Source organism: Colossoma macropomum, unplaced genomic scaffold (assembly GCF_904425465.1).
Source record: "Colossoma macropomum unplaced genomic scaffold, Colossoma_macropomum, whole genome shotgun sequence".
Classification (NCBI taxonomy): Eukaryota; Metazoa; Chordata; class Actinopteri; order Characiformes; family Serrasalmidae; genus Colossoma; species Colossoma macropomum.
The window spans coordinates 3,494,758-3,626,583 of record NW_023494804.1 but is presented as its reverse complement, the minus strand read 5'-3'; the positions used below and the strand labels follow the sequence as shown (position 1 = coordinate 3,626,583).

The window sequence follows — 131,826 nt, the reverse complement described above, 5'->3', positions numbered from 1 at the left end:
TTGTTTCTTTATGTTTGCATAGGTAAGTTAGTTCTCTAGCATCTCTAGCTAGGCTGGTTATGTTTATTGTTTTGGCGCATGCCCACGCTGACGTTCTCGTGTGTCGTATGTACAAAAGAGCAGCATAAAGAGAAAATAACACAATTTGACCTGTTTAAACGTCAACTGGCTCTCTTTTGTCTTTTTTTATGTTATGATCATCTCAAACCTTAGACAGGTCATAACATTATTCTGCTAAGGACTCTTATTGTGAAGGGCAGGGCTGGGATATGTGTGTGGAGCGTAGAGCTGAGATAGAAGATGTAAGCTTGGTATGTATGGCGTAGCTGTGGCTAACAACAGCTGGAGAATAAAGACAACTTGGTGTCTTTTAACCTTCAAAGCTCCAAGCATGTGTCAAATTCAGTGTTTCTACATCAGTTTCTCTATCTTTGCAAACAAGGTGCAAACAGCGTAAATGTTCCCTCCAAGGTATAACAGTGGTTTTAAGGTCTGATTGTGAACCTTATATAAGTTTTTCCAGGTGAAAAGTTCGTATTTGTACCTTTTCATAACCGAATGTTTTAAACAGAACAGTAAAATAAAAGCCTGGAGACGAGACGGGGTGTGTGGAGTCAGTACAGCTTAGAACATATCATTTCAGTGGATTATGGCACAGTTATGTTCCCTGACTAAAGGTACTGAGATCCCACCCCAGTAAGTAGAGGGGTACTGCCCCAGTGACAGTTTCATAACTTTATTTCTGACGGTGTATTCAAACTAACAGTGTGAGTCACCAAAGAATTTAGAAGATTTCTAAAATTCGACAAGTGAGCTCTTTGGATGCATTAGTCTCGGATGTGATTCCTCCTGTCACTGTGCTTCGGAGACTGTTGTTGAAAGACACTGAAGAGGAGCATGAGATCAAAACTATGAAATGTACTTTACGTACAGCTATACAGAAATAAAGTGTGACAAAACTCACTCTCTTCACTACAATGTAACTTGATCCAAGTAAACTAATGTAGCATAGCTAGCTAATGCACATAATTTACAATCAGCTAGATTTGACAATTCAGCTGTCAAGGTACTATGGGATGAGGCTGTTCCCCGGGCCCTGGTGATGGCCGCAAGAGCTGTCAGGAAGGCAGGGCCCGACCTCCGCGTGAGGATGAAGCCTGGCATGGGGAGAGGAGAACCGCGAGTGAGTGGGGGACATCGCGAATCCCGAACACCCCCACGGGACGTGATTGACAGCATGAGGAGGACGCCAGCCGCCAGAGAGGGGACGATGATGGCCACAAGAGGCACAAAGGTGGGATGCAAGTCCCAAACTCCACCGTCTGGGCCCCAGTTCCTGTTTCCCAGCGAGGCCGCTTCACTACACCTCACTTTTGACCCAGGCTGCCGAGCTGTGAAGTCAGGGCGGTGATGGGGGCTCAGGTGCTCCTTTCAAAAGAGCAGAGAAGGAACAGAGGAGAGAGATGAACGAGCAGCAGCAGCAGAGACAGAGTGAAGAACTGAAAAGCTTGAGTGAGAAAATCACTGAAAAGTCTAGTTTAAAGCCACTGAAAAGTGGCCAGCTTAGGTTTTGTTTGTGGTTTTGTTTGTTTGTTTGGGGAGAAAATAAAGTAAAATGCGTCCTTCCTGAGCCTGGAGTAGTGCATGACGTGCTACAAGCACGCTGCACTCATTTACACTAACAACTACTTCATTCTAAGTAGGTCACTTTGTATAGCATCAGTATGAGCAAGCACTAAAAACACATACTTGTAGTCTGAAAGAAAGTATGTGAATGCATCCCTAATAAAAATTCCAGGCTGATGCATTATGCGCATATCAAGCAGAACATGAGATAATGAACATGTCACTATATCTGAACCAACAATTACTCAAATCATAATGCTGAACCAATAATGATACGGTGCTTACAAACAATTATCTGCCCACAGTGCTGATTCATAAGCCCATATCCCACCATCTGAGCTAAAAGCAGACTAAAATCTATTTCTGCTTTGAGAGAAATATGAAGGCACTAAAGCTGAGGGAGAGTGGATGAAACTGTGTAGCGTGTAATGTGGAGAAGAGCTGGAATGAAAGGTTAACTGCCTGCAGTAGTTTGTACAGTTTTGCCCTTTAATGTAACTCTAAATGTACAACAAACAGCCTCATTACATGATTAACAGTAAAAATAGCCTTGCTGTTGGCTCAGGCAGTGCAGTGAACTATAGCGTGTGAGTATATATGGGGATCTGGTTGCATAAAACTAGCATTTAATATCCATATACGTGACTATATTTATGGTAGCATTCAGTAGCGTAGCATGGCATCATAGCACCTTTCATGAGAGTCTCTGAAATGAGAGTGCCAGTCAAGTCTTGAGAGAATGTTAGTTTTGTTAATGAGCTGCAGGAATTATATTGCACAAATGTAACCCCCCTAAAAACCTGTCCACCTCAACACAACTTCAAATAACAAGACTTTTATTAAAGAAAAACCTTCAGGCTTATGGACGGAACTGAAGTACCGTATGCAATAAATGAGGAAAGCAGAAAAATACCTTTGGTTCTCGGGCCGTGTAGGTCACTGGGATAGCTGACCTTTGAGGAGGGGGCTATGTGGCGGCTGACACTTTCTCTGGGTCGCAGAAGGTGCTCTAGAGACATTGTATGCGGAGCTGTGCCGCAGGCCCTGCCCACCTCAGCTAAAGGGACGTTAAAAATATTGTTGTTTGGTGTTGTTAGTGCCGTTGTCCTTGTGTGAAGTGTAGTGTGTGTGTTATTTTGGATTGGGCTCTGGGTTAGTTAGTGTGGGTCTTGTTTGAAAGAGTTAGGGCTAGTAGTGGTCTTTCCTGCAATCCCCAACTGTGTTTATGTGCTTTTCCTGACGGTGTAGCTAAAGAGCACTTCTTGAAGTAGAAATCATGGCCTTTCCTGTGTCTCCTTGTTTGCCAAGACGCTACAATTTTTTCTTTTCTTCAATCCAAGTCGAGTCACAAGTCAGTCAGCATCTTTGTTCACTATAATATCTATAATGAATTACACACATTTGTCAAATCCTGACTGCGAGCCACTGATCTACAGGCTAATAAACACATTCCTGCTGCTTGCTTGCATTGTGATATAGGGCTCACCTACATCAGCCATAAAACAAACTGACTTTTTTCTTTAACAAAGCATACATCAGTTGAATATCTGTGCAGTGCAGCACGCTCGGGTGAGAAAAATATAAAAGGTGAAAGCTAAAGGTGTTGTTTTTCACCATGTTCCCAGTAAAGATATTGGGCCTCATTCACCAATATCTTCCTAAGTTTGTTCTTAAATCTGTTCCTGAAAAAATTTGTGAGAAAAAGTCTACGTCAGATTCAGGTATCTAAGAAGAAATCTCACATAAGAAAACTTTGGTGAAGGTCAAAATCATAGTGAATGCTGCATAAGATGATTTTAAGAAGAAAGTTCAGTAACACTTTCTATGAATGTCACATTTGTAAGCATCTATAAACACATTTATAACATGTTATAATGTGTTCATAAGGCATTATAAGCATGGTTATAAATATTTTTTAAAAAGAATTACACTGAATTACACTTTATAGCCATGTTCATTATACATTATGAATTGTTGATATAATGCATTATAAGTAGTGTCAATAACATGTTATACTGTCAGTGCCAAAGAAGTCAGTCCCAGCTTGGAGAGCGTAAAGACAAATACCAAGCTAACGGTGGTGAACATTACCTTTCCCACATTGGGTTAAACACTGGTGGCAGCTCTAGTTTAAACTCTGACATTTGAAGCCTGTAATGTGCTTTACTGTGAATGTTTTAGTGTTTCAGTAAATCCTTCAGTAAATACTTCAACTTGAAGCCTCACTCTGAACACTGGAGGAGGCTTTAGTACAGTACGCTTCACTTTACTTAGAGCGGACAAATACGACTTATGAGCTCTTATAATTTGTTATGATCAGTACTTATAATGTATTACGTTAACAATTCATAATGCATAATAAACATGGCTATAAAGTGTAATGCATCTTTATAAATATTTATAGCCATGTTTATAATGCCTTATGAATGCATTATAACATGTTATGAATGTGTTTCTGGATGCTTACAAAGGTGACATTCATTCAAGTGTTACCGAAATTTCTTCTTAAGAATGGTTGGTGAATGAGGCCCGTTGAAGTTTGCAAAAATGTTTAGCGGCTGCTCTAAGCCGACCCAAAGGACAGGGATAACCAACAAATCAGAATCTAAGGCAGAGACAATTTCCTTGCCCTCTCTTCCAGGGAAAATGAGCCAAACTGAGTATCTAGCTAGCTAGGTGGCTAGCTCTGTAACTTTACTTTGAAACGTGCAGTGCTCCTCACCTAATGAATCATTTCAGTCACTTGAGTAATGCATGATCTCACTGTCTGTGTTTACATGCAAAGATTTTTGCCAATCTGATTAGATACATTCTGATTGTAGATTAAAACTCAGGTGTTTATTCTCACTCTACTCAACAATCTGATGAAAATCTCCGTTTACATACTCACTACAAGTAATCCGATCCAAAATTATGTGTAGAGAACTGCTTAGTGTAGACGTTACCATGACAAGCAGCATCATGTGAGTCCAGTCAGAGTCAGACAACAGCAGTGAGCAGCGCTTGTGTTTTTAATTACTTTAAAATGAAGGCCGAGAGGAAGACGCCATGTTCTGAGACACATAAGCTGGACGTCCGTCCCACCGCCGTCTTTTAAAGATCAGAGCATAAACTTCGTCTCCTCTGCAGACCAGTTTCTGCTCCGCCATGTTGAATGGTATAAACTTTCACTATGACGTGACAAACATGATCAGAACGGACCTAAACTTTCCGATAGGGAATGTAATCAGATACAGGCGTTTACACGGATATTATTCTTCTATTTAACGGATTATTTACAGGATTACCCACCTCGATCAATCGGGTAGAAACTGTATTCCGAAAGGCCTCCATCAGACTAGTCAATTCCGACAGAGCTATTAGTTGGATTGTTAACAGATTATTAGGCTGCATGTAAACGTGGCCAATTTTAATGATGATTTGAAGACAGTTAGCAAAGTTATATGATTGCAAGTGTCACGCATCCACCGAGCTCTAGGGTGGATTCGGACTCAATCTCCCAGAATCCTCTGGGAGATCACCTGACTCCTCACGTGACTCCGCGCTCCTATCAGCGCTCTAGATCTCCCGAATACTGATGTGAAGCACCTGTGTTATTTGTCATATGAGATACTTAGTTTAGTATTTAAGCCCAGGCTTTAGCTCAGAATAGTTGCGAGGTATTGTATCCACTTTTGCGATCTACTGAGCGTTCATTTCTTGGAATTTATCTTGTGTATGATCTTTGTCTTTCGTTTTCTCGACTTTGCCTTTTTGCTCTGCCCATTGGATTTGTTTGCCTGATTTCGGATTACTGTTTTTGACCCATTGCCTGTATTTTCGACCACGCTGTTGCCTGTCCCCTTTTTGAACTGGATGCATTGTCAGATGTATGTTTGTGTGTATTTTCTATGCCTTTTGGATTCGACCCCTGCCTGTTTTGTGACAACGACTTTGAACTGTGATTCTCTCAGTAAAGCCCCTTCTGTATTTTACATCTGCGAGCGTCTGAATCTGTTTGGCACGTTACAGCAAGAGGATATCTGGCTTCCTGACGGTCAGCTATGTTATCCTCCTTCCTTTGGCATTAGCCTGATGGCATTTGCTAGCTAGCAAAAAAAAAAAATCCAACCACCATGTATGCATGTATTCAGTATTCAAACCGAGAAATTTCACTTCAGAGACTGTTACATCAGCACTGAAAGAGGTGAGTAGGCATGTTTACTACAGAAATATTGAACTTTAAATGTTACAATTCAGCTGAAGTCTCTCTTTAAGAGGTGCGCAGCTTTATTTGCACTGTCACTCTGTCTGATATTCTGCTTTAGTGCTATAAATGGGATGAAGCTCTGAAAGATTCAGCTGTCTTGCTGCATTGGTCTGCACCCTCGTCTGTTGTTTAAATAGAGGTTCTGCTCAGATTAATTTCTTCTGGATTATTAGGCTTTGCTGAGGTGGGCATTTTGAACTGGTTCAGCAGTCAGTGCTGATCTCTCTGACCACAATTTATGCAGACGAGCTAAATAAGGCCATTGCAGAGCTGCTAAACTGGGATTTGAACAGCCATTAAAGTTTTACCATCGTAAATTCAGCCAGTTTTGGACACAGTCCATTACTGGAGTGTGCTACAACAACAAAATGCTGTCAGCAAACTTGCTCTTTGTGAATTTGAGCTAAAGAGTTTGGTAGTGCTGTATAATACTGACCTGTTACACTGTGTTATAACTGAATTGTGAGTTCATTGTATATTAAATGTATGTAATGGATGATTAGGTTGTTACAGAGTTTCAGCACAGCAATGTTTGGCTCCCTTACTGATGGCATAGGCCATATCATAATTGGAGAGGGCAGTTCCTGTTCAGGGGCCCAAATAAATGGTTTCAAATTCAAAGAGATTCATAATCATCTCATAATTTCCCTAAATACATTGGTATATATTATTTGCATTTTACACATATATCATTCAGTGCGTTTCACAATCAGCAGCAGATATGGTTAAATATCTAATCATGAGGCCAATCATTTTTACAACTACATCATACAGACAGAATCAAATGTTTGTAAAATCGGTCCCAGAACACCTGTTAAACCATTGGAGTGCTCTACACTGTTATATCAACCCATCAGGAAAACACAGAATGCCATTAGTAAATACTGGAGCCCATCAGAAACCAGCCAAAATGTTTAATGTGGGACATTTAAACTGGGATTTATTGGGACTTATTTAGAATTCTGAATTATTTGTTTAAAATAACCTGTCGCTTAACATACCAAGGTAAAAAGGTCAGGGTGTATGAAAGTTCTAAGACATCTACCTCTATTTTTGAGATCTCTCCTCAACGGTTATTAGAAACAGAGAGACTTCAAAAGTAGAATCAGATGTCTGACAAATTTAATACGTACTGACATCTACTTCCACTTTTGAGAAGCCTCCTTAACTGTTATTATAAATTAATTCTATAATTCCATTCTATAAACTTAGCCTATCGTTTGTATACTGGCCTCATAAGGTGCAAAGTGCTTGGACCCCTATGATTGCCACATGTGATGCAATTGGCCTGCAGAAAACTTAAAAGCACACCTGTCTGCAATCAAGGCCACAGGTACACTCTTAAAAAAGATGGTTCTTCAAGGATTCTTTACTAAATGTAGAACCATAAACATTCAAAGAACCCCTTTGCATGGTTAAAGTGTACTTTGCATCGTGAAAGTGTTCTTCAGGTTCATGAAGAATGTGCTATAGATGGTTCTATATAGCACCAAAAAGAGTTCTTTGATTGTTACACACTCATGTCATAACAATAGCAGAACCCTTTTTGGTGCTATATATACACTTAAAAATTCTGGTTCTTCAAGGGCTCTTTAGTAAAGTAAATGGTTCTGTATAGAGCAATGAACACTCAAAGAACCCTTTACATAATTAAAGGGTACTTTGCATTGTGAAACGGTTCTTAAAGTTCATGAAGAATGTGCTGCAGATGGTTCTATATAGGGCCTTTTTAAAGAAGGTCCTATGTAGCACCAAAAAAGGTTCATTTATTGTTACATGCTCATATCATAACAATAGCAGAACCCTTTTTCGATAGAAATACACACTTAAAAATAATGGTTTCTTCAAGTGTTCTTTAGTAAAGAAAATGTTTTTATATAGAACCATAAACATTCACAGAACCCTTTGCATGACTAAAGGGTTCTTTGCATTGTGAACGGGTTCTTCAGGTTCATGAAGAATGTGCTGTAGATGGTTCTATATAGATTCTATATATGAAGTGAGAGTATTACTACAATACTGAGTTCAAATACAATAATGATGATTTTATTAAATAAAAATGAACTAAAAACTACAGATGTGTATTTTTTTAGTCTCCAGAAATCATAAGGATCTCGCTGAAGGCCTAAACTGACCTGAGTGTATCTCACATTTTATTACGGGGTAAATCATGTTAACTTTGTATTGCTGTTGATGTAAAAACAACAGGCACATGAACACACAACCACATACACATAAACAGCGTGGTGATCACTGTTCGCCACAGGGAGCTCAGGGAGTGTTTTTATCTGTGTTGACCTTTCTGCCTCTGGGCATCCACTGGACATTTCAAGCTTATTTAAAGCACATTCACTGAGCGCAGTCAGTTTACATTACAGTAACTGACCCACGGCTGGTTTCCAGAAGATTCGGCTCTATTTAGGACTCATCAGAACAGAAACTGCTCACAAATAATGGACACTGCAATTAAACAACTGCATCTGTTTGTGACATGGATGCATGAATTCATGCACATGTGTATGCATATACATTTGCATAATATATCAGTGACCAAACAATATCTCAGAATTTTGATGCTTTCTCAAATGCAGATACGTATCTCAGTAGATAAACAGACAGACAGATGTTTTTGGTTTTTTTTGATACTGAAATATGAATAACTTGTACTTAATGACTGTTTTGACCGACGCAGCACTGTGTAAAGGTCAGAGACCACGCTTCATATTCAGGAGACTCGTTTTCAGTTTCTTAAAGAAATCTGCAGACACACCTCCAAAGTTCAGTCTTAGAAGCTGGTTGATCATTTTCTGAAGTACTCAAACACATTCAGTGATGTTGAGGTCTGGACTCTGGGGTGGTCAGTCCATTGTTCAGCTTCTTTGTTTGATGTGTCCGTCTCCTTTTCTCAGTGAGGTTCTTCTTGACAGCTACACATCCTTTCAGACCCACAGAGCTGATGACAGAAGCATTCAGAGAATAGCGACATGCTGCTTCTGCGGTGAGAAAGCTCTTCTCTCCAGACTGGGAATTTCATATGTTCTTTACTGTTTGTGATGTAACAAGATTTCTGCGTGTGAAATGTCATAAAATGTTCACACAGTGTAAAGGACAAGTGGTGATGTGTGTTTAACTATTTATTTATTTTGTCTGTGTTAGTGATGATCTATAACAGATGGATTGTAAAATGCGGTTGTACCTCAGTGTGCAGGCTGCTTTGTGGTCAGATGATCTGGATTAGTGTTGTTTATACAAATCCAGCCTTTCAGAGCCGCTGTGAGCACATCCTGCCTCCAGCCTCACAGCCGCCTTACAGTACATACACTTTATCTGCTCCGCCAGACATTCATACTGTACTGACATCTCTCTCTCTCTTCCTCTCCATCTTTCTCTCTCTCTCTCTCTGTCTCTCTTCCTCTCTCTTCCTCTCAATCTCTCTCTCTCTGTCTCTTTTCCTCACTCTCCCCCTCAGTGATTTCATCTCTCTCTCTGTCTCTCTTCCTCTCTCTCTCTCTGTCTGTCTCTCTTCCTCTATCTCTCTCTCTCTCTCTTTTCTCTCTCTCTCTTGCTATTTCTCTCTCTTTGTCTCTCTTGCTCTCTGTTTCTCTCTCTTTATCTCTCTCTCTCATTATTTCTTTCTATTTCTTCTCTCTCTTCTTCTTCTTCTTTTTCTTTCTTTCTCTTTCAACTCCTCTTCTTTTTATCTTTTCTTTCTCTGTCTCTTGGCCTTTTTTCTGCCTCTTCTTCCTGCTCTCTCTCTTTTACTCGCATTCTCTTTTTTCTTTTTCCCTTGCTTTCTTTTTGTCACATTTTTTTCCCTCTTTCTGTCTCACCCCTTGTTTCTCTCCCTCTCTTGTGCTCTTTCTCTCTCTATCAAATTGTTCTCTTTTTCTTTCTTTACACATATATATTTATGCTGTCTCTCTCTATCTATTTCCCACTCACCTTTTTCTTTCTTTATTGCCCTCTTTTATCTTCCTCTCTATTTCTCTCTCTCTCTCTCTCTCTCTCTCTCTCTCTCTCTCTCTCTCTCTCTCTATCTGTATCTATATTGAATCATTCTGTATGTAGTTTCGCTGTTATATAAGACACACAGCAGTAATAAAGCGCACAGTCATATGTAGCTGTTTATCATCGTCTCCTGACTTGTTGCCGAAGCTGCCTGACGAATAAAACTTCATTTTGTCCTCGTTTCTGTTTTACCTCCCCCAATTACAACCTTCCATACCACTGCTTCATTTTTCATCTGGGCACAGCAGCGTTCGCGAGAGAATTCATATCTCAGCAGCTTAAAATACTGAATATAGTTCATATTTAGGCTATTTATTATAGTTTGTGTTAATCCACCAATCAATAAAAACACAAATCACTCTGTATAACTATCACTGAAAACGATTAAGCCAGTGTTTAATTAAAATCCCTCCTCCTCCCTGGTGTGTGCGGGTTTCGTGCCTGCTCCCACACAGTGTAAAAATATATCAGACTACATGTGAGCGGTGGAGGAGAAAAGAGCTGCTGTAAGAAAAGCTGTTGCAGCTATTCTGAGCGGCTCTAATAGAATAACGTGTTGCTGAGGAACATGAGGAGCGTATCAGTGTGTGAGTCTCAGACTTTAGTACCAGTTTTTACATATAAAATCACTCTTTAAGAAGTGGCTGTCAGTGTAACCTATTTTGTCTAACATGTTTTTGTCTATAACTGTATTTTGTTAAACTTATTTTACTCTACATCATTACCTTTTATACAAGTGATAAGAGGTTAACTCACTATTTCATTGTAAAGCTCGTTGGGCTGTGACAGGTATGAATTATTATACTCGTGAATATTATACATCTCATTTCTTATAATATGCATTTAGACAGTGTAATCCTCAAGCTACTTAAACATAAAGGTCTGCATATTTTCATTCTTTAATGGCATAACTACAGCAATTACATATTACTTACAGAGTAGATATGTTTAATTTATAGTAGATATGAAAAATTCATAGTAGGTACAGAATAATTTATATTTGATACTGAATTATTTACACTATTTACTGAATATTTCATAGTAGTTAGTGAATAATCCATAGTAGATACTGAATAATTCACAGTAGATACTGAATCATTCATAGTAGATACTGAATCATTCATAGTAGATACTGAATAATTTTTAGTAGATACTAAATAATTCATAGTAGATACTGAATAATTTACAGTAGATATAGTAGATATAGTAAATATTTCTAAACAAATATTGAATAATTGATAGCAGTATAACGTATAAACGTGTAATGACACTTTGCTGATTAATGCTCCTATATGGTTAAAGTGGACCTGAACTGACCAGCAGGGTCAGTATAACTCCAGCACAACACACAGAAATGCAGTAACAGAGGAGGAGTGTGGGCTCGGTCTGCTTTATCTGTGTGTTTATCTCCTTATAGAATATCTTCACCCACTTGTCTCCTTCTTCAGGCATCATCATCCTGTCCATCACAGCTGTCAGCTCCGGTCAGTCCAAACAACACTAACACTGTCTGTCTGGTAATTATTTGTGTTTCCTTGAGTGGACGAAGTGAAAGAAGACAGCTGGGAGCAGAAGGGGGGGGCAAGAGAGAAAGAATGATAGAAAGAAAAAAAAGAAAGAGAGAAAGAGGACAAGATAGAAATAAAGAGAGAGGGAAATAAAGAGGAAGAGAGAGTGAGAGAGGAATAGAAAGGAAGAGAGTAGTGAAAGAGGATAGAGGAAGAGAGAGAGACAAAGAGAGAGAAAGAGGGCATGATAGAAAGAAAGAGAGAGAAAGAGGGCGAGAGAGAGGGAGAAGAAAAGAGAGGGGAAGAGAAAGAGAGGTGAGAGAGAGAAAGAGAGTGAGAGAGAGGTGAAAGAAAGAGGTCAAGAAAGAAAGAAAGAAAGAAAGAAAGAAAGAATGAGAGAAAGAAGAGGGCAAGAGAGAGAGAAAGAGAGAGAGAAAGAGGGCAAGAGAGAAGAGAGACGATAAGAGAGGGAAAGAGAAAGAGAGGAGAGAGAGAAATAGAGATGAAAGAAAGAGGGCAAGAAAGAAAAGAATGAGAGATAGAAGGGGGCAAGAGAGAGGAGAGAAGATAAAGAGGGAAAGAGAAAGAGAGAGAGAGGAAGAGAGAGAGAAAGAGAGAGGAGAGGAAGACAGAGATTTTTGAGATTTAAACTCAGATGCTGTCAAAGTTTTAAAAAGGTATGATTTGCTCTATCACATGCTTTTGGTGATTGGCTGCTAAAATAATCTCTCATTATTCATTAAACTGAACTGAATCTCATCTCTCAATAAGAGCAAATTATCCATAATCCTCCTCTCTGGCACACAATATGTTTGATCTTCACAAATCGCAGCGTCTAAATAGCATTTCAATGTTTGAGCCGAACACTTGGTATTTTATAGTCCACACACAGCAATGAAACACAGCAGTGAAACAGGCCTCCGGTTCTTTAAAAGACCCTGATCTCCCTTCTCGAGGCCAATTTATAGTCAGGTGACAAGCGTCGCTCGACAAAAACTGACATAAAAGAGACAAAATGTGTGTCTGTGTGTCGCCGACCTTGTCAAAAAATCTGTAAGGGCACTTTGTGCACTCTGATTGGATAGAAACTCCGAAAGTTCTATGTTCTGTGTTGTTGCCGTGGTCACAGTGTGCAGCTGCGTTTACTTTCTTGCTGTTCCACTGCTTTCAGAAACAGAACACGTTGCCAGCTATTCAGAACCTCATAACAATATACATCTATACGACGGTTTGTTTTCATTTTCAATGTTTTTCCACGACAGTGATTACTTTAAAAAGTAGTCCAAATGAAAAACACCCCAGTGTAATTTACCAGGCTAACTGGCATTTTTGGGAAAACCGCAACCCTGCATGATGGAGAAGGAGCGTGTGAGTGAAACACAATGCATGTGGAAAAAAAGTAGTATTTCCGGTTGTCGTAGCGACCCTGCAGCTAAAATCCTCCTGTTAACACAGTTTCACTGTAGCAGCTGTTTTCACACTGTTCTGTGTGTTTCACTGCTGCTTCATTGACTGGATCGTCATGCAGGTTTTCACAGAAACTACAGATGATGTCCTATTCAGACATTTTGATGCTGGTGCAGGACTGTGAAAGCCTACAGTGCTGCAAGTCGCCTAGACTTTAAGTTGGCCTTTAGGGTGGAGCGGCAAGGCTGTCCTCCCATAACTAACAGGGGGTAAACCAGCCTGTAAACATTCCAGTACCACCTCATGAAAATCCTGTCCCAAAACTGTCCAAAAACATTGATAAAGGCAGAGGTAGAAGGCAGAAGTGTTACCCACTACACTAAACCAACCACAGCATCACAGATGCTGTAATATCAGCAAGCAGCTTCTTCCTCTGACCTGGGCCAACCCTGAAAGATCCTGAGGGTCCACAGCGCTGTCAGGGTCACAGTCCTTAGCACCATAAAGTTCTGCATAGTACTGAACTGCCAGCCTCCTCGTCTCAGCTGGATCAGACGTCGAGGTCCCATCGGTGCACCTTAAAAAGACCATCTGCTTCTGCTGTACAGTCTTTCTCTAAAGAGTAAAGAGGAAAGAAAGAAAGAAAGAAAGAAAGAAAGAAAGAAAGAAAGAAAGAGAGAGGGCAAGAGAAAATGAAAAAGAGAGAAAGAGGGCGAGAGAGAGGAGAGAAGAAGAGGTAGAGAGGGAGAGAGAGAGAGAGAGAGAGAAAGAAAGAGAGAGAGAAAGAGAAAGGTGAGAGAGGAGAGAAGAAGAGGTAGAGAGAGAGAGAAAGAGGAGAAAGGAAGAGAGTAGTGAAAGAGAACAGAAAAAGAGAGAGAGAAAAAGAGAGAGAGAGGAAGATAAAGGAGAGAGAGGAGAGAAGAAGAAGTACAGAGAGAGAGAAAGATTTATGTTTATTGTCTATAGCTTTGGCAGTAATGTAGCTCTTTGCTGTGTGAGACCATTAAACAAACATTTATAGGAAATTATATTAATAATTTTTAGTATTCATATTTAATGACATATTTATTAAAGTTTTATTAATACTTCACTTTTTTACTCAGTGGTCAGTACATTCCCAATAACATAACCCGTAATATTCATAGTAATACAGAACTGAACTGAACTGAGAGAGAGAGAGAGAGAGAGAGAGAGAGAGAGAGAGGAAGGAAAGAAAGAAGGAAGGAAGGGGGGAATTGAAAGAAAGCAAATGAAAGAGAAATAGAAAGAAGATAAGCGATAAAGAATGAGAGAGAAGGAGAGAACGGACAGGACTGGACGAGCGAGAGAACGAAACTGTTAAGGAGAGAGTGAGGGAGAGGGAACAAAAGAGATCAAATGAAAGAGAGAGAGATGGTGAGAGAGAAGGGGCAGAAAGAGAGATAAAGAGAGAGAGATGGGGAGAGAGAGCGAGAAAAAGTGAGAACACGAGAGAGAATGAAAAGAAAGAGAGAAAGGATGAGACAGAGGGAGAGAGAGGGGCAGGACAAGAAAGCATGAGAGAGTGAATTAAAAAGAAAAGAGCGAGAGAGAAAAGACAAGAGAAGAGAAGAAGAGGAGAGGGAGGGGCAAACAAAGATAGAGTGTGAGAGAGAGACAAAGAGAGAGAGAGAGCGAGAGAGAGAGAGAGAGAGAGAGAGAGAGAGAGAGAAGGAGCGTGTTAGTATCTCTCCTTCAGTGCTGCAGGAATCTATTGGACGGAGCAGCCGGTTCTACTGCAGCAGCTCAAAGCCTTCAGCCACTCAGCTCACAATGCCTTAGATTACATTAGAATTACATTAGATTACATTTCTTTAGATTATAGTTATGTCACATTTGACAGAAGAATAAAAGGCACAAGAGGTTTAAAAGGTGAGTGAAGATCTTGCAGAATAACCTGCAACCTCCAGCAGCAAACGTCCAGCAGAGTCCAGAGAACGTCCAGCAGAGCCCAGGAGACCATCCAGACCAGACTGATGCTCGTCTCCATGGGCGCCTGGCTGTTACGGAGCAGAGAGGTGCGTGAGTGTGCGTGGGGCTCGAGCACGTCCTCTCCAGCCGCTCAATAATTCAACACCTCTGGCAGCCTGCAGCACACCAACTTTTCCTTTTCAGAAGAACTTTCCGACAGCAGGCGTTCCCCCACGCTCCCTCTTCCGTCTGGAGAGAGACGAGGCTTCAGGGCAGCAGACTTAGCGTGTGAGGTGTGTGTGACTGACGGCGGGCGTGTGTGTGCTTTGAGTGGGTGTGTTTGCTCATGACGGATCATCAAACAAGCCAGAAAAGCAGTGGACATTATCATCTGGACTTTAAGAGTGCGCCGTCTGACCAAGCATCACCAGAACTGAGCTGAACTCCTGAAGAAGCCTCCCTTTTCCTAATGAAAGCCGTGTGAAATAAAAAGCTCTGTGGACTTTTAGGGGGGAAACCGCAGCCCGTTCCATATGGGACTGCCCTCAGACTCGAACCCAGCTAAGGGTCTCCAGCAGAAGGAGATTTCTGCAGTGTGTAGGATCTGTTAGAAGGGGGAGAGGGGGGCAGCTCGACCCCCTTCACACTCACCATGGCTGGCTGCACTAGCCGCTGCAGACAGGGGGTGCTCAAGCTCATCCAGTCTTTTCAAAGACTCGTCTCAGGAACACTAACGAAAGGTAAGATGCCAGATAAAGATGCAGAGGAATGAATTCCGGCTTATTATCCACTCACTGACCTCTTAAATGGCCAGGAGCTGCCAGCATGCCCACACTTGCCCACTTCTCACTACTATAACTTAAGAAAAAAGCTAGTTTGCACTGCTTTCCATGTTGTTACTGAATAATACAACTTAGTATGTAATAATAATTTGTTAGATATGTATGTAAGTTCTATACATTATAAGAGTTGAAGTCTGAGAAGTAAATCTTGATTATTAAATGTAATTATTGAGATCTACTATGAATTATTCATTATTTACTATGAATTATTCATCATCTACTATAAATTATTCAGTTACTACTATGAATTATTCAGTATCTACTATAAATTCAGTGTCTACTATGAAATTAATGTTTAAGCTCTTCAGTTAAAGTGAGGAATTGACATGTGGGCCCACATACAGACTCTTAGAGTTTAAGGGGTTAAAAAAAGATGATGAAACAAGAGCTGGTTTAATATTTACGTTAAATATTGTATTCACTCTCACATCTGCTCTGATTTGAGAAAACTAAGTTTTGCTTGTTATTGCTTGAGTATTGAATCCATGACCCTTGTTATCTGTTAAGCTGTGAGTCTGTGGGGTTTAGGATGCACACTGCAATTTGAGTTTGTTTTCTTTTTTGGATTCTTTTTGCAATCTATGCTGCCACCATTTTGATAGGCAACATCAAGTTCGTTCAGCAGCACTGTGAGAATGCGATATACTGAGATAATAAAGCCATAACCAATCTGGCTCAAAAAAAATTATTTTTAAAGTGTATGAATTGATATAGTTGAGTGTATTGCCTTATTATGTCTTATTTGATTGGTTGCTGTAGTGATAACAAATTAAAGCTGAAATCTAAATGGCTGAGTGTAGCAACTTTAACGATGGGTGGAGGAAAGACGCCGGGGGCAGGTGTGAAGACGGAGAGCTTTCTTTTATTATTATTTATACACAACGCAAAACACTCTGCTTTTCAGCCCTACAAAGTAAGACAAGACGCTCGCTGGGACTTTTCAGTCCTTTCTTTTCTTTCTTTCTTTCTGGTTCAGCTCAGCTCAGTTCAGTTCAGTTCAGCTCAGCTCTCACTGCCTTCATAAGTCTCCTTCTCTCTCTGGGCTCTGCCACCTACTGAAGGAAGAGATGGCTATAAGTAGGCTAGCAGAAACAAGGCACAGGTGAACATAATCAACTACTTAGCCCGCTGGTTCAGCCAGACCGGCTTATCCGTCCCACATTCAACGCTCGGCCACGCCCTCCTCTCCACACTGAGATTCCCCACTGCAGTACTAGCGCCCTGTCCCGAACTGCATACTAGCTCACTAAATAGTGTGTAAAAATAGCCCTATATACCATTAGAAGTGCACTTGTTAGTGTATTAGGTGAAGTACAAAAGTGTGTGGTTTGGGACGTGGCGGTGGATCAGCCAGTGAGACGTGATCAACAGCTGCTCTGCTGTGTTGCTCGTTAGCTGCTCATTAAACACCTCCAAGAGAGAGTTTGAGGTGTTTGTTGATTAAGGATCATTTATTGAGGTAAATTCATGTAGTTATTGAGGTAAATTAATGCATTCATTGAGGTGAGATGATGTTGACTTTGTATTCGCCAAATTTCGGAATTCGTTCTATGTTTAAGGCGACTTAGTGCAGCACCATTTAAGGTGGAATGGAAAATTCAAATAAGAAGCTGGCTTCAGCTTTATATGTGTATGCATAAGTGTCCACATGTCTTTTCATGTTTTTCGTGGTCATTCAGATCTATTTTGCTTGGTTTTTATCCTCCTTTTTTAGTTCCCAGACATCATTAGTCCTTCTGTAAAGACGTGTAAAGATGGACATGAGTGCTCCCCAATAGGCCAGTGTCCTTTACAGTAACTTAAGCCATGCTACGATAGCCACGCTAGCTGGCACTGTTAAAACAGCCAGTGATCTTTCTGCTTATCAGATATTTATCTTTGATAACCTACACCTATGCTAACAGTGTGACATTTCATACACATACAAACTGATTTGCAAATGAATAATGCTTTCTAAATTTTGGATATTTTGAGAAAATTCAGCATTTTTTGGCACCAACCTCTGTGTTTTCATGTCGCATAGGTCAAAGAACCAAGCATTTCTGCTTTTGCTTAGAGAAAAGCAAGAAAGCACTCCTTACTGATTCTGGGTCTGTGTGCATTGAAACGCTGCTGGAATTTCCAGTTATGATCAATACACTGTTTGTTTCACCATTATATGTATTTTCCATTCACAGAGGCCAGTAAAGTTGAATGTTGTTAAACTGGGTCTGCAGAAAATCGAATCCAATCTAATCGAATTGATCACGTCCTGCTCACAAGTGCAGTCCCGAAAACGGAAGACTGTTCGGGTTACATTGTGGAGATATGTTTACAGTCTCGGTGTATAGCTGCCACTGAATGGGCCAATATTGGTATCTGAACTGCAACAAATATGAATAATGCATTAGGTCCACGTTCTGCTCCCCTGAACTCAGCGTGCAGGAGAGTTACACACGCCTGGTTGTACCGTCATGCGATGTCTGTGGTTAATGTGAACTGAGATGTGTGATTGTGTGGATGGACAGATGCTAGCACACATGGCAAATAAACTCGAGTCTGATTCTGATTCACTGCCGGCGTGAACGCCACAGAGCTGCAGTTGGAAGGTTGCATAGAAACGTGTATGTAAGACTCACGGTGAAGCACGCTGATGTATTTTTTATGTTATGTATTATCCAGTATGAGTTCATGGTGGGACACGGAGATGGTACCTCAGTCCCAAAGGCACAGGCAGACGCAAAGTGTAGCAGCAGCTGAGCTGGAGATGGTCGAGGTTTAGTCTTTTTGGATTCTGCTGGCTGGTTGTCAGAAACAATGTAAAAATATTCAGGCTACTCACTATGGCAGGCCTATTTCTAGCTATGAGTGGTATAACCAGTCACTCAGGGTTTTGAGACCCCATGAGTATATATGTACATGTATATATGTAGACACACACACACATATATATATATATATATATATATATATATATATAAACTCGCCAAAGAAGACGTGACATAAACAGAATGTAAAACTTTATGTCGAGGCTTTTTTTTAAAAAACATTGCACCACTTTACCTGATATTATGAACATACATCATCTAGAAAATGAAGAATATTTAAATCCTTCATTTCGTCAAGGATGTAGTCAGTTTCAGCGTCGCTCCACATGCACAGACTGAGAAATCTGATTACTGAGCTAAAATCCAGCCTCTTTATCGGATTTCTTAATCAGATTTTTTGACCTTACTCCAGTCTAAGAAATCGGAATGTGCTGTTTACATGATCATTTTAATAATTAGATAACTGCAGAAATCTGATTATGATCCGATTATGGAGTGCATGTAAACACGCTCACTGTTTCATTTTATTATTTTGGTAACTTTTTATAAGAGTCATGTCTGTAAGAATCTATGGACACATTCACAACATGCAGTAATGCATTCATAACACACACTGTGGCTATAAATATTTGTACACATTACAGTCATGTTTATAATGCATTATGAATTGTAAACATAATGCATCGTAAGTAATGGTCATGAGACGTTTAGTGAAACTCCCAGCTTGCATTATGAAAACAAACCTATCATTATGGGGTGTAGATTGTTATTGATAGACATGACATTATAACCCAAGTATAACTTATAAGAATTTATACACAATATAAGTAAAATTTTAAATGGTTAAATTTTGATCTAGTATGAATCTGCAGTGTGGATAGTTCTTATAATCTGAGAGTAATGACTGTGGAGTGACTGGTGTTCTGTTCTGTTATTCTACAAAAATGGTATAACTTACTCAGCTAATAGATGCTGCCATGTTGTTATTGTTATTGAGTGTGCCCTATAGCGTAACAGTAACATGAACATCTGGGCTGTAGCCTTTCAATCCAGGCTATCAGTGCAGAATTTGGAGAAATTATACAGAGACTTTACAGAACATCCAGCTCCTGCTCTGGTTTCTAATGAGAATGTCCTCATCTAGACTGTTCTCTCATTCTTCTGTCAGCTGTATTTCTGTCCTGCTATGCAGGGACAGTCTGTATGGCTGCTGTTGCTTTTCCAAATGGCTTCATACTGCAGTGGGTTAGTCCAGACACTTCAGGAGCAAAAACATAATGGAGCATGAATCCCACTGTACACTACTTACATTCACACACTGTATGTGTATTTAGCTCTTTCTGGGGACCAAGTGTCCTCAGGATGTAGAAAACATTTTGTTGTTTATCTATGAGGAACCCAAAAAACAGGCTAATCTTTTGCTAGTGTGTGTGTGCCTATTGGCTTTGAAGAGAGTTGAGGCCTATTTACACAAAGTGAAAAATCTGAATGAAATAAGAGAATATGATTTTAATGTAGTGTAACCAAATCTGATGGTTTTGTTTTTTTAACACTAAAAAAGAGGACAAGAAAAGGAAGCACTGCCCCTTAAAGGTCCTCACACTGGGTACAAACATTCAACACAGTGATGGGCATTAACATGGGCATGAACTAGGATACACCCCATAAATCAACTCCTTGGAATTATAAGGTTCTCTCTGCATTCTGAGATATTGAGTTTTTTGCCTTCCAGATAGCAGAACTGATATGTGAACACGTCTCTGTAATACATGAAAATGACAGACACCCTAAATTTATTCTAAATGTACAAAATCAAAATCCTATCAAATTTGTAAAGGAGTTTTTTTGGAACAGGTGAAATGCAGAACCTTCTACTCCTAAGAACTCACTTTCTGCTTAGAGTTATAAGGGTCTATGCAGCAGAACATGAAAATAAACAATGATTTCCACGAAACGAAAACAATTTACTCATAATTTCTTTTAAAACATGAAGTTAGTGTTGTAGCAGGGTGTCTATGTGTGTCAGAAATTTAAATTCACTGCTTTCTATGACACGCATTTGTATTATTTATTTATTTTTTATGACATGTATTTCTTGTTTTAGGACAAAACATCATTTTCTTTGCATTGCACATTAAGCATTAGGGTCAGGGCTAAATATTTCATCCAATGCAGAGGTCAGTTTTAGGTATAAACCATTAGTTAAAGTTTAATTTTATATCATAAATGTGACTCTAATGAGCCAAAATGTCTTATATTGGGAAAAAGAAGAAACGATGGTTGAATGAATGACATTAATGTTGATGTTGTAATTAAGACTCTTTAATTCAAAGGTTCACTATTTAATGACCTTTAATGCTTAATATTTCAAAAATTTAAGATAATAAGACTTTTTAAAGAGCTGTAAGACGACAGGCAGAGTTTCAGCAACATGTTTTCGTGTTTCATAAAGTTGTATAAACTTTTCCCACAGTCACTGAGCAGAGCGGCGACACGACAAAGAAGCAGAACCTGACTGGTCCTCTTCTGTGTATTTAAACTGCTGATTGGCTCACAGAGAGAACCTTATAGAACAAAGTTAGAGTTTGACTTTGGAGATAGAACCTTCTTGTTTCCTAGATAAAGAATCCAAAAATGCACGCAACTAAAAACACGTCACATTATGTTAAGATTAAAAATTGTGAGTAACTCAATTTTGACAAAAATGTCAGATAGAACCTCATAACTCCAAGGGGATGAAATGTCTATAAACAGTCACGGTGTTGTCATAAGGTACTCACCATCATGCTCCCACATTGAACTTCAAATTCTGCATTTTTATAGAGTGTTGTTTAAGATTTAAAATTGAAAGATTTTGCCTATTCGCACCATTTTAAAGACATCAGGCCTGTTCACAGCATTCGGGCCAGCTCCACTTTCTGCGTTGTATAGATGTGTTAAGAATCTGTTGTCATGGTTGCAGTTTATACAAATGGCAGCAGAACAGCTCACGTTGCTCATGGCAGAGCATAAAAACATATGACTGCTGTCGGAAGAAAACCACGTATCTCCATTTTGGTTGTTTTTCAGTTTTTGGCATGATTTAAAAATTCATTTTACCCGTTACATTGTCTGTAAATTTCATGATGAATGGACCAAAAGAAACGGCCCAAAATTACTTGGAAAAAAGTCTGGGTTCATTGACTTACATTAAAAGTAAAGTAGGTGTTTTCCTTCTCCTGTAAAGTTACCATTTTGGAGATATGAGGTTTTATTCAGACAACAGCGATATGTTTTTTTGCTCTGCCATGAGCAACGTGAGCTGCTCTGCTGCCATTTGTATAAACTGCAACCATGACAACAGATTCTTAACACATCTATACAACGCAGAAAGTGGAGCTGGCCCGAATGCTGTGAACAGGCCTGATGTCTTTCCTCACGCCAAACTTACTGTCAACTAGTTCTCTTCTTATCAGCGCAGACACAATTAAGGTTGTGCTTCTGTTAGCTGAGCTGCAGAATCAGCGCACAGTGTGTATGTTTGGCTGTGGGCTGTGTTAGAGTGAGAGTGAGGCTCGCTCTGTTATTCCAGTCATGGTTTAGCATCAGCGATAGGAAAACCTCTGGAGGCAGATGAAGAAAAAGCACTTGACATTTTAAAAAAGTAGAAGTGGGATCGATCCTGCCTGCTCAGCAGTGGGTGCTAATCCACTTCTCCTTCACTCTGGGAGCAAAGCTCGGTAAAAAACTGGAGCACTTTTACCCCCCAGCTTACTCTGGGAGTGCCTGAATGAGTGTGGCGAGTGCATAAATTAGCATGTTTTCATGTAGTTGACCTACGTAGAGTCTGGTTAGGCAAATTTAGTACTAATCAGACTGGATTAGCTTTACATGGGTAGGTGGGGTGATGTAGTGCAGTAATGTCCACCACGCCAGTAATTCTTATGGACTGCAAGCTCCCTCGTCAATAAAGATTCCAATAATTTTTACAACTATATAACAAAGCATAGAAAAAAATTCTGGTTTTATTAATACTGTGCTATAAAATATCCTGTAGAAATTACTCCAGTTTATAATATCCCGGTGCTAAAAAAACTATAGAAATAATCCCAGGTTATAGTAATCCCATGACAAAAAATGTACTGTAGAAAACAGTCCCAGGTTATTTTGATCGCATGCAATAAAATATACTTTAAAAATATCCCAGGTTATGTTAATCCTATGCTACAAAATATTCTGTAGAAATAATCTCATGCTAAAAATGAACTGTAGAAAACAATCCTAGGTTATAGTAATCCCATGCTATAAAGTATACTGTAGAAATAATCCCAGGTTACATAAATCCCATAATATAAAGTATACTGTGTAAATAATCACAGGTTATATTAATCCCATATTATAAACAAACTGTGGAAATAATTCCAGGTTATATTAATCCTAAACTATAAAGTGTGCTGTAGAAATAACCCCAGATTATATTAATCCCATGCTATAAAATATACTGTAGAAATAATCCCAGGTTATATTCATCCCATGCCATAAAATATGCTTTAGAAGTAATGCCAGGTTATATTAATCCCATGCTATGAAAATGTACTGTGGAAATAACCCCAGGATATATTAATCATGTGCTATAAAAAAACTGTAGAAACAATCCCAGGCTATATTAACCCCATTCTAAAAAACATACTGTAGAAAATAATCTTAGGTTGTATTAATCCCATGAGAAAAATGGTCACTGGGGTGGTACCCTCAAGGGTACATCTCAGTACTTTTAGTCAGGGAACATAATTGTCCCATAATCCATTGAATCCAATAATCCCAGGTTATATTGATAATGTGCTATAAAGCGAACTGTAGAAATAATCCCAGGTTATATTAATAATGTGCTATAAAGTGAACTGTAGAAATAATCCCAGGTTATATTGATAATGTGCTATAAAGCGAACTGTAGAAATAATCCCAGGTTATATTGATAATGTGCTATAAAGCGAACTGTAGAAATAATCCCAGGTTATATTATAATGTGCTATAAAGCGAACTGTAGAAATAATCCCAGGTTATATTAATAAATGTGCTATAAAGCGAACTGTAGAAATAATCCCAGGTTATATTAATAAATGTGCTATAAAGCGAACTGTAGATTATGCAAAGCATCATGAAGTGATGCAATTTTCATGACTCAACATTCCATCAAACCTTTATAGGGAACGTTCGTCATTCACCAAGCATCAAGCGTGCAGGTTTACTCTAAACCACACACACGCACACTCACACACACGCACACTCACACACACACACATATGCAGTGACTCAGTGTTTGTGACTCTGCGCTTGCCCTGGAGGACGGTGCCACTGATCCAGTCAGAATGGATTTTAAGCCAACCTTAAATCCAACCTGATGTGGAATCAGCTCCTTCAATCCAGACCTGATCAGTGGTTTGATCTCAAAACTTTACGCTGTTAAAAATTATATCTTCTCAGTTTTTATATGTAATGTTGATGATAGTAAAATAGCAGAAAATCTGAAAAAATTAGGGTAACACTCTCTATGAGGCCTGTATTCACCGTTATAAATGTGCTTATAACTATTTTTAACTCAGTTAAAATGCTTTGCATACTTATAAGTTGTAATAGTGCCTCATGCGTCTAATTTACTATAATTAATACTTCAGTGACTTGTAAACTTATTGTAACAAGTGTCATTATCCATTATAATGCCCTTTAAAAGGCTATAACCTGTACATAACCACACTCTTAAAAAAGGATAGTTCTTTAGTAAAGGCAAAGGTTCTATTTAGAACCACTTCATGCTTAAATGGTTCTTTGCAAGGTGAAATTGTTTCTTCAGATTGATGGAGAATGTGTTGTATATGGTTCTAGCATCAAAAAGTGTTCTGCTACTGTTACAATGTCAAGCTTGTAACAATAAAAGAACCCTTTTTTTGTGCTACATAGAACCCTTTCATACAGCACATTCTCCATCAATCTGAAGAACCATTTCACCTGCAAAGATGTTTTTAAATTCAATAATGTGTCTGGGTGTTTTGTTTTTTATGAATTTGGAAATGTTTCTGACTCATATTACAAAAATAAAGTTGATAGTAGAGTATAGAATAGTACAGTATAGTACAGTAATAGTTTATTTATTAAATATTTAATTATGAATAACAATTTATTCATGAATCGTTTATTTATAACTAAGAATTACTTAAAATACTTTCCTTGAATCATTTAGTGATGGAAATTTCAATGTTTCTAATGTTTTTATTATTGTTAATACATATTGTAAGTGCTTATTAGTTATGCACAAGTCATTATTCATTTACAAAGCATTATAATGAATAAAGATGTGTTGTTGAAGCCGAAGCATCATTAGAGTTTATAAAGATGCTTATAAAACATTCTTACAACGTTACAAAGAGTTACAGAAGAGTTACAGAAGGGACTATTTTGCCTCACAACACCCTGCAAGTATCCCTCCACCATGACTGGATTTAAAAATATGTTTTGGACCAAAATTGTCATAAACAGTGTCTCAGACATCAGGCAGTGAAGTCATAACCATTTCATGTAGTATCTTTCTGTGAGGGAGCTTTTAGAGGTGGACGTCTGGTTCCTATCACCACCACTGTGAACAGTTCTGACTCGGTAAGTTTATCTAGAGTAGAGTGTTTCACACCAAACCACTCTGAATGACTCTGTTTACATCTTAATCATTTAATTATGCACAAATTTGGTGGAACTTTGGTGCAAATTAGCAAACTATTTCTTTAAACTTGGGGTTGCCTAATCTGTTCACAGAAGAAAGTCAGAATGTCACCCTTCTTCTCTTCCTCCCTCCATCTGTATCTCGATTTCTCTCCCTATAGCTACAGTAGATTTGGAGCATTTTCGTTTCTTTTTTTTTTCTTTTTGGCGCTGCAGGTCTGCGCTGGTGCCAGATTTTCTTCAGCGCTCTCTCTTATGTAAATGTAACATTAAAAACGACTCGAACCCATTCAAACCCACACACACTCCTCCTTCACCCTCTCTCCTTCCCTCCTTTCCTCACAAAGGACACGCATGTGACCCAACCTGGAGAGGAAGGGGGAGGAGGGGTAGACAAAAAAAGAGAAAGAGATACAGGAAGAGGAAAGATGAGGAAGGAGAGACGGAGGAGAAAGAGACAGAAACATGCAGTAAAGGAAGGAAAAGGAGAGAGAGAGAGACAAAAAAGGAAAGAGAAGGATAAAGAGAGAAAAAAGAGACAGAAATAACTAGAATACGGAGATGGAGGGAGGGGGGATATAAGAAGAGAGAGATAGAAAAAAGAAAAGAGAAGGAGAAAGAGAGAAAAAGAGATAAATCACAAAAAGAAAAAGAAAGATAGAGAAATGCAGAGAAGAGAGAGAAAAAGAGAAAAACTGATACAAAAAGAGAGCAACAGAGAGGAGTAGAATAGAAAGAAAGAAAGAAAGAAAGAAAGAAAGAAAGAAAGAAAGAAAGAGAATAGAGAAAAATAGTGAGAAGCAGAATAGAAAGAAAGAAAGAAAGAAAGAAAGAAAGAAAGAAAGAAAGAAAGAAAGAGAAGAGAGAGAATAGGGAAAAAACAGAGACAAAAATAGAGAGAAATAGTGAGAAGCAGGAAAGAAAGAAAGAAAGAAAGAAAGAAAGAAAGAAGGAAAGAAAGAGAATAGACAAAAATAGTGACAAGCAGAATAGAAAGAAAGACAGAAAGAAGAGAGAGAATAGGGAAGAAACGGAGACAAAAATAGAGAGAAATAGTGAGAAGCAGAATAGAAAGAAAGAAAGAAAGAAAGAAAGAAAGAAAGAAAGAAGAGAGAGAATAGGGAAAAAAACGGAGACAAAGATTGAAAGAAATAGTGAGAAGCAGGAAAGAAAGAAAGAAAAAGAAAGAAAGAGAGAATAGAAATAGAGATACAGAAAAAGAAAATAAAATGGAAGGATGCACCAAAATATGGACTATTTTTTGTTTTTTTTAAAGAAAAAAAATCCCAAAAGAATAAAGATCAAAATCTAAAACTTTACAAATAATCTGAAAGGCCTGAAATGTCATAAAAATGAGAAATACTGATTAAAACCGCTGTTTTCTCTCCTGCGCTGGTCGCCATCATTCAAACAGTTTGAGCTGCATCAGATACACAGTGAAAACATCAGCCACGTTAACTACACAGCTTCTATGAGGAACATTAGAGACGAGATTTATAATCTCTGTTCATGTGGAGCATCAAGAGGAGATACAACACACGATAACTTCACACTTTAATAGTCCTGAGAACACGACTCACAGAACACAGCGGAACAGCAAGGCCGCCATCCACACACTCTGTTTATAAAAATCACAAACAGCAGCCGAAGTGCAAAGAATAAGTAAAAAATAATGGAACTGACTGACTTGGATCACCATCTGCTCCCTATAGTTTTAGAAAGTTTGTCAAGGTTTTATGTAAACTGTTTTTATGTATTTAGCTCAGTTTGTCCTACTGAAAACACAGATATTGTTAATAATGACTGGGTTTTTTCTTCATTACCTGGTCATTTTTAATGCTTGTTGCATTGATTTAAATGCATAAATAAAAAGCCAAATTTAAAAGTCTTGAAATTCGGTTTCTGTTTTAGCCAAGATTTTTAATTTTTAGTGCATCACTAAACTTGCATGTATCAGTCCAACGAACCATTACGTTTTTGGGATTTTTTGTTGTTTTTTTTATGTAAATGCTAACAGAAATTTGACATCTTTATGAATTTGGGTCATTTTTGATCAAAAATGTACCTACCGCCTGCATCTTAAAAGAAGTGGAAATGTAAATATCTTTTTAGAAATTGTTAGTCTGGAGTGTCTGTGAGCTGAAAGTGCAAGTATTTTGATGGTGATTCATTTTATTGGTTATTAGAGTAAAAATAAACAATTAGCAAAAGGCGGCCATGATATTTAATGATTTTCTGTCATTAAGTGCTAAAACTCTGAAACACAGCAAGACAGGCTTTATTTTTAATCACAAATTAAGTTGCATAATTAATATCAGATATTTTTAATACTCAAAATCAATGTAAACTGAAAGAGCTAAATATTAATTTTAAATTAAGATGTCATGTTTATTGCTATTTATCTGTTAAAATGTGTTTTAGGGCCTGTTTGTGTGATTTTGAGGGAAAGAGGGAAAGTGCACTCAGTGTAGTGAATGGGACAAGGCCATTTGGCACCTTTTTCGTGCCTTTTCCGCCCCTCCCCCACTCTCTCGGCTCAAAAGCATGCACACACCGCATGGGCTAGCGGTTAGCCTCAGTTTTATAAGTGTGACCTCATTTTGAGACGTGTATTTAGCTGTAAATTTCTGATTATCAGCACTAAACTCAGAGTCTGAGTCAGTCAGAGGACTGTTTGAGACACAAGGGAAAGTATTTGATTCATACGTGTGCAGTCAGCCATTTAAACTGGGCATTCAAATGGAGGTAAACGCAGGATCTAAACGGTGGTTTTCTGAACTGGATTACTGACTGGACTAAGTCCTGCTGAGCTGTAATGTGTGACTTGCATCCCTGTTTTAAAGGCACCGTAACAAAAGGAGGCTGTTTAATAGTAAGAGATAAGGAGAAGTTGGACAATATTCATGTAAAAATGAATTACGACTGCTTTTGAATTATAAAACCACCCAATCTTCATAAGTGGATCTAAGGGGGAAAAATGAAATACAATAAAAATGTAGCGTATGTGCTCTTTAAAATCCAACGTTAACATTTCTTAAAAATCTAACTTAACACAAAAGACTCAGTGCAGTGGAGGGTGAGTGTAGCTGATGGTTTCCCAGCCTGCGGCGTTTTATTTTGGACGTGGTGGGTTTGAGGTTTCTCCTAGAGAATGCAGCTTTGCATGAGCATGTAGCCATGGTTACCATGGAAACCGTCATTAGCAACAAACCTTTAATTGGCTTTTTTAACAGAGAGATAATGAGAAGAAAGGAAAGGAGAAAGAGAGCCATGCTGTATGAAGTAGCTGCTGCTGCTTCTCTCTTGGTCCCAGAGGAGATTCAGGTGTGACAACCCCCCCCACCCACACACACACACACACACACACACAGGCCACACCGGCTGTCCTTTTAAGGGTCACTCACGCACATCGGCACACACTTGGTTGCGCTTTGTTCAGAAACACCTGGAATCAGCGCTTGTCCTCCACCGTGGAGGCCCCTCCCCTGACAGACCCAGCTATTCTCCTCTGTCACCTTTACCACAATGCACCACAGTCTGCAACACGAGCATTTACACACGTGCACACTCAGACGCACATACACCCCTCCCCACACACACACCAGAGACTGCAGTAAGAAACAGCCTGAGCTGATCTCTGGGCACCCTCATGTGTACGGCTGCTTTCATTAAAAGGCCCATATCCTGCATTATTTTTGTATTTTAATTTTTCTCCACTGGGGTCCAGATATAACATTAATGTGTGTTTATGCACCAAAAATGACCATGATTCATTTTTACATGACCATTTTCCAGCCTCTGTCCATACAATAAATGGACACGAAGCGATGATTTGTGGCTTATTAATGTCCAGCACTTTGTGAAGCAGGCCTGCCAACCAACATGTGTGTGGACGCACTGTAGCTAAAGCTAGCTTCTTATTCGAATTCCCTGTTCCACTTTAAATGGCGCAGCAGTCACATACAGGTTGCCAAGTTCTGAATGTATCTGCTGTAGCATTTAAGGTGGAACGGGAAATTCCCATAAGAAGCCAAGTTCAGCCTCGTGTGGAGGCAGACATGTGCAACGCTACCCTGGTGTGTTACAGATCTAACAAAACAGCCTCTACGTTATGTTTATAGCACATAAAAAGATAAACACTGGCACTGAGGCCATTAGTAACTTTACAGTGGTTAGCCACACTTGTGGCGACTTAAAAAAAGTCGCCACAACTCATCTGTGGTTCATAACTCTGGAGCCATTTGAGATTTCATATGCAAAAAGTAGGAAAATGATGGTTAATCCATGATAAAGAGCTTCAAGCTTAGCTGTTCTCTTAAATAGAGAATCTACAAGTAGTCCTTATTATTATACTGATCTGCGATTGGCTATGCCTCAATCCAGACAGCAGTGGGCGATCAAGGGCTTTTCCTCATTCCAGATAAAGCCATCTATGGGGAAAGTGCACTGTTGTTCACCATGGTCTCTTACTCCTTCAGTTTAGGTAAAGACCCAACAAAATACGATTTGATGTTGCTGAAATCGTAATTGTAGAGACAAATTAAGCAAACAGCATTTATATGATGTTTGTAAAAGAAGTAATTGTGTTAAATGTTTCTAGAAAAGTCTAGTGGAGATGCTAAGCTAGCTCAAATGGAAAAAAAACTGTCTGACTTAGCTTATGGGTGAACGTTGGTCACAACTAAATTTAGGAGAAAATCCAACTGTTCAAAAATACTATATAGATGGACAAAAGTACAGACAAAACTCAAGTTCAGTTCAAGGTGGCGGTTACTGTTTTTAGCTATAACCAGACCTGACTCCAGAACTAAATCGTGAAAGGGGCATCTAAAATCCACAGAGGGGCCGGGATTGCAGGTTATCCACGACATTCACATTCACATCCCTGAGTTTCCCCACCTGCTATTTTGGAGCCGCACTGAGGGACGGTCACTATTTACACAGATTTGATGTCCAAACTCTTGCCAAGTCTTGTCAACTATTTTGATGGAAACGAGGATATATGGCAGTGTCTCAGATGTATCACTGATGAATGACGAGAGAGTGGTTTGAAAGTTAAAAGTGTACAGGATACTGTGCTCTACTTTAGTCTGTGTTCTTCCACAGACTAAACATCCAGAGAACAATCGGTAATACAGGCAAAACAAGCTAGCTAGCTAAATGCTATCGTGGACTAACAGGACTGTTTTTCCCCCATAAGAGGTCGTGTTTATTTTTATCCCATGTAATTTGTTCTCCACAGACACAACAGACATCTACAAGCTTATTCAGACTATTCTAGGTGACTTTTCAACCATGCTAACTTCCGTTACGTCCATGGGCTAACAGCAGGTTCATACTTTAAGCTCCGCCTCCACAAAGTGTCAGATTAGCCTGGAAATTTCACACTCAGTTTGTTCCCAAAGACGTAGGAGTGAGTTTGAGATGTGAGTTTGACACATGTGCTACTATGAATGTGCCGCTGAAGTCACAGAGCTGAATAGCTGCTTGAAAGCAATTCTGAAGGGCCTCAAGAGGCTTATGAGAAACTGAGCATATTGTACTGTTTCTGTTTATTGAGCTGAGAAGCTGGCACTGAACAGTACAGAGACACTCGAAGAAGCGCTTTGTGTTCTCTGATGAAGCTGAAGTCAGCTTCTGTTTGTTGTTCAAGTGCACCAGAATGCAAGTGCTGCATCACATAAAGTGCAACAGGCATTCAAACAAGAAGCTGGTAAACGTGAACAGGAAGCTCATTGTTCTCTGTGGCTAAAATCAGGCCCATATGTAACGTTACTGTCCTGCCTCACGTGTTCAACTCAGAGCATGTACAAATTACAAACACAAACTTTGATTTTATGCAGTGAAGATGATTGTTGGCTGGGAATTCCCAAGCTAATGGCGAAGCTAATGACACGCTACTGTCACTTAAGACAGAATGATGATAATGATGTTTTTTTATTTTATTTATTTGTTTATTTATTTGTGGCATTCTGCTGAAATGAGACGACAGAACAATCTACGTTAAGGATTAACAGTAACAAGACATTATTCACAAGCCGTTTTCATAGCTATAATTAGCCATTGCTGCTATTCGTTGTGCTCTTGTTACTGACCTCAAGTGTAAAGCTGGCGAAAGCTAACCTCACTATCAACCAGATGCTCCGACAAGGCGAAAGCTGGGGCCATTAAGCTGGTGATTGGAGGATATTCATAGCATTATTATTATTATTATTTTTTTTAAGGCAAAATCTCTTCATTTTTGAACAGGCACCTCAACACAAGCCTTAACAAAGGCTAAAAGAAGACCCAGAAACATTCAACACACAACATAGCATGAAATGCAACAGTTGTCTTCCCTTCCTCGCTAACCTTGGTGTTGTGCTTTCAAAATATTTTTTGTCTCCCCCACAATATCATTTTGGGTGGGACAAATGTAGCTGTATCCAATCCCACTTAGTTCCAACACTAACGATTCACACCTTAATAATTCTATGTCCTCGGCCACACTTAGCCTCATGATTTCTGGCCCCAAGAGACTGACACCAAATAGACCACTGTAGCTGTGTCATCAATTCGTAGTCTGCGCCATGCTCTTATGCCCATATTAGGAACTCCAGGTTCTAATATGGGCATAAGCTCCAGTTCTCTAAGGCCAGAATGAATGGGGTTTTCGAAAAAATGGCCTCTGTCACCCCCTGTGTTCAATAAAAAATGTTCAGAACCTGATGCAATTTGTCCTGTGAACATTCTTCTCTCAGGTATCAGCACGATTTGAAAAGATCTACAAACTGACCTGCTCTCAGGCTAATTCAGTACAGACTCAGCTTAATATCACTGCTGACCCCCTAAACAGCTGATTTAGTCTCTCAAAATATCCTAATTAATATTTTAATGCTGGTAAGATTTTATGAGGACATTTTCTCAGGACATCCGCCAGCTTCTTGGTCGAATTTTCCTATGGAACTTGCCAGAACACCGCCACAGCCAGCCTCAGTTTTCTGTAGCTTAGTGACATCAAATTGACGCGCAGTAGCTTTAGCTTGCATGTAGCAATATTAAGGCTCTTTAACGACCTCATAATTCAGAGGAGCCAGTGATGTGGAGAAAAATGTACACAGGACAAAATGTATCGGGTTCTGAACATTTTTACTTAACACAGATGCAATTTGTTGAAAACCCCGTCCATTCTGGCCACAGAGAAATCGAGCTTAGACCCGGAGATCCTAATATGGGCATAACGCAGCCTATAGAATGACACAACACTACAGTGGTCTATACATCTCAACTGATCAGCTATCTTTATGGTAAACACATGGAAACTCTGTAAACCTTTAACAGCTTTAACACATCAATTAACAGACTGTATGCAGGAGAGCTGCCGAGGGTAGATGTTAAGCACAGTGCAGGCGCTGCAGTGAAGATGCTGGATCACACTCTGATCACACGCAGTCTGGCTGGAAGCGGTTCTCTCTCTCATCGCTGCATGTCTCTGTATACTCACTTCATCCTCTATTCTAACCTAATGTCTTTTCTCTCTCTCTCTCTCTCTCTCTCTCTCTAATGGTAACAGATCGGAGCTGACAGTGCACATCCCCACTTTTAATTTTTAAATCACTTCTCCTCCCTTTTTACGTAATCTCCTTCCTCCTGGTTATTTTTATCTCCTGCATCTCACTCCCCCCATTTTCGCCATTGCTCGCCCCTCTCCCCTCTGCCTCGCTCTTCATCCCTCCTTCTTTCTCACCGCTGTTGCCCTCTTTGACTCTCACTCTCATTCTGACACACACAAATACCCTTATATCTTTATAGCTCTCTCTCTCTCTCTCTCTCTCTCTCTCTCTCTCGTTAATATATATAGGTATCGGAACAAAAACCTCACATCTCATCATCATAACTTTACAGGAGAAAGAAAAAAAAACTTACTTTACTTTTAATGTAAGTCAATGAAACCAGACTTTTTTCCAAGTACTTTTGGTCCATTTCTCATGAAATTTACACACAATGTAAAGGGTAACACGTATTTTCAAATTATGTCAAAAACTGAAAAACATCAAAAATATGTAATAATTATATAATGTGTACAATGCTGATACAAACACAAACCAGTCATTTGTGAATTCTGTTTCTTTTGCGTTACATTAAATACACTACAGAAACATGATATCATAATATTTGATGTTTTATCTTTACCTTCTTGTAAACAAACACTCATTCTAAATGTGTTGCCTGAAACGTATTCAGAAACATTAGGACAGGAGCATGTTTATATGTTTACATCACGTTTCCCTTTAAAAGCAGGTACTTAATAATTGCTTAGGAACTGAAAACATCAACCGATTTAGCTTGGACTGAAAAAGACGTCATCCTGAAGGAAGCATGTGTCACTCCAAAATGTGTATATATCTTTCAGCATTAATGGTGCCTTCACAGATGTGCAGGTTAGCGACAAACACACCCCCATATGATGAGAGACCCTGGCATTTGAACTTTACACTGGTAACAATCTGGATCTTCTTTGGTACAGAGAACAAGGCGTGCATTATATCTGTGAACAATCTGAAAGGTGGAATCGTCAGATCACAATATACATTTCCACTGAACATCAGTCTATTTCAGGTGAGCTTTAGCCCAGAGAACTCAGCGGCGTTGTTGACATATGGTTTCCGCTGTGTCTGGTACTGTACCTGCATTCCTGAGTCCATGTGGGGACATGTGTCCATCGCAAGAGCATGCTGGCTTTTAATAGAGTGGTGTAAAGAATGCTGCCACTGGACTTTGGAGCAGTGGAAACATATACGTTACCTGCCTGACTGCACTGTGCTAGCTGTAAAGTTTGGTGGAGGAGGGATGATGATATGAGGCTGTTTTTCAGGGGTTGGTCTAGAACCCTTAGTTCCAGTGAAGGGAAGTCTTAATGCTTCAGCACCAAGACATACTGGACAATTTTACGCTTCCAACTTTGTGGAACAGTTTGGGGAAGAACCTTTCCTGTTCCAGCATGACTGAGCCCCAGTGCACAAAGCAGCTCCATAAAGGCCTGGCTGGGTCAGTTTGGTGTGGAAGAACTTGACTGGCCCTCACAGAGCCCTGACCTCAACCCCATCGAACATCTTTGGGATGAACTGGAACGGAGATTGTGATCCAGGACCTCTCGTCCAACATCAGTGTCTGACCTCACAAATGCTGTTCTGGATCAATGAGCGCAAATTCCCACAGACACACACAACATCTTGTAGAAGCTTCCCAGAAGAGTGGAAGCTGTTAGAGCTGCAAAGGGGGACCAACTCCATAGGATGTCATAAAAGCTCCTGTAGGTGTAATGTGTAGGTGCCCCAATACTTTTTTCCATATCATGCAAATATGTGATGATTCAGGCATGCAGTTTACATTGTAGCTTCATTAGCCTCGTAGCTCCAGTACAGCACTAAAGTAAACTTGCTTTCAGAGCACTCATTGGAATTTCCGAGGCATAAAACAATGAAATAAACACCACAAATGCTAAATTCCTGCGTCAGCAGAGTGCTTCATATGTATTATTGAGTACACGTTTGAGGCCATGTGCCCCGACATCTATGAAGGTTAACAAACAGTGCTGGGGTTACGGGCTTGTATTTCAGCTGCACGTGACTTTTACAGGCCTCAGTGTCACAACTCTGTGATTATAAGCACAGCAGAGGGATCGTGATCTACAGCTGTGAAGGAAAGGCGGCTGGAAGGTGGTTGGGAAGATAATGTGGGAAATGGTGCTCCCTGCTGGTTTTATTCCAGAACTGAGCCTGATAAGTAGTTGTTATTAGGATTGAGCAGCATTGATTAGTAGGAATTCTCATTTGAGGGAGGCTTGAAATTGCTTGTTTTTCACCAAACTGAAATTTTACAAGGCCTTTATATTATAAGGACTTTGTGGAGAACTCACTGATGCTTGTCTTGCCAAAGAGTGCATTAAGGGTGCATAGAGGTGGCTTATAAGCACCATTTTGAACATCATTTAATAGGTAAAAGTAATGCTAGCAAGCCTACACAGGATGTATATGCTCTTTCAATGGACATACAAGTTGAGGGCACGTTTCTGCCAATTAGAAGCCAGATGTCATACAAAATAGCTTAACATATGGACTTAATGCATTGTACTGCACTGTACAAAGTGTTGTCCCAACAGCAATGATACAGGGAAATGGCAAATGTTCAGTGTATGTAGGGGTGGGGGTTCCTACATTCTTCAGGGATTACATTCAAGCCAACATAGAAATGTTTTCACTTCTTGTGATACCTTTCCTTAACCAACAGAGGGCAGTACAACTCTATCATTGATCTACATCTTTTGCAAATGCATGCAAAAGCAAATGAAGAACATACACATAAACATATGTGTTTTTTTAAGATAGCTCTAAAACCTGTCAGAGAAGCTGTGTTCACCTTCCTCTTCATATAAAAGACCTACCTTGTACTTTCACTTACTGGCCACTTTATTAGAAACACCTGCCTTGTTCTTACATTCACTGGCCACTTTATTAGAAACACCTACCTTGTACTTCCACTCACTGGCCACTTTATGAGAAACACCTACCGTGTACTTCCACTAACTGGCCACTTTATTAGAAACACCGACCTTGTACGTCCACTCACTGGCCACTTTATTAGAACACCTACTTTGTACTTCCACAAACTGGCCATTTTATTAGAAACACCTACCTTGTTCTTACATTCACTGGCCACTTTAGAAACACCTACCTTGTAGTTCCACTATCTGGCCACTTTATTAGAAACATATACCTTGTACTTCCACTAACTGGCCACTTTATTAGAAACACCTACTTTGTACTTCCACAAACTGGCCATTTTATTAGAAACACCTACCTTGTTCTTACATTCACTGGCCACTTTATTAGAAACACCTACCTTGTACTTCCACTCACTGGCCACTTTATGAGAAACACCTACCGTGTACTTCCACTAACTGGCCACTTTATTAGAAACACCTACCTTGTAGTTCCACTATCTGGCCACTTTATTAGAAACACCTACCTTGTACTTCCACTCACTGGCCACTTTATGAGAAACACCTACCGTGTACTTCCACTAACTGGCCACTTTATTAGAAACACCTACCTTGTAGTTCCACTATCTGGCCACTTTATTAGAAACATATACCTTGTACTTCCACTAACTGGCCACTTTATTAGAAACACCAACCTTGTACTTCCACTCACTGGCCACTTTATTAGAAACACCAACCTTGTACTTCCACTAACTGGCCACTTTGTTAGAAACACCTACCTTGTACTTCCACTCACTGGCCACTTTATTAGAAACACCGACCTTGTACGTCCACTCACTGGCCATTTTATTAGAAACACCAACCTTGTACTTCCACAAACTGGCCACTTTATTAGAAACACCTGCCTTGTTCTTACATTCACTGGCCACTTTATTAGAAACACCAACCTTGTACTTCCACTAACTGGCCACTTTATTAGAAACACCTACCTTGTACTTCCACAAACTGGCCACTTTATTAGAAACACCAACCTTGTACTTCCACTAACTGGCCACTTTATTAGAAACACCTACCTCGTACTTCCACTCACTGGCCACTTTATTAGAAACACCTACCTTGTACTTCCACTCACTGGCCACTTTATTAGAAACACCTACCTTGTACTTCCACTAACTGGCCACTTTATTAGAAACACCTACCTTGTACTTCCACTAACTGGCCACTTTATTAGAAACACTAACCTTGTACTTCCACCAACTGGCCACTTTATTAGAAACACCCACCTTGTACTTCCACTCACTGGCCATTTTATTAGAAACACCGACCTTGTACGTCCACTCACTGGCCACTTTTTTAGAAATACTTACCTTGTGCTTCAACTCACTGGCCACTTTATTGGAAACACCTACCTTCTGCTTCTACTCTGGCCAGCCAAGAGCATCTCTGTAGTCAGAAACTGACCACCGATGTAGGACTAGATGATGGGTAACACAAAATGTGCATCAACAGATGAGTCTCTACCTGCACACCAGTAAAGTGGAGCTACAAGAGAGGGGTTTCTGATAAAACGGCCAGGGAATTTAGTCCAAGGTTAGAGCTGCTGTATCCACTGTGTAACAAGTTGCTTGACGATTTTTTTGGAAGAAGAACATGTTGTACCACAGTTATAGAACAAAATGAAAGAGCTGCTGTGGGCGCAAACAGCCTGCAGCTCAGACCGCGTGGACAGGAGCAGAATGAAAGCGAGTTCAAAAGCAGAACGAAATGAAAGCAGAGTTCATTAGAGCACAGCCTTTTGGAAGCACACAAAGAATCAAAGAAGAGAAGCTGAGATAGCTGAGTTCAACTTAGCGTAGCAGAGTCTGTTCTGGAACAGTCTGATCTCCTCTAGATCACATTTTGCAATTTATTTTATTAGGTTTTTTTAATTTTAAATCTCATTTTAATTCATTTGTTTTAATTAAGGAATTTCTTTAAAGAATTTCTTTGGGCTTTTACAAATATTATTTGTAGGCTTTCGTAGGCTAAACACCTTTTTTATTTGACTGACATTTTTATAGATAGATAGATAGATAGATATAAATTGCAGTGAGAGAGTAGCATGATATTGCATGATATTAAAGACCTTATCATAAGTGGCATATGCATGTGTGTAAGACTGGAAGTGCAATAGTTTAAATATACAGATGCAAACTTTGCATCACTTGTCATTGTAGTAATTTCTGTTCCTGTTTATATAATCATTACTCATAAGATGTAGCTTTAAAGCTAAGTAACATTTGTGGATTTGGAGACCTCTTTGGTGGAAATATGTAATTGCACTTAACGTGCAAAAAATATTTTGTGGCGTGGGTTGTGCTTCGGCCCCCTTCCCCGAGTGGATGAATCTGATGATGAAAGAGAATTCAAAGAGAACTCAGTCTAAACTTGGTGAAGGAGCGTCTCTGAGGATGTGAGTGAATTATCTACTACTGTCATCATATCTTCATTATATAATGTTGATTATGAGATCATTTGAGACCTAAATGTGAGCCGGACCTTCTTTTTGAGTCTGTGTGGACGAGGTTAAAACGTAAAGACGTACGACGTGGTGTGAAAAACTCAGCCTGTTTTTATTCTCTTCACTCAGTAATGATGCTTCTTTTTTACGTATTGCAAATGTACATATCATAAAATAGGCAGTGAAATGTATTTTTAGATGTTTTATTCAAAATTTATCTGTTAATAATCATTTTTTGTCAGATTAACATCATTGAGGTGTGTTTACCACTGTGGCCATTCTGGATATTAATTTCATTCTTGCTATACACATTTCTCAATTACTGTAGAATCATCTGTAGCTGTTTATTCTTGACATATTTAGATTTCTTGAATCTTTTTTATAGTTTATTTTTCTGAAACCTGAACATATTTAGAATCACATTAGCCAATATTTATTTCAATTCACTTCAATACACAACAATCAACATTGCTTCCTTCTTTGTAGATTAATATGAACACTGTAGGTGTTAATATAACACCACAGAATTAAAATGTAATATATAAAGATATAAACTGTGCCAGAACTATTGTATGTTTTTTGCTACACTTTGTGTTTATTTTTTCTTCCCAATAAATTTAATTTAGAATATTAGCATTAACTGCATTAAAATGTGCAGAATGTGTATTTATGTTCATTTAGAAAATCGAAAAAAAAAATTTGACCTTGGTGTTAAAACATTTCACGACTGTATATACATCTTGCCTTTAAAGATACTTTGAGTTAACATGAGATTATTTGAGTTTTGATAAATTGAGTTATGCTGATTCAGATTGAACTGACTTGAGGCAAACTGGATTGAGTTCAGTTGAACTGAACTGAATTGAGCTTAAGTTAACTCAATTTCAACTGAATTGAGTTGAACTGGTTTGAGCTAAGTTGAGTTCAGTTGTTCATTTGAACTGAACTGACTGGAACTGGGTTGAATTTATTTAATTTGTAAGTTGAGTTAAGCTGAGTTGAGTTCAATTGAGGTAAAATTCATTTGAACTGAATTGGGTTGAATTGGGTTGAATTGAGTTTATTTTATTTGAACTAAGTCGAGTTTAGTAAAGTCAAACTGAACTAAGGTGAGTTTAGTTAAATACAATTGAGTTTAAATAAATACTAAAAAAGTTTAATTGATTTGAGTTGAGTTCGGTTCAGTTGAGTTGAGCCAAGCTAAGTTGAAGCCAAGTATATTTGAGCTGGGTTGAATTTAGTTTAGCTGAGTTCATTTGAGCTTAATTCATTTGAACTGAATTGAGTTGAACTGGGCTGAATTGAATTTACCCAGTTTGTACTAAGTCAAGTCAAATTGAGCCAATCTGAGTTGAGTTAAACTTTGAACAGAACTGAGCTGATTTGGTTTAAGCTAAGTTGAATTTAGTTGAGTGAAATTCCTTAGAACTGAATTGAGTTGAACTGATTTGAGCTCAGTTGTGTTCAGTTGAGTTGAGCTAATTTGAGCTTATTTGAGTTAATCTGAGCATAATTCATTTGGACTGAACTGCATTTAACTGGGCTGAATTGAATTTGTTCAAATTATACTAAGTCGAGTCAAAGTGAGTTCAGTTGAGTTAAATTCTTTGAACCTAACTGAGCTGATTTGGTTTGAGCTAAGCTGAGTTCAGTTGAGTTTGATTCCTTTGAACTGAATTGAGTTAAATTGGTTTGAGGTAAGTTGAGTTCAGTTGAGCTAAACTGAGTTGAATTGAGTTGAATGGGTTCAGACTAAGTGGAGTTGAGTAAAGCTGAGTTGAGTTGTTGTGACCAGTTGAGTTGAGCTAAATTAATTTTAATTGAATTGAGTTGAATTCATTTGAACTATGTGGAGTTCAGTTGAGATGAGCTGGGAAACAGGAGAAAGATCCTGCTCTATCGTCCTCGCTTCTACTCAGCTCTGTTCTCTCATCTGTTTCTCTGTCCGTTCTGTTCTCTCTGTTCGGTTCCAATCACATCATGTTGATCCCATTTCAGCTGATTCTTGGCCCTCGAAAGCTCTCATGCTGGATGGAGTTTCCTCCTAGAAACTGAGCTGAATGGGTGTTTCACTGTCAGCGGAGAGAGTTCCAGCTCAGCGTGTGTCTGAGTGGCCTGAATAGATAATTCACATTTTAAGCACTTTAATCTGCACCACTTTCATTTACAATTCTTTCAACTCTCAAACTTTATAACCAGGAGCAAGTCTGAGCTTTATAACTGTACTACGAGTTGTCATGCCAATGAAGCACTCTACGCTGAGTTGAAATTGGATTGAGATAAGCCTGTGAGCCATTGGAGACTGATCTCAAATCCCAGTTTAATTTTATTAATATTGATACTCTTATGCTGAGAATGCAGTTCAGTGATATCTGGACTCAATGTAGGCCACACAAGAAGAACTACGCTTGAGAAGAATCTGAGCTTCAATAATCAATGTTTCATTTAAAATAATGTAATGAAAGAGCAACAAATGTTAAAATATAAACCACCACAAATGGATACTTTTCCTAGGTGGTCATAATATGTTCTGCAAATAATCTCATATAAGGTGTTTCTGACAAAGTGGCCAGTTAGTGAAAGTACAAGGTAGGTATTTCTAATAAAGTGGCCAGTGTGTAGAAGCAAAAGGTAGTTGTTTCTGATAAAGTGGCCAGTTTGTGGAAGTACAATGTAAGTGTTTCTAATAATGTGGCCAGTTTGTGCAAGTATGAGGTAGGTGTTTCTAATAAAGTGGCAAGTTTGTGCAAGTATGAGGTAGGTGTTTCTAATAAAGTGGCCAGATAGTGGAAGTATGAAGTAGGTGTTTCTAATAAAGTGGCCAGATAGTGGAAGTATGAAGTAGGTGTTTCTAATAAAGAGGCCAGTTTGTCGAAGTACAAGGTGGGTGTTTCTAATAAAGTGGCCAGTATGTGGAATTACAATGTAGGTGTTTCTAATAATGTGTCATGTTTGTGGAAGTACAGTGTAGGTGTTTCTAATAAAGTGGCCAGTTAGTGGAAGTATGAGGTGGGTGTTTCTAATAAAGTGGCCAGTTAGTGGAAGTACGAGGTAGGTGTTTCTGATAAAGTGGCATGTTTGTGGAAGTACGAGGTAGGTGTTTCTAATAAAGTGGCCAGTTAGTGGAAGTATGAGGCAGGTGTTTCTAATAAAGTGGCCAGTTTAGTGGAAGTACAAGGTGGGTGTTTCTAATAAAGTGGCCAGTTTGTGGAAGTATGAGGCAGGTGCTCCTAAGTGGCCAATAAGACAAATAAATGACAGAAGCTCTACAATATGTCAAGCTTGCGTTCCACCTTCATTAGCGTTTCCTAATCCATTGGCTATACAAACTCCATCCTTTTCCTTCTGCCAATCACTTTACTCCTTTCACCCACTCGCTCTCTCTCTCTTTCTGTCTCTCTCTCTCTCTCTCTCTCTCTCTCTCTCTCTCTCTCTCTCTCTCTCTCCTCTTTCATAAAGCTCAGAGAGACAGGAGCCACCTCCAGAATCCATATGATAGACAGAAAGACAGGCTGCAGGAGAGAGTCTTCGCTAAAGAGAGGTAACAGATAAAAGAGAGAGCGCAGGGGCATCGAGAGAGAGTGAGGAACAAAGCAGCACTCAGAGAAAGAGAGTTATGATCAGAGTACAGGGAAGCAAAGAGGTTTCTTCAAAGGGAGCAACAAACAGGTGAAAGAGAGTGAGAGCCAGAGAGAGAGAGAGAGAGAGAGAGAGAGAGAGAGAGAGAGAGAGAGAGAGAGAGAGGAAAGTAGGAGTCAGAAGCAACAGGGACGAAGCTACAGTGAGAGAACATTAGGTTACCAGCGCAAAGGACCAAAAGAAGCAGAATCAAATTTGACCAGTGGTCAAGATGGGTGTGGTGCTGGGGACGTTTTCCATGCAGACCAAACAGGTGAACTACAGGAGAGGTATGGATAACATTATGGAAGAACTACTGTATCTTCTCATAGTTTTATAGGTGTTTACTTATTTTCTTACCAGTCAGTTGCTTTTAGTCTGAACTGGAATTTAATCTCTGTGCAAAAAAATCAATGGACTTTCCAAATTAATAAAATATGACAATGTAATTAGCTTATATAAAGTCTCAGACAAGTTGATGCTCTCAGTTCCACCCATTGGCTTCTAATGCTAACCTAAATGTTTGTGTTTTACATTTTTACGATTTCAGAGTTATTATAATTAGCATGTGATGCTGGTTATGAAGGATCTGGTTATCATGGATGATCTGCTCTATGAATAAGATACATCAGTTGTGTCTGTGCAGTGTTGACGGAAGCGCACTGGTGAGCTATATAGGATGTCTATGGGAGTCTTAGGTGTTCAGTTAGGTCAGTATCCATATTAGGGGTCCTATAAAGACGTAAGGGTGCCCGGTCACTGTGAGCCCTCCTGCTCAGGGGCTCCCACTGCCCCCCAGTAGTTATGTAAAGCTTGTTTGTCTTTTTACAATCTTTCTAGCCTCCTACCTGAATTTTTCTCTGTCTGTCAGTTTACAAGTCTCTTTTTAGCCTCAAATACGTATGTGCAATGCAAAGAAATGACTCTATAAATTTACAGTAACTGACAACAGCAGAGTCGCCACCTTGTTACTGTGATTAATATTTACATTCTTCCTACACTCTTAAAAAAATGAATGCATTTACATGCACTTATTAATTCGATAACTGCAGAAATTCAGATTTTGTCAGTAATCTGATCAACATATTTGCATGCAATTGAGTAATCACATAATGGGGAAACTCCAGGTCTACATGATTCAGACAGTAATCAGATTTCTGCTTTGCAACCAGCCAATAAACTCACAGAAGAAGACGCGATGTAAACGTAACGTACAACTCAAACTTCATGCCGCAGCTTTTTTTAAACATCGTGCCTGAAAATATGAACAAACATCATCTAGAAGATGAAGAATATGTAAATCATTCATTTCTTCAAGCATGTATTTGGTTTCATTGTCGCTCTAAATGTGTTTTGCTGTGTCTGACAGCAACGCTTCTTACTTATTTCCGACACCACCGTCTGTGTTCACACATGCGCAGACTGAGAAATCTGAAAGAAATCAGAGTAAGCGTTACATGCACTGAGAAATCTGATTACTGAGCTAAAATCCAGCCTCTTAATCGGATTTCTAGACCTTACTCCTATCTAAGAAATCAGAGTGTGCTGTTTACATGACCATTTGAATAAGCAGATAACTGCAGAAATCTGATTAAGATCGGATTATTAAGTGCATGTAAACACACTCATTGATTCTTTAAGGGTTATTTAGTAAAGACAGTGGTTCTTTATAGAACCATGAACAGTCAAATAATGGTGAAATGATTCTTCAGATTGATGGAGAATGTGCTGTATATGGTTCTATATAGAACATTTTGAAAAGGGTTCTATATAGCACCAAAAGGGTTCTGCTATTGTTATGATGTCAAGTTTGTTGGGAACCATGCGTTTACTCTAATGTATGTCTATTTTTATTTATGCCTAATATATGTCTGTTTATGTGCAATTATATGTCTTGCTACTGTAACACTGCAACTTCCCTTCGGGATCAATAAAGATCTGCCTATCTATCCATCTATCTACCTATCCATCCATCCATCCATCTATCTGTCTACATAGCATTCTCCATCAATCTGAACAATGCTTTCACAATGCAAAGAAACCTTTAAGCATGCAAATGGTTCTTTAAGTGTTCATGGTTCTATATAGAACCCATTGTCTTTTCTAAACAACCCTTGAAGAACCATCTTTTTTACGAATGTACTTTAATGTATCTACAGTAATGGCATATTGTACTGTATTCTTAAACGCAGTGCAGAACTGTATTTCTACAAGACTATACATTGTCAGCTGTATATTTCTGTAATCATCAATACCCTCTTTTCTGAATCTTAGATGAATTAGCAAACACATCAGGAAATGAACAAGTTAAAACAGCAGTTTTAAAAAGCCAAAAATTATTCCAAACATTGTTTCGTTTTAGTTTTAGAGGCACCTCTAATAAATCAGTTATGCTGTGTTGGTGGTGGATGGATGACAGCAAACCAGATATTGCATTGTTTACAATGGAGCCACAAAGCTAATGCCATGCTGATTCCGCAGACCACAGCAGTAAGTGGAAGTTACAATTTAAAGTTCAATTTTCCCAACCTTTGCCATCAACCGCAGCGGTGAAATAAACCAGATGTTGATTTTTTTGGGAGTCGCAGACGCCAAACGTCTCGTTGTTGAATTCCAGACTAACCCAGTATTATACAGCAAAAATACAGACTACAGAACAGCTATGAGGTGCTCATGTTTTATTCAATAAAAATATAAGAACGTAAGATTTTAAATTGAATTATTTACTAAAAGATTCACTGATAAACCTGCAAAATAAAATGTCAACATGTCACATGCATGTTTTCAAGCTCCATGCATCAATGTTTAAGTTAGAGCTGTATAGTATTAAGCTAGATATGAGAAAGTGTTAGCCTGGCACTAACACGACACTGCAAATCCCATAGAGACTGAATCCCATAGCTATCTGAAATTAGCATTATCATGGCAGCGCTATGATACAAAGAAAAAGGTACTTACAAAGTCCATCCATCCATCATCTAAACCGCTTATCCTTCTGGGTCGTGGTGGGGTGCTGGAGCCTATCCCAGCTGTCATTGGGCGGAAGGCAGGATACACCCTGGACAGGTCGCCAGTCCATCGCAGGGCAGACTACTTACAAAGTCAAAGCATTAAATTCTGCTATATAATGACATATATGATTAAAAAAAAAAAAATTCATTAACTCACAAATGAATATCCAGGCTTTATTTTTTAATAGTACAGGTTGCTCTAGGTAAGCTAGCTAGCCAGCTAGGCTAATGTTAACTAGTTACCTAGTTTTACAATAAAGCTGATGATTCTGCCTGATTTGATGTATTATTAAAGTACTATTACAGTAGCCATACAATAAGGTATTTGACACAATATAATCTGCCTGTACTGTAACTATTTTCCCAGAATTCAACACAGGATGCTGTATAAAACTGTAAACTGCATTTAAAGTATCATGCTGGCTTCAACACAGCACATTATTGTGGAAATGACAGCAATTCTTTACAGTGTTACTGAATTTCTTGGCATGTGGCAATCCATGCCTGATCCTTTTCTTCGTGCAATGCATTGTGGGTTACAAAAGAGCCTCATGGCAGCTTCCTCCGAAAGTATGAACGCAATCAGCCCCAAGCTGTTCTTTAATGAAGAGAGACAGGATAGAACGTAGGCGATCCTGGAACCAGGAGGAGGGGGCGGAGGAGGAGAAGGAGGGATGAGGCTGCAAGTAAGCGATAAGATGAAAAGATAAGGAAGAGAGGGAAAAAGAGAGAGCGAGATAGAGAAAGAGGAGGCATCGAATCTGGGAAAAAAGCAGCACTGCCCATGCCTTGATGTTTAATTAAGTGTGCCTGTATGCAAAGTTGCCGAGGCGTATGCAAAGTTGCCGTGGCTGATCAGCCGGATGTAGGCTTTGCTATGCGGGGTATGCTTTGCGCTCGGAGGTGCTACTCCCACTGCTGACTAATACAAAAGTAGGCAAACAGGCGTACCGGACTGCGCTCACATGTTTGTGCATGCTCTCACTCCCACAGAGAGTGAAAGATAGAGAAAAAGAAAGAGGGAGAGACCTGAAATGCGGGTATAGAGCCAAGAGGATTTGGAGTTCCGGGCATCAAGACAGAAAGCGCGTTTGAAGTCTTGGCTAAAATCCCCAGGAGTTCCTTCCTGACTGGAGGAGACGCATCCTGTACATAAGCGCATGTCTCTCTTTCTCCATCTCTCTTATGCAACAGTGCTCAAACTGGCCCACGGAGAGGTAGCAGAGGTGGCAGACGGCCGTCCTGCAGGGCCGAGGCGACCCACGGTCAGGGGCTTCTCCTGACTTAATCAGCTCGCATCGAATTATGTGGCGTACATTAAATTAAGCAGAGAAAACATTAAAACTGACCCCCGGTGTAGAGGTATTAGTTCCAGTCTTGCATAACAACACCTGGTTTCACTAATGAGTTCTCTTCCTTAATGAAGAACGGAACCTAATTAGTCAAAACAGGTGCTGTGATGCATGATTGAGGAATTGGACTCAGTGGTATGCCACGGATCAAGTGAAGAAGCCCTAACCGAACAGGCCTGTCTGTGCCTATATGTGACGATCCTTCAGAGATGGTGTGGTTGGTGTGGGTGTAGCGTAGCTCTACGCAGCAGACTGGGGTTCAATTATCTGCCTGGGTAAGCACACCATGCTACACCGTGGGCAGAACTCCCAATGCTACATTTGCCTACCTCTGATTAATAATTAATTATTTCAATGTGTACACTTTATGCAAGTCTCAGAGAAAGAACCCTGAAGCAGCAAGACTTTACCTTAAGTGGTTATATCTCAAGGAAGGACCTGCTAAGTGCCCAGAAGTCAAGGACCTAGTGGTCCCAAACCAAGGTGCGGAGGTGTTCTTGTTGTTCTTGTTGCCGCTGGAAGCCAGTGTATTGATCTCAGTAGAGAAGCCCTATGGTAGAACTTCAGAAAGTTATAGACCAGGCAAGCACATTGTAGAGGAGAAGTGTTTTTTTAGCTGTGGTGAAAGAGTGAACGGTGAGAGAGGTCTGACCAGGTCTGTCTGGTCGAGATTCAGTTTTAGGGTAATGGATTTCCATCCAGGAAGAGATGGAATGCAAGACATCTTGACATTTGTGAAGCTAATACAGGAAAACAGAAGTACACCAAGGTGTCATCAACACAGCCATGGCAGGAGAAACCATGAAAGCTTATCCCTGATCTTAGCAGCTTTACAAACAGGGAAAACAAAAGTGGGCCACGAACTGATCCCTGGGGGACATCGAGAGTGAGGATATGAGAAGCTGAGAGAGAACCTTTCCGGGCTAACTGGTGGGACTAACCCTGAAAATGAGAACAAAGAGAGAGCATTGCCGCTAAAGTTTGAATGCATCGTATGTTTCAGAGTGTCAAAGGCAGCCAACAGATCAGGAATAAAAATTGAAATTTATTTAGGAAGTCTCTTTTAACACCACATTTATCGGTCCATCAGCTTGAAAGTTTTTGTAAAGTTTACACCACTGTGAGCTGTACACTCCCAGAAAAAAGGTACTAAACTGTCACTGGGGTCATACCCCTTTCATCACTGGGTGGTACCCTCAAGGATACATCCCAAGTACCTTTAGGAAGGGAACATAGTTGTACCAAATTCTGCTGCAATTATGTTTTTAAAGTTGCATTAACTCCATGTACCCTGTTTTGAATCAAGGCATTTAATTTTATTGAGAGCATTTAAATGCACTTAATAATCCAATAACTGCAGAAAATCAGATTTTGTCAGTAATCTGATCAATGCGTTTACATGCACTTGAGATATCAGATAATGGGAAACTCTGGGTCTACATGAGTCAGACAGTAATCAGATTTCTGCTTTGTAACCAGCCAGTAAACTTACAGAAGAAGACGTGATGTAAGCGTAATGTACAACTCAAACTTCATGCCGCAGCTTTTTTTTTTAAACATCATGTCAGTTTACCCGAAAATATGAACATACATGATCTAGGAGATGAAGAATACGTAAATCATTTTGTCAAGCATGTATTTGGGTTTAGAGTTGCTCCAAAGTGTTCTGTTGCGTCTCTCGCGGCGACGCTGCTTGCTTTCTTACAGTACCGCGGTCTGTTTTCACACATGCTCAGACTGAGAAATTCGAAAGAAATCAGAGTAAGAGTTTCCATGCACTGAGAAATCTGATTACTGAGCTAAAATCCAGCCTCTTTATCAGATTTCTTTCCCTTTCCTTTCCCCTGGGAAAAACGTATTTCAGGTACACAGGTAGACCTTATGCCGACTGTTGTACTTCTGATGGTCTGTTTACATTGTTTGTTTCTTGGTGAACAAAATGTACCTGTACAGTACCTTTATGTCTGACAGTGTAAGAGAATGGAATTGCACATGACAGTTGCAATACTGACTGACAAAGTTGCACATGCAAGGTAAGATATGAAAAGCTCAGTGTCTTAATTTAATCATGCAGTTTTTTTTAGGTTTAAATTGCATGAAGCTTTGTTCTAGAGCAAGTTAGTCAAAGTCAAGTTTGAATCAAATCGCTATTCAGTCAATGTATCACCCATTTCTGCAGTTTACTTTATTAGGAACACCTACCTTCTAATCACTGAACACTTTATGAGGCCCACTTATCTTAGATCTATTATATATTTGTACAACTAGAGCCTGTCAGCCTACTGACAAATGATAAAAGTCTAGAGGACATAATCTGATGGGCTACGCTCTCTCACTGTATACCAGCAAGACAGAGCTACAATGTAGGATTTTTAATACACTTATTACTATCTACAGTACTGTGACTATAATACTGTGTCCTATGGTGATTGACAGGGTTGAGAAGAATCATGGACTGATTCCTTCAAAGTGTCATAAAGTGGACAGTGGCATCTCCCTGCATAGTTTTTAGCTGGTAGGGGGCACTATTGCCCAACTGATTGTGAGGTAAACAAAAGGGAAGTGGGTTTTGTGTTAGAGTTGGCAGTGTAGGATTTCCTGGGGATGTCTTGGCTTGGTTTAAGGGTCAGTTGTGCTGGGTTTGCTAAATGTGAGGCAGGATAGTTACATAACTGCTCATTACCATCTTCACACTCGACAGGCCTGTGATGTATGAGTCTTTATCTTTAATTATTTATGAGGTTATGTAGCCACTGCTTCGAATAGCACCACAGGAACTTCGTGTATGACCCACGTTTTCGTATGTGTCCCACCCTCAGATCCCATTTATTCCTCTCTCTGTATCTCTCTCTCTCTTTCTAATAGGAGAAGTTTGCGCATGAGACCCCAGCGGCCGCACTAATGAGGGTGAATCTGAGTTGAACTAGAGGAGCACACACAATGGGGACATTTTGCCTTTTCTAAAAAAGGTCAAGATATATGCATGCATGCGTGCAGAATACTAACAAAATATGCACGCAACACAGGAACAATTGCATTTTTGGGAGATGTCTTTGCATTGCAGGTTAAGTATTGTAAAGTACTTTCCATGCATGCATTGAAGACACTGCACATGCATATGAATATACATACTAAACCAGGGGTCGGCAACATGCAGCATGCAGCTCTTTTACTGTCCTGTTGTGGCTCCACAGCAGAATTAGATTTGTAGGTAATAATAAAATAATCCTCCTTTACAGTAAAATAAAGCTCTGCTGATCGTTCAACACAGGTTTAAGCCATAAATAGTCTTAAACACTGGAGTTAATGTAGAACTGCTAATTCACGCTTTAACCCTGAAGGCTGGTGCATGGACAGCTGGTCACTAAACAACACAGACAACAATCTGACCTAGGTAGTACCTAACGAAAAGGCAAAGAGAGAGATTTAAGATGAACATTGATAATTTGGAGATGAATCGACATATCCGCGTTTATAATCACTCCAGCTGGTTTCCTGATACGTTTAATCTGCAATGAGAAACTCTTTGTCGTGAAGCTGAAGTCAGCTTCTCATTCGCCAGCTTCTTGTTCGAATTTTCCTGTTCCACCTTAACTGGTGCCTGTGGTGCCAGAATGTAACTGTTGCACCAAAGAGTTTGTCATTGCAGATTAAACAGCGTCGTTAAAAAAATCAAACGTTGAGAGATATTTTACAGGAAACTATTCCACTGCTGTGGAACGGTTTCCTGCCGGAGATGCGAGAAAAGTGGCTAAAGCTTAAAGCAGAGCAAAATAAGGCGTATTTGTTTAGTACATTAGCATGTAGTGAGACGTATTCGTAGCCAAGATGGTAAAATGGACAAGAAATGTTGTGGCTCCCAAGGTGGGTTGATTTTTGTTGAAAGGACAAAATGGCTCTTCTTATCATTTGTGTTGCGACCCCTGCACTAAGCAGAGATCGGTAGTCAAGTCACAACTCTGCTTGAACTCACTCTTAAATGACTCTTGATTCGACTCAAGACACAGACTCGTATTTGCAACCTTTGCATGCAGTTTTGCTAGGATAATGCACAATGCTTACTGCAATTCTATTCTCCTTTAGCTCACAGCAGCTTCAGGTTCAATATGACTTCAGAAAATGAGCCTTTCATTACAGAAGGACATTCATTCTGTTGGCAAGAATGAAAGGCTAAACTCAGTAAATGCTGTATTTAAAGAAAAGAGGAAAAAGCAGCTGCTAGTGAGCAATAAAACTTACTTCGGTGTCAGCAGGCCCTGACCATGTAAGGGGCTAATATAGTACTGTGCAAAAGCCAGAGACCACCATCAATTTTTTTTCTTCCATTCAAAACGACCACGAAGGCTTTAATTACGTAGAAGCTTGATCAACTAAACATACTGTCATTTTTTCATTATTTAGTGTGTCACTCTTTATTTTCTTTTCCATTCTTTTCAGGAGACTTGGTTTCAGTTCCTCAAAGAATCTGCAGACACACCTCCAAAGTTCAGTCTTAGAAGCTGGTTGATCGTTTTCTGAAGTAATCAAACACATTCAGTGGTGTTGAGGTCTGGACTCTGGGGTGGTCAGTCCATCGTTCAGCTTCTTTGTTTGATGTGTCCGTCTCCTTTTCTCAGTGAGGTTCTTCTTGATCAGCTACACATCCTTTCAGACCCACAGCGCTGAGTCGTCTTCTCACAGTGGAAGGATGGACAGAAACACCTGTGGATGTTTTCAGATCTGAAGCAGCTTGATTTTCTCCTCTCTCTCAGAGATGAAAGCTTTAAGTGCTGTTTATCTGATGGGGGCAGTTTTGGGGTCAACCAGGTCTTCCAGGTGGTTGTTAGGAGGCACATTTTCTCTGGAGCTTTTAATCATTTTTTGAGCACTTTTGGAAACTCTTTGTTTTTCATTTATTCTCATTTGCGTTTCTCCTTCTTTAATGGCTGCTTTGACTGTAATTTTAATAAAGTGAAAGGTGGTCCTGACTCCTGTGCAGTACTGTACACTGCTGAGGTGTGTTTTGCAGTGTGCAGCAGTTCAGCAGTAATGTGGTAGTTTGTCCATGTTGGGCTGCCCTGATATACACACAGCATTCAACATGACTCATTCCGAGTGAGAGAGAGAGAGAGAGAGAGAGAGAGAGAGAGAGAGAGAGAGAGAGAGAGAGAGAGAGAGAGAGAGCCAGTGCAGAGGAGCAGCAGGGAAGCAGAGATGAGATGAAAATCTGTGGTGTGTGTCGGAGCGATTCATCCTCACTGCACCGCTTCACTGCTCACTGCTCTGAGACCACCAGCACAGCAACAGTTAGAGAGAGAGAGAGAGAGATACAGTAGAGAGAGAGAGAGAGAGAGATACAGTGAGAAAGAGAGAGAGATGGTGAGAGGGAGAGATAGATAGAGAGAGAGAGAGAGCAAGTGATAGATAGGGTGAGAGAGAGAGAGAGCGAGAGAGATACGTAGAGAGAGAGAGAGAGAGAGAGTGATAGATACGGAGAGAGAAAAAAGAGAGAGAAAGATAGGCAGAGAGAGATTGAGAGAGATAGGGACAGAGAGACAGAAAAAGGGAGTGTGAAAGAGAAGGAACAGAGAGAGAGAGAGGGAAATGGGGAAAGAGAGTGATAGAGAGTGAATGAGAGAGAGAAAGAGAGAGGGGCAGAACGAAGAACAGGGAAAGAGAAAGAGGCAGGGAAAGAGAGGGGTGCAGATAGAGGGCTGGAGATAGGGAGAGAGAGGGGAGAGAGCAAGGGAGAAAAAAAGACAGTGATAGAGAGAGAGAGAGAGAGAGAGAGGGGGGGGCAGGGAAAGAGAGGGGTGCTGAGAGAGGGATGTACACAGAAGATAGAGAGGAAGAGGGAACAAGAAGAAGCCAAGTGGAGAGAATGAGATAAAGGAGAGAGGGCTGTAGAGAGCAAAAGCAGGAGGAGATTAAGAAGAGGAGGTGGGGACTAGAACGAAAGAAATGGGAGAGGGGGAGAGAGATAAAGAGAGAGGGGCATAGAAGGAGAGCAATAAAGAGAAAGATAAACATTGAGGGTGAGGGAGTAAGAGAGAGAAGAAGAAGCAAGATATAGAGATAGCGAGGGGAGGAAAGAAAGAGAAGAGGGGAAGATGAGCAGACGGTAGAGAGAGAAATAAAGATAATGAGGTAAAGGGGGAGAAGGAGTGAGAGATAGAGAGAGAGGAAGAGAGATTTGTGGGAGGAGCGTTTTCATGGGAGGAAACATTTTGCGCTGTTTTCATTCATTCACAACTCACAGCAGAGAGAGAGAGAGGGGGACAAAGAGAGAGAGAGAGACAGAGAAAGAGAGAGGGGGATAAAGAGAGAGAGAGAGGTGAGCTTGTAAACGTGGGAATTACTCAGGGAGAACACAGACAAGACTGATAGAGAGAGATAGAGACACAAAGAGAGAGAGAGTGAGTAAGAGAGGTGGACAGGTACAGTGGACAGTTTGTTGTGGACACTGTCAACATGGGCGCAGTTGTGGGCACCCTGACCATGCAGACCAAACAGAGACAACCATCCAGAGGTACGTCAAGAGGGGTGGTGGGAGTTGAGGGGGGTACATGACTGCATGACACCCACCCACCCACACAGCGAAGCTTAAGTTGGATTCGTAATCACCACCTTCTTGTTTGAATAATTCAAATTTTCCAGTCCACCTTAAATGGTGCAGTACTTAACTGCCATTTAAGGTGGACTGGAAAATTTGAATAAGAAGCCAACTTCAGCACCGTGTAGCAGGATGACAGCTGGACAAAGGAAGCGCTCAGTGAGCTCAGAACAATAGCTGCGTGCAATTTCACGCACAATAGTGATCGCAATTGTGTTGAATGGAATAATAAACCGTGATAGGCTGAATGGTGAAGTTAGGCGCGATGCCGTTTCGATGGTGCAGCTGCTCCATGTCAATTAAGCGATCGTGGAGGGTGTGTTAACCTTAGTGCATGTGTGTGTGTTTTGGTGTGTACGTGAGCTGAAGGTTTAACACTCCGCTCACATATCGTCTCTCTTCCTGTCCACATGCTCTGTGGCACGGTTGTCATGGAGACAGGTTTGTGAGGGCTCTGTGAGGAGGGCTGTGTTAATATGGAGTGATTGAGAGAGCACGCCGACTGATGAAGACCACTGCGACGCTGCTAATCAGAGATTTGGTTACTGATGGAATGCATGGCACTTGAAGCTAATGCAACAGTTAGCATAAGAATTAGGGCTGTCTCCAATCTTTATTAAGGCTGTTCTGAATGGAAATTGCTTCGATGTCTTTAATTAATATAATTGCATTAACTATTTTTTCCCTATAACTCTGTTATCCGATTAATTAGGATATCATTGGCTCTCTGTTGTGACTCTGTGTTGAGCTGCTAGGGAGCAACGAGGACGGAAGCCCCTGTTCTGAAAACAACTGAGAGCTCTTCACAAAGATAGAAAACAGAAAGCACACCTGCAGCTTCAGTGGTGTCTAAAAGTGCCTTGATAAAATTAGCATTCAAACATAATAGAAACAATGTTGACTTGTGTACTCATGCCAAAAACAGGGATGGTGTTAAAGTGGCCACTGAGTGAGGTGTTTCCAGTAAAGTGGCCAGTGAGTGGAAGTACAAGATAGGTGTTTCCAATGAAGTGGCCAATGAGTGGAAGCACAAAGTGACCAGTTTGTGGAAGTACAATGTAGGTGTTTCCAGTAAAGTGGCCAGTCAGTGGAAGTACAGAGTAGGGTGTTTCCAACAAAGTGGCCAGTCAGTGGAAGTACAAAGAAAGTGTTTCTAATAAAGTGGCCAGTGAGTGGAAGTACGAGGTAAGTGTTTCCAGTAAAGTGACCAGTGAGTGAAAGTACAAGGTAGGTGTTCCTAATAAATTGGCCAATCTGTCGAAGTACAAGGTAGGTGTTTCCAAAAAATTGTCCAGTCAGTAAAAGTACAAGGCAGGTGTTTCCAAAAATTTGTCCAGTCAGTAGAAGTTCAAGGTAGGTGTTTCCAATAAATTGGCCAGTGAGTGGAGGTACAAGGCAGTGAGTGGATCATGTCGTTAAATGAGGGACGATGGCAGTGAGCCACTTTAATCTGCAGTAGCAATCAACGATCTGCCAATAACACTGCCTGTCTAACAGCTGCTCATGAATATGTATGATCCTCTGTGAGCATGAACTTCTTCGGTTGTGATCAGAAGCTCCCTGGTGATGTGATGACCTTTACAGGGATAGTTCAGTGACAGATCAAATTCACACATTTTCCACATTTCCCCCCTCACCTCAAATGTAGTCAGCCAATACCTAATGGTGTCTGAAGTTTGCTTGTTTTTAAACTCGAGCTACAAGCCTAACAAGTATTGGAAGTGTGTAGCTACCAAATAGCATCAAACTGCACATCTAAATCATTGCATATGTATCTCAAACCATGTTCAGTGTCTCTAACAGACTTGATTATGTTGTTTCTGACACTTTTTGCACATTGTTATCTATAAACATGGACTAAAGTATGTTGGATTACTATTTCGAGAAAGGAGAAAATTGAATATCCAACTTTAATACGGTAAAAAGGGAAGGAGGGATCTCCAGAAAGATCTCCAGTAATTGACAGACTCGAGTTTTAACAAATGACTGACCGCGACAAATGCAGTTATTTGCAGCAACAGCCAACCATAGGTTGTGCACCAGCAACAGGGTTTTCAAAGCGACTGTTCTGGTTATCTTAGCATCAGAAATGCCTGTTGGCCAATCAACACACACATTTTCTAAGCCGCTTATCCTCCTGGGTTGTGGGGGTGCTGGAGCCTTTTCCAGTGCTCATTGGGCGGAAGGTGGGAAACACCCTGGACAGGGCTGCCAGTCCATCACAGGGCAGACACACAGACATACACATTCACACCTGGGGCAATTTAGCATCTTTGCTTTGCTTGACTGCATGTCTTTGGACTGTGGGAGGAAACCGGAGCACCTGGAGGAAACCCACACAGACACGGGGAGAACATACAAACTCCACACAGAGAGGACCCTGGTTGCCTGGGCCGGGGAATCGAACCCAGGTCCTTTTTGCTGTGAGGTGACAGCGCTACCCACATAAACCAATTCATAAAACTGTAAAAAAAAATACAAGCCATGTAAAATCGCAAAAGTTTAACACCCCAATCGAATAACATGCATCCTTTACAGAGGAAAATTTTAGAGCACAAATTCTATTTATTTCGTTTAACATATTGGGGGAAAAAAAACATAAAATATGAATGACAAATTATGTTTTTTGTCCCAATGTGTTAAATTCAGCAAATAAACAGTAATTGTGCACTAAAATGTGCAGATGTGTGTTCTCTGTAGAGGATGTTTTAACTTATTTTCATAATCAACAAAAGGTAGAATTTACCCGAAAGTAATCAAACGTTTGCATACAACTGTATCTGTCCTTTATTTCTGGCACATCTGCTACAAAACACCTAATCAACAAACTAAATATCATTAAAAATGTGTCTATTCTCTCAAATTCTCTGCTCTACCTCAAATGGTTGGTTTCAGTCTGAAGCCGCTGTGCTTGGAGTGAATTTGTGCTGCTCTGCTGGGATTGCAGTGTTTCTTGCTGAAAAATGAATCTCAGTATGTGGTCACTTATCACAGGTCAGTGGCAGATAATCTATAACAGAAATAACATTGGCCCTAGAGAAACTGTAACTGTATGTCTTGCTAAGAAAAGTTAGGGAGGTTGTGAGCTCTCTCTCTCTCTCTCTCTCTCTCTCTCTCTGTCTCTTCCACTGGTATTAAAACAGTAACACATTAGTTGAACCTCTACACATAATATTGTCATAATCATACTGTAAAATATCATCATCAGCTGTCATGACAGTTGATGTTCAATAATTTAACAATGTCATGTCACCTTTACCATTAACTGTCATAACAGATGATATAATGTTTGTTATGCATGATTGTTCACTCGAGTACATTTAAGTAGCATTTGACATAAGCTGACAAGGCATTTAGACTTTGTCAGAAATCCGTTTAACATGTTTACCTGCACTTGGGCAATCAGATAGTGGGGAAAATCCGGGCTACATGAGTCAGGCAGTAATCAGATTTCTGTACTGAAAAATAATAAACTCACAGGATAAGATGTGATGTAAACGTAATGTGAAACTCATCATCATGCTGTGGCTTTCTTTAAAAAACAATGAGTGCATTTACATGCACTCAATAATCTGATCATGATCAGATTTCTGTAGTTATCTGATTATTCAAATGGTTGTGGAAACAGCACACTCTGATTTCTTAGATCAGGGTAAATCTGATTAAGAAATCTGCTAAAGAGGCTGGATTTTAGCTCAGTAATCAGATTTCTCAGTGCATGTAAACTCTTACTCTGATTTCTTTCAGATTTCGCAGTCTGCGCATGTGCAAAAACAGACAGGGAAATAAGTAAGCAACACTTTTGGATCAACACTGAAACCAAATACATGCTTGATGAAATGAGGGATTTAAATATATTCTTTATTTTCTAGATTATGTATGTTCATATTTTCAGGTAAAGTGACACAATTTTTTTTAAAAGCTGCGGCATGAAGTTTGAGTTTACATCTACGACTCATGTAGACCTGGAGTTTCCCCATTATCTAATTACTCTAGTGCATGTAAACACGTTGGTCAGATCACTGACAAAATCTGATTTTCAGCAGTTATCAGATTTTTAAGTACATGTAAATGTACTCACTGAGTCACTTTAGCAGAACATATAAATGTTGTGGCAGCATCATATAAGAAGATGCAGGAAACATACATAGCATAGCAGCAGGAGAGACCCACTGGCAGTGCTGCCAAAACAGCCGGGAAGCATGGATGAGGGAGAGGGTTCTCCTCCCTGGGGCACTGGAGCAGAGAGAGACTGAGTGCTGCATCTTCCACGCCAGTGTGGCGGGATCTCCTCGCGGCATCACTCCTCACATTCCTGTGCGCAGCAGCAGCGGCACTCCCTTGGCCCATCCTCATCCAGGCTTGGTTATCTCTGCCGTTTCACCACTGGGTTCACTATTCCCCTCCAGGCCACTAGGGGGTCATCCCACTTCTGACACCACTGTGGCGTCAGCATAGAAGGAGAAGATGCAGGAAACATAGCACTTCGAATGAGTGCTCATTTATTTACAGAGCAGCAAGAGAGACCCACTGCCAGTGCTGCCGAAATGGCCGTGAAGCAGGCAGGTCATCAACAGCCACACATTTCTCATACATGTTAGACCCCAACTCCACTAACCAGCCCCACAGCCCAGCCCAGCATATCACAACAAACACTGCAACCCCTATTAAATCCACACAGCAACACCTATTTACATGTTTTTAAGCACCTGTATCACCTAAATCTCTCCAACAGCCTGAATTGTCCTCCTTTATTAGTTCACAAATAAGAGAGCCCGACGACATTGTTGACGACGAGCCTGTCAAGGTGTATTTAGGTTAATATATGAACTTGAAATGTTTACATAGCCTGTCTGCATAATGCATGCTGTGCCAATATAGGCTGAGGAACATTAATGATGATTTGTTTATACAGTAGGTCTGTTCCATGTAAATACAGTTTTCTGAAATTTAACAGTCTTGCAAAACTGTGATGTTTAGCTTACTGTTTTGCCAACTGGCAGCTGCGAAACATACTCAGATTCACACATCTGCATGTTTGCTAATAGTGTTGGGAAGGCTGGTGTTTGCAGTAGTTTGTGAAGCAAGCTTCTTCCTCTCCACGCCTCAGGGGAATCCCTGCTACCATCTTGAAGGTCATTCTGATTCTCAAAGGATAGAGGGATCCTACCGGCTGCTCCTCAACCCCTTGATTTGACTCAGTAGGGATGTATTAGAATTTTGAATAGTTGTAAACATGTAAGAAAAACGATAGTAAATTCTTAATAACGTCATACATTCTCATACTTAAAGCAGTGCTGCTTTAAGTAAGGGAATGTAAAAGAAGTATCCTTACTGAGACAGGAGAAAAAAACATGCTGAAATATGGTGAGTCAACTTGTAAAGCTTGAATTAATCATTTAAAAGTCAGGATTTTCAAAGGTGTCAGATTTTGCAGGTGTTTTTTTTTTTAAACCACAGCATTGATGTCACATGCGCAGGACTCGAAAAGAAGGTCTGGCTCAATGTTTAGTTCTCAAATGCTAAAACTAAGTTATACTAATGAACATTCGATGACAATTAGGGGCGCATCGGTCCTTTTTTTCAGACCAAGTACAAGCTTGAGTGCATATTTTTAGCACTCGCCAACACCAAGTCTGATACCGTACTGAGTAACCAACTTAGAATTAAGTACTTGTTAGTGTAAATGAATTAATGTCAGATTCATGACGTGCTCTGAAAGCGCAGAACTGTTCTCACCTTTGTGCTCTTGAGTGTGGGTAGATTCTGTTCTTACCTAAGAATGAATCCCAAATAAGAAAACAATGGTGAACGTCAGAATGTTCGTGAAAACTGCGTAAGTGGGTTTTAAGAAGAAATTTCTTCTTAAGAATGGTTGGTGAATGAGGCCCACTATACGCAAAATATATGGACTGTTTGGACTGGGTCTGCGTTGTTTATACAGTACACACACACATTTTCTAAGCCGCTTATCCTCCTGGGTCATGGAGGGGTGCTGGAGCCTATCCCAGTAGTCACTGGGCCGAAGGCAGGAAATACTCTGGACAAGTCGCTAGTCTGTTGCAGGGCATTTACACAGTAAATGCTTTTTTATTTAAAAAAATAAGTCCAAATAGATTTTCTATGAGAAGACAACCTGTAGCTGCGACAAGGGCTTAAACTGGGCTGGAACGCACCTTTTTCGTCCGTGTGAGCTGCAATGGTACTGTAAATTGATGGAAATGTAATCGATTGCTGTACAGTCAGCCAAGATTGTTTGCAGTTATTTATTATGTTAATCCAAAGTTATTCCAAAGCACAGGTCATGGGTGAGCAGGCCGGGGTCTACGGGGGTGCAAAAGCATGTTAATATTCATGCTATCTCTGCAATCAGGGTTTATGGCTGAGACTAGCATTGTCAATGGTTAGCATCAGGAGCACTTTCTGGCATATGCAATACAAGTGATTTAAAGTTTAGTTTTGATACCAGCCTTGAGTTTTGAGGTCACTCTCTCACTGAAATAAATAGCTGCCAGGATTTGTCGGACAGTGAAGTCTAGCTAGCGAGTACTGTTATGGATATACAGTGTTAGAATATGCTCTGTCCATCCTATGCCCCTATAGACAGCTCTGTGCTGCTTTAAGTATGAGAACGTTAAAGAAGTAGCCTTACTGAGTCAGGAGAAAAACATGTTAAAGTATGCTGTACCTGCGCTGCTATGCATCAACCTGCAAAGCCTGAATTAATAATTTAGGGCTTTAAAATTAAAAAGTGTCAGATTTTGCTGGAGGTTTTTAAACCACATCATTAACATCACATGCATAGACTCAGTCGGCTCGATGTTTAGGCCTCAAATTCAAAATTAACATTATACTGATGAAGATTTGATGACAGGGATGCATCGATACCATTTTTTGCAGACCAAGTACAAATATGAGATTGCAAACGTCAATTTTACACCTGACGTTGCTGAAGTGCTCTGGGCTGTTTTTAGAATGTACGTTCTTTGAGCCGAGGCTGCTGTTTAAGCTCAGCTCCAAACCAGAGGACTGTGATCTCCCTTCATCTCCTGCTGCGGTCTGCTCCACCAGGCTCCACTCCGGCTAAAATTTTTATCCTGCCTCCCCCCGTCAGCTCCCCCACAAAGCCAGAGGAAAACCAGCCCTCTCCTCCTCACACCTTCTTGCGTTCAGATGGGATTCTCACTCACTTGCTCTCATCTCACTGTGTCTACAATCAGCACTCTTTTTTTCTGGCACCTTCTTCACGTTCTTCACCTTTTCTTCCCCTCCTCCCTTTTTCATTATCTCTGTCTCTCAGTTTCCCCGAAGTGGTAATGAGAGGGAAGGGGATAATTAACTGCTTTAACTTTAGCTAACAGTGTGAGGAGCTCCGGTGTTTGTTTTGTGGGGGTTTTCCACTCCAGGGAGAGATTTTCTGGAAGATTTAGAAACCGAGCCAAGATTGTATGGCAGGAGAAGCGCTAAGATGCGGTTCTTTTGGACCGATGTGAGTTTATGTAGATGTTATTACACTATAAATAAATTGCAAATATAAACATGTGCTTAAAAGCCACCAGTAGGATTACAGCATGGTGTACAATTGACACCGACTACAAGCAGATAGCGGTTATGGCGGCAACAGCAAAAGAGAAGGTAACACTGATGGATGTTATAAAGAGAATATCGAATGTCCAGTGTTCTTGCATTGTAGGCTGACCATTCAGGAATCTTTCCCTGTGTTGCTGTTTTGAAAAAATAAAGGTACTCTCAGACTTACTTTCCATACTTTGCCTCGGGGGAATCACTGCTACCATTTTGAAGGTCATTCTGACTCTCAGAAGGTTTGAGAGATTCTACCAGCAGCTCCTCAAACCTTTGATTTGACTCAGTGGAGGGAGTCTACAATAGGGATGAGTCAGCCATTATGAAAAGTCATAAAAGTATAAAAATCGAATAGTAAATTCTGATATGCTAATTAGCGGGCAGTGCACTGCTGGCATCTTATGTTTTGGTCAGATCTGTCGAAAGGAATTGGCTGGCTGCACAAGACGGCATAGTTTAGCTTCCGCTATAAGCAGTGTGTGGACATCAACATCTGCCGGAGTATCAGCTGGTACTACATGAGATTTTTGCAGGATCTGCCAAAGATGACGAGCAGAGATGAGTATCACATCATCCAGATCCTCATCAGCACAGATTAATGAAGGAAAAATCTTTTCTCATTCAGATGTGCAGTATTTTACCATCCTATATACGTCCATCACTAATGCTGGGTCACTTTTTTGCGCAGTGCCAATGTGCTTTGCAGCATTTCTACAACTTTGTTATCTTGAGATCACAAGATAATTAACTCATTATCTCAAGATAACTTTTGTTATCTTGAGATCACTCGTTATTTCAAGATTACTTTGTTATCTGAAGATACCAATTCATTCATTCTTTCAAGATGACAACTTTGTTATCTTGAGATCACAAAATAATTAACTCATTATCTCAAGATGACAACTTTGTTATCTCGAGATCATAAGATAATTAACTCATCATATCAAGATGATAACTGTTATCTCGAGATCACAAGATAATTAACTTGTCATTTCAAGACAACTTTATCTCAAGATAACAAGATAACTTATTATTTCAAGATAACTTTTTCTTAAGATCACAAGATAATTAACTCATCGTCTTAAGATAACTTATCTCGAGATCACTTGTTATGTCAAGATAACAACTTTGTTATCTCAAGATCCCAAGATAATTAACTCATTATCTCAAGATGACAACTTTGTTGTCTCAAGTTCACAAGAAAATTAACTTGTCATTTCAAGATGACAACTTTGTTATCTCGAGATCACAAAATAATTAACTCAATATTTCAAGACAATAACTTTGTTATCTCAGGATAACTAGATAACTTGTTATTTCAAGATAACAACTTTGATATCTTAAAATAACAAGACAATTAACTCGTTATCTCAAGATAACAACCCAGAAATTTAGAACTACCTCATGGCCTCTCTGGACTTCTGTATCCTTCAGCAAATCATGTTACATATCATCAGCGAAACATATCCAGCGAAAACCATGCATCTCCATTTTTGTCAATTTTCAATTTTCTTTATCATTTTAACATCATTTCATGATGAATGGACCAATAGAAATGCTTGGAGATACTTGTTTTTCTTTGGACAACGTCAATATGCATAATGCAGATGCAAACGCTGGGAGGGAGGAGGAGAAGTCAGTAAGAATTAAAAGCAAACTGGGACAAATCACATAGGTTAACTCCTTAAAATTTCAGGCTTATTACACACTAAGGCCGATTATTCAGTAACTACAGGGACTTTAATGCAAACTGGTTGAGCTATCCTTAGGTTATAGAAGTGTGTAATAAACCTTTGGGCCTGCTGTTGGGCCCAGGGCATTTAACGGGTTAATCTGGCTGGCATGACTCATGAAAATTGTGATTTTTTTTTTGCAATCATCTCGTAATAAGATGTAATAAACTCTGATGAGTGCTTCTATTACATAGTTTGCCACCAAGAAGCCTCAATTTGTGAACTACCCATGTTGCAGTTGGTCTCGCAGTGGGAAGACTCACACACATCGGCGAGATATGACACTTCTAATGAACACAGATCAGTGAGGAACATCAGCCGTACTGATGTGGAACTTAGGCAAACGCCTGCAGTGCCGTTTCTCGTTAGTGACTCATGCGCATGTTTGCCTCCCAGCTGTTTGTGTGATTATTTACTTCGCCCTCCCGTCTGACTGTGTATCTCGTGGGCGGATGAAGTGTTTCCATGGAGACAGAAGCTGAGAACGTCGAGACGTGAACAGGGGGGTTACGAACAAAGGCAAACAGAACGAGAAAGAAACGAAAACAATGTCAAAGAGGAACAGAACGATCTTGGATTGTGGCACCAAGGAAGAGATGAGGCTTAGGAGGATCTGTGTGCTGTGGAGAAAGGGATGGGGAAGCCTCCCCCCACACCGAGCCCTTGATGTTGGAAGCCACTCGTGTGGAATGCTTTAGTGCTCTGCTTTCTTAATCCAGATTATCATAAACCTGACAACTTGAAACGTATTAGCATTAGACATGATTAGCCTGGCTTTCACGCTGCCAACAATCTGCCAAGGATATTAATCTGCAACTTCGGGGGAAGAGCTAGGGTGAAGGACAAGCGCCTCCTTAATATTCCTTCCTTAAACTGACTAAACTCTAAAAATAATTGTGGCAATAAGGGATCTTTGGAGCATTGCCTTGGAACAGGGGTGCACAGCTCCGGTCCTAGAGGGCTGGTGTCCAGCACAGTTTGGTGATTTACCTACTAAGACACACCTGATTGCATTTATCTGTTAACTGGCAGGTTATTCGGTGTGTTTAAGGGGATACCTCCAAACTATGATGCACCAGCACCAGGGTTGTGCACCCCTGCCTTAGGACATCAGATTGTGGTTCCTTCAAGAGCCTTTCAGTAGATGCTTATTTAAAAATGTGCAAGTATGAAGAACCTTTTTAAAGTTTAACAAACCTCTACATAGTGTAAAGGACTATATCAATTAAAGGTTTTCCTTAGACCTAAGAACCCGGCCAAGAACCATTTAGGATACTTTCTTATTAAGAGTGTGCTCATCATCTCTACTAAGGCATTACATTCAGTAGTATTTGAATTGCATCCTTTCTACAAGAGCATTGTCCTCAAGTAGTTTTGTAAAGAAATGTGCGTGCAGCCCCTGAATGAGCATAACTGAGGGGGTCAAATCTCCCTAAAAGAACCACTGAGAGGAACCAAGAATGTAACAGAAAAAGTCCCTAAAAGCAGGAGGAAGAACCACCAAGAGGAACCAAGACTTAAACTGAAAAAAGTACCTAAAAGCAGGAGGAAGAACTACTGAGAGGAACCAGGACTTAAATGGAAAAAGTCCCTAAAAGCAGGATGTAGAACCACTGAGAGGAACCAAGACTTAAACAGAAAAAGTCCTTAAAAGCAGGAGGAAGAACCACTGAGAGGAACCAAGACTTAAACAGAAAAAGTCCTTAAAAGCAGGAGGAAGAACCACTGAGAGGAACCAAGACTTAAACAGAAAAAGTCCTTAAAAGCAGGAGGAAGAACCACTGAGAGGAACCAAGACTTAAACAGAAAAAGTCCTTAAAAGCAGGAGGAAGAACCACTAAGAGGTCCCAAGACTTAAACGGAAAAAGTCTCTAAAAGCAGGAGGAAGAACCACTAAGAGGAACCAAGACAAATGGAAAAAGTCTCTAAAAGCAGGAGGAAGAACCACTAAGAGGAACCAAGACTTAAACGGAAAAAGTCTCTAAAAGCAGGAGGAAGAACCACTAAGAGGAACCAAGACTTAAACGGAAAAAGTCTCTAAAAGCAGGAGGAAGAACCACCAAGAGGAACCAAGACTTAAACAGAAAATGTCCTTAAAAGCAGGAGGAAGAACCACTGAGAGGAACCAAGACTTAAACAGAAAAAGTCCTTAAAAGCAGGAGGAAGAACCACCAAGAGGAACCAAGACTTAAACAGAAAAAGAACCACCCCCCCCTTTAAAACCTGGCCATTTCCAGCCCTGACTCTGACCACAGCTTATGGCAGAATTGTAACTTTAAACTGGAGAGGAAAGTGAGAAAGAAAGAGGGAGAGAACTAAAGATAGTGACTAGTGTTTAACCATCTCTGCACACGTGTCATATTGATTGAAATGTGACTCACTGCTAATCACATGTTGTCTTTGTGCATGATGTCAGTCCAGTCACAGCTGAGCTAAAACAGTGGCCGGTAGGTAGATGTTTAAGGAACAGCCTGCTGATATATGTAATTTAGACAACTGTGTCCTTCACTCCAAATGGCATGCTAAGATATTCGTAGAGTCCTTAAGTTCTTTCTTGCTATAATCTGGAGCTACGAGGCGAATATATCTACCAAATGGAAGCTCAAACTAATTAGCATTGCACAAACTACACACTTGCCTCAAACTGTGTTGGGCTGATATCTCACACAGAATTGCTTGTGTGGCTTCTGACACTGTACGATATGCTGTTCTCTGTTAGAACTGGGCCTTTAATTTGGGTCATAAATGTCAAAACTTGGTCAAAACATGAGACCCACCTCTATAATAATGATAATTTCTGCTAGCTTCACTTTGGACGTCTTGTAGTTCGTTAGTGCTAAGCTAACAGCAATTCAGATAAACATTTTTGCCTGTTCCAGATTAAACACAGACATTTGAAGCAACTAAAAGACATTCTATGTTTTACTTTAAGCTTATAACAGACAAATTAGCATATTGTCGCTGTCTAACGAAAACAAGTATCTCCAAAATAGTAACTTTACAGGAGAAGGTAAAAACACTGTTACCTTTCAATGTAAGTCAATGTAAAGAGATTTCATTCCAAGTGATTTTAGAGCATTTCCATTGGTCCATTCATCATGAAATTTATACATGATGTAAAGGACAGCTGGTATACTGAAATGATATAGAACAATAAAAATTGACAAAAATTGAGATACATGGTTTTCTTTGGACAGCAGCGATGTATTTTACCTTGTATCAGTTCCACAGTGACTCTTTCAGTAGTGAGCTCTGGTGTAGAGCTACCGCCGCTGTTTTCCATTCTTAACAACTGGTTAAGCTGCTGCTTGTATGCACAGTGACATATCTAGAACTTCCAGAAGGCCTAGAGTGACTTGTTTTTTCACTAAATTGGTCCCAGTGTAAATCAAAACTTTTACAATGTGATTGGTCGATTCCTCTGTGACTTCCTAATTATGCTCATTGTCAGCTGTTAGATTCCTTACCTAGATACCCATTCCTGATTGGCCAGTTTACCTTTGGGTATCAAGGATTTTTTGTTTCCATCCAAAACTTAAGAATAAAATCAATTTTTGTTCTGATGTTAGATATGGTACATTTTTAGATATGTACTGGGAGTGTTTATATGTGCGTAAGTTTTGGACTAAGCTTTGTTTTTGTCAAATATTCTCAATAAAACCATTCCAAATACAGTCCAAACTTTTCTTCTAAATGACGACTCTAAATGTAACTTAACTTGTACTGAAAAGTGAATCTGGTTGGCTGCCAATAAAATGTTAGCTTTACACTGGCAACCTCCACATTCTCTGTGCTGGCGGCAACGGATCCTCACCTTTGTGGACATTATTAACCCTCTACTGCACACATTATCAGAGCGATTTTTTCTTGCATAAATTTATTCTTGATTTATTTTTTCGGACCTGATTATTACATTCAAAAACATAAAAAAAAATTATGTGTTCAGGGGTCCTTTTGGAGTATGTTGCCTTGAGGCAACATTGTGCGACAATGGGAAGAAATAATATAGAGCTGTGTTCGCTGAAGTTGTAAGATCTGGTTTGTGACTGGCTAAATCCATTCCACTGTTGCACATTGTTGCTTCTAGGCAACAAACGTATTTCTGCAAAATCTCATAACAAAAAAAATTGATACTGAACATTAAAAAAGAGATTTAAATTTGTGTTAACTCTATTGTTGTCTTTAAATATGTATAACATTATTGTAAAGTCAGGAAAATGAGTTTGTTGCCCTGAGGCAACATTGTGCAATAGAGGGTTAATAAGGAACTTTTAACATCAAGGATCCATGGTGCTAGCTGGAGGACCTTGAACACTTTGTAAAGTGCACCTAAGAGGATTGGTAACTTATTGTGAAACCTGTTTTATTTCCAGCAGCATTACTGTATTATTACAGCTGGTATTATATTCATTATACTGTACTGGTTATTCCTTTTTTCCTTAATCAATGGTAGGTTTATGGGTGCCATGTGGGTGGGGAACTATAGGGGGCTGGGTGCTCCATTTTGTTGCTATATTCTGTTGCCTACTGTTTTTGATACTACACTGGAGCTTTATCTTAAAAATAAAAACATTTGGTCACAAAAAAATTAAATAAAAGTTGTGCTGTAATACTTGCAGAGTTTAAATGCATGCAAAATTCTACTGAATAAAAAATGAACTAAAAATTACAGATAAGAAAACATTCATCATTCTCTGAAGGCCTAGAAGGCTCTGAGTGTTCCCCGCTGGTTGTCTATAAACATGGACAGTAGTACGTCACAATGATAAAGGCAATGTTAACATCTTAAAGCGTGAATTCTACTCATCCTTTCGTCTATATTTCTTCAGTCTTTGGGGAAAATTTGAAGGTTTACTCTTTAAATTTCAGTCCTGCAGAAATCTCTCACTCCTACCTTCCTCCTCAGTAGCCCATCATCTTAGCGCAGCTGACACAGCTAGAGTTGCACCTGCGGGGCACACTGTGTGTGTTAGGCGGGGGGGGTGCATGTAAAATATTGAAGTCATTCAAGGTTCTTTTCCTCTCTGGCTTTATGAAGTTAAAGATTCTGCTGCAGTTCTGCTTCGCCCTGAGCAGAATATGCTGTTTTTCTGATGAAAAGCTGTCGGCTCGCTCCGGGCCGCCACTGAGGAGCCATCGGCTTCTCTCGGCCTGTATCTAATGGAAATTTTCCAGCTTCTATTGGAACATATACTCACGTCTGTAAGGGGAAATTCATTTTTTTCTCTACTTTTTTACTGCTCTACCTTGCACTCGAGGCCCTCAGCAGTACTGTGCAGTAATCAGTACAACTCCAACCAGCGCAACTACCAACAGATCAACCCACTACAGCACTCAGCCTCAGCCATTAAACTACTGCCTCTCTCTCTCTCTCTCTCCCTGTCTCTCTCTCTCTCTCTGCAGATAAGGTGGACGATGAGTTGGAGATGACCATGGTGTGTCATCGTCCTGAGGGCCTGGAGCAGCTCGAGGCTCAGACCAATTTCAGCAAACAAGAACTACAAGTCCTCTACCGCGGCTTCAAAAATGTATGCACGGCTAAACATATCAGCACGCTCCACTCAAGTGAACAGATTACTTATAATTTTTCCCCACCATCACTGTTAAACACTTTTTTATTATGTTTTATTAAACCTTTCAGACCTACATTCACTCCATAAAGAGCAGCCTCACTATTCACTTATTAATCTTAAAGCTTATTAATTGGTATCTGCAGTACTATGGACTATTTAGTAATTACTATAACTTATTAATTTATACTATGTTTAATTATTTAGTATTTAGTATGAGACCAGTGTGTAAGTTTTGACAGTATGGAACTGAAATGTGGACACTTACCCTGTCCACCTTTCTCTGAAATTCCAAGTAAATGTAGGTCAGGATATCAAAAGTTGCTTACAAGGTCTTATCAAAATTAAACTCAACTCCCTGGCCACTTTATTAGAAACACCTACCTCAGACTTCCACTCACTGGCCATAAAGTGGAAGTAAAAGGAAGGTGTTTCCGGTAAAGCGGCCAGTGAGTAGAAGCACAAGGTGTTTCTAATAAAGTGGCCAGTTAGTAAAAGTAGAAGTTAGGTGTTTCTAATAAAGTGGCCAGTTAGTAGAACTACAAGGTAGATGTTTCTAATAAATTGGCCAGTTAGCAGAAGCATAAGGTAGGTGTTTCTAATAAAGTGGCCAGTTAGTAGAAGCATAAGGTAGGTGTTTCTAATAAAGTGTCCAGTTAGTAGAAGCACAAGTTAGATGTTTCTTTTAAGGTGGCCAGTTAGTGGAAGTACAAGGTAGGTGTTTCTAATAAAGTGGCCAGTTAGTAGAGGCACAAGGTAGGGTGTTTTTAATAAAGTGGCCAGTAAGTAAATGTACAAGGTTGGTGTTTCTAATAAAGTGACCAATAAGTAGAAATATAAGGTAGGTGTTTCTAATAAAGTGGCCAGTTTCATGGAATTACAAAGTAGGTGTTTCTAATAAAGTGGCCAGTGAGTGGAAGTACAAGGTAGGTGTTTCTAATAAAGTGGCCAGTGAGTGGAAGCACAAGGTCGGTGTTTCTAATAAAGTGGCCAGTGAGTGGAAGCACAAGGTAGGTGTTTCTAATAAAGTGGCCAGATAGTGAAAGTAGAAGGCAGTGAGTGGAAGCGCGGGTGGTCAGTGAGTGTATATGTCATAGCATATAAATCATATTTTGTCCCTGTGTTTGATATTTAAACACTGATTCTGCTCGTGTTCCTCTCTGCGTATGTTGCTAATCTGTCTGCACTAGCCTGCAGCAAGAGGCACTCAGCCTGCCATATGTTATGACGCCAACAATTACACGCTATATTGCGCCGCACACACACTCACACATATGTCGGCCAACCCCCCCCAACCCACACACACATATAAGCTCATGCGTGTTTGCCAACATGAGCGCAATAAATCACTTCTATTACTTCTTTGATTTCATCACATAATGTTCATTTTCACTCCGTCTTCTTGATATTTCATGTTTTATAAGCCAATTTTCATAGATGTAAAGTACCATGAGTCAAGATGCTTATTATTATAATTGTCACTATTAATATTATTATTATTTTTCAGAACTCTCACTTTTATTCCTTAAATCTTTTTAAACATATAATTTCTAATCACTCATGTTCAGTTTGTAAGTGTTTTGGTTCATTGTTACTTTTTATTGTTTGATTGCTTATTTGTTCATCATCATGGTCTCATTTTTATTGTCTTTTTATTTGTAACCTTAATATAACTTTTATTTTTATTTTTTATTTCTTATTATCAGTGCTATTGTTCCAGTCTGACCCCTGTGTTTAATTAAAGGGCCAATATCCATTTTTTTATGTTTTAGAAGCCCCCTTACAAGGTTTGCATAGTTTTATTCACTAAAAACAATAATAATAATAAAAATAATTTATAATTTAGATGACCCTTTACTAATCTCTCTTGATCTGTTAGAATTAAATATGCTGTATTTTGTTACCGTGCCTTTAAAGGGCCCGTATCCTAGGTCAACTAATATTAATATTATCCTTAGAATGAAACAGGCTGTTTTGGTACTGCGCCTTTAAGACAAATAAATAAATAAATAAATAAATAAATAAATAAATAAATAGATAAAGATAAATAAGAGAAATGTAAATGATCCGATTGGCTGCCTGAAATCAAAAGCAGTCCAGGCTGAAACACTCCTTGTAATGTCAGCGTGAGTGGGCGGGGCTACACTGCTGCAGGATGAGTAGGCAGACAAACGTAAATGTGTTGGTTTTCATGACATCACAAACAGAATAATTTCAAAATGGGCTGTTTATGTAGCTTAGAATGAGGGTAACTCAGGTTTACACGCTATGGGCCCTTTCATTCTTAGTGATTCGACCACTTTGTAAATGTGTTCTAGGTTTAAATCAAGAATTGAACTGAACTGAATTGAACCGAACTGTTTGTCTCCACAGGAGTGTCCCAGCGGAGTGGTGAACGAGGAGACGTTTAAACACATCTACGCCCAGTTTTTCCCTCATGGCGGTGCGTCCTCCTCGTTTCTTACTCAGAAGTGCCTCTCGTAAAGAATATAAATCATGATTCTCACACTTTCTCACGTCTTTATTCCAGATGCCAGCACGTACGCACACTATCTGTTTAAAGCTTTCGACACCACAAATAACGGCTCCATAAAGTTTGAGGTAGGGATCCACATAGACCATCCTGGTCCACTGTTTACATTCCATCTGCATGTCCACTTATGTGGGAATGAGCTGATGTCAGTATGGTTAAGTCAACTTTATCAATGTCATTTGAAGACATTTGAAGCTTGTAAAAGACATTTTATATGTTTTATCTGGAGCTTGTAACAAATATGAACACATATTTGAGCTTGTATGTATCAGTTTTACAGTGACTCTTTCAGTAAAGAGTCCTGACATAGAGCTGCTACCGCTGTTTTCCATTCCTAACAACTAACTGGAACCTGCTTAGTCTACAGCTCGTATTCACAGTCAGTGATGTATCTAGAGCTTCCAGCAGGACTAGAGAGACTTTCTCACAAAGTTGGCCCCATTGTAAATCAAAATATTTTAATGTTTCATGATAAGTGGACAGTGGTGAACTGTGAGTATTAGAGCTGGGCCTTCGGTTCAGGCTACTAATGTCAAAACCTGGCCAAAAACAAGAGAAAAACACCTTTACAATAATGGTCATTTACATTAGCGCCTTTATGGGAGTCTAGTAGTATGTTTATGCTAAGCTAACAGCGATTCACAAAACATTTTTTAACAGTTCTAGATTTAATGTAGACATTTGAACATTGTAAAAGATGTTAACATATATTTAAGCTTGTATCTGTCAGTATCAGTCCTGATGTAGAGCTGCTGCTGCTGTTTTCCATTCCTAACAACTAACCAGAACCTGCTGAGACTGCAGCTCATATTCACAATCAGTGATGTATCTAGAGCTTCCAGAAGAACTGGAGAGACGTTCTCACAAAGTTGGCCCCATTGTACATCAAAATATTTTAATATTTCATGATAAATGGACTGTAGTGAACTGTGAGTATTAGAGCTGGGCCTTAGGTTCAGGCTACTAATGTCAAAACTTGGTCAAAAACAAGGGAAAAAGACCTCTACAGTAATGGTAATTTCCATTAGCGCCCTTATGGGACTCTAGTAGAATGTCTGTGATAAGCTAAGCTTGTAAAAGACATTATGATTTATCTGAGCTTGTTTGTATCAGTTTTACAGTGATTCTTTCAGTAAAGACAGGAACATATATTTGAGCTTGTATGCATCAGTATCAGTCCTGACACAGAGCTGCTGCCGCTGTTTTCCATTCCTAACAACTAACCAGAGCCTGCTTAGACTACGACTCACTTTCACAGTCAGTGACGTATCTAGAACTTCCAGAAGACCTAAAGTGACATTTTTGTCTGACAAAATTGGTCCCACTCATTGTTGATTGGTTTATTTCTTTGTTGGAGGTTAATCTAACATGTAAGGCCTTCAGTCCAGCTCCTGAAGTCCTTACCAATGGGGGAGTTTACCAGCTGTATCTACCTAGATACCACAGAGAAAACAATCCTGAGTGGACAGTTTTATATTGGACATTTTAAGATTTTAACCCTTTTGTTTTCAACCAAAGCTCAGTGATAAAATAGGAGTAATACTACATTACTTGCAAGGTTTAATTACAGCAGCATGATGATTATATTCGTTAATTATGTTAAATGAACTAAAAATATAGAAACTCAGAAATCATTAGGCCTTCTCTGAAACCTCTTAACTTTGAGATATGTCAAGTGATGAGATGTTACTTTAAGTAATTTTGGAGTACTTACATTGGTCCGTTCATCATGAAGTGTCCACACAATGTAAAGGACAGCTGATATTTAAAATAAATTAATAAATAAAATGAAAAATTATTTGTTTTTGTATGATAGTGATGATGTTTTCCTTGTTCTAATATGTTACAGTTTTGGTGTCAGATGATTTTCCTGTGGCCGAGAATAATTAATTTTAATAGTCTCTATGCTGTGTTTAGGAGTTTGTAATGGGGCTGTCCACTCTTCTGCGAGGGTCGGTCAGAGAGAAGCTGGAATGGACTTTTCATCTGTACGACATCAACAGAGACGGGTTCATCAGCAAAGAGGCGAGTGTGAGGAAAAGATTCAGGACGGACGTGTTGTAGACAAAGTGGTCAATATATAATCATAAAACTACAAATTAAACAGTTAAACAAAAAATTTGTGACAACCAAAAATAATTAAGCGCCAGTCAAACTAGAGAAGTCAATACATCATTAATGAATGTTAATCTGATCTGTTCATGTCTTATAACAAAATTTAATAAAGCATAAATGCCACAGAATTTCGTCCAAAGTGATGAAATTTGGTATAGCTATAGGTTGGATAAACATCTAACAGCACCCAGTTTAAGGTTTTCAATTACATGCAATTTTCATACTTTTATTTAAATTTATTTTTTTTACTGTCAGTAGCCCTCATTTAACTGAAAGGCTGAATTTAATGATATATGAAAAATGAAGTGATAAAAGCCCATTTTTTAGGTTTAATCAGGTCAAAAAAAGTCTTCAGATTTGTGCTCAGAACCAAAGAATCTTAACCCTCTACTGCACATGACATGAGAGCAATTAATAATATTTATTTGATTCACTTTTCTTGCATAAAATTGACCTGATTATAAAATATCAAAACATTTTTTAAAAATAATGTGGTCAATTTGGGGTGTGTTGCCTTGAGGCAACATTGTGCAACAATGGGAAGAAATGATATAAATCTGTGTTCCCTGAAGTGGCTTGTGGCTGGTCAAATCCATTCCACTATCAGACAATGTTGCTTCTAGGCAACAAACATATTTCTTCAAATTCTCGTAACAAAAAAAATGATACTGAATGTTAAAAAGCAGGTTTAAACGTGCCCACTAAGAGACAGTATGACCGGGAACATGGTTTTTATTGACTTACTCAAACTGTTCCCTTTATTGTTAACCCTGTCATTGTCTTTAAATGTGAAACGTGTTATTGTAAAGTGAGGAAAATGAGTTTGTTGCCCTGAGGCAACACTGTGCAATAGAGGATTAAATAAATCAAGTTAAATACAAAAGTGGACATCCTGCTGTGTGTTTTCACCCTCTTTTTCTGATGCACTGGTTCAATTACAGGAAATGACAGAGATTGTTCGGGCCATCTATGATATGATGGGGAAGTACACTTACCCTGCTCTGAAAGGAGACGTGCCTAAACAGCATGTTGATGCTTTCTTCCAGGTCAGTGTTCCACACTGTATTCCATAGTCCACAGAATTCCATACTGCCACTTCCGTGAAATAATGTAAAGTATTAGTAGTCTACGCACTTTAAAAAGGTGGTTCTTCAAGGGTTCTTTTGTAAAGGCACTGATGAAATGGCCCTTAAGTCTGATAGAAAATGTGTTGCATGGTTCTATTTAGAACCTTTTTGAAAATGGTTCTATGTAAGACCAAAAAGGGCTCTGCTATTGTTGCAGTGTCAAGCTTTGGTGCTATATAGAACCATATACAACACATCCTCCATCTGAAGAACCATTTCACCATACAAACAACCATTTAAGCATGAAAGTGTTCTATATAAAACTCATGGTTCTAAACAAAGCTATTCCCTTTACTAAAGAACCCTTGAAGAACCCTAATTTTTACATGTGTAACAACAATCAACCTGGATAAAAAGTATCAGGTTCAGAAACTTTAGAGTAACTTCTAGAACTGCAGTTTTTTAGTTCAGTCCATTTTTTGAGTTTTTAGTCCATTCAGCATCTATCAGCCTAGAAACTGACTTTGTTTGATTCTGTTCTTGTCTTTTTGGATCTGTTTAGCCTAAAATAAAATGTTAAAGCTCTAAAGTGAAAGGAGTGAACAACAGCACAGCCGAACAGGAGCTGAACCAACACAACAAGATGAAATTAAAAAAAAAAAAGTTAACTGAAGCTTTTGCAGTGAAAACACCACAAAAATTGACAGCTGAATGTTGTTTTCTCTGTTTACCACCTGATCTCACAGAAAATGGACAAGAACAAAGACGGAGTCGTGACACTGGAGGAGTTTATCCTAGCATGCCAGGAAGTACGTACCACCAATACCACAGCACACTGGCCCAATGTTCTCCAACTAGCTCCATCATTCACCAGCAAACATACTCTTTATCCTCCAGACACCATCATTCTCCAACGAACACCATCATTCTTCAACAAACGCCATCATAATCCTCCAAATGCCAACATTCTCCATTAAACACCAGCATTCTCCAACAAACACCATCATTCTCCAACAAACACCATCATTATTCTCCAAACACCTTCATTCTCCAACAAACACCATCATTCTCCAGCAAACACCATCATTCTCCAGCAAACACCATCATTCTCCAACAATCACCATGATTCTCCAACAAACACCATCATTCTCCAACAATCACCATCATTCTCCAACAAACACCATCATTATCCTCCAAACACCATCATTATTCTCCAAACACCTTCATTCTCCAACAAACACCATCATTCTCCAACAAACACCATCATTCTCCAACAAAACCATCATTATTCTCCAAACACCTTCATTCTCCAACAAACACCATCATTCTCCAACAAACACCATCATTCTCCATCACCATCATTCTCCAACAAACACCATCATTCTCCAACAAACACCATCATTATTCTCCAAACACCTTCATTCTCCAACAAACACCATCATTCTCCAACAAACACCATCATTCTCCAACAATCACCATGATTCTCCAACAAACACCATCATTCTCCAACAATCACCATGATTCTCCAACAAACACCATCATTATCCTCCAAACACCAATATTCTCCATGAAATGCCAACTAATCTAGACACTGGGTTGCAGTTTTATATCTGTGTGGAGAAAGAAAAGGAGAATGATGAAGATGAGTGGAGAATTACAGTAACTGAAGGAGATTGTTGGTGTTTGGTAGAGAATGATGGTGTTTGTTGGAGAATGATAGTTTTTGAAGGAGAATGTTGGTGTTTGTTGGAACATATTAGTGCTTGATGGAGAATGCTGGTAGAGAACTACAGTAATTGAAGGAAAATGTTGGTGTTGGAGAATGATGGTGCTTGGAGGAGAATTTGGTGTTTTATGGAAAATGGTGGTGTTTGATGGAGAATGAAAGTGTTTTAATTGAGAATGTTGGTGTTTGTTGGAGAATGATGGTATTTTAATTGAGAATGTTTGATGCAGAAGCATAGTGTTTGTTGTAGAATGTTGGTGCTTGGTGGTGAACGTTGGTGTTTGATGGAGAATGATAGTGTTTGTTGGAGAATGTTGGTGTTTGTTGGAGAATGATGGTGTTTGATGGAGAATGGTAGTGTTTTTTGGAAAATGTTGGTGTTTGTTGAAGAATGGTGGTATTTTAATTGAGAATGTTTGTGTTTGGTGCGGAATGACAGTATTTGAAGGAGAATGTTGGTGTTTGATGGAGAATGTTGGTGCTTGGTGGTGAATGTTGGTGTTTGGTAGAGAATTACAATAATTGAAGGAAATTTTTGGTGTTGGAGAATGATGGTGTTTGGTGGAGAATTTGGTGTTTACAGAAAATGGTGGTGTTTAATTGAGAATGTTGGTGTTTGTTGGAGAATGTTGGTGCTTGGTGGTGAATGTTGGTGTTTGATGGAGAATGATGTTTGTTAGAGAATTATGGTGTTTGTTGGAGAATGTTAGTTCTTGGTGGTGAATGTTGGTGTTTGATGGAGAATGATGTTAGAGAATTATAGTGTTTGTTGGAGAATGTGACGATTTGCAGCAGTCATGGAATACAACACTAACCCATCTTTATTTTCCATTTTCCAATCCCCTTTAGGATGAAATGATGATGAGGTCCATGCAGCTCTTTGAAAATGTAATGTAAAGAAGGCAAGCAGAGAGAGAGAGAAGGAGAATGCATGACAAGAAGAGAGAGAGAGAAAGAGAGAGTCTGCGAAAATGGCCGCACACTCTTTCTGTAACTCTCTCTTTCTTTCTCTCCATATAAAAACTGAGGATTGATCTTTCTTGGACGCTTCGCTTTGGGATTTCGGAAAGAATTTGAAGGACCCTCAATTTACTACCATCTAGGCAAGAACCTGGACCGATCCTCTGAGGATTAAGCTCTGTATATCAAACCTCTCATATGGATTCATACGTGCGATGTGTGGCTCATGAAGGCTGACGACCAGACACACGCTCACTCCTTCATTTGTGAAAAGGAAGAGAAGGTTTGTAGGCACCCCTGCTTAGTCTTCTGCTCAGGAAAGTGGGCTCCAACTGTGAAACTCTGGGTTCTGGGAAGTGTGAAGTTCTTTGTGAAAAGCCTGGATCTGCAAAACACTGCTTCTCACTTCCTGGAGCTCCTTGAACTTCTTGAATCAAGCTGCAGGCCGGGAAAGTGGAGCTACAGCTCGAGGACTCCCTCTGCTGTCATGGACTTGAACTGCATCTAGGAGGCAGCAATTTCCACTTCAGTTTATTCTGTAATTGCCAAGAGTTTGCATGTTTTAACCAGCAGATATGCTCCCTTTGATTTACTTGAATGTTGGCCTATATAATATAAAAGCCTAATTATGTAATTTTATGCATTAAATGGTTTAATGATTATTTATTACAATCAGGTTATGCGGGATTGACTTTTGGACGTTTTTTTCTGTTGTCTTGTCTTGTGTTGTATTTACAGTATTGCTTACTGTTAACTCTCTTTGTCCCCAGTCTGTCCTGTTTATATGTCCATCTCTCCGTCTGGCCTCAGACCATTGAGCATCGTTTTGTGTGTCTAAAGATCATTCAGCAGAACTTAAGAAGTGGCTGTATAATAACTGCTCTGCTTTATTTCACCAAGTGACAATCCAGCTCTCCATCTGTCTCAGCATTTTATTTCTCTGTGATGAACATATCTGTCATTATAGATCATTTAAGTTTAATTTATTATCCATTAAACAAAATGAGGAGGAAATTAGGCGTACATGTTTGAGCGCAGTGCCACATCTCTCCATGGAGGCGGACGGACAGAAACGGGTTTGAAAAACCTTTGAATGCTGTTAAATGCTGATCTTATTCAATGACGATTGATGGTTAGAATAAAACTTTGTGACGAACTTCAAAATGTGTCTTTGTGGTGGAAATTACTGTTTATTTAGATGTAAACAGAGAGATGTGTGAAATGGTTCAGATGTCTTTACAGTGGTGGTGATAGGAACCAGGGGTCGCCATGACTACAACACAGATATAGACATTTTATTTACTATCCAGAACCACCAGTGAACCTACAGGAGTCTTCTGAGTTTATATGGAATGTTGATGATGGAAAATAGTGATAAATCTGAAATAATAAGTTTTCTTTGGGGACTATTTTGCCTCACAACACCCTGCATGTATCCCTCCACCAAAACTATCATAACTCACATAACTATTCATAACAATTTCATGTAATAACTTTCTGTGAGGGAGCTTTTAGAGCTGGACGTCTGGTTCCTATTACCACCACTGTGAACAACCCTGACTCTATTTGCTCTGGAACGGAGCATTTCACACCAAACCACTCTGAATGGCTATTTCTAAACCCTTAAATTATGCAGAATTTCTAAAATAAATCTGTAGAATTCCCTTCTAAGGTTACCCATTGCTGACACATGTTCAACTGACCACTCACTGCTTGTATAATCGCCATAGAAAAGCTTTGGTCAATGGAATGGGACGCTCTGGAGCAGCTGCACACAAGCCTAAAGCCACCATGCCAAACGGCAAGCGTCGGCTAGAGGGGTATTAACACTGTGGTTATTTAGACTGCAGACAGTGATGGTTAGTAATCCCATCTCATACCAAATGAGCGAACCCCTTGAATAATATAGCAATGACCTAGCAACACCTCAGCAACCACCTGGGATACCATAGCAGTGGCCTAGCAACACCTCAGCAACCACCTGGCATACCACAGCAGTGGCCTAGCAGCAACTTAGCAACCACATGGGATAACACAGCAGTGGCCTAGCAACACCTTAGTGACCCATCTGGGATACCATAGCAGTGGCCTAGGAACACCTTAGCAACCCATCTGGAATACCATAGCAGTGGCCTAGCAGCACCTTAGCAACCCATCTGGGATACCATAGCAGTGGCCTAGCAGCAACTTAGCAACCACATGGGATAACACAGCAAAAACATAGCAACACCTTAGCAACCCCTCTAGAATACTATAACGGTGGCCTAGCAACACCGTAGCAACCCATCTGGGATACCATAGCAATGACCTAGCAACACCTTAGCAACCCATCTGGGATACCACAGCAGTGGCCTAGCAGCAACTTAGCAACCACATGTGATAACACAGCAATAGCTTAGCAACACCTTAGCAACCCATCTGGAACACCATAATAATGGCCTAGCAACACTTTAGCAACCCATCTGGGATACCATTGCAGTGGCCTAGCAACACCTTAGCAACCCATATGGGATACCATTGCAGTGGCCTAGCAACACCTTAGCAACCCATATGGGATACCATTGCAGTGGCCTAAGCAGCCTAAGCAACACCTTAGCAACCCATCTGGGATAAATGCAAAGCAATGGCCTAGCAACACCTTAGCAACTCATATGGGGTAATATGGAGATGCCTAAGCAACACCTTAGCAACCCATCTGGGATACCATAGCAGTGGCCTAAGCAGCCTAAGCAACACCTTAGCAACCCATCTGGGATAAATGCAAAGCAATGGCCTAGCAACACCTTAGCAACCCATATGGGGTAATATGGAGATGCCTAAGCAACACCTTAGCAACCCATCTGGGATACCATAGCAGTAGCCTAGCAGCACCTTAGCAGTGTATTTAAAAGCCTGTTTTATACTGTTAGAAAAAAATCCTTTGTCTTTCTGATGAGCATGAAAGTGTCTTTCTGGAGAATTTTGAACTTCCTGAATTAAGCTGTGCAACATAAAACTAGAACTACTGCTCAGCTCCCTCTACTGGTCATGAACTTGAACTGCATCAAGAGACAGCCACTAACAAATTGAGCATGAGTCATAATTCCAAAATTATTATTATTATTATTATTATTTATAAAGAAAAAGAAGAAGACTTAGATTCACAAACATACATCTTGGCATATAATTAGATAAATTGCAAGAAAATAATGACTTACTGTAATTATTATTATTTTTTTTTAATACCCTCTGTACTCAGAACTGTTCGGCTCTGCAGTAGAAAAGAGGCATTTGTTTCAGTCAGAAATCTCCCCCAGGCTGAATCCCAAACGCCTTATGTATTCCCTAAGTAGTGTGCTAGCTATGGAGGTTTTGAAATGTAGGGAGCAAGGAGCCGTTTGAGATTCAGCCCCAGTGTGAGAAGAGGGTGCCGCTGGATTGGTCCTAAATAAGACTCGCGGTGGAAATTTGGAGGTGAAAAAGTACTTACAAAGTGGAGGTTTTGTATAAACAGTGCTGTGCCATGTTCGATGTTATACGCAGTTTACAGTGATGGGCGGCCGAACAGACATTCTCCTTATTCAGCCATCCATGGTTGCTTGGCAAAGACACCGTACTTAAAAGAAACTACATTTCTGGTCTGAATACTTGTTTATATCGATTATAATTGAAAAGAACTTAAATCATTTTCTGAAAAAAAGATGTATTTTATCATATTTAATGTTGGCCACCATTTTATAATGTTGGCAGCTTTGCGTAGTGCCTAAGAACCCCCTTCCCTGTGATAAAATACAGTGGTGGACAGTAATGAAGTAAATGTACTTATATAGAAATATGTACTCATATGCAGTTGTGACTGATGTGTGTTTTTTCTGAATTTATACAAGCAATAATTCATTTTATAGTAAATTTGTTTTTGCTATTTTATGTTTATGAACAGAGACCTACAGATGCAGTTTAGTAATGAAGAACTGATTTGTGAATCTGTGATTAAAGCTTTTTATTAGACTTAAAGTTTTTATTAAACTTAAACTTGTAACTTAGTTGTAAATAAATCTTAAACTGAAACTTTGCTTGTTTGTAAAAAGTGATTTCAGAGCCACTCAGTTCTACCTGATGGAAACTGTTTGCCTTCAGTGTTTTGTGCTTATGATAATTTTAATAGACATCAGCGTCACTAATTAATGACCTTCTATTAAAAGACTGGTTTACCAAGAGTGACACTGGAGTATTTTCACCTAAAATGAGTTAATGAAGCAGAGTCTTGTTACAAAAATGATAATTGGACATCAGAGCCATAATTAATCTTTTAGTACTTTTACTTTCAATACTTTATACACCAGCCTTTATATACTATATATATATATATATATATATATATATATATATATATATATATCACATATATATGTATATATATATATATATATTGTATTTATATATATATTGTATTTAAATTCTATAAGGTCCTAAGATCCTAAGATTTTCACTCACTTACCACCTGTGTAAATGTGATGTGACAATAAAGGCAATATTAAGGCAAATACTTTTGTACTTTTACTCAAGTGGAGGTCTAAAGGGAGGAACTTCTACTTTTACTGGAGTAATATTTTACCCTGGGTATCTCTACTTAAACTCAAGTACATGGTTTGTGTCTTTCGTCCACCACTGATGAAATGGCAGTAAGGCAGGGCCTCTCGTGGCTTATTGCTTTATGTTACCACAGCTTAGAATGCGGCTCAGCCAATCAGATTTTAGAACCCGAACTATAAAGAACCATATACCCATTCTCCATCGAGCTGAAGAACAATTTCACCATGCAAATAACCACCTAAGCACGCAAATGGCTCTGGTTCTGAACAGAACCACTGAAGAACCATCTTTATTAAGCATGTATTTGAGTACTTAGTGGCTTCAGAAATTCACAGCTGTTTAGCATGTAAGCTTATTTATTTATTTATTTATTTATTTATTTATTTAAATAGTTAGTTACTTATTGACTTAGTTACTTTTCTAAGTGAGTAACTTCAGAAATTCACAGAGCCGTCCATCACGTAAAACCCCGCCCTCCGCTCGTCCGTTCTCGTCTCTCATTGGTCGGTCTTTGGCCCCGCCCCCCAGGTCGTGGGTGTGTATAGAGTAGCGCGCAGCGAGCGGCTTCGGCTTCAGTGCAGCGAGTCTCCAACGCAGATATGGACGTCGAGCAGATGGGTCCCCAAACCTTCCTCTACGGTACATGTGACCACTTTATTTCACTTCACGACGGCTCAAAAGCTCTTTATTAGTGATCTGAGGGTGCCAGAGGGCATAGGAGGGGGGTTAAAGTGTTTATATACTTGAGCTCGCTGTGTTAGCATCACTCCTAGCCCCTCATTCGGTATCTATCTTTCGTAGACCTCGTGGATCGATCTCTACACTGTTATCAGACACGGTGTTACCTGTAAGCTCACTAAAATGAGGCACTTGCCAAATTATGACACCATTTCTAATGTATTTGTTCAGCAACCCGGCTGGCAAACCCAAACCACAGCTGGGTGGAAACTTGAGAAAGCTAGCTAACGTCAGTGTGTCTAGAGTTATTAATAGCTTCAGTGCTAATGTTTGTACACGTTATGTTCGTTATATCTGGTTAAAAACGCCATTTTGTCCGATCTCTAACACGCTGGGGTAGCTTGGCACATGTCTGCCTCCACACGAGGCTGAACTTGGCTTCTTATGGGAATTTCCCGTTCCACCTTAAATGCCGCAGCACTACGTTCTGGCGCCTCGGGTGCTTGAGCGCAACTGCTGCGCCATTTAAGGTGGAACGGGGAATTCGAAAAAGAAGCTAGCTTTAGCTTCAGCGCGTCCACACACGTTGGTTAGCAGGCCTTCTTCACGAAGTGCTGCCTGTTAACATTATTTAGCCACACAACATCAATTCGTGTCCATTTATTGTGTCTTTCGGGGTTTTTTGTCTCATCCGTGATGTTAATTAACGCTTAAATACACGATAAACAGACTGGCTTGTGTTTTAAATGCGAAGCCTTTTCGCTTCGGTGCTGCGCGCTAATCTACACCCGCCACATTCTGCACCCCTGTGTGTCTTCTTGCGATTTGATTGGCTGAATCAGAGGTACGTCACCGGCTCTGAGCGGGTTTTATGTGCCTGATTGCAATTAGCATTCTTTATAGGCGTACAGCGTAAAACGTACTTAAAATAAATATTACAGCTTTAAAATTATTAGCTTATACAAGTCAATAAATCTAAAACTGCCTGATTAACCGACGTGGTCGAGTGTTGTTAGCCGAGCATAGCCAGCATAGTCCGCTCGTGTACACTTTCATTTAACTGTGACGTCAAAATAAATTAACTGGTGTTTAATTACATTTCAAATGTCTTTTTAAGACTTTTTTTTAATGTAACGTTTAGAGGAGAATAGGTGTGACTTTTAATTCAAACGAAAACGAGCCGCTAAAGGGTCCTTGGGGTTCAGGTATTGTCAGGGGTGCAGAATGTGGTGCTACACAAGTCTGCTCCACGTGCGTTCTCTACGTGCGCCCACCCGGCTAAGAACCACGTGGGCGTCCTCCACGTGGTCTGCTCCCAGTAATTGGGTGAAGGAGTTGGTGCCTTTATATTTTGTCGTTGATTTTATCTCTTAATACGGGTGGGCAACATGACTACTTTATCGTTATCGTGATAAATTGTCATCAGCTTTTCAGCGCACATCGTGGGTTTTGTCAGCACTTAAAGGACCTCAGTCACTTTCGTTACAGAGTGAGTGCAGTTAGGCCTGTTTAACTGGATTTAGTGCAGTTGGTAAAACATTGCATAAAAATATTTGCAGTTGTGGTATTATTAGTAGTAGTATTTGTTATTGTTGTTTGTGAGACACTACAGGTTTGACTTTTGTCTGTTACAGTTTATTAAACCTAAATATCATAAGGTGTATGTTGTGACAATGTCTTGAAGTATTGTAAAATAATATTCTTTGCCATTTTGTCCCCCCCTAAATTTCTAATCATACTTATTGACCCATTTTTACAGGCTGTGAGCTGAAAGAGGGAAAAGAAGTCACTTTCAGCCCTGAAGATGACGACTTTGAGCATCAGCTATCCATCAGGATGGTATGTAGGTGGTTAATCTTTTGAGCTTGTGTGGTCACTTCTGTATTTCTATACTAATGTCATGGATCATGTAACAAACACAAGCCAGTTTTTTAAGGTTTTAAAGCCTGGATGACGTGACGGAGCTGAATACAAGTTCTCTTTACTGCAGGTTTGTGTCGACCCAGCGACGAAAGATGAGCTGAACATCGTGGAGGTTGAGGGACAGGACTCAGAGGGTCAGAAGGTCAAAGCCGTGCTGGCCACGCTTAAGCCGTCCACCCTGCCCAGCGTGAGTGTTTAGATGTGTTCCCTTTGCTGTATTTTAGATCGTGTTAAAGGGGAAGTCCACACATCTTTCAGAATTAATGCGTAATTAAACCATTTAAATGTTTGGTGTGAAACACTCCGTTCTAGAGAAACTTAGATTGATTCACAGTGGTGCTGATAGGAACCAGATGTCCACCTCTAAAAGCTCCCCCACAGAAAGTTACTACATGAAATGGTTATGAATTCACTGCCTGATGACTGAGACACTGTTTTATGATAGTTTTGAGAAGATTTTGGCCTTAAAATCCATTCATAGTGGAGGAATACATAATATGCAGGGCGCTGTGAGGCAAAATAGTCCCCAAAGAAAACGTATTATTTCAGATTTTCCACTATTTTTCCCATCATCAACATTCCATATAAACTCAGAAGACTCGTGTAGGTTCACTGGTGGTTCTGGATAATAAATAAAATGTCTATATTTGTGTTGTAGTCATGGTGACCCCTGGTTCCTATCACCACCACTGTAAAGACATCTGAACCATTTCACACCAAACCACTCTGAATCTCTGTTACACACTGAGTTATGGGGGAATTTAGTGAAACCAGTGGAATTCTCCTTTACAGGAGGAATCAAAATAAAGTTTTTTTTTTTCCTATCCCAGACGTAATTGGCCAAGATGTGTTTTGTTCCTTTAGTTTAGCACAGGAGCTCCGGGGCTAGCCTGCTGGCTTGCAGTTGAATTTCTACACATTCAAAAATATAGGTTTGGGCCCTTTGACAGGAGCTGTATGTCTAGAATTGAAATTAATGTAAAGTCACATAGTTGAAATTGGTGTCGTCATGTATTGAACTGAATGGATTCCCTGTCTCAGGTCTGTTTGGGTGGGTTTGAGATCGCCCCTCCTGTTGTTTTCCGGCTGCGGTCCGGCGCTGGTCCAGTCCACATCAGCGGGCAGCACCTCGTCAGTGAGTACCTGTGACAGTACAACTTTCTCTGCCTGCTTTTCTATATACTTTGGTTCATTGTACTAAACTGGTTCAACATTAGAGATGAAAACACATTTCAGTCTTTTAACGTGGACTTTAGACTAAAACCTCTTTGCTCTGAGTGACCCTGTACCTTAATTATGTTTATTTTAGCAAAACAAATGAACTTTCCATTTTGTCACTATCAAAAAACAATTATTACACTACTCAAACTGTACCAGATGTGTCAGGAGCGACAGTGTCAGCTAGCCGGAACACGACTAGCAAACGGTTTTGAACAGCTGTAAACGCATCATAAGAAGCTGAAGTGTTGAACTGCAGTACTTTAAGTGACAATGTTCCACACTGATTTCCAGACTTTGGGACACATTTACTTCAAAATAATAAGATCCAACTGCTCACCATTTTGCCATGAGGGACAAAATGCCGGGGTGTGGTTAAAATAAGGCTCCGTCTAAGTTTTAAAACTGTTTATTGATTCTTATTTAGACTGATGATCTAAAACTTTTAATTTTAAAAGAAATCAAAGATCTTTTATGTAAAACACTTAAAGTTAAGGTTTAAGACAGACCCTGTTAATGACTTTTGTATATTAACCTTTACGTATACATTTTGAGCATTCAGACCTTCAATTAGGTTTGGTGAAGATTTGTGAAATCTCTTATTGCTCTGTTAAAGGGTTATTTAGAGGGTCACATGTAATTTGGCTAAAACTGTGCTTCACTCGATTCATAGAATTGCTTAATTTTGATTATTTTTTAAATTTTGTATCACTGTTTACCACTAAAATCTCAACCTTCTGTTTTTTAGTCACAGGAGGAGATGAGTCTTTTGATGAAGAGGAAGAGGAGGAAGAGGAAGAACTGAGGACGGCCATGAAGAGGGCGGCTCCAGTGAGCATAAAATCTTCAGTGAGTTTTTAAGCATGTGTAGTTTTGCTTCAGTCCAAATGTTATTTATTAAAAATCCAATAAATGTGTACAAAAGCAACAACTCACTGGGTGTTTTATTCCCTAAAGAAAAAGATGAAGATGGAAGAGGAGGATGAGGATGACGATGACGAGGATGATGATGAGGATGATGATGAGTAAGTGTAGTTTTAGAGAGAGTATTGTTTATCTTGGTTCTGTTGAATGTGAACAAAAAGGCCTAAATCCAACTCTTTTCCAGGGATGACGAGGAGGAAGAAGAGCTTGAAGAGACGCCTGTGAAGGTGATGGCATGTGCTTTAACGTGTGACTAACTGTTTGATTTTATAGCGCTTACAGTTCAAGTTAAATGGTGCTTGGTTTCCTTTTTAGGCCAAGAAGCCTGCAGCTAAACCCCAGACTCCAGCTCAGAATGGCAAAGGGCCCAAACCCAACACACCAGCCGCCAAACAGGTGAGACTCTTCCTGCCGTTTTAAAACCCTTTTACACCAAATGAGGTTGGCGTTTTACTCAGGTCTCTTGTATTTAAACACCAAGGCTGTGTTCGGACTGCATGCCAATCAGATTTGTTTTTTAAATCGGATCTTTTGGGACGACTGTCTGCACTGTTAATTGCTAGTGCTCAGATCAGATTTGTGTGTCCAGACATCCCCAGTCTGTCGGCATGGGTTCCCGTGGTAACAACGTAGGCATTTAGTGGCATCAGTAACTGTGTCGCTATGCTGGTGATGCAGATTTCAAACACAGATGCAGGAGAGATGGATGTGCATCATCTCGCCCTCCAAACTCTTCAAAATTCTCTGGCATAAGCGCAAATCTTTGGTGCTCTTCTTGAGTCCCAGCCCCTCTGTCACTCTGGATTTGATATCGTCGTTTGTCACATTGCGAGTGACGACAGACACAATCCGGTTTGAGTGGTCAGAGCATCCAGACTGAGACTCGTAAAAAACATTATAATAATTTGATCCGAATCACATTTCAAACCATTTCCAAATGTGATCAGATTTGAGCTGGCAGTCTGAATAGGATAACTGGTCTCTCACACTCAACACACTCTTTTCTGATTAGAAATTGCAGCGTCAGTTTGTTCTTTGTCTGACTTTTGCAGTTAACATGACTATCATTGTCTTTGTTGCCATAGTGATGGCAGAACAGTACTTGTAAACGCACTTATGTGAAATATGAAGGATCTTGTTGAAAATGGTCGATCCATTAGCGATACAGCATTAATACTATGTTACTTTGACACTGATACAATGCACCAATAGTGCCACATTTTAAAACTGCCATCATAACTGTTCACAGTGGGTTTTTTAAAATTAATTTTACATACTGTACTGCACTAAACTAAAACGGGACTAATTCTGCTCTTTTAAATGTGTTCAGTCAGTGTCCTTTATATATTGAAAATATCCACAATGCATGTCGCATAAAATATGAAAATCAAAAAAATGAAATAGTCATATTGCCGTCTGGGCTTAATCCTGTGCAACGTAGCTTAATTAGCAGGAGTCGTCAAATCCAGGGTGCCCAAACTTGGTCTTGTGGGGCCAAAGTGCTGTTTGCGACGAGAAGAGGGACAAAATTACTGAACAGTATACAGTAGGCACAAAATATATATTTTTTTTTCTAAAATACTTTATAAAGCATTTGAATCTAGTTCAAAATGTAGCGCAGAAATTTTCCTCCGATAAGATTCATATGACTTTAGTGGGTCATATTTGGCCTGTGGCCCACACTTTGGGCATTCCTGTACATAATGAATTAGAAAATAAATAATAAGATGCATATCGTGGATATAATCAGTAATTGGACCAACTGCATGTTTAAGTTGATTAAGTGCAGTGTGATACTTTTAAACCAGTAGTGACATTACTGGTTCTTGTTTCTGTTCCAACTCACCAAACCTTTATGCTTCATTGTGAGATCGATTCTCTGAGAAAGTGTAATATTTTTGCTGTATCTACAACTCCATGTCAGTGTGGTTTTTGTCTCAACTTCCAGTCAGATTAAAGTTATTAAACGTTTTGTATTTTGGCAGAACAAGACGCCAGAGTCCGGCAAGAAGAATGAGAAGAAACCACAGACACCCAAAAGCCCGAAGTCCCCCAAAACCCCACAGGCGCCTCTCACCGTCCCGGAGATTAAGGCCAAAATGATGGCCAGCGTTGAAAAGGTTTGTCTTTTATTGTTTGTTTTGCCTGTAGAGGAACGAGCGAGTCAAAGAAAAGATGAATTCTAAACAGATTAAATATCGAATAGAGTTTAAAGCTTCAACCACCTTTTTAAATAACAGGTTCTGTAGCTTCTGTCGATCATGGTGGTTTTCCCAGTGTTAATGGAAGCCGTGTCGATTACAAACATTAAGGACATCTATTGTGATGTTATGAGTTGTTTTTAGAGCATCTAGTTTAAACAAAGACCTTCACCTAGTCTCCAGTGTTATTAAAAGTAGTTATGTCTGTGAGATACTATTTACAATTCATAGAAATTATGGCCCCAGCAATTAGCTAATTACAGAAGTAATTAATGGAGTCAGCAGTCCTCATTGTGTTGCTGAGCTCGTGAGTCTGAAGTAGCGCACGTGCACCACAGTTTGCACTGTGACTGCGTTTTAGTCACACTTAATATGTACTTTTACGGAGAGGAAGGGTCACAAGAGTCCGTCTATTTATAAGAACCTATTTTATTTATTCATGTATTTGTGTGGGATTTATTTTTTGTTTTGCTTTATTTGAATAAATATTTTTTGTAACTTTTTTTTAAGAATGAAGTTAAGAACCAAAAACACACGTAAGGTTTTTTTAAGACACTTTTGAAGCCGGCCTCTGATTCGGTTCTTGGCCAGTTCTCTTCTGTGTGCTGTCTTCAGGTTGTGAATATATTTGCTTATACTCATCACTCACTCATTACGAGCCTTTACAAGCAGATCTCCAGCTGATGTTTGCTTATGAACTGGGTTGGGTGGGTTGCAGTGCATAGAGCTTAAAGGTATTAAAATAGCCTTTTGGTCTTTTTATAGGGAGTGTCGCTACCAAAACTTCAACCCAAGTTTGAGAACTACGTGAAGAACGGCTTCAAAGTAACCGATCCAAAGGTATTCACTTGTTTGCACTGTTTCCCATGGATTATTTCCAATACTTGTCGCTTAGAAAGGTGTATTCGCCTTCTTTTGTGAAGGATATGATATCAGTGACATTGAAATATGAAACTAATGCAGCACTCATGGTGCACCGCATTGTTGGGATAACAGATCTCATCTCTTTGTTTCCCCTCAACAGGTAGTTGAAGAGCTGTGGAAGTGGAGACAGACTGTGAAGGAGAAGAACTGAATCATTTTATTCTGTTAAATTATATTTCCACTTTTTTTTTTTCTTTTATTTTACGGTCCCTTTTGAGTTTGTTAAATCCGTGCCATTCCTTTTAAAGTTCCTTTAAAAGTGACTTTACTCAGACTGAGCTCTGAAATCCATTCACTGTAACTGTTTCCGCTTCGTCCTCTTTTTCCTGCTCGTGTTCGAGATCAGTAACAGGGTGGCCACTGAGGGAGTGGCGATGCTTGGGAGCACGTACTCCTTTTCCTTTTTTTAATTTCTTTTCTTTCTTTTTCTCTTTTTTGATTTAAGTTCTGATTCATGCCAGTTTCCAGTGCTTTTGAGGCTGTATGTAATTTCTGTCCTGCACCATCAAAGACAGAATATCCTCATCCACATGTGTGCACATGTTCTTATAGTGCAGTTAAATGGAGGTCTCTGAACATTTCAGGGTTGTATGTGTTTTAAAAGCATGACAGTCCAAACTCGGCAGCGTTAGTGAATATGCAGTAATATAACCAGAGAATGAAGTATGTTTGGTTCGTTGTTGGGCCTGTCAGGAGTACAGTTGTCCACATATGCATACAACCTGTCCTGTACTTTTTGCAATGAAAAGTTACATTTTACTGCGCAAGAATAAATGTTTTTGGGGAAAATACTGCTGCTCTTGTTTTCTACAGCGTGTTGGGTGTTTCACACAGTGGGATTTCTCGGTAAATTAGGCCAAGAAAACAAGCCTATTAACAGGCTTGGAGCAAAAAAGTACATATTGGACAACAGTGTACTTTTGGCTTAAGTTAGTCACCTTGTTAAATCCAACCCCCCCAGGTCTTAAAGGGGAATTCCAGTGATGTTTCAAAATTCATGCTTAATTCAGTCAAGATGTAAGCGAAGTTGTGTTTTGTGTGAAATGGTTCATTGATCAGATTTCTGTACTAAACACACGTCTTGAGTTTTATATGGGATGTTGAAGATGGTAAAATGGTGGAAAATATGAAAGTTTTTTTGAGGCTTATTTTGCTTCAACTCCCTGCATATTATGTATCCCTCCACCATGAATGGAGTTTAAGGCCAAAGTCTTGTTAAAACTATAAAACAATATCTCTGACATCAGGCAGTGAATTCATAACCATTTTATGTAATAACGTTAATAGCTTTTAGAGCTGGACGTCTGGTGCCCATCACCACCACTGTGAACAATTCTGACTCTAGAACGGAGCATTTCACACCAAACCACTCAATGACTCTGCTTCTAATATACATCGATCAGGCATAACATTATGACTCCTTGTTTCTACGCTCGTCCATTTTATCAGCTCCACTTACTATATAGGTGCACTCTGTAGTTCTACAGTTACAGACTGTAGTCCATCTGTTTCTCTGCATACGTTACCCTGTTCTTCAGTGGTCAGGACCCCCATGGACCCTCACAGAGCAGGTACTATTTGGGTGGTGGATCATTCTCAGCACTGCAGTAACACTGACGTGGTGGTGGTGTGTTAGTGTGTGTTGTGCTGGTATGAGTGGATCCGACACAGCAGTGCTGCTGGAGTTTTAAACACCTCAGTGTCGCTGCTGGACTGAGAATAGTCTTCCAGCCAGCAGCGTCCTGTGACCACTGATGAAGGACTAGAGGATAACCAACACAAACTGTGCACCAGCAGATGAGCTATCGTCTCTGACTTTACATCTACAAGGTAGGAGTGTCTAATAGAGTGGACAGTGAGTGGACACAGTGTTCAAAAACTCCAGCAGCACTGCTGTGTCTGATCCACTCGCACCAGAGCAACACACACTAACATATGCACCTATATAGTAAGTGGAGCTGATAAAATGGACAATGAGCGTTGAAACAAGGAGGTGGTCATAATGTTATGCCTGATCAGTGTATTATGCAGGAATTCTGAAAAATTGTTGATTTTTTTGCGTAAAGCACTGTTTTAGCCATTTTCACCATTTCTTCCTTAACTCCAAATGCAAGGTTTGTCCACACTTTAATTTTGAAAGTTTATACAAATTAGCATGCCTAAATCTCACACCTGCCTCAAACACTGTGAAAATAATATCCAAAATAGACTTATGAATAGGCTTTTGACATGATTTTGAGTTTAATAGAGTTTGATGTTGCTGTAAGAGACTAGAATTATCTTTGTGTTTGTTCTGAAGTTTTAGAACTTGCACGGAATTCGTTATAAAATTGGCCACAAACTGTCCAGTCTGTGGTCTGTGATATTCCAGAGGCAGCAAAACACACTGGTGAAAGTAATAATCATAGCCTGATGTTACAAACAAGTAAATAGCATCACAACTACAGCATAGACCAGGGCTCAGCTTTTCGGCTCTTGTACTGCCCTGTTACAGCTCTGCTACAGAATTAGATTTTTAGGTTAAAATAAAATAATCCTTCTTTTACAGTAAAAAAAACAGCTCTGCTGGTCACAGTTTAAACAATAAATGGTCTTAAACGCTGGAGTTAATGTAGCCTACAAATGCTAATTCAACCTTTAACCCTGAGGATTGGCGCGCAGACAGCTGGTCACCATAGCAACGCAGGCAAACGCCTAGCTAGTAGCTAACGAAACGGCAAAAAGCAAGATTTAAGACGAACGTCGATAATTTGAAGATGAATGGATTTATTTGCGTTTATAAGCACTCGGCTGGTTTCCTAATACGTTTAATCTGCAAGAAACTGACAAACACTAAAAATTCGCAAAAATTCAGTCACCTTGTTCGAATCTTCCCGTTCCACCTTAAATGGCGCAGCAGTTACGTTCTGGCACCTCTGGCAACATTTAAGGTGGAACGAGAAGCTAACCTAAGACTCGGAAAAACTAGAAGGTTGAGAGACAGTTTACAAGAAACTTCTATTTCTGCGGAAAAGTGTTCGAACCAGAGATGAAAAAAGCAGCTACAGCTGAGCTAAAGCTTAAAGCAAAGTCTGCATTTTCGTTTATATCATATTTTCAGTCTATACTAGCACATCAGCACATACTGAGACATATTTACAGCCAAGATGGTAAAATTGACATAAAATGTGGCTGCCGAGGGGGTTTGATTTTTTGTGGAAAGGACAAAGGGGCTCTTCCTAACATTTGGGTTGCCGACCCTGCTAACTAGTAGCTGACGAAAAGACAAAGATTTATTACGAACATTGATAATTTGGAGATTAATTGACTTATTTGCATTTGTAAGCACCCCAGCTGGTTTCCTGATACGTTTAATGTGCAACAAGTAACTGTCAAACATTAAAAAATTCACGAAATTTAAGTCAGCTAGTTCCAGCTTCTTGTTGGAATTCTCCCGTTCCACCTTAAATGGTGCAGCGGTTACATTCTGGCGCCTCAGGCACAATTTAAGGTGGAGTGAGGACATTTGAACAAGAAGCTGGAATGACAAGCTGAGAAATCAAACGTCGAGAGAGATTTTAAAAGAAAATATTCCACTTTTGAGGAAAAGTTTCCTGCCGGAGATGCGAGAAAAGCAGCTATAGCTGAGCTAAAGCTTAAAGCAAAGCAAAGTAAGTTTGTGTTTTCGTTTATATTATATTTTTAGCCTATACTAGGACATCAGCACATACTGAGACATATTTACAGCCAAGATGGTGAAATTGACATAAAATGTTGTGGCTCCCAAGGTGGTTTGAATTTTTTGTTGAAAGAACAAAATGGCTTTCCTTAACATTTGGGTTGTGACCCCTGGCATGGTCGAACCTGGCATCTTATTGGATTTCCCCGTTCCACCTTAAATGATGCTGCAGTTACAGGGCAGCAGAATGTAACTGCTACAATATTTAAGGTAGAATGGCAACTTTGACTAAGAAGACAACTTCAGCCAAGTGGACCGGAATGATCACAGACATATCTGAGGTAGATTAACTTGGGGAAAAATATGAATATAGTATATTTTATGTCTTTTGAAATGAAAACTTAAATGAATACCTTTGCGGTAAAGGTTCTTTTTATACATATTGCCTTTAAATACTTTTGCTTTTTCAATCAGTTGCACTGTAATTATTTATTAGTATTAGTTTTAAATGAGTTTAATGCAAATAATTAGGAAAACTGTCATTCAGTTTTACAAAGTAGACTTTCTGTCTTACTATGATTTGTCTTTTGTCAGAAATTATTATTATTAACTGTAATTATTAAGACATCACTTAGTCAGGGCCCTTAATTTGAACTTTGTGTACTCTTTCAAGGCAACCATCAGATTCAACCTCTCAGTGAAGAGATCCAATTGTGTGCAATTACACATTTCCACCAGAGAGGCCTCCAAATCCATACATTTTACGTAGTGCAGCTTTAAAGTATGGTATTTAGTGTTGAACATCGGAGAAATAACTTTGACGAAAGTTAAAAATGCAAAGATTAGAAATTAAATGACCTTATTCGTACATTCTGTAAAAATCAGATGATATGAAGGATTTTCTCAGAGGGTCTTCTTATCCCTGTTAGGGGGGCATCTTTACCCGATGGTGACAGGCTAGTATTTTTATTTTTGTGATATAAAATGCGACCCAAATGTTGCTCTAGTTTATTTCCTCAAACTGAGGTCTGGTCTATGCATCATCATCGAGCAGATCTAAAGTCTATTGTAATTTTACAGTACGTTGTTCTTAAGGGGCATCTCTCTCTATGTGGTTTTAAACTGGAAACCATGCTGACATTGAAAATCTGGCAACCTCTGAGAGAAAGTCAGCTTATTTTACATGCATAATTTATATAATCTAAGATCCAGTGCTGCACATTAAGACCTGTGTTGGTTCAATGTAATATTTTAGCTTGAGGGTTTATGCTGTTATCATAAAATGCAACTCAGAAATATTAATGTAGGACTGTATTGTAATGTTTTGATGTCTTTTTGGTGTTGTTTTGGTGTTTGATGGTGTTGTTTTGTCTGGAAAGATGTTTTGTCTAAAAAAGTGCATTTTCTGTTTCAACCTTCAGCCACCAGAGGGTGCTACAGTATTGCACTAATGCTCCATTCATCTCGCTGAATGATCTCATCATCCCAGTGGGCCTGGAGGGGGTCCAGCAGGTCAGAGGACTTCCTGTGTGGATTAGTCAGGTCAGTGAGTGTTTATTAATGACCGCCGTCCCAGACTGCACTCACTCAGCTCCTTATCAAGCAGCACCTCCTGCATGTCGAAGAGGAGCCGGCACGTGCCAGCGTTAAACATCCATATAGCCGGTCCAAAGAGCTCTATGGCGGGACTCCAGACTCACCTACCAAGTATTTTAATGCAGGGGGGGGTGGGAGGGGGCTATGTTAAATCACTTTATAATGGACACTGCTCCATTTGCCCCCACCCAGCTCTTTCAAGCGGGTCAATTCCTGAGAGTCAGCATTTGGAGGATGGTGGGGGGGTTTGGGAGGGGTGGTAGAGGGCATAAAGGCATGTTTATGATCCCATAGGATCCTGCATTTATCTCAGCGAGGCACCTAAGTGCTTCTTTGCTGTGGCAGGCATAATCATCTTCGGCCAAACAGCGATACTGCGTATAGGCTTCATCGCTCACTGAGAGCCTTGGACTAAAGCATTCAAAAAAAAAGAAGAAAGAAAATAGCCCAGACGACTCAGGTTAAAGTCAAAAAGGAGTTTTTAATTACATTTTGGCTATTTACATATGAATTACAATATATAATACACTCATTTGTATGCAACTGTGCTCCTATCTCATTACATTTACAGACATTTTATTCATTACCATTTTTATCACACATTTTTACCCTCCTTCATCACTGTACAACCATTTTTAAAAGAGTTCAGTGCTTTCCCGCTCACTGATTCGTGTTGAAATAATCTCTCTAGTCAAGGAAAGATGATGAGCCTAAAACCTTAAAGGGCCCATTTTATGGAAAACCAAAATTTCCACCATTTTATAAAATAAAAGCTTTCGATAAACATTGTTAAAAGGGAATTCCACCATTTTTTCAAAGTTTCTGCATAATTAATTAGTTAGTAATGTAAACAGTTTTCTTCAGAGTGGTTTGGTGTGAAATGCTCCGTTCTAGAGAAACGTACTGAGTCAGAATTGTTCACAGTGGTGGTGATAGGAACCAGACGTCCACCTCTAAAAGGTCCCTCACAGAAAGTTACTACATGAAATGGTTATGAATTCACTGCCTGATGACTGAGACACTGTTTTATGATAGTTTTGAGAAGATTTTGGCCTTAAAATTCTTTCATGATGGAGGAATACATAATATGCAGGGCGCTGTGAGGCAAAATAGTCCCAGAAGAAAACTTATTTTTTCAGATTTATCAATATGTTCCATCATCAACATTCAATATAAAACTTGTGTTGCAGTCATGGTGACGTCTGGTTCCTATCACCACCACTGTAAAGACATCTGAACCATTTCACACTAAACCCCTCTGAATGACTCTGTTTACATCTGAACCACTTAATTATACATAACTTTAAAAAAACATCCCAGTCCATACAGTCCATATTTGGAAATTAAGCTGTAAAAACAGTCTGTTTCTGTGATGTCATGAAAACTCATTTACATATATCCGTTTTCAGCCTACAGCAATTTCGCTCGGCCTGTTCACACTGAAGTTATAAGGATTTTGTCAGCCTTTGAATGGGATACTCTACAAGGCCAATCAGAGCAGAGCTCATTTACATGTGTCAGACTTAAAGGCACGGCCTGTTTAATTCTAAGGGATAAACAGAGGTTGAAAACAATTATCACGTAATAATGAACCATGACATAAAAACATACACAAAAAATAAAATACATAAAAATTGTAGAATATGGGCCCTTTTGGGACTGGTGTCCAAAGTAAAATTAGTGTGTTATAGCAGAATAGCCCTTGACTTTACAAAAATCTAAGCATTACTGTAATAACGAGAATGATTAGCGATTGATCAGCTGTGCTGTGCAGGGTGGATTATGTGTCTTAGCCTATCTGTGTGTTCATATGTGTTTATATGCCTGTTAGCTTTTCCACCAATGGTCAAAATGCCCAGAAGAGGGCCATAAGAGGTCAGGCAACTGACATTCTGAATAATTTATCCTCCGTTATGTGTCTCTCCATCGTTAGTCCTGTGCAAGATGGAGGTAAAGATGGAGAGACATATGGGCACAGTAGCAGAGACGTGATGCATCGGTCTGTCAATATGTTAGCGTGGAGCGGAGGGCCAGGCTGACCTACTGCACTCCATGGGTCATTTATAACATGTCATTTTAACTGGAGCAAGAAGGATAATCCCTATGTCGGCCTTTTTCATTCTGCTCATACAGAAAACGTCCACTTCTTCAGAGGGTCTTGCTGTTTGCTGGCCAAAATCAGTCGCTCGTTGTTTTTTTCTGCTGGAGTCCTTGACTTTGGGCAGCCTGGCCATCGAAGTGCCAGTACTTCATTCCAGTCCAGTGGTCACCAGCCCTTCTCCTGGAGATCTGCTGCCCTGCTGAGTTTCAGCTCCAACCCAAATCTTCCACACTTTGGCCCAATCCCATTTCACCCCTTGCCCCTAACACTTAGCCCTATTTCTCCGTTTTGAGCGTTCACGCCTAGAGCTAAAGTGTCCCTATTTTTTGAGGGGTAGAGGGGGAGGGCGATGTGTTAGGGCTACATGACCCTCCAAACGATGGTTTCAGACGTACACTCCAAACGGAGTGTTATGGGAAAAATGAAAAACCAGCACGACGGCTGAACAAGTGACCAAAAACACAAATGTTAGTATTTTCTCCGTTTAAAAACTGCGCTGTATCTTAGTTTAATGTCGTTTCAGTGTATTATGGTCCTTTTCTTCATAACAAGCATTAAAATCGGTAGTAGTTTGTTGATGTTTCGGTGGCTAGCTAGCTAAATTTCCCATGGAACAGGAAAATTCAGACAAGAAGCTGGTGAATATCTGACTTCAGTGACTGATATCACTGAAGAATTAGGGGTGGGTGATAATAAATAATTGCCCCCCTCTTTGAAGGCATATGAGTCCCTAAATGTAACTAAAGCCCAGCAGTGAGGAGCTGAACTTTACCCTCCTCTGCTGTCACTGCAGACTGGCAGTGTCGCCTACAGAGCAGCGCCAGTAGCTGTTAATGAAGTAATGCTCTCTTTATTTAAGGGTCTTATTCTGTAGGGAAAGATTTCAACCACGACCCCTCATAACTCAGTTCCAAGGGGCAAAGAGACACTCGAAAACAAGGAGTAGGGGTACAAATAGAAAATGGGATTGGGCCTTTATCCAGCTGACGATTGTCTTTGGAAGTTCTTGATTAGCTGGATCAAATTCTTGAAAATTTCCTGAAAGGTTTTTGGCTTGGACTTTTAGAAAGAGTCTTGTACTGTTATCTAATGTTTACATCATGCGGAGGTTCCTTTATAATTGCCCATCTCTTTTACAAAAGAACCAAAAGAACCACCAAAAGCAGTGGTTCTGGGGACCCCCAAATGGTCCACATTTTTGCTCTATATATATTGTGAAATGGGATCAAGTAAAACTGTGGGATGTCTAGGAGTCACTGACCTAATCCTTTTAATGCCAATCATCGTCGTTAAAGAACCATCCACTGAAAGGTTCTTTAGGACAGTGGTTCTCGAGCTGGTCCTCAGGGACTCCCAGACGGTCCACACTGTTGCTCTATCTCTGTGGTTGCGAGTTGGGTTGGAGCACAGTTGTAGGGTCCCCGAGGACAAGTTTGAGAACCACTTCTTTAGGGAACCCAAAGCGGTTCTTCTATGGCATCGCTCCTGCAAGCTCTTTTGCCACCTTTATTGTTAAAATCGTAGCATGTGAGATTTGGGTTGGAGACAAATCTTCAAAAAGTTCCGATCTCCTCCAGGACGAAGGCTGCTGACCGCTGCTCCGAGTCGGTAGCTCATACGAGTGCCGCACCCAGTTTGGTGCCCTCGTCGCCACACGCCCACGGCTGCAGGTTCTGCAGGGCAAACAGCGAGGAGTTGTGGATGCAGAGGGGGTCGGCAGGGACCGAGTCGCTCAGGGACTTCTGCAGGGCGTCGTGCTGGAGCTGGAGCATCAGCCGGCTGGCCTGCTGGCGCTCCGCCTCCCGCTCCTCAGCCGTCTGTCGCCTGGCAGAGAGAGTGGAGAGGAGATTGAAGGAGAACAGCAGAGAGCCAGGGATTTTAGTCTGACTTCATTTGTAACAGCTAGAACATAATGGTTCTCCAAGTAACGCATACAGAGACATTAAAACCACAGATAATGTTGGTGATGTGAAATTTAATTTATACAGCTCAAATTAAGTTGTAAGTTGCATTTTTAAAAATATATGAAAAATATTAAAAAATATATATTCAATTCCCAGCATGTCAAATTCATTAAAAGAGAAATTGCTGCTAGAATCAGTCCCACTCTCAAAATAATACAAAATAATACATACAGTTGTATGCAAAAGTTTTAACGTCTCTCATCAAACAACACTTTTTGTTGATTTTCTAAGTGAAACTAAGTTGACATATTTTAATGCTCAGTTACTGTTTATTTGGTGAATTTAACATATTGGGGAAAAATTAAATATAAAATATGGCCTGTGCAAAATGTATACCACATTTTATACTCTGTTGTATTTTTAAAAATATGGGAAATATATTGAAAATATAATTATTTCCCAATATGTCAGATTCATCAAAAAAAAAAAGAATAAATAAATAGAAATTCCGCACTAAAATGTGTAATTTTTTCTTTTTTTTCTTTTTCCTGGGTGTGTTGACTTATTTTCACTTAGAAAATGAACATGTGATATGACTGGGATGTCATATTTTTGCATTACATATTCTTCTTTGCACAAGCAATGTGTAAATTATTCAGACAGAGCTCTGATAAAAAATGAATTAATAAGTAAACAAATAAAAGCTCACATTTCTACATTTTACACACCAAAATTCACAAACTCACAAATTACAGATCAGCACTTCCAGTTCTGCCTAACTGAGTTCAAAGCCTAATCATTAATGTGTTGCACTGTATTAGAACCTGATATCAGTGTCATTTGTGTTGGTCCTGCACTGTAAAGTAACCTAAAATTTAAAATACCGAGTTTATTGAATTCTGATTACAGGTTAACCGAACATTTCACAAATACAAATTTAAGTTAAAATGTGAAGCCTGGTTACTTTTTTGACGATGTCTTTAGTGAACAGGGCTGCAGTACAAAAATTTAGCTCATCTCTGGAAACGCTGCCTTTGCCAGAGATTTAGAAATAAATTGCGTCACCCAATTATTTTAATTGGTGAGGTTCAATCCACTCAGACTCCATGGCTGATAATGTAAACAATAACTGCTCATTTCTTCTTAGTGTTTATGACTTGAGCTTGAATTACAGCTACAGTGGTAAGAAATACATTACAGTGCCAGCAGGATCTCAGCGGGACTGACCTCAGCAGCGTAATTGATCTTAAAAATCAGCGATTGTGTTTTGAAAACTGATGCCGGTCGTCTTTAAAGACACAACCTGGGTTCATTCTCACCACAGCAGACAGAAAATTCAGAGAATCAGAACATTTAGTAGAAAATGTAGCAGCTCATATTGTTAAATGGGCCAGGTGTTGTCAGACGTGCGTCTCGTGCCTCTTATTGATGAGTCTTAATAACGTTATTACTATTTATGATGAGACACATTTTGAGAGTCACTTTACTCCGTGGCTTAAACGCCTTTTAGTTCTGGTAATTAGGCTGCACCATTAAAAAAATGGTTTTGCAAGGGTTCTTTAGTAAAGAAAATGGTTCTATATAGAACCATGAACACTCAAAGAACCCTTTGCAAGATTAAAAAGTTTTTGCATCATAAAAGCGCATCATAAATTCTTAAGATCGGTGGAGAACGTGCTATAGATGGTTCTATACGGAACCTTTTTGAAAAAGATTCTTTTTAGTACCAAAGAGTGCGAAGTCTTTTGTTACAAGCTTGACATCATAACAACAGAGGAACCTTTTTGGTGCTAAATAGTCTTTTTGAAAAAGATTTTATATAGAACCATCTACAACACATTCTCCACCAATCTGAAGAACCTGTTCATGATGCAAAGAACTCTTTAATCATAAATCATAGTACAGGGTTCTTTGAGTGTTCAGGTTCTATATAGAACCATTTTCTTTACTAAAGAACGCTTAAAGAACCATATTTTTAGTGTGTAGTATTAGGAGTTCAATGAAAATTGTTACTTGTTTTTAGTCAAAATAGTAAGTAAATAAATAAATAATAATAAATAAATGATGTTTTGAAACTTTGACATTCTGAAGTATGAAATTCCTAACCAAGCTTTGAAGTGGCGAACCTAACAGCACATTTATTTATTTATTTATTTATATATTTATTTATTTATTTATTTATTCATTCATCTATCTATCTATCTATCTATCTATCTATCTATCTATCTATTTGTTGGTTGGTTGGTTGGTTGGTTATTTTAGATCCTACCTATCTAGAAATCATTAATTTCAAAAATAGGTGTTTTTCTCTTCATAGCATCAACATGTAAATATCTATATGTAAATATCAAGAGAACCCAACTCTGGTTCTGGAGTGTCAGAGTGATTTTCCTTCTTAAACGCACCTGATTCACCTTCACATTATGACCTAATTTGGAACTGAACTCAACTCATATTCAGCCATCACTGTAATGTTAGGTGTGACTAGCAACTCGTGAAAGTGCTGGCAAACAGCTAAACAGAGCGGTTCTGCTGTGTTTGCTGATTGAGCTATACGCTCTTTAAAAAGATGGTTCTTCAAGGGTTCTTTAGTAAAAGGAGTGGTTCTGTTTAGAATCATGAGTTCTATATAGAACCATTTTCATGCTTAAAGTGTTCTTTGCATGGCAAAATTGTTCTTCATATTAATGGAGAATGTGTTGTGTATGGAACCTTTTTGAAAATGGTTCTGTGTAGCACCAAAAAGGGTTCTTGTGCTGTTACAGTGTCAAGCTTGTAACAACAAAATTCATTTAAGCATACACATGGTTCTATATAGAACTACAGAAACATTCCCTTTAAGAACCGTATTATTTAAGAATGCAGGCCAGAGCTGAAATGATGTGAAGTCAGACTGAAACTTGACTTCATATCAGCTCACTGTTTACCAATAGCACATCAGTGAAAACGCCTCACGTTTATTAGACTCATGGCTAATAAATCCGCAACACGTCCTCTTCTCGGTAACCGGTGCTTCGATACGAAGGTTTTGTGTCCGCAAATCTACGAGTTGAAACTTTCTGACCTGACAGGAACGCAGAAGGCCAATGACCAAACTGTTGGACTCTCTGTACCTGCAGACCTTCGGTTCTAATTTAGTAAAAAGAAATTAACTTTGAAATATTCAAACTAAACAGCAAATCTGCAAAACGCTGAACTTACATAAACATGCACACTCAGAAAAAGATGGTTCTTCAAGGGTTCCTTAATAAATAATTCTGTTTAGACTCATAAATTATATATATACCCTTTTTGAACATGGTTCTATATAGCACCAAAAATGGTTCTTCTAGTACAAGCTTGATATCATACACGTTAAAAAAGATGGTTCTTCTAGGGTTCTTTAGTAAAGAAATTGATGGAGAATGTGCTGTAGATATTCTACATAGAACCTTTTTGAACATGGTAATATATAGCACCAAAAAGTGTTCTACTATTGTTAAAACTTTGATATCGTACACACTTTAAAAAGATGGTTCTTCAGGGTTCTTTAGCAAAGAAAAACAACAAGAACACTCAAAGAAGCATTTGCATGATTGACGGGTTCTTTGCATGGTGAAAGTGTTCTTCAGATTGATGGAAAATGTGCTGTAGATCTATATAGAACCTTTTTGAACATGGTTCTATATAGCACCAAAAAAGTGTTCTACCATTGTTTAAACCTTGATATCGTATACACTTTAAAAAGATGGTTCTTCAGGGTTCTTTAGCAAAGAAAAACAACATGAACACTCAAAGAAGCATTTGCATGATTGAAGCGTTCTTTGCATGGTGAAATGGTTCTTCAGATTGATGGAAAATGTGCTGTAGATGTTCTGTATAGAATCATTTTGAAAATGGTTCCAAACAGGGTTCTTCTTTTGTTACAAGCTTGATGTCGTCACAAAAGCAGAACCCGTTTTGTTGTTATATAAAACCATTTTCCAAAAGGTTCTATATGTAATTATTCTCTATCAATCTGAAGAACTATTTCACCACGCAAACAACCATTTCAACCATACCACAAGATGCTTCGATGTAGAACTTATTGTTCTAAATAGAACCATAGAACCGTTTATTAAAGAACACCTGAAGAACCATCTTTTTTAAGTGCTGTCAAACAGTGATTAGGGTTTATGGAGATGTTGTTTTCTGCGTCTAACTCAAGAGGACGTTATTGTATTTGCTGAAAACTAAAGTTGACAAAATGGGAAGATGTTAATAATAATTCTAATAATTCATGTTTACAGTAAACCTCACTCCATGCAGAATTTCAGTTCCAGCCATGATCCGCCACACCGGCTCCAGCTAAGTGTCTCTCTCTCACCTCCATTTGGTCCTGCGGTTCTGGAACCAGGTTTTGACCTGCGCATCCGTCATCTTCAGGGTTTTAGCAAGTGCTGCCCGCTCTGCACTGGCCAGGTACTTCTGCCGGTGGAAGCGTTTCTCCAGCTCGCAGATCTGCACGCGGGAGAAGGACGTGCGGGGCTTCTTCCTCTTGGGGGGCGTGCGGTTCTGGTAGGGGTGACCAATGCGCCTGGCCACAGTGAAGGGCGCCAGGGCCGCTGGAAGGGGGCAGCAGGGGGTCATAGAGGGAAATAAGAGAAAGGGTTAAGTTACCATTAGTTGGCACATGTATTGCATTTGCTGGCTGCACACTGAGTGGACAAGGCTAAAGTGGAATTTGGAGTGCCAAAACTTTTTGTCTTGGGGGCCAAAAAGACAAAAAAATATTCAAATAAAAATGCAAATAAAGTAGGTGATGTATAACACTACACTCTACTTTGTTATCAAAAAATTTAAAAAATGCAATTTTGGAATGAAAATAAGAATTTGCTGTTTGAGGTTATATGTAGTAAATATTTTAAAATATTAATGTTTGTCCTTTTACTGGGTGAGGAGGTGGGATTTTTTTGGTAGGCCAAAAATGTACACTTCGGTAAACTCAGAAATAAAATTAATTCTTCAAGAAATTGTTCTTATTGGAGGAATTTCAAAATTAAAATTAACCAAAATTTCCAACATTAATTTCAAAATCAAAAATTTGCAGACAGCTAATCTGTTTTAGTGTTTTATAGATGGTGATGGTGGTGTTAGTCTGTGCATGTTTTGGCCTTGGTTTTGGCACAGAAGCCTTTGTTTAAAAGCTTAAAAGCAATTAAATACAATATTTTTAAGAATTTTTAAGAAACCACAAATTTTGCAGCAGTGTTCAGATTTTTTTTTCCAGACTGCTCATCTGCTTCATTTTTTATATGATGTCTTGGGGGAGGGCATAGGGTGGCATGAGTTGCTACATTTCTTGCTCTTGGTGATGGCACACTGAGTGGACAAGGTTTGATTTAAAATCTATTCATTCTTTAAGAAACAGATTTTTGCCGAGACCACAATTAATTTTTTTTGGAGGTTGCTAATCTCTCAGATCATCTCTTACAGTGTTTTAGATGGTGATGAGGGCACTGAAAGGGCCAGGATAGTACAGTTATCGCTCTTGGTGGTGGCTCACTGAGTGGACAAGGTTTGGTTTAAAAGGTTAAAAGTTTAATAGATTCTTCTTATTTAAGAATTTCAATTTCTTTAGAGATCATAATCTGTAATTTCTGTAGAGATCATAATGCAGGTTGTGCTGTTAATCTGTCTCGGTACAAGTGACTATTTTATAGGATAACATGCATTATTTAGTTTATTTAGTAAATATATCGTCTTTGGTGATGTTGAGGCTTTGTTCACAATTTTGAAAAAAAAAACGTAAATCTAAAAATCTCTTCACAGGAGAAATAATTCACATAATTCGTAAAGTGAAACTAGACGCTCTGATGAAGCTGTAGTAGTGAAAACGTGGCATTAAAACGCACTTTAGCGGGCAGGTGCTGCGTTGAGGTATTGTTTAAAAGTTTAGACGCAATTTTTTAAAGAAATGCGGTCATTTTTCTTTTTTTTCGGGTTTCTTTTTTCTATTTTTTTCTTGAAATCTTTTTATAGACAACTGTTTCGGTAGTTGTTTTGCCACCATCTCTTTCTATATTTATTTGCTACTGTGAATATATTGCATTTATTTATGATATTTTATAGTATTTTTTATTTTTATTTTTTAACCAAGAATGTGCAGAATGTACAAGCACGGGCTAAATTTTTGTCACAAGGTTATCTACTGATTTTCATGTAGGACCTGAATATATTCATTTATTCATTCAGCTGTAAGCTAATGAGCTCTACCATGAAAAATGACCCCCCTCTATTAAATTACACAAACCTCTAAAGTCAGAGCTGCGCGTGATGTCATTTTGGACATTCGGTGTATTTCTGTTGTATTTATTAGTCATTCTGGGCCTCTTTCTCTCTCTCCCTCTCTCTCTCTCTCTCTCTCTCTCTCTCTCTCTCCCTTCTCTTAAAGTGTGGAGAGCGCCTATAGGCATCCATAAATAACCCTGCTGAAATATTGATATCTCTTTATAAGAGCAGAGCGCTGAGATTGGCCTTTCTAAAGAAGACAGCGTTTGAATTCTTTATCAATCAGCCCGTTTTTACAGGCTTTAATAAAGCTCAGAGCTACAGCCTGCCATCAGCCTCCGTGATGGAGCACGTGCCTCAGAGAGTACGAGCGAAATGAATGTTCTTTTATATGATGTATGATCGGGGTTTGATGGCCTTTGTAGAACAGATTTTTTTTATTGTGTAGATTTTGAAAAATAAATTGCGATTCGCTCCTTTTTTAGCGCCAATTCAAAAATTACGCGAAAACAGCGTCACTGAAGCCAAATCAGTTCACCATTAAAAATGACTGTGTTCTCCTCTCTCTTCATCTTTTACAGCTCAGATTCCTTCATCTAGTTTACTGGCTTTGTTGTAATCTGGCTCTGTTGTTCTTCTTTGTTTTCAGTGAGTTTTAATGGACTTAACATTTTAAACCGGCCATTAATTTACAGGTTCTGCGCTGTTGGGTTTTGGATGCATTGCATTCATCCTACACTCTTAGAAATAAAGGTTCTGTTCAGGTACATATTTTGTTCATCAAGGTACAAACAACGTAAATGTTCCCTCAAAGGTACAACAGTGGTTCTAAGGTCTGATTGTGAACCTTAAATATGTTTTTCCAGGTGAAAAGTTCGTATTTGTACCTTTTCATAACCGAATGTTTTAAACAGAACAGTAAAATAAAAGCCTGGAGACGAGACGGGGTGTGTGGAGTCAGTACAGCTTAGAACATATCATTTCAGTGGATTATGGTTCAGTTATGTTCCCTGACTAAAGGTACTGAGATGGAGCCTGGAGGAACCACCCCAGTGACAGTTTACTACCTTTTTGTCTGACAGTGCAGGTTGAACACTACAGTTTATTATTATTATTATTATTATTATTATTATTATTATTATTATTATTATTATATTTTGTGTATTTATTATTATATTGGGAATTTATTTTGCTTTTTTTGGTGGTTAGTGGGATTTTTTCGTAGGATTTTCTTTTGGTATTTAATCTCTAATAGAAAACGAAATTTGAATTTAATAAGGTTTTAAATCTCAGTTTAGTTAAATTAATAGTCTACTTGTAAATGAAGCATTTAACAATTATGTATATATACACATAAAATTTAAATGTCAATATCTTTTAAATATTAATATTTACTTTCATTGTGTTTGTAATTTTTGGAAGTTTTGTTCAAAGTCTTTATTGTCCTTCATTAACTTATTTCCCATAAAGCCCGTAGAATGTAGTGGACTTGGCTTGGAAAACTAATGATATTGTCTAAATATGAATTCTATGTAGAGATGCTTAAACGCAACATTAGTGGACTTTTAATTTGTTTAAAAATAAGAGTAATAATACCTTTTCTAAATAAATGTATAGATATGCAGCTATAGGCAGAAATATGATGCTCATGTATGGATCCCATTTTATTTGTCACAATTGCACGTTTTATGCATCTATAAATCTTCTTATTTTATTTATTCCATAAAATGCGCGCGCCCTGTGGGCGCTCGATTGAACTGAACCGAAAATCAACGATGTTATTTACCTGCAAACCGGTCCTTGGCGAAGCGCTGGCTGCTCTCCATCCAGGGGAAGCCGATGCCCCCCAGACCGGGCGCCGCGCTGGCCAAAGGCGGTGGGACAGCAGCGGCCAGTGGCCGGTGGGCCGGGACCCTTATGACCCCACCAGGGGTGAGGGTTAGGTTGACCCCGTATGGCCTGGCCTCCTCATACGGAGCTGCGATGCCATGGAAAGCACCGGTCACCGCTGGGTACGGGGTCGCGCTGGCCCCGGTCGGGCTGCCCAGCGGGTAGCCGCCCTCGCTGACCCGCTCAGAGTCCGAGCTGGCCTTCGAGGAGTTCTGCTGAGAATCCTGGTCAGTTCCGCTGAGGATCTGGTCGATGCCGAAGCTGATGGGCTCGTGCTGGGTGGGATGGGGAGTGTGGCCGGTGCCGCTCGGGCTGGAGCTTGAGGCTTGCTCCATGGCGCGAATTCGACTCAGCGCGCTTTTCTTATTTACAGCGTTATGGTCGCGAGCGCAGTTTCAGAGAAATCCAGAATCTCACCAGCGCCGTTTGGAGCTCATTCCACCAACAAAGACGGTCTGCAGAGGAGGAACCGCACCACTCAGACGCTGCTGAGTAGAAAATCTATTTAAAAAATCCAGCTTAAATGATCTTCTCGGATCTTCTGGTCTTCAGCATCGGATCTGCTGGGGCGCGTTGGTCAGCGGCTGGAAAAGTTTTGGCGTCCTCTCAGCGCGCAGAACCCCCTGCACGAGCTCTCCTCGCGCTCTTTCCTGTTTTCATTGGTCACTTTCTGGCCTCTCCTCTCCCCATTGGCTTAAATGCCCGGATGACGTCACCCCCCAGTCCCAAACAGCGCTCCTGCTTCCTTCTTTCTTCTGGTCTCGCAGGGCTTCTCTCTGAGATCCGTCCGTTAGGATGACCCTCAGACAAGCACGGGCTGACAGCGCGGGGTGAGCGCGTGCTCGGTGTTTTCTTAATGAGAAGAAAGAACTGAAACCAGTTTTTATCCAGCAGGACTCCTTAACTGCTCCTGAGGAAAACTGACCACCTACAGCTCTCGGACAAATAAGAAACACCAGTTATTATTGTGTTATTATTATTATTATCATCATCATAATCATTATTATTATTATTATTAGTAGTAGTAATAGAGTATTAGTTCCATATAGAACAATTTGCATGCTTAATGGTTCTTTGCAGGGTGAAATAGTTCTTCAGATTGTTGGAAAACGGTTCTTCTATTATTACAAGCTTGACATCTTAACAACAGCAGAACCCTTTTTGGTGCTAACTCAAAACGATTCTATGTAGAACAATATACAACACATCCTTCATCAGTCTGAAGAACCATTCACCATGCAAAGAACCATTTAAGCATGAAATAGTTCTATAAAGAATTCATGGTTCTAAATAGAACCATTGTCTTTAGTAAAGAACCCTTGAAGAACAATTTTTTTGGAGTGTAATAGTAGTAGCAGTGGTAGTACACTTTTAAAAAAAGATGGTTCTTCAAGGGTTCTTTTGTCACGGTAGTTGTTCTATTTAGAACCATGAGTTTTATAAAGATGCTTAATGGTTCTTTGCATGCTAAAATAGTTCTTCAAAAAGGAGAACTGTTCTATATCGCACCAAAAAAAAGTTTTCTGTTATTACAAGCTTGACGTAACAACAGCAGAACCCTTTTTGGTGCTATATAGAACTCAAAAAGATTCAATATGGAACCATACACAGCATATTCTCCATCCACCTGAAGAACCATTTCAGAACCATTAAAGTACGAAATTGTTCTATAAAGAACTCACTCATGGTTCTAAATAGAACCATTGTCTTTACTAAAGAACCTTTGAAGAACCTTATTTTAAAGAGTGTAGTAGTAGTAGCAGTGGTAGTACACTGATGATTCTTCAAGGGTTCCGTAGTAAAGGCAGTGGTTCTATTTAGAGCCAGTAGTTCCATGTAGAACTTTTTGCATGATTAAATGGTTCTTCAAAGGTTCTTTATAAAAGCAGTGGTTTTATTTAGAACCACGAGTTCCATACAGAACCATTTGCATGCTTGAATGGTTCTTTGCATGGTAAAATAGAACCAAAAAGGGCTCTTCTATTGTTATAAAATATTAATGTTGTTGTAAGAATCATTTCACCATGTAAAGAACCATTTAAGCATGAAATGGTTCTATATAGACCTCATGGTTCTAAATGGAACCATTGCCTTTACTAAAGAACCTTTGAAGAACCATCTTCGTGTAGTAGAAATAGCTATGTGGTGCCCTGTTTATTTATTTATTTGACTAATAATAGCAGAACCTTTTTGGTGCTATGTAGAACTAGTTTTCCAGAACCGTTGAACCCTGCCTAGAACCACATATGTATTCCGATGGTTTCTTCGAATTGCCTTTTCCAAAGAACCCTTGAGGAACCACTCTTAAGGGTGACGTCACACAACTTAGCGCTAATTCAGCGTTCAGAAGTGTTTTAAAAGCTCTTTTATACTTTTCCCCACTGTCACGTGACCTCGGATGGCACTAAAACACCGGAGAGGCTTTTATATCACGTTTTATTGTTGCTTGTTTATGGAATACGAAATGGGCAGCGTGGGCGCGCGTGCGCGCACGTCCTGGTGTTCTCCCACCGTTTAGACTAATCAGATGAGCGCGAGCCTCTTTGAGGAGACTCTAATTTGATGAGCTTCATATTTTGGCCATCGATCCTGGGTGAGAAACTCGAGCTGCGGATTAAAAGCAGCTCCGTCATCCGGGCCTGCTGTGGCCTGAAGCGGCAGGAAATTGGTGCTTTTGCCCCAGTGCCGCTCACTGCGCACTGAGCACTGCGCTTTATTGGCTGAAGGAGATCTAGATTAATGCTGCATTTATTGATTGCTGCTGGCTGAGGGCCGTGCTGCTGCTGAGACGTCCTTAATAATGCACTTCTAATTAATGACTGTTGATAGCGCATATGCTGCGCCCAATAATAATAATAATAATAATAATAATAATAATAATAATCATAATAATAATACAGGTACACCTATTGTGGTAGATCACATATATATGTGTCATTTCAGTCTTTTGATTATAAATACATTGTGCGTTCTAGGAAAGTCTTTCTAGGAACTAATTTCTAATTAGTTTTAACTGCGTCGTCTCGCAAGATGTCAATGAATCTGCTGCGCATTTATTCAAGATATTTTTACTTCATTTTTGGCTATTTATGTGACTAATAAGCCTTAAACCATCAGACAAGGAAAAGCTCGTCATGTTGTGCGGAAATACGCAAAAAGCGCCGTGGAGAGCGCACAATTTGGAAAATGTGCCTTTTTGGCGCTATAGAAAACACAACATTGCGCAAAGTACGCTAAGGGAGAACAGAAGAGCGCACAGTGCACAAGAGAACATGCAGGCGCGAAAATTGCACTAAAACAGAAATGCGCAGAATGCTTCGCGGAGAGCACAAAACGCGCAAATCAAAGCTCAGCACAATGGAACAAAATAGAAGGGCGCAAGTTGCGCTGTGGAGGAAACAGAAATGCGCAAAAAAAAAAAACGCAGCGATATGGAGGCACGCTGTCACGCGCTTATTTAATCAGCAGCGCCGGGGCAGCTGATCTAAAGTGGCTCCTTGTAATCCGCCGCGTAAAAGCGCGTGCGCTGCTCTGGCCTGTAGCCGCCGTGTTTGATTAGCTTCAGGGGCCGAGCACCAAATCCGTTTACTCTCCAGCAGTGGATAGTTTAATAGACCATTAGCGAGTGTGCTGATGCTAAAAAGCACCCCCCTACCCCTCCAGCCCCCCGGTCCCCCGGGACAGGGCTGAAGACTTCACCCCAGAGTGAGTGTCCCAGCAGCAGCCACTACTCTGATGCTCTTTTCATCACCAGTGAGTTCTCTTTACGCACTTTGACTAATGTTTGGCGCAATTTCTTTACGCTACAAGACAAGAACCTGTACATTTATGAAACGTATAAAACTATAAAACTTGAAACATATAATGAGCATATTGACGTATATATATATATGAGAAACACTATTGCAATTGTATGCTTAAATGGAGGTTAACATATATATGTGTATATATATATATATATATATAGCCTTTATCAATGAACCCTTGCGGAACCAGTGGTAAGAGTGACGTCACACAACTTAGCGCTAATTCAGCATTCTGAAGTGTTTTAAAAGCCCTTTTATCATTTTTTTTATCATTATAATATATATATATAGATAGATAGATGATAGATAGATAGATGTATTATATACATGTAAGTACCTACATGGAATAATATATATATATATATATATATATATATATATATATATATATGTAAAATGACAACATGTCCTATATCTGTTAAATTTAAGTAGGTGTGACCTCTTACGACTCTGTATTATTATTATTATTATTATTATTATTATTGTTATTGTTATTATTATTATCATGGGTACTGTGATGATTTGTTTTTGGTTATCGTTACTTTTGTTGTTGTTTTGTTGTTGTCTCTGGTACTCTTGATGTTACTGTTACTATCGATGGTGTTATTCTCATTTTTTAATTATTATTATTATTAGTTTGTCATTGTTGTTGCCATGCGGCAACACTGAAATCTGTAATTACATAAATATCACAGCAGAATGTTTAATTAAGCATTTTTAAAGGTCCAGATCTACTGTTTCGAAATTAGCATATCAATTAACGACACACTTAGGCGAATTAAGAAAAAAAAACTTGTTTGGAAAACCAGAATAACGCATTTATGAATGTATTATGTAGGTCTTATTTGTCTTCATCATCTTTGTCTCCACTTAAACAAAAAAAAGATAAGAGCTGAATGAAAGTCCCTCCATCAGGCAGCAGCTAAAAATCGCTGCAGTAATTAAGCTGATCGTGTGCGCGCTCCCGGGGGCGCTGGGTTATTATTGCGCGCGCTCCCGCGCTCATCAATCCTGCGCTTTAGAGCATATGCAAAATCTACGAAGAAAAAAAATCATAAAAAATAAAGTAAAAAATAGAAAATAAAGGCAGCCGCGCTGCTGCTGCTATTGCTGCAGCTGCTGGTGGTGAATAATGAATGAGGCGCTTTTAGAGCGCGCGCTCAACTTCCTCCATGCTGCAATATGAAAAGGCCACGATAAGTAATAGTGCATTTAAAAAAGGATCGAGTACGATTTTATTACGAAATTTTAAAGCGGGAGAGACGGAGAGAGAGAAGAGGAGGATGGGGGAGGAAGAGGAGGAGGAATGGAGGGAGAGAGAGAGGGAGAGAGAGAGAGGGAGAGAGCCATCAGCATTACTGCAATAAAAGAGTGAGATTCCCTCCCAGCCAAACGGCTGCTGCTTAATGAAAGTTTAGAGGCTCTCTCTATCTCTGCCTATGAAATATTAACTAAAGGCTTCCACACAGCTCTGAGCCCAAAGCCCCTCTGTTTCTGCTCTTTTTCCTGCTGATTATTGTCGGAGCTGCAATAGAGCTGCTTTTCATTTGGGTTTACATGCTACAGTACTGTGCAAAAGTCAGAGACCCCCCCTCCATTAATTTAATCTTCATATATATACATATATATACAGTTTCAATTCTTTTCAGTTCCTCAAAGAATCTGCAGACACACCTCCAAAGTTCAGTCTTAGAAGCTGGTTGATCATTTTCTGAAGTACTCAAACACATTCAGTGATGTTGAGGTCTGGACTCTGGGGTGGTCAGTCCATCGTTCAGCTTCTTTGTTTGATGTGTCCGTCTCCTTTTCTCAGTGAGGTTCTTCTTGATCAGCTACACATCCTTTCAGACCCATAGCGCTGAGTCGTCTTCTCACAGTGGAAGGATGGACAGAAACACCTGTGGATGTTTTCAGATCTGAAGCAGCTTGATTTTCTTCTCTCTCTCAAAGATGAAAGCTTTAAGTGCTGTTTTTTTCTGATGGGGCAGTTTTGGGGTCTACCAGGTCTTCCAGGTGGTTGTTAGAAGTCTCAATTTCTCTGGAGCTAGTTTTTTTTCTTTAACCTTCTCTTTCCTTATGCAAGTGGATTCTCTCATATCTAATCTTCTCAGAAATGTCTTAAGTTTAACTGCTGCATGATTGTTCAGGGTACCACCGAGGTTAAATTCCCTCGTTGGTCAATTTAGGGAAGATCATTGAACAATAGTAAAATGAGATAAAAGTATGTTGACCTTCATAAATCAGACAGTGGCTTTTAAAAAATAGATACATGCCTGAAAATGACCACAGTTAGGGCAGTAATTAGGATGTTTAAAACAACTGGAGCCGTAGTGAACCGGCCTGGAGGAGGATGTATGTTTATTTTTATTCCACACAGTGAGGAAATGGCAAAATGTTCTACTAAGGTCATGGAGAAGGAGGTAGCATTTTAGAACTACAACTACAACTAGCTACCATCTCCATGGCAAAAAAGTACTTGGACAGAAAGCCAGAAGAAGGCCCACAAAGTGAGTTTGTTATACAGAATGGACTCTCCATAGAAGAGCACTGACCACACAGTGGGATGCTCTGGAGCAGTCTCACCATGTCCAATGCCAAGCGTTGGTTAGAGGGGTATAAAGTCCCCCAGCATTGGCTGTGAAGCAGAGCTCCATCCAGTACCTTTGGGATGTGCTGGAGTGATCTAGAACTGACCATCCAGCATCAGTACCTGACCTTACTAATGGTCAATCAAATCCTCACAGCAATGTTCAACATCTAGTGTAAAGCCTTCCCAGAAGAGTAGAGGCTGTTACTTCAGCAAAGAGGGACAAACTCCCTATTTAAACCCTTCTTTTCAGAAGAAACACTAGGTCAGCAGGTGTCCACAAACTTCTGGACACAGTGCCTGATTAAGTTAATGCTAATGTTATATATGGACCTGAGAAACAATTAACAAGAGACATCACAAGTGTGTGCTTACAATCAATTACAGTGTGTTAATTACAGCAAGGCTGCCACTGGACCACAATAAACCACCCCCACTCACCCTCAGTGTGTGTGTTGGTTTATTCGGCTCATTCACTCCAGCGCTGTCTCTCCGTAAAGCTAATAGTGTTGTATCTTTTCTAATGGACAGCGCCGTCATGCTGAACGATCCAATATCACACTCTCCTAACACACCCTCGGCCCTTCACCCACTGACAAACACCATATGGCTGAACATGAGTGCGGTGTCACTATAGACGGCCCCCACGGACTCGTCTCTGGCTGAGTGCGTGTTCAGAGCTGTAGGACAAATGGGTTAATGCTGCCTGACACTCTGCAGCACATTCACAACACCAATTCAGCCATCAATATCAATATGTACATCTAGAGTTAAATGCACGACTGTTTTGCCCTCAGCTCACCTGAGCAGTAACTTTTATACACACACACACACACACACACACACACACATATATATTATTAGTAAATATAGGTATAGATGCTTAAAAATAAATATATATATATGGGACATGATTTCATGTTTCAGTTGAAATGTATAAACCTTGTATCTCCATTTTTGCCTGTTGCCCGTTACATTGTGTGTAAATTTCATAATTACTTGGAAAACATTCTGGTTCCATTGACTTACATTAAAAGTATAGTATGTTTTTTCCTTCTTCTGTGAAGTTATTATTTTGGAGATACAAGGTTTGTTCTGACAGCAGTATAAACACTATTACAATTGTATGCTTAAATGCAAGTGAATATTTACATATGAAATAAGTTTAAATGTATATATCGCTGCTGTCGGAACAAAACCTCGTATCCCCATTTTTGCCGTTTTTCAGTTTTTGACATAGTTTGAAAATGCCTGTTGCTCTTTACACTGTGTGTAAATTTCATGATGAATGGACTAAAAGAAACGACCCAAAATGACCTGGGAAAAAAAGTCTGGTTCAATTGACTTACATTAAAAAGGTGGTTTTTCCTTCTCCTGCAAAGCTACCATTTTGGAGATACAAGGTTTTCTTCTTCCAACAGCAATATATATGTATGTATATATATATATACATACATGTGAATGTGTGTGTGTGTGTGCATGTGTGTGAGTACGCACACAAATACACACACACTGCTGTATGCTAAAGTCTGGGTGCAATACTGTTTACCTGCCGAATTAAAATTATTGGGGCAAAAAATAAAACATAAATGTGGCCTGTGCAAAAGTTATGGCTCATTTTATATTTAATGTTTTAGTTCCAACATGTATATGTCAGCAAATAAACAGACATTTTGTACTAAACTTCATCATTTTCTGTTAACAAAAGGATATTTCTACAATAAATAAAGAGAATACAGGGTATAGAACACAGACACCCTTCATTATAGCATGGTAAGAGAAAAAAAAACATAAATAATAAGTTATTCATGATGTAAAAGTAATGATAATTTTTTTCACGTCACCATTCTCCTCAGCTGCCTCCGTCTAAGCGTCCAGTCACTGTCCTTTTTCTGATTTTAGTCATTACATCTTCTACATTGTAAAAAAAAATGAATGACGTGTTAATTTCAAATCGCAAAATGATTCTCGGAATGTTCACGGGAAGATTATTGTTCTACAGAAACGGTCCAAAATCTCCTCACACTAACCTACATGAAAGTTAACAGCTGCTGTTATAAAAGCCATGATGTTTCTTTTTGTATCAGAGCTTTTCTGCTTACATCAGCTTAAACTCCACCGTTCTAATCATAGATCATTATAGTCTGGGATTTGGGTTGGAGTCACTTATTATCAGTGAACTCAACATTTCAAGGCAAACCAGGACACTCACAGCAGCAAATCATTTGCAGTGCTTTTAGAGCCGGACGTCCTACTGAGAAACAGACAGGCCTGTGTGTGTGTGTGTGTGTGTGTGTGTATGTGTGTGTGTGTGTGATATGGTATCCATTCCCTCCCTGAGGCTGATTCTCTTCAGCTCTTTGTTACTTTAATACTCCCAGTGAGCAGGTTACAGCTCTATTGTCTTAAACAGCTGTCCATCGCTCCATTATCTGCTGCTGGAAGTGTTTCTCTCTGTTTCCTTTCTTTCCTTGTCCTTTAATCAGCGACGGCTTCTATAGGACCAAAAACACAGCTTTCGGACTGCTGTCTGCACACACACACACACACACACACACACACATTTTTTAATACCTTGTCAGGACACAGACACATAATCCTGTATATATTTTATATTGTAATATAAATATATATAGCCTTTATATAGTAATAGTATGTCCCAGGTATGTGTGTATATATCCCATATGTATTGAATATAGTAATAATAATAGTAGTAGTAGTAATAATAATAATATATGTGTTATTATGCAGATAATTGTATATGTATCTGTACTTACTAATAACGTCCCTTATGTATTAAGTAGTAATAATATGTCTCAGATTATACACATATATATATATATATAATATTATATACACACACACACACACACACACACACTCACACACATATATATATATATATATATATATACATCAGATTTTATTGACTATATACGTTATGTTATATATGCATTATATAACGAAAGTGCTGATATATAATAATGGTAGGTATGTCACAGGTACATATATATATATATATATATATCCCTGTGCCAACCAAGTTCTCCTGTATGTATTATTAACAGTATGTATTAAAGAGTTATTTGATGTTCAGACATAGAATCTTTTGTGCCACATAAGCCTGTGCATGTATGTGTGTGTGTGTGTGTGTGTGTGTGTGTGTGTGTGTGTGTGTGTGTGTGTCTGTGTGCATGCATGTGAGTGTAGCTGTTGTGGTCCACTGACTGCTCATTCATTACAGCAAAGAGCAGTCACGCATTCAACCATCAGACGACCACTTTTACACACACACACACACACACACACACACACACACACACACATAGAAATCCATATACAGTACTGTGTAAAAGTTTGTCCGCTGAGGAAGTTCTATCTAAAAAGCTCTATAATTGAGCAGTCAGCGTTTATTGGCTCAGAAAAGCACAAATATTGCTATAAATACAAATGACATTGACTCAGTACGTAATGAGTTACTGTATGTCCATGTATTCATTTGACCATTTCCAGACCTCTCCTCGAGGAAGCCCGCATAGTTACCATCCAACACTGTAGTTACTTTTTACCGTTTCGGTGTTTGTTAGTATTTATTCTAACATTAGGTGGAGATGCTACCAGCAGAAACACACTTCTCACCAAGATTTCAAGCAAATTATGTGCCTAAGACTTTCTTACAGTGCTGTATTTGCTCATAGAGACGCAAATACATGCACTGACCCTTACTGACCCATGGAGGCCCATGCACTCTGTTTATTGTTATGAGTCTTTCCTGTACAACAAAAGAAGAGTGTTAATGAAAGAGTCTCTAAATAAGGTTTATAAAATGTTCTTCTACATTCAGAGCAAAATGCACTGAAAACACTGTAAAATATTCTAAAAGTTAAAGTGATTTTCAGATGAACTGCTTTCATGTTTGCTCTGATCACCTCTACTCCTCCATTCTTCCACTCCTCTACTCCTCCACTCCTCTACTCTTCCACTCCTCTACTCCTTCATTCTTCCACTCCTCTACTCCTCCACTCTTCCACTCCTCTACTCCTTCATTCTTCCACTCCTCTACTCCTCCACTCTTCCACTCCTCTACTCCTCCATTCTTCCACTCCTCTACTTCTCCACTCCTCTACTCCTTCATTCTTCCACTCCTCCACTCCTCCACTCTTCCACTCCTCTACTCCTCCATTCTTCCACTCCTCTACTTCTCCACTCCTCTACTCCTCCATTCTTCCACTCCTCTACTCCTTCATTCTTCCACTCCTCCACTCCTCCACTCTTCCACTCCTCTACTCCTCCATTCTTCCACTCCTCTACTTCTCCACTCCTCTACTCCTCCATTCTTCCACTCCTCTACTCCTTCATTCTTCCACTCCTCCACTCCTCCACTCTTCCACTCCTCTACTCCTCCATTCTTCCACTCCTCTACTTCTCCACTCCTCTACTCCTCCATTCTTCCACTCCTCTACTCCTCCATTCTTCCACTCCTCTACTCCTCCACTCTTCTACTTCTCTACTCCTCCACTCTTCCACTCCTCTACTTCTCCACTCTTCCACTCCTCTACTCCTCCATTCTTCTACTCATCTACTCCTCCACTCCTCTACTCCTCCACTCTTCCACTCCTCTACTCCTCCACTCTTCCACTCCTCTACTCCTCCATTCTTCTACTCCTCTACTCCTCCACTCCTCTACTCCTCCACTCTTCCACTCCTCTACTCCTCCACTCTTCCACTCCTCGACTCCTCCATTCTTCCACTTCTCTACTCCTCCACTCTTCCACTCCTCTACTCCTCCATTCTTCCACACCTCTACTCCTCCACTCCTCTACTCCTCCACTCTTCCACTCCTCTACTCCTCCATTCTTCCACTAGTCTACTCCTCCACTCTTCCACTCCTCTACTCCTCCAATCTTCCACTCCTCTACTCTTCCACTCCTCTACTCCTCCACTCTTCCACTCCTCTACTCCTCCACTCTTCCCCTCCTCTACTCCTCTGCTCCTCCACTTTTCTGCTCCTCTACTCCTCCATTCTTCCATTCCTCTAACCCTCCACTCCTCCACTTTTCTACTCATCCACTTCTCTACTCCTCTAACCCTCCGATCCTCCATTCCTCCACTCCTCTACTCCTCTCCTCAGCTCCTTTGTTCTTCTGCTGTGATGTGGAATTAAAGTTTAGACTTGTGTCCGATCAGGAGGCGTTTCCTGTCTGCTCTCATTATTAAACGGGACAGAACTCAGAGGATCCATCCGCCGGACTAAACATCTACAAAACCGCACACTCAACATCAAACACCAGCACACACACACACACACACACACACACACACACACTTCCGAGTGCAGTGGCGTGGAGAGTTAAACTGTCTCTCCGCCTCTCCGGTCAATGGAGCAGCGCGAGACTAGTAATGAGAGACAGAGATGAGCTCATAGCTGTCTGAGAGAGAAAGAGAGAGAGAGAGAGAGAGAGAGAGCAAGAGAGAGAGAGAGAAGTACATGCACATGAAACAAATGGGACATATGTATGTGTATGTCTGTATATATTACTCTGGAACAAAACCTCATATGTCCAAAATGATAATATTGTTACAGGAGGAGAAATAAAAACATTATTAATTTATAACAGAAGTTAATGCAACCACAATTTCTTCCAAGCAATTTTGAACCATTTGTGTTCATCCATTCAAAAGAGTTTCATATATAACAATAGAAAGTCCATTACAAGTTAGGGAATATTTTCCTTATGCTGTAAATTTACATATATATATATATATATATATATATATATATATATATATATATATATATATATATATACATTCTGTGTTTTATTGTGTTTACATTTTTTACTGTGTCAGTTGTGCAGGATCGTTTGATATGAAGAAAACTGCAGACTGTTTTATCTCAGCATAGCCGTCTTTGTGTAGAGGTGTGAATTGTTTTTCACAGCAGGGGGTTTAACCGCTGCCCCTTTTACTCCTCATTGCCCAGTAGCAGCTCAACACAGTCACAACAGAGTCCTGATCTGATAACAGAGTTGCAGGGATTTTTTTTATTTGATTAATTTAATTTAAAGTATTTGAGTTAGAGCCACTAGGGGGGTGCAGAGAGCAGCTAAGGGCTCTTTCAAAATACATGTAGACCATGATTTATTCATGGATTCTGAATGATCTCTGCTTTTAGTGTTAGTGTTTCAGCTCACTGTGTACATTCCCGCCTCCGACACTTACAGCCTCTCTTTCTGTGTGTGTGTGTGTGTGTGTGTGTGTGTGTGTGCGCGCTCAGTATCAGTGTCAGTCTCTCTGCTGGTCTTGTCGGAGGCACTCAATAAAAGCCGATTATCCGGCGTGTGGCCATGCCGCTCTTTGTCTTCCTAACGACGGGCTTTTGACCTTCTCACCCTGCCTGCTGTGTGTGTGTGTGTGTGCGTGTGTGTGTGTGTGTGTGGTGGGGGTTCAGGGCGTTTGCACCAGCTGCCACCAGCCGTCCTGCCCTTCGCTCCTTGGCAGAGGCTTCTGCGGGCCCTCAGGGTGGAGCAAGCTGTTGATCCACCAGCACCCCCAACACCCCCCCACCGCCGTCCCACCTGCCCTTACACACTCACTCACTCACACTCCCTCACACACACACATGCACGTTTGTTTTTATATCTCATCAGAACATGTGCTCACACAAATATTCCGTATGTATTTTATGATTATATTGATACCTAAGTGTAATTTTACACTTTTTACAATTTTTCATTTGGTTTTATTGTTTTTTTTTGGTTTTTGTTTTTTACAGAATTGGAAAATGCCAGCCGCCCTTTTTGATGTGTTTTTTTTTATTTTTGAAGGAGCAGAAAAGGTTCAAAGTTTCTCAGGGAACAAAAAATCTTCCTTTCACTTCACATATACATTTGGAAATACGAAACTTTGTTGTGACAATGATAACAAGTGGGTGTCTATATGTAATAATAATATGCTTAATTTGTAGTATATATATATATATATATATAATATATATATGAAATTTTTTTTTAATAATAATATGTCCTATACATACATATAATTATATAATTTCAATATGAATGGAGCAACAAATGGTTCAGAGTTTCAAAATTGCTCTATTCATTCAAAAGTTAAAAATGATAAGAAAGTTATAAATTTGGAGATTTGATGATATGTAAATATATATATATCAAAAATAAATTAAATTAAAAAATTAAACTTTTTTCAAAAAAAAGCCTATTGTTAGTCCTGGTTTTCTCTGGTTTTACTTCAGATTCAAGACATGCATAAAAACAAACTACAAAAATAAACACCCACACACACACACACACACACACACACACACACACACACACACACACACACATATTGAAATGATTTAAGTCCACAGTTTAAAATTTTGTCCAGATTTGCATAAATAGTTAAATCAGCAAAAGCAAAAAATATTCATGAACAGACAAAATAATATTCTCCTCCTGTTGTACAATCATTAATGATATTGACAATATTTTGCATCTTGTTCTGCTTTTTGAAACTAAGTTCCACCACCAGCCTCCTTCTGCCACCCCACCTGCCTTCACCCCCCCAAACACACACACACTCCCATCTCTGTGTCTCAGCACTGCCTGGGGCATTTTCCCCTCTCTCTCTCTCTCTGTTTGTTCTGCTGTTTTTCTCTCTTCCTTTTAGACGCCTCAGTCGTTCTAAAGGCCCTTTTGTAATGGAGATCAGCTCCTGCCCTGTTTAATACACTGTTAGAGCACTCAGTTCACTTTTCACTGATAGTTTGACACACCATGTCGGCCAAGCATCACTACAGACCGGAGAGAGTGATATAACACTACCATGGGATGGTAGTTTATCCCATAGACGCTGCTTCAGTAATAATCAGGAGTTATTATTCATACTGGCAGCACATTAACCTCTTTACATCTACTTTAAGGTGATAAATATATAACTAACTGGAATTATTTCATGTAAAAGCAACAGTTACACCTAAGAAAAATAGAAATAATGAAAGATGTTAAAATACAAACATCCAGCATGTTTAAAAAGTCCACTTCAATGAATGTGCTTATATTAAAATGCACTTTTTGAAAGTGAAGGTCAACTTTATATTAATCGCCTACACTGTGTTACAGTTCTAAACAGCAGAGAAGCAATAAACATACACAGCTCATTAACTAAAGCAGAGGAACGCTGACGCTTTCTGTACTGTTCGAAAAACTGCCCCTTATATTGTATTACATGATGAAATGGACCAATAGTCCACAGTGACCTGATAGATTTGAAAATGTTGGTATTATATGTGTTATTTACAAACTATGTGTTACATTCAGTCTAATTTAACTGTGTTGTCATTAATAAGATCTTTACATGTTTAAGTATCAAAGTAACAAAAGTATAAGTGAGTTAATTGTGGTTTGAAGCAATATAAATAAAGCTTATTAACTCATTCATGCTCAATAAATAAATGTGATGAAGTTTTGATGATTTTATTTTTTTTTGCATATAATTCTAATTAATGACTTCATATATATATATATATATATATATATATATATATATATATATATATATATATATATCATTTTTGATGTATTTGCATAATTTCATAATTTCTTAATGAGTGGACCAATAGGAACTGTCCAAAATTACTTGTTAAATCTTGTTAAATTAGCATCTATTACTATTAAAAGGGAACAATTTTTTCCTGTTTCTTGCAAAGTTTACATTTTTTTTAATTCTACCATGTTACTATATAATTATACCAATAATTATTATTATATGGTTTATTATTATACCTTTCTTAACATTACTGGGTAAATGAATAATCTATCTGCATATTGTCACTATGATATCAGAACTCTTCTTTCTAATTTTTACTCCATTGTGGCTTCCTTTTACACTGTGTGACAATTTCAATATAACCAATAAAATTGATCCAAAATTACTTAGCATATATATATCGCTGCTGAAGAAAACCTTGTATCTCCATTTTTGTATCTCCATTTTATATATATATATATATATACATATATATATATATATATATATATATATATATATATAAAATCAGAATAAATAATTGATTGTTCTAATAAAAATACAGTACTGCAAATGATTATCAGCTCAGAAGTCGTTTGATTATGTCACCTCTTCTCTTCATTATCTGGGAGCTTAAAAATACATCTATAGCTTTTAGCATTAAAGACATGGATTTTAGTAATACTCTTATTTCATGGTTTAGTTTTGCTTGGAAACAAAATAGTTAAAATCTATCCAATCTGGCCTGTTTTCTCTGTAGATTCAGCCAATCGAGCTCTCCAATTGGTCAGGAGCTGAACTGAAGGCCTCACATGTTAGATTACTTCCAACATCGTTAGAAAGTGACAGAGGAACCAACCGATCACGTCTGGTTTTATAATGGAACCAATATAGTGAGAAAAACATCACTCTAGTCCTTCAGGAAGTTCTACATGCGTCACTCACTGTGAATACAAGCCGCAGTCTAGGCGTCGGCACTTTGATCCAATTTAAAACTATAAAACTGTGTTTTATAAGCTTCAAATGTCTGTGGTTAATGTAGAACAAGCATTAACATAGTGCTAACACACTATTAGAAATCCCATAGTGGTGCTAGCAGACATTAGCAGTACCGTATAGGTGGTTCTCATTTTTCGGTGAACTGAAGGCCGAACACTAATAGTAACAGTTCACCACTTATAATCACCATTAAGAACAACACATTATGGTTAATGTAATAATAATAACATTACTACACAGTAATGACCATAGAGTTAGCACAGACTGAGTTTTCTATAGGAAATTCATACTTTCTCATACTATAGCACATACCAATAACTTTCCCATACGCACACATGCATATATACACTAAGCCCCATGTGCACACGCACACGGAGTTTGTGCTTTGTGCTCCTCTCCCTCAGACATCTCCATGATGGATGGCTTTCAAACGCACACTTTATGAGCATCGCATTCATCTGGATCCCCAGCATCCACAACCGCATTTAACTGTGAGAGAGAGGGAGAGAGAGGAAAAGAGAGAGGGAGAGATTTGTGGTGGGGGGGGGAGTATAGTGAAAGAAGCCCACCGTATAGACTGATATATAAATGTTGGAGCAGGAACAGCAGCCAAAGTCTGAGGTCTATTTTTCTCCCCCCCAAAAATATAAAATATAAAGCACAATAAGCTTAAGTTTAAAGTTAATATTCCCCCACCCCGCTGTCACGCTAACTGCGTTTACAGGGTTTAACTCCGTGTCAGTAAAATGCCAATCATTGTCTCGCTCTGGGGCCTAAAACTCATCAGAGAGGCAATCATGGGCTCGGCTGAAGGATGTATCGCTTTAAAAACGCTGCTGGAAAAGTTTGTAATGGACACAAAGCTGTAGAGTTGTCGCACTGTAAGTTAGGAGGGCACTGACAGGACTGGAGTCGAGAATATGATTCTCTCTCTCTCGCTCTCTCTCTTCTTCTCTCTCTCTCTCCTCTTCTCTCTCTCTCTCTCTCTCTCTCTCTCTCTCCCCCTCCCCGATCTTTCTTTTCACGGCGATTAACGCCCTGAGGAAAAGACAATAAATCCAGGACGTGCTGAATGAACGCCATTCATCATATTCATTTTCCTGTCGATACAATTATGAAAAGCCTCTGGCCTTTCTCTCTTTCTCCGGAACTCAATTCTGCTCAGGGAAAACGCAATTAGTGTCGGAGAGTGGGAGAGGGCTATCTCCAACTCCCTCTCCTCCTCTCCCTCCATCTCTCTCTCTCTCTCTCCGTCCCTCCACTCCTCACACACTCGTTGCTGCTGCTTCTTCAACTTTCCGCCGTCTCTTTCCTCTTTTTCTTGATGGTAGAACCATAAGGAGAAACATCTAGCCGTAACTGGACCACCTGCCACACTGACACCTGCTGGCCATCTACAATAAGGAGCATTGTTCTTAGCATTTCGCTACGTCGTATCTCCAAAATGGTAACTTTACAGGAGAAGGAAAAAACACACTTTACTTTTAATGCAAGTCAATGGAACCGGAGTTTTTTCCAAGTAATTCTGGGCCGTTTCTTTTGATCCAATCTTCAAGAAATGTACACACAATGTAAAGAGAAACATGCATTTTCAAATTACGTCAAAAACTGAAAAAACGACAAAAATGGAGATACGACGTTTTGTTCCGACAGCAGTGATTTACTTAATTTTGTTAGTAACATTAGGAATAGCATGACGACTCGAGCTATGAAGCTAATGTAGCTAACAAGTAATGGAAGCGAATACCCCACCGATTAGCGTCGGACTGCACACCTAACTCACCAAACACTTGCCTCAAACCGTGTCAGGTTGTTAAAGAGATGTTCTAAATTAAATGGATGAATGTAAACAAAGTCGGTCGGGATGGTTTGATGGGAAATGCAGTCAGATCTGTTCACACTGGCGGTGATGGGAACCAGACGTCTGAGTTCAGTGCTTCTAATTTGATGACATATTTTAGATGGTTTTGTCCTAAAATGCATTGACATTAATGCTGGAGAGGTACGTGGAGGGTGTTGTGAGGCAAAATAGTCCCCAAAGAAAACTTTTTTTTTTTCAGGTTTACCACTAATTTACCAGCATCAACATTACAGCATTAACTAGGAAGGAAAATGTCCAAGAATGAACTTTAAGGTGGCTTGACAAAGCCGTTGCTGTGGAATCCCAAGTGTTTGCTAAGGTGTTGCTAGGCCATTGCTATGTTATCCTAGGTGGTTGCTAAGGTGTTGTGAGGCTTTTGCTATGTTGCCCAGGTTGTTGCCAAGGTGTTGCTTGGCTATTACTATGGTATTCTGTGTGGCTCCTGTGGTATTACTAGGCCATTGCTATGGTATCCCAGGTGGTTGCTAAGGTGTTCCTAGGCTATTACTATGGTATTCTATGTGAATCGTATGGTATTACTAGGCCATTGTTGTAGTATCCCAGGTGGTTGCTGAGGTGTTCCTAGGCTATTACTATGGTATTCTATGTGAATCGTATGGTATTACTAGGCCATTGTTGTAGTATCCCAGGTGGTTGCTGAGGTGTTCCTAGGCTATTGCTACGGTATCCTAGGTGGCTGCTAAGGTGTTACTAGGCCATTGCTATGGTATCCCAGGCGGCTGCTAAGGTGTTGCTAAGCTATTGCTTTGTTGTCCCAGGTGGTTGCTAAGGTGTTGTTAGCCTATTACTATGGCATTCTATGTGGCTCCTGTGATATTCCTAAGCCATTGCTATGGTATCCCAGGTGGTTGCTAAAGTGTTGCTAGGCTATTACTATGGTATTCTATGTGGCTCCTATTGTATTACTAGGCCATTGCTATGGTATCCCAAGTGGTGGCTAAGGTGTTCCTGGGCTATTGCTACAGTATCCTAGGTGGCTGCTAAGGTGTTACTGGGTCATTGCTATGATATCCCAAGTGGTTGCTAAGGTGTTGCTAGGCTATTACTATGGTATTCTACGTGGCTTCTATAGTATTACTAGGCCATTATTGTGGTATCCCAGGTGGTTGCTAAAGTGTTCCTAGGCTATTGCTATGGTATCCTAGGTGGCTGCTAAGGTGTTACTAGGTCATTGTTATGTTATCCCAAGTAGTTGCTAAGGTGTTGTTAGCCTACTACTTTGGTGTCCTAGGTCCAGAGTTATGAGCCTATGAAGAGGGGCTGAGATAAACGTCATCTGCCTCTCACCGTGTGGAACTGGTGGATTCGTGTGTCCATCTACATTCTGTGTGAAACTGACCAATGGACACTCTTGAAATCACTAAGGACTGACCATCACGCCGGAAACCCTTCATTCTTCATTCAGTGCACATCGGAGACTCATGTGAAACGGCGTGCAGAGAGTTTACAGCTGCTGAAGCTGCTGCAGCGGTTTTGGAAAGTAGTGATGAAGATAACGGAGCATTTAGATATGAAACATATGAGGATCATGTTATATGAAGAGCCTTTAAAGGAGGATTTAAGAAGATATAAACAAATCGAGACCCCTGAGGGTTAAAACGGACAGTTTTTTAGTAGGTTTACTGGTAGAATCGAACTAACCTGTGGTCCGAGTCCCCATCCCTGCCAGTTGCTTTACATCCCAGAAATTGGTGCCACAGTGACACATGACTGGAGCACATCATAAACATACATATTGAGTCTATTATATGAAAGTTGTTGCTACAGATTGGCCTGCAAATAGCAGAGAATCTGATTGGGACTTTTGAACCAGAACTAAATGCACATTTCTACTAGGATGCTGCTTGGCTTAGAAGCGAATACACGTCTGGGAGGTGGAACGGGTTGTGCCACAGAAGCAGAAAGTATGTATTAGTTTGGAAAATATGTATTCTGCTTCATTTAGAGCAGCATTTACCCAAAATAAAAAACACACACATTTATCCAGAGCTGCTCTGTGTCCCGGGCTCAGCGAGGTTACGCTCTCGCAGCAGCTTCTTAATCATACACACCGTCCCGCGCACCAACAAAGCAATATATGGAGTCGAGGCTCCGAGCTCAATAAATATTCATCGCCGTGTATGTGTTTTACAAGAAGGGCGATTTGTTTTAATGCGACGCTTCTCTTTGAGTTAAACAGCGAGGCGCCGTAACCATGAGCTGTTTTTCACTCTTCTCTATGAATACGAATATGCTCAGGTATCATTCAGGAGCAGATAAAGAGGAAAGAAGCAGAAAGGAAGGCTGGAGAAGGAGGAGAGGAGCGGAAAGAGAGATAGAGTGAGAATAGAAAGAAGACGAAATGAAAGAAAGAGCGGTTTTCGTATCCTTGCTGCTTTTTCAAGAGTAAATTATTCATCCTTTCGGTATTGCTGTCGCAGAGAGAGAGAGAGAGAGAGAGAGAGAGAGAGAGAGAGAGATGGACAGAGTACATGAAGAGGGAGAGAGATAGCGTAGGTGAGGGAAAGAGGAAGGCAGAAAGAGAGAGAGAGAGAGAGAGAGAGAGCAATAAGAAAAGTGACTGGCCCTCTGGCCCTCTACTGCCAGACTATTTAAAAGTTATTAACACACATCTTTAAAATAGAGAGAGAGAGAGAGAGGAGAGAGAGAGATGGGGGATGAAAAAAAGACACAAAAGGAAAGAAGAGATACATAAATAGAAAGAGAGAGAGAGAGACAGACAGGGGAGAAATATGAGAAAAATATATATATATAATAGGAGAGAGAGAATAAAAGCAAGAGAAAGAAAGGGGAAGAGATAAGGACAGAAGGAGACAGAGGAAAAATGAAAGAGTGAGATAGGGTGAGTGAGAGGGGTAGATAGATAGATAGATAGATAGATAGATAGATAGATAGATAGATAGATAGATAGATAGATAGATCAAAAGAGAGAGAAAGAGACGGCAGAAAGAGAGAGAGAGAGGAACAAAGAAAGGAAAGATAGACAGAATGAAGGAGATAGATAGATAGATAGATAGATAGATAGATAGATAGATAGATAGATAGATAGATAGATAGATAAAACAGAAAGGGAAGGAGAGAGAGAGAGAGAGAGAGAGAGAGAGAGAGAGAGAGAGAGAGGGAGAGAGAGAGTCAGACACACATAAGCATATAAAAGCAGATGATAAATCCAGCTCAGGGCCGTCTCGGTCTCAAAGCCCAGTGAAGACAATAGAAGACGGATGGACGGCCGGGCAGGCAGACAGAGCGGATATGAGGAGAGCGTGAAGAAAGCTGGAGGATGGAGAGATGGAGGCCAGGTGTGCCCCCCAGTCGTCCAGCCTGGGTCCTGCTTGTCCCCCCACCCCCACTCCTCCTCTCTCCCTCTCTCCACCCCCCCTCCTGGTGCTAATTGATTCTGGCTGCGCTGGGCTGATTGGTGTGAGGACTCGTGGGGGACAAGGGGTCAAACCAGCTGTCCCGGAGCAGCGTGGCCCCCACCACCCACCTGCAGCAGAGCAGGGAGCATCTAATGCCCCCTACTGGACACCAGCATACTGCCCCACAGCACAGCTTTAACCCCTTTAACCCTTAGAGGTCAAGATTTATTTATTTATTTATTTATAGATTTATTTTGTTAGGTAAACAGAATTTCGTAGTCATTTGTGAAACTAACTATAGTTGCATTCAATTTACAATTGGTAGCAACAGGTTCCATAAAACAAGACTGTGTGCACAACAACTCCTTCAAATTTAAATTGTATTATTAAATATATTATATTTTAAAAGTATATTATTAATATTAATATATTATAAAAAACTGTATGAATCAGACAGTCAAAATTTTGTCTGACTTTGACTATAGACCAAAAAAATTCTAGCTGAACCCAACAGTAGTCTGACAAAATTTTGTCTTAATCCGACTGTAGCCCAATTTTTTTTTTGTCTGAATCCAACTGCAGACCAACACAATTTTGTCTTAATCCGATTATAGCCTGACAAAATTTTGTCTTAATCTGACTGTAGCCCAATGTTTTGTCTGAATCTGACTGTTGCCCCAAATTTTTTTTGTCTAAATCCGACTGTAGCCCAACAAAATTTTGTCTGAACTTAACTGTAGCCCAACAAAATTTTCCAATTCAACTGTAGTCTGACAAAATTTGATCTGAATCAGACTTCTGTCTGAATCTGGCTGTTTCCTGACAAAATTCTGAACTCATTCCAAGTAATTAAAAAAAAGTATCATGAAGCATTCACACAATGTCAAGGACAACTACAACCACCATTTTCAAACGGTGCAAAAAATGTAAAAAAAAAAAAAAAAAAACAAGGATTTGATATTACAGTGATGACATGTAAAAGTAGAATGGTCAGTTTCTGCAATTGTTATTAAGATAAAATAATGATTGTAGCAATTTTTCATTCAGTGAGATAATGACCATATTCTGTTTGGAGGGAGAACCTTAAACACCATTTTAAACCAGACCAGAAACTCGACAAACAGTTGAAAAATGATCTCAGAACCCAAACAAGGTTTTGGAGTCTTTAAAAAATATTTTAAAATGATCAAAAGGATACATTGAATGAAGTGGGTTTCATCTTTTTACTAATACTATAGATTTAATCACCTTAAGACACCGTTGCAGTTCATCATGACTTTTAGCATAATGGCACTTCAGGGACGAAACCTTAAATATTCATTTTTGTAGGTTTTTGACATTGAAAATGCCGGTTGGCCTTTACAATATGTCAAAATGTCATGATGAAATGACCAATAGAAATGGTCCAAAATGGTCCAGAAAAGGTTTTTTCTTTCTCCTGTAACACTACCATTTTGGGAGTATGAGATTTTTCCCGACGGTGAAGATAAGATGATTTACTGTGGCAGCTGAACAGCTTTAACGCTGATAAATGGTGAATTAATACAAACCAAGCTTAAAGTGTTTAGATTTAAGAGCTGAGATGAGCACATCTAGGCATTCTTAGGAAAATTCCAAACCAAATGAGTGTGCGGATGATGAAGAGGAATGTTTATACAGACAGAGGTTGTGAATACATGCACAGTATTTAAAACCAACGCGAGAGAACGAGAGATTGAATTGCAGATGCAGCGGATGTGAAAGAAAAAGAGCAAAATTGCATGAAATATGAAAAAGTCAGAAAAGTACCGGTTTACCTTTGGGAGTAAACAGGTGTTTGGATGAGGTCACAGCATGGCGTCGCATCATTTATCATCCAGCGTGTGGGTGTGTACAGGCTGAACGGCCGCTAATGTATGTGTTCAGATCTGTGTGTGTGAGAGACAATCATGTATGTGCATATTTCTGTGTGTGTGTGATGATCATATCAGTGTAAACCCTCATAAAATAGCAAAATTCAGAAGTGTGTATACTTCATTTATAGAGAAAGGCAACACAAATATTTTTAGTCAATGCAACTCAAAATGTAATTAAGCAAATATAGTTAAACCTTTAAAGTAATAACAAATTAAATAACGGAACGGATGAATCTGATGACTGAAAGAGAGTTCAAAGAGAACTTGCGTCTTCTGAGGATGTGCATTAATTATCTACTATTGTCATCATATCTTCATTCATATAATGTTGATTCTGAGATATTTGAGACCTAAACATTGAGCTGGACATACAATGTGGTGTCCAAAACATCTGATCCGGGTGTAATGAATGGAGATACAACTATCAGCTCAAAATATTTAAACTGTATGAACTTGTATTGAACACTGGTTTTGTACTTAAGCCAGTCTTAATCAGAATCTGACCAAAACAATTTGTTTACCTTCATATCGTTAATAGACTGACCTGGTAAACTGCAAAACAAAACACCATCATGCATAACGTAATAAATTCCAGTAAAATGCATCCAAACCTAAAATGTACCATGAATATAATGTCATAAACCAGAATTAACTTTATTTAATGACAATATTATAAAAAAATACAGAAAAATAAGTGCTAATTAACAGGAACCAACAAACCCCTAAGAATGCTTTGAAGCTCCCCTACCAGCTGGCTTTGTTTCTACTAAATATGATGCCACACGTAAAAATTTCAATCTATTATGGGCAGTTCTTTTTGTTTTATTTCTCAAAGTAGTTTGAGGTTGATTTTTTGTTTTGGGTCATTGTCTTGTTAAAATACTCCATAATTTGCTGATATTTGGTGGAATCCTTTCTGCCCTTTAACCTGACAATATTCTGGCTACCACACAGCTCCAAAATATAATAGAACCCCTGTCAGACTTAACAGTTGGCAAGGTGTTCTTTTCATCAAATGCTGCTCCTTTTTCTCTTCAAACATACATTTTTTGTTTAATCAGACAAAAAAAAACTCTGGCTTTTCTAGATGTTGTTTTGCATTCTTCGGATATTGACTTCTGTACTGAAATCACAATTAAAGTTACTTTCTGATCTAACTTTTGCTTGTAGATGATGTTTGTCCAACAGCACTACACCAGTGCTTTACTACTCCTGTGCCAGTCAAGTCTCCTTTGGCAGTGATGTGGGGGTTTTGCTTTGCATACCCGACCAGTCTATGAGCAGTGTTTTTTCAGAGATATTTCTTGGTCCCTCTTGACCTTGGACTTCAACATTTCTCCTTCATTTCCATTTCCTAATAGCATTCCAGAGTTTTTTGAAACTGGTAAGCAGGAAGTGTTTAGATACATTTTAATATCTTCTATTGCTTTGTAGGAGTCAGGTATCCTTAATTTCAGATCCTCAGTCAGCTGCTTGAGGAGCCCATGGCTGTTCAATTGTAAGTGCAAAATTTATTATATTTGGGATTCTCCACACCTGACTTGGATTAGGGCCTAATGAGTCAAATAAGCGCTGAGACTTTAAGGAATTGTTTAGAAGTTACATATCCAAATTTACTTTTTTACTTTCTCCACATAAAAAAGCATATCGGCACCTGAGTTTACATTTTTCCATCACTATGTTACAAGTTGACAAGCTCGGCTTGGACACTTTCATCTTCCTAGCATGTGAGAAGGCTCGTGGTTTGGGGATAACTCCAGCCTCACATATCCTCCATCTTTCATTTCCTAGTTTTTCCTCTTAGGTCTGCTAGTCTGTATTGGGCTGATGCATTTCCACCTACATGACTGTATACAGATATCGAAAACATTCAATTTACACTTGTGTTAAATGTGGTCAAGATACACTTCTGACCACTGCCAAATGAGGTTTGATCAAAATGCATCCTGGGGGGTGTTTTTCATGCAGTCAATTAAAATCTGAATGCGATTCTATCACCAAAAACACATGTTGATGCAAGGTCCCAATAAAATAACACTAGTTGAGCAACTGAAAGGTGTCCAAAGTTATACTATATTTTACATTTTACCTTTTGTCCAGTATGTAAAATTCAGCAAATAAATACATTCACATTTGCAGAAATGTGTCAAATGTAAGATCCACGCAGAGGTGGTGCTAATTTATCCTTAATTAGAAAGTTGACAAAATACATCATTTGACCAGGGGTGCCAAAACTTTCGCACACAACCGTACATGCATGTTCTAGAGTGCGTAATAATCATGCATGTGCATGTTCCAATATGTGTGTGTGTGTGTGTGTCTATGTGTTTGGTAATTGGCCGTATATTAAAGATAGTTGTGATGCTGCCCTCTCTAACACAGCAATAAAGCCCACTTACAGTGTTTATTAAAAACACTCTCTCGGAGGGGCTGGGGGAAAACTAGGAACGGGAAAAATATTGGACTTTTTCTCGCATCATTTTTTGTCTTTAAAAAGTCCAAATGACCACTCAAATTGGGTAGTGCATCATTTTCTGTCACGCCTCTGAAAGCATGCCAGACAGTTCTAATTCATCATTTTGGTGATTTAATAGCTGAGAAATATATTAAAATAATAAAAAGAAGGCTGAAATGCCCTGGATTTGCGGTGATAAATAGCCCTCCCTGGCCTGATCGGATTAGACGCGCTAACAGATATATTGCGGTCAGGATTCACGCAGGCACGCACGATTGTTTTCCAATAAAAAGTTGCATATTAAATTCCAACACAGAAGAGGAGGGGAGAGGTCCTTCCGTCTGCAAAAGCCTCCAGAAAAAGAGAAAAGAGAAACGGAGGGGGAAAAAAGAGATGAATGTGCGAAGGGAATTTAGCAGCAAGCCGGTGTTATGCAGAAACGTGCATGTTTGTGGCCAATAAGGAAAAGGCAGAAGGTTATTTGCGTGGACACTCGCAACAAATTCTCTCACGCGCACGTGTGCGATAATTTCTCATGCTGAGAGCAACATATTAGCATGTTCATGAGC

At 39.5% G+C, this 131,826-nt stretch overlaps 4 protein-coding genes across 9 annotated transcripts; 3 read left to right on the top strand and 1 right to left on the bottom strand.

Annotated features, from left to right (window-relative positions):
• Positions 1-10,366: 10,366 nt before the first annotated feature.
• Positions 10,367-75,909, top strand: kcnip1b (Kv channel interacting protein 1 b). Of its 5 annotated transcripts, XM_036595412.1 has the most exons (9): positions 10,367-10,470; positions 11,301-11,367; positions 67,340-67,464; positions 69,880-69,949; positions 70,037-70,107; positions 71,957-72,064; positions 73,096-73,200; positions 73,968-74,030; positions 75,797-75,909. In XM_036595412.1, the coding sequence occupies exons 3-9, from the start codon at positions 67,363-67,365 to the stop codon at positions 75,842-75,844; spliced, it is 567 nt and encodes a 188-aa protein (XP_036451305.1). In that variant the 5' UTR covers positions 10,367-10,470; positions 11,301-11,367; positions 67,340-67,362; the 3' UTR covers positions 75,845-75,909. The 5 variants fall into 5 exon arrangements, with proteins under 5 accessions (XP_036451305.1, XP_036451302.1, XP_036451304.1 ...); XM_036595409.1 differs by lacking the exons at positions 10,367-10,470; positions 11,301-11,367 and adding an exon at positions 14,687-15,467; XM_036595411.1 differs by lacking the exons at positions 10,367-10,470; positions 11,301-11,367 and adding an exon at positions 41,603-41,954.
• A 5,098-nt stretch (positions 75,910-81,007) lies between these two features.
• On the top strand, positions 81,008-89,138 carry npm1a (nucleophosmin 1a). Of its 2 annotated transcripts, none has more exons than XM_036595471.1 (11): positions 81,008-81,118; positions 82,917-82,996; positions 83,148-83,267; positions 84,122-84,215; positions 85,047-85,147; positions 85,256-85,320; positions 85,407-85,449; positions 85,538-85,618; positions 87,208-87,342; positions 88,189-88,263; positions 88,448-89,138. In XM_036595471.1, exons 1-11 carry the CDS (start codon positions 81,079-81,081, stop codon positions 88,496-88,498), a joined length of 885 nt encoding a protein of 294 aa, XP_036451364.1. In that variant the 5' UTR covers positions 81,008-81,078; the 3' UTR covers positions 88,499-89,138. The 2 variants fall into 2 exon arrangements, with proteins under 2 accessions (XP_036451364.1, XP_036451363.1); XM_036595470.1 differs by having other exon boundaries at positions 85,256-85,323.
• Positions 89,139-97,281: 8,143 nt separating this feature from the next.
• On the bottom strand, positions 97,282-106,416 carry tlx3b (T cell leukemia homeobox 3b). The gene is made up of 3 exons (XM_036595275.1): positions 105,642-106,416; positions 101,952-102,189; positions 97,282-97,526 (listed from the first exon to the last, which is right to left on the bottom strand). Exons 1-3 carry the CDS (start codon positions 106,078-106,080, stop codon positions 97,316-97,318), a joined length of 888 nt encoding a protein of 295 aa, XP_036451168.1. The 5' UTR covers positions 106,081-106,416; the 3' UTR covers positions 97,282-97,315.
• Positions 106,417-116,037: 9,621 nt separating this feature from the next.
• On the top strand, positions 116,038-117,177 carry LOC118825009 (extensin-1-like). Its single transcript, XM_036595508.1, has one exon. It carries the CDS (start codon positions 116,038-116,040, stop codon positions 117,175-117,177), a length of 1,140 nt encoding a protein of 379 aa, XP_036451401.1.
• Positions 117,178-131,826: the final 14,649 nt, after the last annotated feature.

Excerpts from the sequence above, each read along its gene's own strand:
- kcnip1b (XM_036595409.1), top strand. The coding sequence starts at position 15,380 with ATGGCTGGCTGCACTAGCCGCTGCAGACAGGGGGTGCTCAAGCTCATC. Across the intron at positions 15,468-67,339 it reads CTCAGGAACACTAACGAAAG|ATAAGGTGGACGATGAGTTG; the intron begins GTAAGATGCCAG and ends CTCTCTCTGCAG. Across the intron at positions 72,065-73,095 it reads ACGGGTTCATCAGCAAAGAG|GAAATGACAGAGATTGTTCG; the intron begins GCGAGTGTGAGG and ends GTTCAATTACAG.
- LOC118825009 (XM_036595508.1), top strand. The coding sequence starts at position 116,038 with ATGAACTGCTTTCATGTTTGCTCTGATCACCTCTACTCCTCCATTCTT.
- tlx3b (XM_036595275.1), bottom strand. The coding sequence starts at position 106,080 with ATGGAGCAAGCCTCAAGCTCCAGCCCGAGCGGCACCGGCCACACTCCC. Across the intron at positions 102,190-105,641 it reads CGCCAAGGACCGGTTTGCAG|CGGCCCTGGCGCCCTTCACT; the intron begins GTAAATAACATC and ends GCCCCCTTCCAG. Across the intron at positions 97,527-101,951 it reads AACCGCAGGACCAAATGGAG|GCGACAGACGGCTGAGGAGC; the intron begins GTGAGAGAGAGA and ends TCTCTCTGCCAG.
- npm1a (XM_036595470.1), top strand. The coding sequence starts at position 81,079 with ATGGACGTCGAGCAGATGGGTCCCCAAACCTTCCTCTACG. Across the intron at positions 83,268-84,121 it reads AGCCGTCCACCCTGCCCAGC|GTCTGTTTGGGTGGGTTTGA; the intron begins GTGAGTGTTTAG and ends TCCCTGTCTCAG. Across the intron at positions 85,324-85,406 it reads GATGATGAGGATGATGATGA|GGATGACGAGGAGGAAGAAG; the intron begins GTAAGTGTAGTT and ends ACTCTTTTCCAG.